Here is a 144,179-nt window from a genome sequence, read left to right on the forward strand (position 1 = left end):
ATTTTTTTTTTAAAGTTCCCATTCCTATTTGAAATGCATAGTTTATTTAATAAAGTACCTTTCAAACAATCTGCTTCCTGTTTTCGTGCTTAGATGGGAGGATACACCTTTTTTACTGCAGGAACAAGGTGGTTTTTATTTTAAGCGTACCTAGATTCCTGAAAGAAGTAACTGAGCAACAGACAAAAATTTATCACATTTTTCTTAAAACCATGAGGGCTAATGTTTGAAGGACACACTGATTCCATACTGCAGAAAGCCAGCCCTTTTCAGAAAAAAAATGTTCCATGAAGAATTTCACAGCTGAACTGGGAAGAAGAATCATATTTCTGCTCAGACTGTAGAGCAACATTTCTGAAAGGAACTATAGATGATTGCAAGCAGATGTACCAGTGTTCTCATCTTAAAGGAATTTCTCTGCTTATGTATATGCAGAATATCAGCAACAGATTGCACAGTATATTTTAACCCTTTAAATTATTTGCAAGTGAAGTGGGGGGCAGGAATCCTATCCTGCCTACCTCAAGTTCGATAGGACATATGCTGGATTTGGGTGTGTTTGGCTGGGTGAGAAATAAGGATTTTCATCTATAGCGAGGAAGCTAGTGGAATGGAATAAAAATTGTACTGAGTCAAACCAGTGAGTCCAACTAGGTCAATGGGTTCTTCTGCTTTTGACCTCTCTCTGGACTTCCCAAAGTGGAACATTTCCCAGCCTCATCTGGAAGTGCTGGAACTCGAATTGCTTGCTTGCAAAATGCCTCCGTCGCCACTGAGCCATGATCCTTCCACCACCATATGGATCTCTTTAGCTTTTCTTAAAATGGCCTTCCACAATTAGCTTTATGGGAAGGTTGTAGAATATGTCGGTTTCTAGAGTGTTTGTGGCGCTTATGGTTGGAGCCAGAGGCAGAAATGCTTCTCCTGTCAGCAACAAATAATGATCCAGCCCCAAAACTAAGAAGCACAAGGCAAAGTATCTGTTCAATCACGGGAGAAGTAAGAAAGGAAATTATCCTAATTAACTGCTGCAGTTACAGCATGAGAAGGGTCTCCACTTCATTTTGACAGAAGGCAAACAACTCTTTCAAGTTACTTCACCCTAGTAATGCAATAGAGATTCTTATCTCCAGGCATGTTTCATCAAGCATCTGAGAAGCTGCTTCTTAGTTCTATTTCAGGAAGTCTGATAGTAGCTCCTGAATATGCATTATAATCATCATTGCCAACAGTAACAGCAGAACATATGACTTTGCACTGAGAACTTTTCTATTTATTAACTGACAGAATTTGGATTTGCTGCTTGATTCAGGTCCATTAGTTATTGTCTAGGCTGATTCACAGCCCATCCATCTCTATCCCAGGCCATGCAGGAGAGGCTGTCAATATCTGGCTAAAATTAAACCCAAGCAAGATGCAGTTTTCTGATGTCTCCATGTTGTCTCATCATGGGATGACTCTGCCTCTGAAGAAGCAGGTCCTCCTGGCTCGGTAGATGGAGGTCATGGCCAGAAAGCCTTTTCCTAATTTTGGCTGGTGAATCAATCATAGCCTACCTAGAGTATAAGGCTCTTACGACCGTAACTCAAGTTCCTATCAGCACCTGTTTGGCTTACTACAGTGTGCTCTATTTGGACTGCCTTTAAAGATCACGTGGAAGTTTCAATCATCCAGAACGGAGCAGCCCAGGTGCTGCCTGGTACGTGCTAGTGAGAATACATAATACCTGTACTCTGGGCCCTGCACTAACTCCTTATACGCTTTCAAGTGCAATTCAAAGCATTGATTTTAAACTTTAAAGCTCTACATGGCAAAATACTGACATACTTGCAGGATCCCTTCCTCCACCTGGTCTCAACCTGCCTAACACATATATCTCAGGAGAACCTGCTAGTGGTCCTCCATGGAGGCTCTCAAACACTGCTGTTTGGTTGGTGTGCCTCCACTCTGGAACAACCCCCCCACTGGAATTTAATCTGTCCTATATTATCAGCTTTCTCTCAGATATTAGAAACAGAGGTTTTGGGGGGAAAGCCTTTGACATACAAGTTGACAACATTAGGAATAGGGCTGTGTGTACTTTTGTTGCTTTGCACTGATGGATGTTTTAAGCAGAAAGTCTTTGGGTGCAGCAGGAATAAATCCAAATCAATCAATCAGTCTCTGGAAAGTCCAGCTTAGCTCCTGTGGAACTCATGGACATATCCCCATAGTTTTCTTGGCAACAATAGATAAGTGGTTTATCATTGCCTTCTTCTGCTGAAGGTTCAGGAGCAAATCTTCTTGCTGAATTCAAATCTCCAATAACAGAAAACAGATGACAATTTCAATGTGGGCATCACAGAATTCTGGTCTCTTGCCTTGGTTAGCAACTAGGCAGCATATTTTACACAAGTTGCAACTCTAGGATATTTTTCAAGAGCAGCCCTATCAAGAGAGGAATATAGATGTGCTGCCAAATCTGAATAGCTCACAAATAGGCACAGGTGGTACACGCAGGTGTGTCTGCACTGGTGCATACAATATCATTTTTAAAAATGTGATTGAAATTGGCGAGGCTTTTCCTTTCCTCTGATGAAACCCAAGAATCATAATACAACTGACCAAACTTGGTTTTACAAGGTTTCCTATTATTTTCTTCTCTTTATTACTGTTGGTAATATTGTCACTATAAATGTTGTCAGTTTCACTCTGTCTTTATTTTTAAAAATAGTAACAACTGTCCTTCCATTTATGAAGGTACTTCATATCAAACGTAATCACCACAGAAGCAATAGTTATATTATTTAGCACCAGTATTTGTTTAAGAAAAACAAATACTTCATTATCAGCTGAATCTTCCCATTCTCTTTCATACAGACTTAACTCAAAACAAATCCTATTAAACTCTGCTCAGAATAAACAAGCTGCATCTTTTCTCTTACAAGGAAGCAAGCTGGAAAAGGCTTTTTCATGTGCTCTGTGTTCCTAGCTATGGCCTTTTCCACACTTACAGTTAACCATTATATAAACATGCAAAGGCACCCACTGGGGTCAGGGTCAAGGATAGGCAAGTGATGAAACATGCATTTTTACTTAGTTATAAATGAACCCAACTCGTATGGCCATGCATCTATCCAAGGAAAGTCTGGGTGGCAAACAAAGCAAAAGTAAAACATTCAGTTAAAACTAAATGAAAACAAAGCAAGTTGAGGCCCAGTAAACCTCCCTAATCACCAATCACATATGCCCTTGTCAGCCCTTCCCATCCTGGCCCCAGTGCCTCGGGGAAGAGGCAGGTCTTCACGGCCTTCCAAAAAGCCAATAGAGTTGGGAGGGGGTAGTTGCATAGGGCAGGCTCCATGACAGAGAAGACATATTTCCTAGGGCCCAGCAGATGATCCTACTTCACCAATAGGACCCGGAGCATGCCCACTCCACCAGATCTGGTAGGATGGGCAGAAACCACTGAGGAAAGGCAGCCTCTCAAGTAAGCTGGTTGCACTCTGTAGTCACCACTTGACTGCATCAGCTAGGAAACTGCCTGACTGTAATTTCTTCACCTATAGTACGGTAAGTAGTGGCCAGTTCCCCCAACAATGCCTGCAAATGAAACTGGTGGTAAAGCAGTTATGAAATACACTGTACTAGGCATCATTCCAAAGAACTCTAATCAAATCAGGGTGGGGAAAAAGCAGTTTTAAGAGAAAATAGAACCAAGATGATGGAGTGGAGCGTGTGCGGCATGTTCCAAGACACAGACAATCCAGAGTGATGGGATATAATACAATATAGATGCAAGAGGGTTCAAACACAATTGCTTGCATGCCTATGATGTGGTGAGTTGACTCCGGTGGTCCCCCTGAGTAGGGATCCCTAAGCCTGTCCTCCACAATTCCTGTTGTGGCCTCCCAAAACTCTGGCTGTGTTTGGTAAATCCTGCCATCAGCCACCATTCCCTAGAGAAATTGTCTCTGTGCTGAATTAATCCAGAAGAGGTAAACAGGAACATCTTTACCTGCTTTTCTTCCTTTTGTGGTTTAACTGAGTGGGAAGAAAAGTGTGCTAAGATTAAATTCTTTTCAGAATGAGAGTCTCTGATTCAGTAAGAATTCAAGTCTTTATTATATATATCAAGATTAAAGAACTAAAGCGGAGTTGAAAGAACAAAAGGAGAAAGGGCAAAAAAGAAAATAACAATGACTCCTAAAGGGCTTCTTGGCTGCTGCTGTTTCAGGAATTTGTATATGCACATGTGCATGTGTGAACACATGCACACCCACACAGAACTACATGGAACAAAATCATCACAGCACAAATCATTTTCCCTAGGAAAAAAACAACACTCTAATCCACAAATAGGCTCCATTGATCTACAGGTGGCTATATTTTTCTTGGACCGTCAAGCCAGTCTCTTGTTAGAGCTCTGCTTTGACCCAGACTTTGTTTGCCTCTGTCCCCTACCTAGACTGAAAGATGTAGGCTTCCTTTAACAGTTTCCTGTCTGAACTTCTTGCGGTGAGATTTCTCCACCACTCACTACAGTTAAACCAGCTTTAGTTCTGGGGAAAATGTACACTCACCTTTGAAGTGAGACATTAGATTGTGACTCCACCACCAAAAATCACCTCTTTCTGTCCTTTTAGAAGGCTGAAGGTTGAGTTCTTTGACAATACCTTTTCTTTGAATAAATTATATTTTGTATACATACGTTGTTGTTTTTTAAAGAGAGGCAGAAAACGAATTATGCCATCAATGGAAATGTGAGAATATGACTAATAGTACAAAACCTCACAACCCACACATTGAGCTATTTCATTTGACATTACATGCAGCTATTTACCCCAATATTTTCTTACAGCCCAAAGTAAATATTATTTTTCATGCTGTAATTTCTTTATTTACATCATGTCTTGTCCACTATGCACAAAAGGTATATTTATTGCATTTTAAAAAAATAATTAGCTAACCTGGAAAGGAATCATCATCCTGTTTTCTTGGATTCTCTGTCCATATTGGCTCTGCTCCTTGCCTTTTCTTCATTCCAAGGTTCTTCACAGCTCCTGAGTCAGTGATTTAAAATCATTCCTGCATTTATTTGGCTCTTCACTTACATAAGCTCCCTGAAATGAAGAATGCCTACTTTGTGTGGGTGGAGGGAAAGCTGTGAGTTACAGCAGTCAGGCTGGAACCTGATGCTAGTTTTTCAGAGAATTTCATAGGTGATGTAGCAGGTGGAACCTATTTACACCATACCTGTGCTAAATGGGTACGTGGCATTCACGTTCACGTAGCTAGAACTTCTGGTAAATCCGTTCCGAAGATTGTACAAGAAACTGCCTATTCAGATACTGAGAGTGGAGTAGCTTATGAACAGTCTTCATCCAATGCTAGTCGTAAAAGCAACCTGAGCAAATCAGAACTATTTGGTTTAACAACTGAAGCTGGAGTTCATCTACCATTTTACCCTGATCTGAAAGTGAAGCTTCACTCTAACTTATAGAAAATGGTGGTTCCAGACCTAAGCTGTGAATACTTCCTAACAGAAAATATGGAGCACTTTCCATCCAAAGGCACTCCGAAGCATGAAAACGTAAGAATAGCTCTGCTGGACCAGGCCTAGACCTGTCTAGTCAGCATTCCATCTCACACGGCAGCCCATTCGATTTTTAATTCCATATAAACAAAAATGCAAAATGTTTCATGGCTGATTCTGAATGACAAAATGCATGAACAAAGTGGTGAGAAAAAATCTAGCAGTGTTGCTTTGCCTGATTTTCTAAAGAAATGTAAATATCTCAATGAGTGATAGACATACGGTATAAGCCATATTTATTATTTTCATTGAAACTGTTAATGTTTGGACCTAAAACTTTATGTACAGAAATGTCCAAATATTCTCTCAAAGCACATACGTTACATGGTTTTAACTGAGAACTACAGCATGAAAAAATTATTTATAGCACACACCACTGCTGAGAATCAATGTTATATGAAAACTTAGAACTATTCCCTAAATGTTGTTAAATGATAGCTATCAAAGATGACAGTTCCTGATCAAATGGCTCACTCACCTAGGGAATGTGGCATGGCTTCAAAAAAATTCATTAGACCAGCACCATCTCAGTCAGGGGTGTCCACAAGATACACTCAAAAGCAAGATGCAACACACATAAAAAATGGGCAGAGCTTCAGATTGTACCATCTTCCCTCTTCTGACCTTACCCTGTGAAGACCCCTCTTCTCATCAATCACAAGTATCCTAGGTCCTTCATTTTCTTGCAGCTGTGTTGTATTAGGGTTAGAATTAGCCCCTAGCTTTCTGCTGCTTTTTCTTGTCTGCTTTTCATTCCAACAAGCAAAAGCCTTCTAAAATGGAAGATGGTCTACCGTGACCTTAAAAAAATGACTGCTACATTTGGGGAGAGAGACTTGCATTGGCCATGGAAAATGTCCATCAGCCTTGTGAGGTAGTCCAGACAAGAAGCATATCCAGGAATACTAGCTCCATCTCTATTGTAAGGTTACATTAACAGAATCTTGCCAAGTCTGAAAGCACATGTCTCCCCCCTCGCCTTTACAGCCCAAGAAACCAGGGAGGGTTCCTTCTGAGATGTTTGCCATGCCCCCATTCCTTCTGTGGGCTCAGCTGCCTCTTATCCTAGTCTGCGGCTCTCCCTCCTGTCTCCCAAGGTCATTCCCACATACCATTACAATGTCAGATGTAATATATCTCTACAGTATATGTGCCCCCACCCATCCTATAGACAGCATCACACACTAGTTTCCTCGTGAGGATAAATGTGTGCATCCACACATGTGTACATGCAGAGTCAATCTGAGAAATAGAGCAGGGGGTTAGGTAATACAACATTAGGTTCAGAGCACTGCTCACACAATCACACACACACACACAGAGCCATAACTAACCTGGCAGATGGACTCCTGCAAAATGAGGTGGAAAAGGAGGAGATAATGTGCTTTAAAGGAAGCAACCTTTTGCATTGACCAAATGATCTGGAAACAGACAAGCACTGTTCCCCATGTGGGAATACGAGAATGACCCCATTAGCCTGATTGCCCCATTGGCTAACGTGCACCTGTGGGTGGATCTGCACTCCATCCCTGCAACCACCCTCCAGCCCAATCTCCCTGTTAGCTAACCGAGAACCACCTCAGCCAGTGGGTAGAATTGCCAGTTCCAAACCTCCATTATCACAAACCTTTAAAGAGGTGGGATGAGAAAAGGAGGAAGAGTCAAGCAATTAGCAGCTAAACCAGGCCAGTTGGCTCATGTAGCTCTGGCTCAGAAACCCAGCCACGCATGATGTGACACCATGTGATAAGGAGTCCTTCCCACCCCAAGCTCCAACCCTGTACATCCTTGAAGATGTTGTGACTGGGCAGATAATGGTGGTTTGGCCACAAGGGTCATTAAGAGTTGAGGATAGACTTCCTCTGTTCCTTTCCGCTGCAGTTTTTTGTTAAGACTACAAAATGGGATGGGGGTTTTGCCTGTTGTGGCTACTTGTTGCCCCCTCTTGCAGCAGGCTGGCCTGGAACTCTGGATAAAGAGCAGGGGAGAAAGGCAGCAGGCTGGGTCAAGAAAGTCAACATGGTGGCTGAGACTGCATAATAGAACTCTGTCTCTTTTTTACATGAACTACATATATATAGTTGATCGGTTTTTGTGCCTTGATCACCTGAGAAGTCATATATATTTATACCCTCAAACTCCCAGGCCTCTGGTAGAGGACCCGAGGTTGAGGAAGGCACATACCACCCATAGGGGTGAGAAGGGAATTTTTTTTAAAATTACAAACCTGCATATATTACTTGCAATGTGGCTTAGATGATTGCTGAAATATTACCTGTTCTGGAGATGAATTAACTGTGACACATCTGAATATGCTATTGCCACCATACTATTAATTTCTGGACATATCAGCCTGAGTATATGTTACTCCTCAGATCTCACATTTATCTTCATCTGTTCCATAATTTAAGCTCTTGTCATAATGCCAACAACCATTTTCAAGTACTGCAAACATTTGTTATTCATCTAGCCTTGCCGGTTCCACATTCTTTATATCATAACTGTTTTTTTCAGATAATGGTTGCAGTACTGTGGCTGGGTTTTTTATTTCTGGTTGTAGAGTTACTAAATCGTGTATCCTGAAACTTGCATTAAATATTCCTTTTTGTCCTCCTTCAAGATTAAGACTGCACAGTGAGAAAACCACTTAAATGTTAAATCTTTCACTAAATACTCACAGGATTTCTGAATTTGTTCCCTGCTCATACTATTAAAGACATTACATTAATCCTATAGAAGTTTACCTAGACTTACTGTATGTCCTCTGTCAGGGGTTTTTACCATAAAATAAGTGTGCAGACATTGACTTTTTTGTCATGTTATATGCATCATAGAGATGTGTTTGTTCCCAATCTAATTAAAACGTTAAAAAATTCCCAAACTAATTAAAATGTAAAATAACATCATGTAAAGCAGTGTTTTTCAAATTTGGCAGAATTCTGGGAGCTGAAGTCCACACATCTTAAAGTTCCCAAGTTTAAAGAACACTGGTGTAAAGTAACAGCTTTTGTGTTAAAAGACAGCTCAATAATAACTTGCTATACCTTTTCACATTGGCAAGTATCATTTGAACTTCACTATCTTCCTTATTGTTTGTTTGTTTGTTTTAAAATTATGAATTCTTCTATATGCAGATTCAGTTTTCAGCACATGAATTACCTTTTCTCCACATTTGTAGATCCAAATACTCCCATCTTAGACTACTACTCACCCAGCCGAGATGGTCAACATGTCTGGCAGGTGCTAAGTATTCTACCTTATGATAATATGGAAGTAGCATTTTAGCTAGGCCTTTCTTTGTTTGTTTTTAAACTCTAGTTCCCTGTGCAATTGTACGATTGGCCTTTGGTGTGGCAAAGGTTATTCTCTCTTGTGGTAATTGGTAGGTACATTCAAAAATAGTTCAGTTTGTTCGAAAAGGTAATTTTGCTATGACAAGCCAGTTTCTGAGTTCTATCGTTTTTAAGAACCTTCCAACAATCTCTAAATATTTGACTTTCAGCCCACACAATGTAATTTATCTCAGTTGTGTATTTATATAAGCCTATAAGAGATTATCTCTCTTTTTATAGATTCCTTGTGCTCATAACTGCTTCTCATTGGGTTTGAATGAATGAATAGTTACTGTCCTGGAGACAATTTCTGAAGTATTTGTTTTAAAATCTGAGGAGGAAAATAAGCAGCAGGAGCAGGAAAAAGTAAATTCAATAGGGAAAAGTATCTTGGGTTTATGCAAATATTTCAGTAACCAAAGGCTAAAGGGAGAAATAAACAAATGTTTGCGCTTACCGGAACAGATAATTTAAGCTAAAAGAAATAAATGAGAAAATGCTCTCAAAGTGTAACATGGCTTTCTTTATTCTTACAAGTTGCTTTTGACTTACTGCTACTCAAAAGGATGGTATACACATTTGTTTAATATTAGAGTGTGGTGAACAAGAGCCCAAGAACTGGTAATTGGTGTTTAGTTCAACAGGGGCACCTGTGGTATGTGTGTATGTCAAAAAAGTCATGATGGGGGCTGCACAATTAAAACCTGCCCCTTTTTTACATGTGTGCTATTGCTTTTTGTTGTTATTTTATGGGATTGGCTCATTGTATGCTGTTCTATAATTGCAGTTGTCCCTTGAAAATTTTACTGTTATAACTGAAACTCTTGAATGTGACAGGCAAAAAAAAAAAAGCGAATCAATCAATCATGTGATGTCCTCTACACAGAATTGGTATAATCGATATGAAGGTAGAAAATTTGACAGTGTCTTGAGCAGAACAAAGGACTGGGCTAAATGGCATGTGCCATGGCTAAAGGCCACTCTTCAGAAGCAGTGGGTATAAGATTTTATGGCGCTGAATATTTGAACAAGGTATGTATCCTCCATTCCTCATTCATTTACTGTAGATATGGGGTCTTGTTAGGGGAATGGAATGTTTGTGGTTCCCAACTGAAGCATGCTACTAAATCCAATCCTGAGTTATTTCATAGAAGATATTCCTCCTTGTTTGTAATTTTTACCTGATGAATGGCAATTTAGATTAGATGCAGCGCTAAGTAGCGGACTGTTCAGTATTGTGTATCTCTCAGGTCCATTCATCTACTAAAATATTTCTATTCAGCTTTCTATTCTGTCCTAAGTGTTTCATAAAACATGCATAACAAAACCACAATATAACTAAATATAAAGTTTAAAATGCATTTACTAACAATCAAAGCATTAAAAAAAGGAACCTCAGCAGCACAGGAGTTATTAAGTCATCCAACAACTAATTAAAGCAGAACTGGAGTATATAAAATTGAAGAAACAGTAAAATGCATGCTGAAAAAAAAAAGAACAGTTTTATAAATGCCAGCAATGGAGGTATCAAACAGACCTCCAACAAAAAATGTTTATAGAGACAAAAAACTACCACCACCTTTGCTTCTGGACTATTTGTTAACTCACTGATTCTCAGATATTTCACTGCTGTCTGTAGACATCTGTCCAGCATGTAAATTATTCTAACTAGTTCTAAAAAAGAAGAGAAACAATATTGAGTACTGTAGATTCCAGATCTCTAGTTAAACTCTAGTTATATATATCCTCTCTTTATTTGTTCAACTCAAAGTGGTGTACATAATGCTCCTGCCTACTAGAACTGCCTACTAGAACAATGAGATTAAACAGTTTGGGGTGCAGAGCATAACCTTAGCATGAAAACCTGTGGCCCTTGGGAAAAAGCTCAAAAAAGATGTGAAATCTAAACATCTTAAAGTTGTCAAGTTTAAGAAACCCTGGTCCAATCATGTTGGTCAAGACACAGCCAATCTCTGCAATTGGATTGCAAGTGTCTGCAGTGGGGAGCCCTTACATGTGCTGTACTCCTGGGCCTGTACTCTGACTTCTGAGAGCATAGAGAAAAGAGGACTGCTTGTTGTTCACACCTCTGCTTCCTATGTGCTGAGATTTACATGCCAAGGTATTGCCTGAACAAGGTTAAAATCCATTATCCTGCATATGAAGCAAGAAATGTAAAGTTTGAGCACTAATGATAATTGTGCTTGCAATGGTATTGGGAGAGAACAACATCTTGAATCTAAAGTTGTCTTGCCCAACCAGGCACCATCCAGATGTGTTGGACTATAACTTAGTATTTAGGGGGGGGTTGGGGGTGGGGGTATGGACTTATATCTAAGTGCAGTATGATCTATTTCCCCCTATAACAACAGCCCCAATGGAGGGTTGGGCTAAGAGAGAGTTAGTAGCCATTTAATCATTTAATGAGCTTCCATGACTGATGCTGGACTACATTCTGGGTCTCCCTATTCCTAGTCCACCTCAACCACTACACTACACTGGCTCTCAAGATGGCCTTGAAGTGGCAACTGGTATAGAAAAGAGGTGTTGAATCATTAAATAAAGTGGCTAAATGGAACAGCATTAACACCAGTTTTGAAAGCATTGTGCTGAGTGTCTGGGAGATACTAGACCAATTCAAACTGGTATTGATATTAGTCTATAAAACTTAAATGATTTGGATTTGGGGACTGAAAAGATCATCAAAGATGCCATAAACTAAGATCAGCAGAAGTTTGGCTCACAGAAGTAGGCAGTCTCCCAATGGTAGAACTCTCCTGAGGGACATTCAGCTAATTTTCATGCCATTTTCTTGATTCATCAATTGTACAGTATGTCTGTCAGAACTCAACAGAACAAGCCCACATTTGGTATGGTGGGAGAAGCTGGCAAAGGAAAGGGCAAATTCAAAAATGGATTGGATCTGGCTTGGGGCTGTGGAGAAAAACATTCCAGAGAAAGTTCTTCAGTATCTCCCTTTGCATATAATTCCCATCATCCACTAAAAGAGCACTTGGGAGAACATCAGGATGGGGAAATTTGATCTAAAAAACATCACAACTTCCCCTTGTCTTACAGATACAATGTCTGAAGTAGAGTATTAAAAAAAAGTCAAGATAGCACACACAATCACACCCCTTTTTTAAACATGTACTGTGAAGAGTTTCAGATGTATGTCTCTCAGCAGCAAGTATTTTCCACAACTCTCTTGAAAAAAAGAATGTGAAGAAAACAGCTGCTGCGTGTGGATGTTCCATGTGAAAAAAAAAAGCTGAAATTTCTCAAATTCTGGGTACACTGAAGAGCACTTTTGGGATCCCCCCAATCCTGTTGTAATTACAAGCTCTCCTATCATAAAAGGATGGCATTATATGGAATGACCCTGCAGGGAAGCCTTTTGTTTTAGCTAAAAGGTTTGGCCAGACAAAAGTACAAAATATAAGTGCATTGGTTTCTATAGGACCATTTTCCTTCTCTCATTGGCCTCCGAAAAAAATTCTTACAAAACAGCTGCTTTTCTGAAAATCTGACATTTGAGCTTTTTCCTCCCTTGTCTGCACACACATTATTTTCAGCATTCCATTTTCAAGTAAATTTGCAATCCCTCAAGAATCATTGAACAAACCTCTCACTGGTTATAAAGTGGAGGGCGGGGCAGGGAGTCTGCATAAATATGTGTACTTTGTTGAGCATGATTTTATTTAAGGCCTGGTGGTTTTCTGACAGCCTCTCTCACTGACAGCTGTACATGAAAGACATGTCTGCATCTTCCTAAAGATGTTAGTGCCTGAAACACTTACATGGAATCCCCAGGTATTGTTCTCCATTCCTGAGACTTCTCCATCAGCAAAAAATATTGCTATTTTGTGCTTTTGCTTCTTCTTTGCTCAGTGTTTTCCACCCGCCAAAAGATCAGGCCTCTTTTTTGCTCAATAAAATAAAATCACAGTTTACCATTTCCTTTTAGCCATGAGTTGTGGTTCTCCCCAAGAAAAGGTTCTGCCCAGCTAAAAGCTTGCTTTGATTTCATGGACGGTTCAGTAATAACTAATGAGGAAGAATGTCGGAAGAAAATTTTAAAATGGTATAGGCAAATGCTGTGACTATAGGGTAATCCATTTTCGTCACTATTGTTAAATCAATAATTTGCTAGTAGCCGGAGGCAGTTAGCTGAAATTACTTCAATGGGAGATCGTGGTTAGGATTTTTTCCCCTAACTTCTTAGAGGCAATTTAACAGCATTAGTGAAAAGAGAAGCAGTTTGAATTTGAAAGCTGAAGTGTCTTCAAATCACGGTGCAGTACTATCTGGACTGGATACAATCATGGGAAGTTGTGAGGTCCACTTTTTTAGTATTTGAAAAAACGTTGTTAGACTAACAGTTTTGCTATTTGCTAGTTTGCCTCCAGTATGCTCCACTTGTATATCTCTGAACAAGCTTTTCCTTCTTTCTTATCCCAGATAAACTAAATTCTGTAGCAACATCAAAGAACTTCCACAACTAGGGAAGTAGACCCTAGTGTGTGGCTATACTTCAGGGACACTCCACAGAATTATTTATGATCAGCAATAGCAATAAGAAAACTCTGCAGTATAAGCAAGGATTGACCAAACATGGATGCATGCATGAATGTAGTCCCAAGCCACTTCTTTGTGGTCTCTCAAGGATTTATGGTTTGGAAGAGGGTAAGATGAAGGATACAGAAGGCAAGAAGCTGTTGTATAATGAATGTTCTGGATCCTAGCTGTTGAGGGTTGCAGATGAACTGAAATCCATGTAGATGAGAAAGCACTGGAATGATATGGTAAGAAGTAAAGGTCAGAGGCCATGTATCAGACTGACACAAGGAAACAGTGAGGATAACAGAGTGGATTCAAAGTCTTACACTTCTGGATTGCACCTTCACATTTCGTACCTATTTACCACGTATCACCTGAGTCTCCTTGTTGAAACGGCTGTGCCAGAACAGTAGCTAATAGTACAGTACTTAAACTACATGCTTGAAATAAACAGTACCTATAATGATCCCATAAAGGTAGCCTGAATATTCAAGTTCTTTTAAAAATTCAGGTTATAAAAGCTACACCTCCATTTCAGTTTTCTCAACCTCAGCAGCTTTAAGAGGTGTGAACTTCAACTCCCGGAATTCCCCAGCCAGCATGGTTTCACATTCTATATAGCTAATACTTTATTAAACTTTATTGGCTGTATGGAATGCTATACTATTCAAAAGCAAACTCCTTGTAGTCAGATTGGTTTCAATAGTTCATATCAAAGCTGGCTGAAATTCAGGAAAATGTATGTTGACCTTTGTAAACACATCTGAGCCTCCTTCCCCAGTCCCTCTTGCTCTTCCCACTGGCAATGTACTTCAGTACATCTAAATAAAGATACTAAACAATATCCCTTTGTATAATGATTTCTAAGCCTTAATGTTATTTAGACAGATTTTCCTTGCTGTGATCAGTGCAGTGGAAATAAATGTTCAGAAGCTTTTTTTAAAATAGTTGTTTCATCAACTCTGTGAAGGAATAGAGATAATTTGTCCAAGGAAAGGGCATTTTATGGAGCAGCCAGAAGGGCATCTATACTTGCAGAGCATAAATTATTTTAGCAGGAATGTAATTGGCAAGGCTGAGCTGCAGTTTGTCTGAATTTGAAGATACCAATATTTGAAGGACATAATATTCACTCAGTGAAAGGTTTGACCTCTAAGCCTTGTAATGATTCACACCAACTGATCAAAAGGCTTGAACTTAATCCAAGATTGATGCACAATATTAGGACTGCTGTTCAGAAATCCAAGATACAAACCAGTTCAACCTCTGACTCTAGAAGCAAGGAGTGGCACGGTGCTAAGAGCCAGAGAACCATGTGGTCTGATCTCCTGGATTTATGATGGCCCCCAGATGTCTTGTTAGAAACGAAGACGGGCATTTTCTAATGCTCTACATCTGTAATTAACTTGTAAGGAAATATTGTATAATGTTTCTCCAAAGTGTTGAATAAGTTGTATGACAGTAATAACGCTACTGGTTGGTGATTGTGGCAAATACTGTATAATTCCTATGGAAAAAAATGAGGAAGCATTAATATGTTGAATTCCCATAGGGTTTTAAGTCTACCAAGCATGGATTTACTGCAGGGGTTTGCAAGAACAGGACCCTCACAGTTGACAAGGGGTTTTTTGCATAGCTTTTTATTCTGATTTATCCCAACATTTTCTGCTTGTGATCTGAGCCCAAGTCCTTCCAGCCAGTTTAAGCCAAGGCTCTCTAATGATTATGTCACACTGCATTTAGCATATAAAGTACTCATTGAAACCATGAGTGGAATAATTAGTTGAAACTAACTAATTTATAGTTTCAACAATCGCTAGTCAAAAAGAATCTTGGGAATGTAAAAAATATTTGAGTGCCTACAAGTGTAGATATATAAAAATACTAATTTCATTTAACAGTAGCAATACAGCTAAATGAAACAAATACATAATTTTAAGGAATATATTTTGGATTACAGAAATGTGAGTTACTAGGCCCCCACTATACATCCTCTTAGCATTATAAAGATCACCAAGCTCACTGTAAAAAGAAACTACAAGTAAGTCAAACAATTATAAAAGAGTGTCATGATATGATCAGTTTGGTTACAAAGTTTTGCTTACAAAAAATGTTAAATGTAAAATCCTAATAATTCAGTGGGAAAATAATGCTTATAGTGTTTTTTTTATCCCCTATTTCCTATTTTCTTTTTTTTCCCTCTTTGACTTTTGCCCTTTTCTCTGTATAGTTGTTGTTGTTGTTTATTCATTTAGTCGCTTCCGACTCTTCGTGACTTCATGGACCAGCCCACGCCAGAGCTTCCTGTCGGTCGTCAACACCCCCAGCTCCCCCAGGGACAAGTCCGTCACCTCTAGAATATCATCCATCCACCTTGCCCTTGGTCGGCCCCTCTTCCTTTTGCCCTCCACTCTCCCTAGCATCAGCATCCTCTCCAGGCTGTCCTGCCTTCTCATTATGTGGCCAAAGTATTTCAGTTTTGCCTTTAATATCATTCCCTCAAGTGAGCAGTCTGGCTTTATTTCCTGGAGGATGGACTGGTTTGATCTTCTTGCAGTCCAAGGCACTCCCAGAATTTTCCTCCAACACCACAGTCCAAAAGCATCTATCTTCCTTCTCTCAGCCTTCCTTATGGTCCAGCTCTCGCAGCCATATGTTACTACGGGGAACACCATTGCTTTAACTATGCGGACCTTTGTTGTCAGTGTGATGTCTCTGCTCTTAACTATTTTATCGAGATTTGTCATTGCTCTTCTCCCAAGGATTAAGTGTCTTCTGATTTCCTGACTGCAGTCAGCATCTGCAGTAATCTTTGCACCTAGAAATACAAAGTCTTTCACTGCTTCTACATTTCCTCCCTCTATTTGCCAGTTATCAATCAAGCTGGTTGCCATAATCTTGGTTTTTTTGAGGTTTAGCTGCAAGCCAGCTTTTGCACTTTCTTCTTTCACCTTCATCATAAGGCTCCTTGGTTCCTCTTCGCTTTCAGCCATCAAAGTGGTATCATCTGCATATCTGAGATTGTTAATGTTTCTTCCAGCAATTTTAACTCCAGCCTTGGATTCCTCAAGCCCAGCGTGTCGCATAATGTGTTCTGCGTACAAGTTGAATAGGTAGGGTGAGAGTATACAGCCCTGCCATACTCCTTTCCCAATCTTAAACCAGTCCGTTGTTCCGTGGTCTGTTCTTACTGTTGCTACTTGATTGTTATACAGATTCTTCAGGAGGCAGACAAGATGACTTGGTATCCCCATACCACTAAGAACTTGCCACAATTTTTTATGGTCCACACAGTCAAAGGCTTTAGAATAGTCAAGAAAACAGAAATAGATGTTTTTCTGAAACTCCCTGGCTTTTTCCATTATTCAGCGGATATTGGCAATTTGGTCCCTAGTTCCTCTGCCTTTTCTAAACCCAGCTTGTACATCTGGCAATTCTCGCTCCATGAATTGCTGAAGTCTACCTTGCAGGATCTTGAGCATTACCTTACTGGCATGTGAAATGAGTGCCACTGTTCGATAGTTTAAACATTCTTTAGTGTTTCCCTTTTTTGGTATGGGGATATAAGTTGATTTTTTCCAGTCTGATGGCCATTCTTGTGTTTTCCAAATTTGCTGGCATATAGCCTGCATTAGCTTGACAGCATCATCTCGCAAGATTTTGAACAGTTCAGCTGGGATGCCGTCGTCTCCTGCTGCCTTGTTATTAGCAATGCTTCTTAAGGCCCACTCAACCTCACTCTTCAGGATGTCTGGCTCTAGCTCCCTGACCACACCGTCAAAGCTATCCCCGATATTGTTATCCTTCCTATACAGGTCTTCTGTATATTCTTGCCACCTTTTCTTGATCTCTTCTTCTTCTGATAGGTCCTTGCCATCTTTGTTTTTGATCATACCCATTTTTGCCTGGAATTTACCTCCGATGTTTCTAATTTTCTGGAAGAGGTCTCTTGTCCTTCCTATTCTATTGTCTTCTTCCACTTCCACGCATTGCTTGTTTAAAAATAATTCCTTATCTCTTCTGGCTAACCTCTGGAATTTTGCATTTAATTGGGCATATCACCCCCTATCACTGTTGCCTTTTGCTTTCCTTCTTTCTTGGGCTACTTCTAGTGTCTCAGCAGACAGCCACTTTGCCTCCTTGGTTTTCTCTTGTTCAGGATGCTGCCTCCTGAACAATGTTACGAAGTTCTGTCCAGAGTTCTTCCGGGACCCTATCTACTAAGCCCAGTCCCTTAAATTGGTTCTTCACCTCCACTGCATATTCCTTAGGAATATTAGTGAGCTCATATCTAGCTGATCTGTGGGTCTTCCCTAATCTTTTTAGTCTGATCCTAAATTGTGCAAGAAGAAGTTTGTGATCTGAACTACAGCCAGCTCCAGGTCTTGTTTTTACCGACTGTATAGATGTCCGCCACCTTTGGCTGCAAAGGATGTAGTCAATCTGATTTTGGTGTTGTCCATCTGGTGAAGTCCATGTATAAAGCCGTCTCTGAGGTTGTTGGAAGAGAGTGTTTGTTATGCAGAGTGAGTTGTCTTGGCAAAATTCTATCAGCCTATGTCCTGCTTTGTTTTGTTCTCCCAGGCCATGCTTACCTGTAATTCCAGGTGTCATTTGACTGCCCACCTTAGCATTCCAGTCTCCCATGATGAAAATAACATCTCTTTTAGGCGTGTTGTCCAGTAGGTGCTGCAGACCCTCATAGAACTGCTCTACTTCAGCTTCTTCAGCATCTGTGGTTGGGGCGTATATTTGGATCACTGTGATGTTAGATGGCTTGCCCTGAATTCAAATTGAGATCATTCTATCGTTTTTTGGATTGTATCCAAGCTCTGCTTTAGACACTTTACTATTAATTATGAAGGCTACTCCATTTCTTCTGTGGTCCTCTTGTCCACAGTAGTAGATCTGGTGGTCATTTGATGTGAAGTGGCCCATTCCAGTCCATTTCAGTTCACTGATGCCCAAAATGTCTATCTTTAATCTTGACATCTCACCAATAACCACATCCAATTTGCCCTGGCTCATAGATCTTACATTCTAGGTTCCAATGGTGTGTTGATCCTTAGAACATCGGATTTGCCGTTCACCACCAGCACTGTTGGCCGCTAGCCGTCCTTTCGGCTTTGAGCTAGCTGCGTCATCACGTCTGGGGCTAGTTGAACTCATCCTCTGTTCCTCCCCAGTAGCATTTTGACCATCTTCCGACCTGGGGGGTCTCATCTTCCGATGGTATACCAACATATCTCTGGTTGTACTGATCCATTTAGTTTTCACGGCAAGAATACTGGGGTGGGTTGCCATTACCTTCCCCAGGGATCGCATTTAGTCTGACCTCTCTGTCATGACCTTCCCATCTTGGGTGGCCCTTCACGGTTTAGCTCATGTCATCATTGAGGTGCTCAAGCTCCAGCACCACGGCAAGGTAACGATCCTTTGCTGAAGCTCTGTATAGTATTTCTCTTTTTTTCTGTTCACCATATAGTTTATTTTTATACAACACTTCAGGTTTCTTTTTTAAACAATATAGGTTTTTAAAAATTATTGGTTTTCCCTGTTTTTAGTCATCTGTTACTTATTGTTTTTTTGAAAAATATTTTAATAAACTTTGAACACTTCGTGTGTGCCTTTGAGCTGGTTTTGACTGTTGGAGACTGCCTAGTCCCTGCAGTTTTCTTGGCAAGATTTTTAGAAGCGATTTGCCCTTGCCTCCTTCCCAGGGCTGAGAGAGAGTGATTGGCTCAAGGTCACCCAGCTGGCTTTGTGCCTCAGGTGGGACTAGAACTCGTGGTCTCCTGGTTTCTTGCCTGGTACTGCTAACCAAACTGGCTCTCTAAAAAACGTTACAATTAACATTTATTTTAAAAATACCCTTAGTAGTCTTTGGAAAACCAATCATAATTCAAAATATAAGGTGCTGCATGTGCACTTAGTTAGAGCTGTTTATGCTCAGTGAAGAATCCAATGTTTTGACCTGGGTCATCCTTCATATTTATTTCTGCTAAAATGGTTCACAACCCAGCTGAGACCAGTATCATTTTTACGTAACTTTATTTTCAACAAAGTCTTGTAACACCTTAGGCAATCTTACATAAAAGTAAAGGCCTTTGCAGATTAAAATCAATTTCCTTCCCAAAACCTATGCCAACTTAAATGGGTTTGCTTTGTTGCAGATCAGCACAGCTACTTTTCTGAGAATTCAATTGTACTAAAAGTGGTGGGCTTGTCTGAATTTAGTCCTGAGAACCATGTTCTGTTCTGTTTTGTTTTTTACTGAGGCTGGGCAAAGCTTCCATGGAGTGCTAATTTTTTACAATACCTCAAGGAAAGCAACATAGCCTCCCAATTTCTAAAGACTGACGCAGCCATATTACTTTGCTTCCCATTCACATCTCAATGAGCAAAAAGTGCTTCATCAAGATGAAGGTCGCTTCACATATCTCTGCTTTTTAGCTTATAAGACTGAAATAGCCAGAATGCTAGTTATAAAGATATAGAACTATGTCTATGATGTTTAGGTGCTTTATTGGAAGTTACTGATGACTGTAGTCACACAATGCTAATATTGACCGTAGCAACTATATCTGTCATGGTTGCCCTTATTCCAATAAAGCACAGACTCACTAGCCAGGGCTAAGGATGTCCGGTTTATTGAGAATAGAATGCATACACAGAAAAAGACAGGAATGAGCACATGGCGTGCGAGGTAGCCTGTAAATACCCCCGGTGTAGACCTGGTCCTTCTCCACCCCCCATTGTCCCAAAGTCCTGATCCGGAGTCTTGATGGGCGATCAGGGGGATTAGCGCTGATCACCTCTGTCCTCTTCCTGTGTCCGGCGCAGGTGTGTCCCCCGGGGTAATGCGGAGATGTCGGGGAGATAGGATGATGGCTTCTCGGGTCAGGGCAAAGGTATGGCTCCTTTGTCCTTAATTGGTATTTGGTTTTAGTGCTTAAAGGATTATCACTAATTCCTTCCTCTTTCCTTCCCTTCTCCAGAAAGGCATGTTCCCCGTTGTGATGTATGTATGCATTGCAATGGGGGACATGACAATATCGTGTTTCTTTTCTTATGCGCTCAGTTCTCACCCTAACAGCCAACAAGCTTAGTTGCAGTGATGGAATGTCTAATAGACCCTGGAAACATGGAGGAGGGAGCAGGACTGTTACAGAAAAGATTCCTTAGTCCAGGAGAGGGGGAAAACATGAGAAAGATATTCTGCCTTAATTACACTAGGTTTAAGTTGATCTGCAAAATTGCTTTGTCAGGCTGTCAAGATTCTGTAACATTATCCTACTAGAAATAAAGATCGTTCCAAAATTGTAGTAGTTCTTGTTCTTGAGTTTGCCAGCCTCAAAGGCCTTGTGTGATGACTGGAACACTTGTGCATTCATTCGATTACAACTCATAAGCTTCTGCTTATAAATCTATTTTAATGAAGCTTAGCGTTCAGTACAAAGAAAAAGTTGCAAACGGAATTTCCCATGTATTTCTACATTTTAAAATCACAGTAACTTCAATTTCCCCCCCACTGACCCCTTAGGTATGTGCCCCCTCCTTCTCATGCCAGCAGATGGCTGTAACGGATCTTTGCAGATGACCTTGGTGTGAAGAGCAGCTAGCCCAAACAAGATGATTCACACTCCAACCATGCTCCCCCTCCCTGCTGGTCAACTCACAGGCTGACACAGGTTGCTGCAAGATGGATGCGAGTCTGATAAGATGTTCTTGATCAGTGAGCCTGACACCTTGACTCTTGCTTTGACTAAAGTATCTCCTTTTTTCTCTATTACATAACATGGAAATCGCTCTATTCAATATCATAATGCAGGAGATCAATTTTGCATTTCATCTTGATTGTAATTCTTTAGCATATTATGTCAGCTGCCTGACCTTATAATCAGTGCCTAGTTATTAGGCAGTCTTATTAGATACTTGTTTAAAAGTATATTTGCATTGGATTACAGAATGAAAGTCATAACTATCATGCATATCTTGATGCATCACAATGGAAACTAAGAACTATAATCAGTTACTGGCGGTACAGGTTAGAAAAAAAGTTGAGGTGGCATCTGCTATGGAATTTCTGATATTGTCAAGAAATTGAAGAATTTTCTTGTTCAATTGTTTTCTTGTTCTTGCATGGAGGTCAGGGAGATAAAAAAAAGTCAAGATGGCAGTTGCAACTACTACTGAAGCTCTGCCCTTTTGTGGTGACATATAGAAAAAAGGGACAGATTTGACTGCACAGTTGCCATTGCCATTTTGACCCTCCTGTCCCATAGATTCCTCTGGTCTTGAGTGTATTTTTATAATATGCATACTCTTTAACTGAACTTTTCACAATCCAAGGAACTGTGTTAGGCATACTAATGCATTTTGTCAGCCCTACTAGGTAGACCAGACCAGAAAATCAGGTAGACCAAAACAATGCTTTATTGAGATTTGTTATAATATACATACATACATACATACATATATATATATATATATTATATATACTATATAATGTTATATATATAGTCTTGCCAGTCTGATTGAGCTGGACCTCCCCTCCTTCTTCTACCTCAGTAAATCAGGGAGAAGCCTGCCTGAGTAACTTCCAAATACTATCTTGCTTTCCAGGCTTAAAGAATGTTTCAGCCCTCTTTGCCTGGGCATTGTTCTTGCATATTTCTATCAGAGTCATCTCCCACTGGCATGACTAGTGGGATTTGAAGCTCTCCTAATGCTTTTGGATCCTAGCACAAACCTGTTCCAATTAAGTCATAATTGCTTTTCAAATGTCACCAGGGTTACTATATGAGATACTACAGCTCACATAGATGAGTGATATTACTATCTTTCCTTACCAATGTGTGTGTGTGTGTGTGATTTATTTATTTAATTTTATTCTGCCTTTATTATTTTTATAAATAACTGAAGGCAGCAAACATACCTAATACTCCTTCCTCCTCCTCTTTTCCCCACAACAACAACCCTGTGAGGTGAGTTGGGCTGAGAGAGAGGGACTGGCCCAAGGTCACCCAGCCGGCTTTCATGTAAACAAAGCAAATTCATGAATAAATTTTACCCAACTTCAAAATATGCTGATGTTGGGTAAAATTTATTCATGAATTTGCTTTGTTTACAACAGCTTTGCAAGATTTAGGAGTGTGTTCAAACAAAGGCTATGATCAAACTACTGATTTTTAGAATGCTAATTTTATATCTCATTACTTCTTACCATTATTATTATTATTATTATACAAATGCTATGTAAGTGCAATGTGTATGTCACTGCTACCTCTGTATCAAATAAAACATTCCTATGTAATACATTGACTAAACTCAGAAATCTGGAATATTTTCTAAAACCATTTTTATCACTATTTAAGAATATTCAGGCCATGTAAATTTAGTGCACATGACCATTTACCAAAATGGTGATCATTTGTCTCCCCACAAATCTTGGCAATTACATTGAATTATGAGCATTGTAGGAGTGGGTAGTCCATGTTGACTAAGGAGGCATGAGCTGTTTTCTTCATATAGACCTGGCTGCTAATTCTCCTGGGATCAGAGATGGAGTGACATCCAAGAAAAGTACAATTATTATCAAAGTTAATTACTGTGAATCTGCAATTTAAAATTAGCTGCCTTGTCCTCAGAATATTACTAAAAAGAGCCTGTAGTTTAGAAGAATTCATTTGAGCTTTAGCAATGCACTGAGTCTAATCCAATTAATAAAAGAAGACAAAGCTGTATAGTTAACAATAAGCTCATTAAAAAAGGGAAGCTTATTTGTATGTAAGACAATTGTAAATATAAGCTGCAGGATAGCCTGACTTTCACTGCTGTTTGCTCAGCACATTTAACTTTTGATACAAGGCTAGAATTCCTGAAGTCCAGTTTAATAAAGCAAATGAAGTCATGCATTCTGAACACTGTGTGTAAAAAAGGGAGAGAAGATTCAGTATTCTAATAAAAATACACACTTTTCTATCATTGACAACTCAGTACACTTAACAGGAAACTGGCTATACCATTGGATCCAACGCTATGTGAAGGGCCACAGGCAGGGTGACCCCAAATATTTTGATAGCTGTGATTAAACAGTCAAGAGCGGCCTCTCCCAGCCAGTACACAGAGTGTGCAGGATGCAAAGCTGGGTAAGATAAACCCACTGTCTCACCTCACCTTAAATCACTGCCATGGAGCTATTTAGGAGCCTTTCTAAGCAAAGAATTCTTTGTAAGGCTGATGCCCTAAAGCAACATCAGAAGGGCTTTGTTCAAACAGGGCACATCTTGTTACTTGTGTAGGGGATCTAGCATATTCACTAATTTTCCACAGTAATGGTACAATCTGGACTCCCTGTTCAAATCTGCTTTGGAATAAAGGCCAAGAACTCATTTTAAAATGGTAGCTTGGTCAAGAAATGGAGGCTGTTCTAAAGCCTTATTTCCATGTAGGGGACATCTTTGGGGAGGATACTGCTAAAGAAAGAAGTGCTAACTCTCAAAAAAGTCAAAATCAAACCAGCAAGATGGGCTGGCCTTTGATTACATGGACACAGCCACTCCCTTGACATTTTTGACCTTGTTCTTGCAGATGGCTTGCACCCATTGCTGTAAAATCCAATTTTCCATTTAACAGCTTGAGTTCATGCATGACAGAGAGTTTGTGTGTGAGACAAGAAGTGTGGAGAAAGCAAACTGGGGGCTGCAAACCTCAAATTAATTCTCCACCTCTGGTATATAGTCAGTGATGGTAACTAGCATTTACACGCTATTTGTGTTGAGTTGCCAAAGCTGTCGTGTTTAAGTTTTGTAACAAGAACAATGGATTTGGAGATTTCTCCAAATCCTCGCTCTTCAGTCTTCTACATTCTGATGCTTTCCAGATGTGTTGGGTTGGAACTTCCATCATCCCCAGTCATCAGCCTATGCATCTGGAATATATTAAGCTGGGGAAAGCTGTATTACAAGTAATGCAATTGGGAAGCAGTTGGAAACACACACACATGCACACAGATATAGATATATATAGATATGGATATATATATGGAAATACATATTTCCAGGCATATTTGTGGAGAAGTGGAAAAGTAAAAATTATTCACCTCCCCTTCCAAATGTCCCTTGGTTGTTGGGATGATACTTTTTTTTTCTGCGTATTTATTACATGGTTCCAGTGTATCGTCTGTATTCTGAGATTCTGAAACATTTATAACCCAACTGCAGAGAAGAAGTATCCAGCTCACTTGCAGCTGCCAGCCCTTCTTTCCAAATTATCTCATGTTCTTTCCCAATATCCAGTAGCAGCAATGGCTTTCCTTGCCTCCACTAGCTGCTAACGTTGCATCTCAAACCTTTTACGGGGCTCATTCTTCCCTCCCCTCATACTCAGAAAATTGTGCTTCTCAAGCACAAAGTGCTCTGAATGATAACACCTTGGTGCGGGTCTTGCAGGGGGCAGTGATATCATTGAAGCTATGAAGCTGTCATACCAAGAGGATAGGCAAGTCCAAACAAGGGGCAGAAAGTGCCCCCAAACCACAAAGAAAGCTGCGAGAAAGCTGGAAAGGCCAAGTTAGTTGACAAGGCATGCACTTAATGAGGGCGACCTTAATTTAATTTCAAGAATACTTTGGAAGCACACCAGTCTTGTTCACTTGGTCTGGTGAAACTTATTTGCTTCAAACCACTTGTACATGTACTTTCTTTCCTTGGCCTGGATCAGTCTGTGCGGTAACCATGCTCACTCTAAACAGATCTAAATTTTCTTCAGTTAGTATTTATTTTTAGTCCAGTCTTAACTGCTGCAGCAAAGCTGTTACAAAATTATTTTCTCAGGACCACATTCTTAATATGGCTTTACACATCATGCTAAAACATATAAAGATACGGTTTACTGAACATTTACAATTAGAGGGTTCCCACAACATGCTAAGGATGATCAACATGCTTAAATATCATTAGTTGTGCCTCTCATTTAGCAGAGATGTTAACTTTTTCTTGCACAGATGCTTAACTCACCTGATTTCATGGCTTGGTGAGGCTCTGATGTTTTGTCTATACTGTATATATTGCGATCTGCTTTTATTTACATTTATTTATTTTGTTATTATTAATCAAATTTGTATGGCTGCCCATCTCACTAAAAGTGACTCTGGGCAGTGTACAACAATCCAAAAAACCAGCTTGAAGGAAGCAAACACCTTCATGTTTCAGCACAACTTGATTTCCTTCTTTAACTATGCAACAACTCTGTACCAGTTATGGTTATCTTTTCCATCCGTTTCTAGAGACTCATTATTGGTTGGGCTTAATAAGTTTAATAAATAAAACTTACTAAGTTTTACTTCTATTCCACTAGACTCATCTCCTATTCAAGATTGGTCTTTCCGGTTCAGTCTCTAAAATTCTAGTGATATGCAAGCAGAATGTTAAATATCCAAAATTCTACTACCTGTAAGAATTCTCTTTCTACATCCTTAAAAGATGTATTTGCAATCCATGGGATAATTTGGGTTTTTATTTTGCAGTTGCTAAACGAGGTATCTCAGAATGTCAGTTTTTTTAATCCATTCAATCGTGTCCAATTCTTGGAGACTGCCTGGCCAAGTCCCTGTGGTTTGCCATTGCCTCCTTCCTAGGGCTGAGAGAGAGTGACCGGCCCAAGGTCACCCAGCTGGCTTTTTGCCTAAGGCAGGACTAGAACTCAGTGTCTCCTGGTTTCTAGCCTGATACCTTAACCACTAGACCAAACCCAGTATGCTATAGGTACAGTACCTCCTGATCGGTGCCTGCTGGCTTGAAAGGTTGCCTCTAGATTACAGATGACACCTTGCACAATATATTATGGGTCTGCTTGACGGAAAATTGGAGGTTTGGTTGTGCCTGTGATATGGTGGCCAAAATGCGTCCAAACTGAGTGGTACTGTGTCCCTACCATTAGCAGGAAACGCTGCATACAATATGGGGACAACAAATTCTATCTTACTAAAAAAAGTTACATAAAACCCTTGGTTATCAAAGCCATTATGGGCAGTGAGCGTCAACAATCATGGGTCCATCTGTTAAAGACCATGCATAGGAAGATCATGACTCAGAATGTAGGAGGGACATATGTAAAGAGGATGAATAAATGAATGAAATGAGGGAAAGGAAGTTTTGTCAAAAGTATTTTCTTGCTTGACTGGTTTTGGAGTAATTTTTGGATTAATGTTTGCTTTTAATTTTATGCATGCCCAAAATGAGGAATGGACTTTTTTGCACATGAGCAAAGCATGGCCATCTGTACAAAAATTCAGAACACTTTTGACCAAAACTCTCAGAACAACTCAGTTAGAACTGTGCATATGGGTAGCCATAAAATACCAAATGGGAAAAAGTAGAAAACTCAATAGGGAACAAAATGAGATACTAGTGAGGACATGGCTGAAAGCTTTAAAATAATATCATTAACGACAAATACAACATAAAAGCAGTGACCTGACAAAAAAATAAATACACCATTTTAAGGCAGCTGATTTTCATTTTCACCAATTCAGCGTTTTAAATTTTCATTTACCATTTTTCCCTAATTAGGCCAAGAAAATGCCAAATATATTTATTTTAGCTAGGGCTGATTATAGTTGGATCTTTTGGCTGAAAATGTATGTACAGTACTTGCACATATCCCAGGTGTATAGGTATCTTCAATGTTATTATATATTTTTTCCTAATTTTTCCACTTCTATAAACAGAAAGTCAAAATATAAAAATATAAAATAAATAGAATTTTTGTATAATCAGCACATCTGATGCAGGCGTTGGATCAGCTGAAATGAGCTAAGTCAATAATCCTCAATGTGCCAGTTGGTTTCTGATGGATTTGTTGCATTTGCTTTTTTAATTTTTTGCATTCTCAAAGCACACGTGGTAATTACCCACTTTCTGAACTTATCAAACCACTGTATTTACAATGTCTGTGAATTACATGTGTGCCATTTACAACTTGGCTGCTTTGAAACTACTTCTAACTCAGCACAATGCCCACTTTCGTCAGGTTAACATTACATCACCTAAGTATATGCCAAAAACCTGGGCACTCTCTCAAAAATGGTGAATCACAACTAGAGCAGAATGCAAAAAGCATGTTCCTTTATTCACAATAAGCCATTTCATTTGTTATTTAACTAAAAAGAAGTAAAGAAAAAAGATCAATAAACAGCTTTTGGATAAAATTTCTGTGGGCTCTCAGGACTTTGACAAGATAGTCAATAGTCAGTGTTTGCATTAATATGAATTGTTCAGAACTCCCCTTAATGCATCCAAAGACACTGTCCATGAAAGCTTGTAATAGTTTTTAAGGGTATTCTCCCTTTAACTACAGTTCTATAGACATTACTATAAACTGTCTAAAGGTAGTCCTCGACTTACAACCACAACTGGTTGTAACAACTTCCATTGCTAAGCAAGGTGGTGGTGAAGTGAGTCACACCCAATTTTACAACCTTTTTTGCTGCGATTAAGTGAATCCCGCAGTCGTTAATCAAAACACTGTGGTTGTTAAGTGAATCTGGCTTTGCCCATTAACAGCCGGCTGGGAAGGTTGCAAATGGCGATCACATGACTCCAGAACACTGCAACTGTCGTAAGTGTGAGCCGATTGCCAAGCGACCTGAATCTTGATCTCGTGACCACAGGGATCCTGCGATGATGTTAAGTGCAAGAACTGGTTGCAAGTCACTTTTTCCAGAGCCATCATTAAGTTTGAGCGGCTGCTAAATGAATTATCGTAAGTTGAGGACTATTCATATTACAATTTCAGTAGCAGCAAAGTTTTGTTAGAATGAATAGCCACAATTTAAATGAACTAAAAAGGAAGATTATTTGGACACTAGAAAGGGTGAAATAAAATGTATTATTCCTTGTAGAAAGAATTCTTGTATATATTGCATGCTTTTTGCTAGAACATTGGTAACTAAAATTTGCAAATTACTATAATTCTGCCTATTATTAAGTTCAAAATGTGAAAATATTGTAAGCCTCCCCCTCCCATCCCAACCGTTAAATACACACTGAGCTTCATATTCTAGAGAACTCCGCTGTTCTCTACTTTTTTCAAGATTAGGCCATACTATTTTTCCTTTTCTTTTTTAGCTGCTTCCCATTGATGAAAATCCTATTGTTCCATCTAAAAAAATGTCAGATTTGGAAACATTCAAAATTTTGTACTTGATCTTGACCAGAAAGTGATTTGGTAAGTTTTTTTTAAAATTAGGCTTTCATTTAACATCTTCCCGCTAGGTTTTCTTAATTATTAAGGGTTGCCTTTGTTAGATTGTGTGGCTGTCCTAACAACCCACCGTCAAGTGGTTTCACTGACATAGGAAATCTATGTCTGGAATTAACATCTGTCATTCTGAGAAATCGCTGCATGCAGAAGAGTTCTGAAAAATTGCTTTATATTTGCCTGGAAACTGGTGTTTTTTGGAGAATTAAACTCGTGCAAGATTTCGTACAGTTAATCAATTATCTTTTGAATATAGTCATTTAGCAAGACTACATGGAGAAAGAACAGTAAGTCTTGTAAAGACTACATTTAATCTTTACAAGACAAAAATGCAGTATCATCTTCAGTTCATTTGCTGTGCACAAAATTTAAAATATTGTCTCAGAATTGGCAATAAGCCATTTTTTAGGATATGACAATACATATAAAATTCAACTTTTAAGAATGCTGGATTTCACAGAATATAATATATAGAGGTGCGTGATTTTGTACTACTTAAAATGGGGGCACATTCCTTCCAACTATAAAGTTGCTCCATTTTCAGCTTTGTTAGTTAAAAAAAAAAGAAAAGAAATTCCCTTTCCTTTTCTGCCTTTTTTTTTACTGATCAGGACATTTAACAATTAAGGAACATCTGGACTTGGACCACTTCTTCATCTCGGTGGAATGAAGGAAGTCCTATGAGCCCATCACAGCCTCAAGTTTGACTGCAAGTTCCTCTCATTCCCAGAGATAAGATTTGTGATCAAAGACATTCATGTCTTCCTTTCTGACCTTCACTTAGTTTACTATCATATCTGATGAAGGGTTCTTTGAATGTTTGAAAGATTACTGGGGATTTGATCAACGCTACTCCCGATTTTAAAATGGATTTTGGAACTATTTCTAGTAGGCTAATACTCAAGAATCTTCATTTTTAGTCAGAATAGATAGTTATCACGTGGAAAGCAGTCCTACCACTTCATGTCTTTTTGTGTGGTAGAAACCAGTCCTCATCTCAGCAACTTTGATTTATATTTTTTTATCTTTAAGACTGATATTTCTAAGAAATTTAGCACTGTAAACAGAGGCCAGTGATAAATAAAGTACAAAAGATGTCTCCCTTCCTTTTGCTGATTTTCAAAATGCACTTATTGCAAACTAGTGGATTACTAAACAACAAGATCTTGTGGGTCTTTCTGTTTACAGCACCACAAGATGGATGAACATCATACAAATCATGGGTAGTACAATCTTAGACGTATAGGTGTGCAAGTCCTTGGAGTTCAATGTGGCATACATCCAGGTAAATCCAGATTTAGGATTGTAGTCCTAGTCACTGTACAACAGTACAATTAATTCCCAAATATACAACTAGAAACTGAATCCTGAAGTGGCACATACTAATTATGCCAAGGAAACAATTGAATTAACTGTGATTTTCTTCTCAGACCTGACAAGTTAATCCTTTTTAGCTGAATGCCTCCATCATTTTGACAACTTTCACAATAATAGAAATCAATGTAAATATAATCAAAGCTTCTTATTTACACAACTGGAATAACACAATAATCAGAAAGATGCTCAAATGGAGGACAAATATAATTTAAAGATAAATAGAGGCCAACAATAACTAAATTACAAAAGATGGGCATCTAATTATCTAGCTATTTAATCTTTACAAGACAAAAATGAAGTATCATCTTCAGTTCATTTGCTGTGCACAAAATTTAAAATATTGTCGCAGAATTGGCAGTAAGGCATTTTTTTAGGATATGACAATACATATAAAATTCAACTTTTAAGAATGCTGGATTTCAGAATATAGAGGTGTATGATTCAACTATGTGAATCATATAGATGACTTTATTCATATTATAATGGGAAAGTGTGTGCATGTTTATGAACTTTATTAAATGTATAAATCCAAGTTCCTTCATTATTTTGTTTTAGCTAAATCAAGATTTCTCCACATCCTTCAATGGCCAAGAAAAAGAGATGGGGCCACTCTGCTCTCCTTCCTTTTTTCTTAGAAAAAAGCCACATAGATTACAACATGACCCAATGTGATATAGTGGTGAAGATGTTAGATCAGGACTGGGAAGACTTGGGTTCAATTCCACCCTCAACTGCAAAAGCTCACTTTTGAGCTTTTGGGGTTACTCTCTCATTCACAGGGCAGTGGGAAAAAATTGGAAGATTGCTGTACTTGCTCTTGAACTCCTGCAGGAAAGTGCAATAAGGCATAATGCGAGCCTTTTCACTGTATAATTAAAAAACAGTAATTCAAAAAACCCAATGGTAGATTATTGCCACTGGCAAAGTATTATTGTTAAATAAATGAGCAAAAGGATTTTTTTTTTAAAAAAAAGCTTAAGATATGGCAAAATAAATTTATACAGACCCTGAAATAAGACATAGGAAAGATAAGCCTGCCTTGCCAATTTATCTGAAAGCTGGAAGGAAAGGGAGTCCTGAGGACCTTCTGAGAACCACCACTAGCCGGTAAAAGATTACAGCCATCTTAATGAACCAAGCTAGTAGTAACTGCTTGGCTTGTCCATCACCGCCTAGTGATTACGTGCTGCAGAACAGGACAAAAAACAAACAACAACAACAAAAAGCTGGGAAGCCATCAAAGACCTGACTTAAACTTCAGAGGCTGAAATGGGAGAGCTCTGTAAGAGAGTCACCATTTTCATGTAGGGAGCTTATTTGCCCATGTCCCATCATGAAAAGCAGATCTAACACAAGAACTTAGTGCTGCAAGAAGAAAAAAAATAGTAATTCAGACATACAGTTCAACATCTCAGAAGCAGCTATGTCACTTCAAAGAGTGAAACTTTGATCTGGCATAGCAGCAGCTTTTAAAGCCTTTGGTTTTATGACAAAAAATATTTGAAACTCATAAAAGTATTTTCAGATTAAACTCATATGAAATAAGGAACTCCAGAAAGATTGGGCACATTTGCAATTCTACTTGTATGACAAAACCAAGATGGTAAGCATTGGAAGGGATTATTCAATCCATTTGTTTTGCATCTGAAGTAAATTAAAACAATCACCCAAGAAAAAAAATTAATTTCTTACTCTTAAGATCTTAATCAACACATTTTAGCAAAAGCAAAAAGGTAAATAATATTTGGTTGTACTGAAATAAACATGGAATTCCTTAAAGTATTGATCACAATTAATCAGGAACAACACAAGTTATACTAAAATGAAGTTCAACAGTAAAATCAAAACAAAAATGAACCTGGTGGGTCACACAATTTATTCATAAACATTCGTAGTTTCTATTCAAAAATCAATTTTAAATGCACTCTGAAAAGAATTTTAGATGCTTCTGATGATCTCCCATGGCCAAAATTCAATAAAAATACAAAAAATGTAACAGCAACAGCATTCAAAACATGAGGCTCAGTTTTAAAGGCCACAGTGGATGGTCTTCAGCTGAAGACTGGTCACCGTATGACAGCCAAGAACTAAGCAAGGTCAAAAAGTATTAGTATCTTCAGTGATGAGATAATCCAGTTGGAATAAATGAACTGAACTCATTATAAATAAAATGTTTATGCATGTCATATTTAAGGTATATAGTAACTGGTGGAGATTAAAAAGAAACTTGCCTTTGAACAAAAGTTTAACTTTTGCCAGCAGATTCTTGAGTGTCTGCCGCCAGCTTCTGTTAAGACAGGATATTAGAATAATGGAATAACTTCCTTAGCTGGCTTTAAAATATCTTAGTTCCGGACTATTGGCAATTGGACATTAATAGCTATGACACATAAACTAAAGAGAGTGTACAGACTTGGATTTAGTTATTTAACACTACTGAAGCCAAAGACTGCAAAAGTGAGCACCATTTAACTACAGAAAGTTCTATTAGTATAGTGCAAGTGATTCAAGATTATTTTGCTTTTTTGTGTTTAAAGACCACCTGAAGGAGAGTTAGTTGATTGTGGGACTCCAGACAGCTGTACGACAGGAAACCCTGTAAAAATGTAAAACTAACTTTGCTAAATCATTCAAAAGTTCATCCAATCCAGCATCTTATCTACTATATAGCCAATGAAATGTCTCCAGAAAACCCCTGGGGTGGGGAGGTTCTTGAAGATTCTAGCATCCCAAGTACATGGTATTCAAGGGTATTCCATCTCTGAACAAAGGGATTTTCTTTACCCAATATATTAATAGCCACCTCACAAAGGTTTTTAATAGACTTGAGAAAGTATCTTCCCATTTGTCCTGCTGTATCCACTGTGTACAGGTCAATACAAACATGACTTAAAAAATAAAAAACCTACTACAGTGATAATCCTTTCAATATCCTATTTAGCCATAATGGCTGTCAAAGTTTCAGCAATCGCATGAAATTAAACTTCAAATACTAGAAACCAAGCAACTAGTCAAACACTAGTTGAAAAAAACAAAACCTGTTTATGCTCCAAATGAAAATAAATCTGCAATTTTCAATGGGCTTATGGGAAAGTTAATGGAGCTGTTATGTGAATATTGGTGCCTAATGGGAGGTTGGAATGGAACTGCCTGCCCATAAGATAGAAAATCAGCAAAAGGGATTTAAATGGTGCAAGGCAAACTACCAAACATTTTTTTGAAATGATGGATAATCTTGATTGATATATGCAGACATAAAAATGGTGATTCTAAAGAATATACTTATTTTTTCATAAAGACAGAGATTTTTCTCCATAACAGACATGTTTTGGATTTCCAAGAGTTTGGCCACTTGTTAAAAAAGTTGAAATATTGCCAAAGACTTTCTCTGACCATAATCCAATGACTTTAATATACAAGAAGAACGCTAGAAATTATAGACGGAGACTAAATGAAATATTACAATATGAATTAATAGTGGAAGAATATAATAGGAATCTTAATTTTTTTAGAATACTCTCAATAAGGGTACTGATATAAAAATAGTATGGGATGCCAGTAAAGCATTCATGAGAGAACAATTTTTACAGCAGAACAATAAATTGAACCAAAAAAAAAAGAAGTAAATGGGCAAAAGATTCTAAGGGATGTAAAGATAAAAGAGGATGTAACCAATGAGATCTTCAGGTAGAAAAAATATTTCAAAGAAAATTAAACTCCTACAGTATCAACTTTCTGTGTTAATGGTGAGAAAGATGGAAATAAAACTGAACTTTATTAAATTTTGAGTCAGCAAATAAACCAGGGAAATGGCTTATTTACAGACTGTGAAAGGAGAGGAAAAAGAAAATATTAAAATATTAAAACTATGGTGTACAATAATGTAAGTATTCAAATAAACAGTACTATACAATGCTATATAGAAGTTTCATCAGCAAGGGCAGATGAATACTTAAAGAAACAAAACCTCCCACAGTTAACAGATCCCCAAAGGCAAACAATAAATGTACCAACAAGAAGAAAATTTGTGATGCTATAAAGAAGATAAATAAAGGTACAGCCCCTGGTCCAGATGGATTATCAGCTTATTATAAATATTTTGAAGATGAGCTTTTACTACTTTTGCAAAAAAATGAATTCCATTTTAGATAATGGAAAGATACTGGATAGTGGCACAGAGGCACATTTAGCACTGATTCCTAAAGGGCAGGATTTGACTTTGCCAAAAAATTATAGGCCAATATCATTACTGTGATAGAATGTGAGGATGACCTTGGAAGAGATGCCGCCTAGGGAACAATCAGATAAGACAGAAAGGAGCCCACAACAGAGCAACGGCCATAGAAAGAAACTTAGGAAGGACCCACACTAATCACTCAGGCAGTAAATAGGGAGGGCGGGATTTGTAGTTTCAGACTTGCAAGATTCTGTTAATGTAGCCTTACAATTAAGTAGAATTAGCTCATCTCATGTTTCCTGTCTGGTTTATCTGGGAGGGCTGACAATTACTGAATAATGATTATAAGATATTCATGATTTTAGCTGAAAGGCTGAAAAATGTTTTACAAGATTTTATCCATGAAGACCAGTGTGGTTTTTTAGCTAAGAGACAATTAAGAGGCAATATTAGAAATGTTCTTAACATATTAGAGTACTTGGAGCAACACAATGAAAAATAAGGTACCTTAATATTTCTTGACACAGAGAAAGCTTTTGACAGTTTAAACTGGACTTCTGTTTAAAAATTTGTAAGACAGGGATTTGGGGGAGAACTTTATTACATGGGTGAAATCAATATATACTTCACAAAAGGTACAATTAATTGTGAATGGGGAATTGACCAAGCCCTCTAAAATACAGAAAGGAATGAGGCCAAGTTTTGAATAGAGATATAAGACAAAATGAGAGAATTGCTGGAATAAAAGTTAAAAAAGAGGTTCATAAACTACAGGCATTCACCAATGATTTGGTTTTAATTTTGGAGAACCCTTTAGGAGGGATAGATGTATTAATGGAAAAACTAAGAGAATTTGGTGCATTGGCTGGATTTAAAATTAATAAGGAAAAAACAAAGATGCTGACAAAGAATATGAAGATAGAAGACCAAAAAGAATTATCTGTGAAAACTGGTTTTCAGATTGAGAAAAAAGTTAAGTATTTGGACATCATTATAACTAACATTGCACTGAGTTTGCAGAAATGGCTAATTGACTTCAAAATAACTATGTTAAAGTATGGAATGAAATTAAGAAGGATTTATTAAAATGGGGAAAATTACAGTTGTCATTGCTGGGAAGAATTTCTGTAGTAAAAATGAACATATTACATAGAATGTTTTTATTGCAGACAATACCTGTTTAGAGAACTGATGCACCATTTAAACAGTGGCAAAAGATATATCCAGATTTATATGGCAGGGGAAAAACCGAAGGGTTAAATAGAAGATTCTCCAAGATGCAAAGGAAAGAGGACTGGGATCACCTGATTTTAAATTGTATTTTCTTGCCTGCTGTTTAGTTTGAAGGAATGGCTACTGTTAAGAAATAAGAGACTTTTAGATTTAGAAGAACATGGTTTGAAGTTTGGATGGCAGTTACTTATGGTGTGGTAAGTTAAAGTAAATGTAGATTTTAAAAATTATTATATTAGGAATGCCCTACTATAAATATGGAATAGATACAAACCCAGCTATGCCCAAAATTACCTTTGTTGGCCTCAGCTCAAGGTTTTATAGGAAAAAAACAGCGGGGAAAGACAAACATATTAACATATGTTAACATATAAAGACTTGTTAGTACAGGAAAATGAGGAGCTTAAGATGAAATCAAGAGAACAATTGGCTGCAGAGGGATTTAGTTTTCAACAGTTCTCATATACACAATTAAGGGAAAGATTTAATACAGAAAAAGAGTACAAGGAGTAGAATATGATAAAACAGAATTTGAAAATGAATTATGTACAAATGATGAATATGTGATTGCTAAAATGTATAAACTTTTGTTGAGATTTAAAACAGAGGAAGAGCAAGTTAAAGGATGTATGGTAAAATGGGCCAAGAATTTTGATTATAATATTCAAATGGACCAATGGGAGAGAATGTGGTTAAAAGGTCTGAAATTTACATTGTCTTACGATTTAAAAGAAAACTTTTTTAAAATGATGTAGCGTTGGTATATGACACCAGAGAAATTGTCTAAGATGTAAAAACGTACTTCTAATTACTGCTGGAAATATGAAAAACATGAAGGGACATTTTATCATGCTTATCATGCAAAGCGAAAAGATACTGGACACAAATACATATAATGATGCAGAGTGTTTTAAAAATTAACATTTTTAATGCAGATGAAACTGGAACTTTTGTTATTAGGACTTAGGACAGTCAACTAGAACAGGCTCATGGATGACTGGTTTTATATATAGTAACTGTAGCAAGGCTATTATATACACAAAGATGGAAGACCACAGAATCACCAATAATGGAGGAATGGATTGTGAAGAAGGCTGAGTTTGCAGAAATGGCTAATTGACTTGTTTGGTTAAAGAGGGAACTACAACTATAAAACACTGGAAACCCTTTACAGACTTTTTTGCTGAGAATGGATAAAAATGAACCGATTTCAGGATTAAAAAGGTTTGTTTATGGGAAGAAGAGAACTATGATATGCAATATGAGACAGTTGAGATGGTAATTGCTATGTTCATAATTGCTGCGAAAAATATCAGAAGTAGTTTCTTTAAATATTTTTTTTTGTTATTCTTCACTTTTTCTTTTACCCCATTATAATCTTTTTCTATTTATTCTCCTATGTTACTGTAGTTTTTAAAATCTTTGTAAGATCTTCTTTTAATAAAAATTATTCATTAAAAAATGCCTATTAATGAATTCCATGCTATTTAAACGAAGGAGAACTATGAAATATTTGATTTGTCCAGACTTCGGTAAAGGGGAAATGTTATCATGCTATATCAATCTCAATGCCATCACCAAAGGATAAATCCAATACTCCATCTTCACATGATACCTTTTTTTATTACAATATCAAAAAAAAAAAAAAGTGGGGTGGGGGAGGTATGCAAGTTTCCAGGATCAACAAGGTCTTTTTTTTTTTAATATTTTCAGGAATGTGCCATCAATACTATATTTAAAACCATAAGAAGGTTAAAAGAAACACACACAAAAAATGCATTTTCTTCATATAACATTCTGTGTGTCTTACTACCAATCATACCACCTTCTGTAAACCCTGATTTTTTTCTGTAATGCAAATATATATATATATCTATATCTATATATATATATTGTATGTATTTATGTATGTATGTATGTATGTGCTGGAAGCCCCACCCACCATAATTAGCTATGTTTATTAAACTTCTGTATTAGTGTCAATTGGCTACAGATACATATTACTTTAAGAATTAAATACATAACTGTTTAATTCAAACAAGCAGAAGGGCAAGAAGAGAAAGCATTATGTGGATGGCACATTTGGCTGTAGATACCAAAACATTCAACCATTACAATTCAATGATTCTCTAAGTAATCAACTTTCAATGAAACATCTTGGTTGAAATTACATGTCAAAAATACGCTAGACAGTTTTCTTTACTACAATCTTACCGTAGTAGTTTAAGAAGAACTATTACAAAATGCTTTAATTAGTGTACTCTTCACAAAGAGTCATAGAAGCAATGTAATAGTTGAAGTAGAGTGTGGGAACAGAACTTCTAGAAACTAGGAATTTCAGAAATATACTACTTGGTAAGCAAAATAGCTACAGAACTCACAGCCACAACTGTTATGTCTACTATTATTTCACTTAGCTGCAGGTTCAGTGCATTAAACTGTGCCCAGTCTCTCAATGATGATTTCTGCCATCAGGAGCCATCCGATAACACTGTTTTAACTTGAGAACACCCCTCCTTTATCTGGATTAACTCTGTAAACTTACACAGAAGAGTTAAGAATCCAGGAAATAAAACGAGTGCTTACAATGGCCACCTAAGTGAAATTTTCAACCTGAGGGGATTCAAAACAACTTAACTTTAAAAAGACTAATAGGCAAAAATGGGGAAAGAGAAAAGCAAGAAGAAAAAGAATATAACCAACAGAGCAAGTACTCAGAAAGAGACCATTCACTGACAGCTGTGTCTGGTGCAGAGTGCTCTGCTCTATAAAAGTGATTGAGGACCTAAGGCTTTTAAGTTACAAGAGGCCCCAGCAGGCCTAGTCCATCTTCAACGTCACTGAAGTGCTTTGACGAGATATAACTTTTCCCCATGCTCGCTGGTGAAGATAGGAGCCTTTTTGTAGTGTTCCACCAACTCATCCATGGTATTAAATCGACGCTGCCCAATGCAATAGACATTGTCCACCAGCTGCACCTTGAAATGTTTGTTCTTCCCTGAAGCCTTGAGAGATACTGAAAAGTCACTGGGCTGCGGAGAGAAAGGAAAGACAAATGTTCAGAGAGTACACAACATGGGATTTAAAGTCTGTTACAGCAGAAAATATCTGTTCTCCTTCATCACATATACTAAGGGTTAAGTATTTTAAAATGGTATCCCCATCAATGGCAGAGTGGCTAATCCAGTGAAATTAACTTAATAGCATCATATACTAATATAAATCAGCAAAATGTTACTGATTTAAACCAGAGGTCTCCAACTATCTAGAGGAAAACTTCTATGCATCCTGAACAAGCATAAATATTCAAATGCAGAAATAATGTCACTATACTAACATTACATTTAATTCCATGACCACAAGAGGGCCTTTCTTATTTTGGGTTTTTAAAAAAAGGGTGCCTAAGACAAGTTTTAACGATTTAACATTTAACATGGCCCAAGGCAAACATGTGCAATACCACATTACTAGTTCAAAAATATATTTAAAAAGCTGCTAATTCTTATTTCATTATGCAGGAATTATTTTTCAAACACCTAACTTATTTTTGCTATTTGTTAAGGGGAAAAAAATCACTCAGCAAAGATCTTGAGCACACAAGACTTTCTTTCCCCTTGTTTCATTTAACCTATGACTACAATGGTTTTGCTAATGACAATGGATCTTTTTGTTTCGCGTTGAAATGGTCTGCTTCAAAAATATTTTTTTCATGTCCAATTCTATGTAGCCACGTGAATCTCCTTTTGGCTATTTACCTAGATCAATGCATGAGCTAGGGTTGCATGACTAAATAACAAAACTAGTACAAATGATTAATTTGTAAGTTAGATATAGGTTGCCGATGACTCCTTTGTTAAAGAACCAGATAATATACAAGCTCTCCCATGGCTATCTTTGAAGAGTATACAGAAGCTATAACTGGTACAAAATGGGGCAATTGGGTTGTTTTTTTTTTACAGTCTTGTGAACACTTTATGCTTATACCAAAAGGACGATACTGATACCAGGGGCTTTCAGAGCTGAAGTACATTTTTCTATTTTGAAATTTTAAAGGGCTTAGAATGATCTGAGGGATGACCAATCTTGTTATGATCTAACCCAGAGGCAGCATCTGCAGAAGAAGTTCCTATTTCCTAAACTCCTTGTTTGTTTTTATTCTGAATTAACTCTGTTTTTTTCTCTGTGCTTCTTCAGAGGTACTAAGCTATAAATGGTGCTCAGCTAAAAAAACAAAACAAAACAAAACAATGACATAAAATTTGTTAGAAATTATTTTGAATAAAGATCATTTCATGGGTTGAGTTTTCCATTATGCTATCCAGACAACCTGGTTATTCCAATACTTTGGGTTATCTGATTGTAGGAGACACATTTACTTCTAAAACTAATTTATTTGTCTAAGTTTCCTATCAACAGCACACTTATTGCTCATTCTCCACATTATGCAGAAACTATTGCTGAGCAAAATTATGGGAACAAGAATTGTAATACCAAACACTATTTGCATAAAATACAAGGCCAATTCAGAACAGAATGAATAAAACAAATTGTCAAGAATGTTCAAGGATTATTTCATTGAATAAAAACTAAATGTCTTAACCCTTAGGTTTTACCACTATGTCACAGTTGGAAAAGTACAAAGAACTGGGAAAAGGAGAGTGAATCTAAGTATGAAAACCTGCCTCATTGGGTATTAGAACATTATTCTGATATATCTATATTAACTATTGTTGAAATAAAGGTTTCATTGGCAAGGAGAGGATGTGGGAGGTAAACTAAACTTTCTGGTGTTGATGGAAGATTAAATACATTATTTTTTTTAATGCAATGCTCTAACCTTGCCAATTCAAACTATGATTGCAATGACTTCAAATTTTAAACTAGAATTCATTCTCAATGCACAAGGTGAGTGAAGCTTGAAGACAGAGATATCTACAGAGGATATGCATTATATTATACATGTTTTCAGCATTATGACAGCCATGGGCAACAAAATATAGTGGTATGATTGATTTCTATGCCAGTGACAGCTTATCAGGAGCAGGAAAAATCAAAGCAATGTGCTGAAAACGGCCTGTGCAACACTCTCAGACTCACTAGTTGCAAAGCAGATGTAGAAAATGTTCTGTCAAAGACATTTCTACTAAAAAATGAATATTAAGAATTGCTTTCCAAATCAAACTCTCAGATATACATATCAAATACAACTGCCTATCACTTTTCCTTCCATCAAATAACAAAGGCCTTGTTATTGTGGTATTATACTTAAAAAGGACGGAAGGGGATGAGGGGAAAATCTTTAGTTCTTTTGAGAAAAGCACTACGAAACAGCAGGCTCTGACAATCTTACTTCTGCAGAAAGGAAAGGAAAGGTAAGGTCTAGGCTCCCACCTTCCTCCCCACAATGGGCATGTATTTTAAGTAACAACAGGAAATTGAAAAAATGCATCTGTCACTGAACGTATTCTTCTTGGCTTCTTCCTGTTTCAGATATTTAATTAATAAAATATTAAGTCTTTTTGAAAAACCCTCACCTTGGCATGTTATACATACTATGTGGAGGTTAAATTCAGTTTCAAACTATTCCCTGCTGTCTTCTCTTGAACTTGTTTCAAGTGTGTTTATTTTTATATTTTGTGTCTGTTTGTCTTTTTGGTTTTTAGCTCTTGGCAGCTATTTCTGCTCCTTTTCCCACTGGACATGGTTGCTACAGCTGGATGGTTTGCAAGCAATCTTTCCCATGCTTAGACTCCTGGAATTGCATGTCATCCTGACAGCACTTAAAGGGAAGATCTGAACTAGTTACTTGCTACGGGTCAAGCTCTGCAACCGGCACCTTGAAGGCTTTCTCCACAGTATAATGCATAGCTGATCAGTGTCAGTCACCATAACAAATACAAAACCAGCCTGTGTAAAGGTTCAACGTTAAGAAAAAGGAAGAAATCTGGAAAATATTGTAAAAATAAACGTTTCTCATGCTTCAGTCCTTGGTTCTGTACTAAATAGTTAGGTCTCAAAATGCATTTTCCAAGTTTAAGTATTTTTGGATCTTTGCTGGAGACATCACTATTTAAATCAGGCAGGCATAGAAACAATTGTACCTATTCGCCCTTAGCAGTCAGGCAGTGAAGATAAAAATTAGGACCATGAACATGTTAATTTACAACTTAGTGCAGCATTTTACACCACCAAGAAGTATATAATTTGGAGAACTAGCTTGCTTTTTATCAATATTATTGCAGTTGTGCTGCCGTTGAGGTGGCACTAAATCAGGAAATGTACACTCCACTCTTCCTTTCACTCTGCGTTCTATATGGCCTTCCAGTCCAAAACAAATCCTCTGCCTTCTTTGCCCAGTTGTTTCATCACATACAGATAGTTAATCAAAATTAACACCCACAGGAGGTAACCTAAAACAGTCATTAACTGGATTGCCTCAGGCCTGCTGGCCTAGAACATCCTGTTTAATATCCATTATTACAACATCCTGTGATTCACAGAAACCCACTTTCGTCAAAGGCCTAACAAACCCAACCTTCTATTTTCTAATCAACATAGAGAACTGTAATAATAATTTTGTGACACTGTTTTCCATTTTCCCTCCTCCATTACCAATATCTAATATCTTTCTATTTGTAATTTTCTCAGAAGAAACACAGGTCTAGCTATGGGTTAATTTTGGATATTTATGACATATATTTTGGAGTACTGTAGCCAATGAGGTTTATACGAGGCACAATCATTGCTAACTGGAAACTATAACTCATCTTTTGGATATATTCAAAAGAATAACTAACATTCACTTCCAACTATCAAACCCATTTGTGTCTGTAACATTCAGATATGTAGGAAAAGGTATGCCAGCATCAAACTTTACAGAGGATTCTGCAGAAGATATAACCCATTCTGTCCTCCATGTTCTACATCTGTTTGCTACAGCAATGTAGAAACAAAATTTCAGTCAATGTTTCTGCTGCCTGCTTTGCACAGAGTTATCATCTTCATAGCTTTTCTCAAAATAACAGCCTCAATAATTTCCTGTTGGTACATAATGCAAACCACCAAATTAGAATGCTCGCTGAGAATTCTGGGAACTTTAAGCTCAATGAATGTGAAGGACACCAGGTTCAGGAAGGCTTTCAGACCTAATCCACTCAGTAAAGATGCAATTAAATTCACCAATCAATGCTTTATTCCTCTCAAGACATTATAATTTGAATATTTATATAAAACAGAGAAACAATAGTCTCAGATTAACACACCTTGGTTTTTCCATTTTCTTTGATGAAGATAATAGCTGTACTTTCTATTTGTTCTGCCCCATGGAGCATACTAAGTTTTGAATTCTATCATTTATAAATTGAACTTATAAATATTGGATTTGATTTTATATTTAGGGTAATTCACAAAATGCTCTTCCAACACAGCAGGGCATCTTTTAAAAAGTGCATAATGCTACTTGCCCAAAGACATTAGAGTCCTGAATTGTCCTAAACTTACTCAAAAAGATTGCAAGAGAAAATTTGCGTTGCTCTTCAGCTACAAAGTACAAAGAACATTTTGAGTCAGCAAAGGCAGCTGAAAAGGCATGGTGAGTAAATAGTTTGCATGCTATTTCTGAAACTCAAAAATTCTTGTAAAGCAGGTCCTAGAATCACAGTAGGCCTTCTGTGCTCAAAATTTAGGAGAAAGATGAAATGGCCTCATAACTAATCAGTTCTAAGGTGCTGACAAGGAGAAGCTGAGGGGGCTTTAGTTCTCTACCCATTTCAATGAGCAGTTCTCATTCCACATTCAAAGAACATGGGAGCCAAAGAGAACTCTCTTATTTTTATGTTAGTCATAAAAATTCAAGGAACTGATCTAGGGCCTAAGATACAAACCAAATATAATAATGCAAACATATTCACCAACATTTGTTTGATGTACAAATTGTCCCTCTCTGCTTACTGGGGCTTATCAGATGGCTTTAAGCCAGAGTTCACTTGCCATCCTTACAATACAAAAAAAGGGAATGATGCTACTGTTCATCTCACAGGAGTGAACTTTTTTTTCATCCCAATCTAGTACAGCACCATCATTTCCAAACATTTTTCCTCACCACCAGCTGGTGCGGCACTAACTATCCACTGGAATTGTCTTTTGAAATATCAGGTAGTCTTGTTTAGCGACTGACTCACTTAGCAACTGTTTTCAATTACGATGGTGATGAAAAAGTAGCTTTACAACCAATCCTTGCATTTATGACCTTCACAGGTCTGTAAAGCAAAGGAAAGCTGAAGTAAGATCATAAGCACAGTTGCAGTTTCACTTTGCAACCGCTTTGCTTAGTGACTGAGTTGCCAGTCCCAACTGTGGTTGCTAAAGGAGGACTAACTGTAATCCACAATCCTCAGAAGGAAAGGCAGTAAAACTTAATCTGGTGCAGCTCTAGATATCTACTATATCTTAAAAACAAACAAACAAACAAGCCCTCACTGAGAGCAGGCATTCAAACTAGGCTGTTGGTCATTTTACTGACTATGTGGTACAACCAGTAAATAAAGGTGTTAGTTGCTTAATTGAAAAACCATTACTTCTAATGTACAGATTGATTAAAATCACAACTATCTAAATTTATCACCCACTGACAACACCTTACATATTTATGTTTATTCAGAACTGTTCCACCATGTTTAATGAAGCTTATTTCTAGTTAAGTGTGTACAGGATTCACAGAACTGCAAACTGTGATTGATGAAGAGTTGCTCCTACCAAACCACCATGATTTATAAATCAAAGCCAACAAAAGATAAGCACTTTGCATACACTTCGTAAACCAACTCTGCTTAACAAACAGAATACATCTCTCTGTAATATATAATCTATAGATCAGTTTATAACAAGAAAACTAGTACAATGTAAGAAACATTTTAAAATAGTGAAAATGAAAAGATGTACAGATTTAACATGATCCATAGTCCTAATTTTTCAGTATTACTTGTCCATCTAGAGGTGGAAGCGGTAGAAAGCCGTAGTGTGAAACCCACAGGAAGCAGCAAGAGAGAAAGCCCATCTAAGAAGGTCTGAAAGTTATTCAGCTGTATCCAATGACATCTGCTGCTGCAATAAATTAAATCAATCTTTTAAGCAGTATAGGATTCTTTGGCTGCAATGCAATGCAGTTAGATTTCAGGAATATTGTTCTCAAATATATGCAGATTTCAAATCTTTTGTTACAAGGGACCAACATGACTGTTCTTTGGAACTTGTTGACAACCCTATATGCAAAAAAGTCAGAAACAGGAAAAGCAACTATGGAAGTGAATGCAAAAGAAAAACAGGTTAGCTATATTTTGCTGAGAATTAAGCCTGCACAGAATCTGAATGTACACTTTTTGGAAGTTCATCTGTGCAGGATTAATAAAGTAGAGAATTCAAGTAAAAGATTACACACCTTGAAAATTCAATTCATTAAACTAGTTTAACCTTTCCTACGAACACTTGCTTAGGCACTGATATAGTATTTTAAATTTGCTAAGAGAAAATCCCAGTTGTTTTCAAGTGATATACCTGAAAAGTAGATTTAAAATTGTAGCACAAAAATGGCACACCATACGTATATTCTGTTTTTCCCTATATAGATGATTTATTATTCAATTAATGAAAGGAGATCCATATTACACAACACATGAATATTCAGTTTAAAGAACTCCACTTGATTCATGCAGCAGGGAAAATCTCTGTTCTCTCTATTACCTCATGTATTTTGCATGATGGATCACAAAATCAAAAAATTCAACACTTTGACTTCTGAAATGATAGCTACTTACCGAAGATTCACTGTCTCTGACAAGGAAGTCACCTTCCGCTCCCCTTTCATTTAGAGCGCATTCTGCCTGATGCCGAGTAACGTTCCCATAATACCATTCTTTTCCTGCAAACCGTCCTGTGGAAGCGGGCCCTGTGTAGCTTATCTGAGGAGGGTGGGAAGTATTAATCGTAGGACCATCACTTAAGATTACTACATAGTTTTTGGGAACAAGACCAATTTGCCCTCGAGAATTTTTACACTTCCACCACTCTGGGTCATTTTCAGGTTTCTCTATCACTTCCATAGTTTCACCTTTCTCAAAATTGAGCTCTTCTTCAGTGACAGAACTGAACGGATACAATGTCTGAACAATGTGAAGTATTTTCATGGCCTGGCCGTTACTCATGGATGCCCCTTTTCTCAAACTTAGAAAACTTGGTGAATCAGCAGTTGCTTCCTCAACTTCTTCAACTACATAGTTTGAAGGAAACCAGCCAATATGTCCATTGTAGCTCCCTCTCCACCAGCCATCGCTGCATTTTTCCATAACAATCACTCGAGACCCTTTAACGAGAGAGAGTTCATCCTCCCTCTCTGCCACGTAGGCAAATTTAACGTACGCAGGGATGTTCAGGTCATAAATCCTATCAGCACTGCTGCCGTTGGATGGGTATTCTGCATCAGTACTAGGAGTTGGCGAGGCATCTCTAGCACTTGTCTTTCGCTTTGTTTTACCCAATCCTGTCAAAAATAAAATAAAAACATTTCAAACAAACAGTAAGAATAAGTTAATCTGATTCAGAATGGGAAAATATCTTAACATTTTTCCTTAATCTGAGCATAAAGGAAAAGAACTAAGACACTAAAGAATGAAGCTATACCACCAGAAAAGCTATCAGAAAAACAGCTCAACATCTTTACTTTTTAAGAAAGGTCTTTTTATCTCAGAAGAGTAGCTGCTAAGTAAAGCTTTGATGTGCCCTTTCAGAGCATTTCTTTCTAAAGCCACTAGAGATTTAATAGACACAAAGCAGTGCAGGCAAATAAAAAAGGAAATACTATTTTTATAACCAGCCATGCTTTAGGCTGCATATTGGGAATAAAATATGTAATCAGCCAGTATTCTTTTACTTTTAGATGTAGCTAATGTAAAAACAGGGGCAACTAATAACCAAATGTAAGCCTAATGGTATGCAAATTCCATCAAGCCTCTTTTTGCCATTCAATCCACGATAAGGGAGCCAAAAAAAAAAAATCTTAGAAACGGTGTGCACACATAGTACAATTACTCTTTGCATATTTTATTGTGGAGTTTTGATTGTAAAACGATACCTGCACAGGCACAGATCCATAGATCCTTTTCACATAAGATCCATTTTGACAAAAATAATTAACCTGTTCAATCTGACAGTGTGTAAACAGGCAGTGAGAACTACAACCACCAGGCAGGAATGGGCACTTTTTAAATGATTATCACTATCACCATGTGATCTGGTGCCTGAGGAGGAATACAATTTCCATCAATGTCAATAATGTTCCATTTCAATGTTACTGTGATAAAGGTTTAATACAATTATTTAGCACACCATCTGCAAAAAAATCCTTATTTCTCAGTCCTATAGCACTGCTCATTTCAAGGTCAAAACCATTTAAATGGTTTCAGAAGTGGTTCAACCTATGACAGCTTGGAATAAGGAAGTCCAACTCTCTGTAACTTAGTATTAGCAGGAGTATTAGGTACATTTGCTGCCTTGAGTTGAGATATATAGTGTATATATATTTGCCATTGGCTAAAGTGGCAGATATTTAGTGTGACCTCCCCTTAGACTAGAGCAACAGCAGGCACCTGGCTCCCATAAACCTAAATGGAATGGAACCCTAAATACTGTCATTGCTAACACCTGTATATGTCCTACTATTTCATGCCAAAATGACTGCTGTGGACAAGGGCTTGTACACTAGGTTTGTGCAAGATATGCTTGAGCACTACATACAGTACATACACATGTTGCATGAGTGTAATTCACTGGAAGCTTGCTAAGAAGACCAACTTTCAATCACATCATTCCAGTCAAAATGCCAAAGATCACAGAATTGGACAGACATAAAATCATACTTTTGCATCAGCAAGGCCACTCTCAAAAGGAAATCAACAAACTGAATACTCAAGATGTGGTATTCAAGCTGTTATAAAGAAATTTGAAGAATCAGGAGAGTTCAAGGACAAAAAAAGGACTGGAAGGCCAAGAAAACTTTCCAATTCTGAAGAGAAGTTCCTCATAGTTTCTCCTTCAAGAGCAGAGGAAGTCCAGCAGGGACCTGGCTCAGCATCAGGCAGCTGCATTGGGATGCCACGTCGACTCTTCTAAAGTCCGAAGGAGCTTGATCAGGAATCATCTTCATGGAAGGGTAGCAGCCAAGATACCACTTTTGCGGAAGAGGAACAGGATGAAAAGGCTAAGATATGCTCAAGCTCACAAAGATTGGAATGAGGATCAGTGGAAAAGAGCATTATGCAGTGATGAATCCAAGTTTGAAATTTTTGGGTCCAATCGTCGACAATATGTGAGAAGAAGAGTTGGAAAGAGATGGACAAATGAGTGCTTACGGCCTTCAGTGAAACATGGTGGAGGGTCTGTCCTGGTTTGGGGCTGCATTTCTGCCAGTGGTGTTGGCGATATTGTCTGTATTGATGGGATCATGAATGCTGAAAAGTACAGACAGGTTTTAATTTATCATGCCATTCCTTCTGGAAAGTGCCTGATTGGGAATGGTTTCATTTTTCAGCATGGTAACGATCCCAAGCACACTGCTAATGCACTGAAATCATATTTAGCGAGAAAAACAGCTGATAAAACACCAACAGTCACGGACTGGCCTCCATAGAGTCCAGACCTGAATATTATAGAGGCAGTATGGGATTACCTGGACAAGGAAGGAAATAAAAGACAACCTACATCTAAAGAAGAAATCTGGGAAGTGCTGAAAGAAGCCTGGTAAAATATACCAGAAAGATTACTTCAGAAAACTTCAGGATAGTCTCCCCAAAAGAGTTCAAGATACGCTTAGAGCCACACTAGAAGTCACACTAAATACTGACTTTTGCTTGAAGAAGCCATTTTGTTCTGAAAATTGTGTTTGTTTAAATTTCATGTACATATTTCCTGTATTTTCTGTTTGTATCTTAATACAGAGACTGAAAAATAATTATGGGTGGTCATTAAAACTCTGCTAAAACAATAAAGCTGGTGGTGGCCTAAGTCTTTTGCACATTACTGTATATATATGGATGAGATAGATAGGTAGGTAGGTAGATAGAGATTTAATATAACAAAAACAACAACAATGCGCCACCTCCCTGAAATCCACACATGCTCTTTTAACTATAATGACCAGTTGTATGAATCTCAACTTCTTCTATTTTTATGTATGACTATAAGACAACACAAAGGACAATTGGTCTAGCACAAAAGAAGTAATTTGTCTATGCAAGGCAACTCACAAAATGTTCATGAAAAACACATACAAATATACAATTATGACACTATAATACTGATGTATTTTAAGACAATAAATCCTTCTCTAAACAGTGTTCCCTCACATATCAATTTGGTTCTGTTACTTAATTACATATCAAAATGTCACTTAAAATGCTCATTTACAGTGCATAACCAGTACAAGTGGTCCTTGCTTAATGACCACTTGTTCAGTGACTGTTCAAACTTAAGATAGCGCTAAACGAGTGGTACTTAGGACTGGTCCTTATACTTACGTCAGTCAAAACATTCCCACAGTCACGTGATTGCCATTTGCAATCTTCTTTGCTGGCTTCCTACAAGCAAAGTCAACAGGGAAGCCAGCAGGAGGTCACAACTGGCGACCATGTGATATCCTCGCTTAATGACCTGCAGTGATTCACTTAACCACAGCAACTGAAAATGCTGGAATTTCCATCGCTAAGCAGCACAGTCACATGATGTTGCGCTCTATGGCCGCATCACTTAGTGATGGAAATTCCAGTCCCAATTAGTTAATTGAGGACTACTTGTACTGACATATTGTTTTCCTAAATTTCACAAGGATGAGTCTGTGGGACAAAATGGAAGTTACAGCAACAAAAGGAAAAATGTAATTGTACTGGTCAAAATTCAGGAACGACCCCCATTAATGAGGAAAAATTCAATCATTCCTTTTTAATGATTTCCACTCAGACATATTCCAAATTCTCCTGTTTTCTGTACTTAACTAAATAATTACAATTGAATATTTTCCTAGCTTAGTTGTTATATTCTGTGATACAATTACAGGAAAACCGTACTTCTATTCTTTCCAAAATAGAAGGCTTCAGTACAAGTTGACTGTGGCTGAGCCATCATGAAAAGTTCCTGTCTCTGTCACTAAACACTGGCTGTGCATCAATGTATTGAACACAATACAGAAACTAGAGATATTAACTCTAAATATTTTACTAATGAAATATTGTAAAAACACAAGTCTGAGGTTCAGCTCATGTTAGTTCCTCATTCTACTGCAATGATTAAGTCATTTTCCATCTGAGTGGAAGTTAAGATTTCCAAATACTTAGAAAACACTTCTCTGGCATCAACAGTCTAGTGTAATTAAAGCTAGAAGTAAATCTTAAAAAGCAGCCAAGCCACAGATAAGTAAGATCTATGCAGAACATGGACTACATTTCTTGATACATTTCATTATCACTTATAATGCTAACATTCAAAAGAACAAAAGTATTTAACCAGATCAGAAACAGATAAATCTAGCAAGTCCATGTTATCTGAAACACGCCAGAATCAAGAGTTAGCTTCCCTGCTTAATCCCTGCAACTACCTCTACCACAAATCTCTTCGCTGAGGGGATGACTGAGAAATTCAATCCATGCAGAGCACTAGAATGAATCTGTACTTTTTATTCATTGTATTTTGGCAGTAGATAAAGGTATCTGTTGCTGTGACTTACGTGCTCTTTTCTAATGACTAAGTATGTAGCAAAAGCATATTAATATGTAAGAAGCCTGACTTCATTAAGCTTTTGCATGTGTTTGCTCATATGTAGATACTGCTGCTAAGTCATCTCATTACAGCAGTTGAAACATTCTAAGCTCTTCAGGTGAAAAAGCAGAAACACTGACAGTAGCAGCCTACCTTTTAATCTAAGCTCTCTGCTATTTTACTAATTGTGTGTGTATGTGTCACAGAGGCTGACTGGTGTGTTTATTATTCAGTCAAAACAAGATCATATCTCCCCATACAAATGGTTGGGACATGTTTTAAAAAACAATTTAACAAATGTGGTTATTAGAAAGGACAAGCTTTCCTAAATGCAGTTATTAAAAAAAACAAATCAATTAAAACAAATCTTGCTTCACTCCTACTTGGGCATGAACTGACGTAGTTGGATCACAGAGTAGCCAAAATTAGAAACTTGATCTTCAAAGTAACATAGTTTTTTTTTCTCTTTTAAAGCCTTTAAAAATTTGGAAGTAGGATACTGAAATGTTGCCTTCCCTCACATACATCAGCTCAAAGTTTGATATCCTTTGAAAAAACTCTAACCTAGAACCCAAAAAAGTAAAATGAAGCAAGAGATACCAGGAGAGGCATTTTCAGTGATAAGACTGACTGTAGACATTCTAACCAAAATGGCTTGCCTGACACCTTATTATGTTAATTTATTTATTTATGTACTAACTTAAGCTTGTGTGATGCTCAGTTCCAAATGGTTCTGAGTAACTTGCATCAAACAAGAGAAACATTAAAACAAAATCATGCCATCAAGCTCTTTGGATGCTCAATAAGGAGGAAGCAGTCTAGATATCATGGGCGAACTGTTCCAAAGCAGGGTGGTGGGAATAACTGAGAAGGCTCGACAACTAGGTCCCTGTAAATGGTATTCCTTGGTAGAAGGGACCCTTAAAAAGGGACCCTCCTAGCCCTTAGTAAATGGGTAAAAACAGGCCAAAGCAGGCGGTCTCAAAGATATTCATGTATAGAGAGTAATGGAGGTGACCTTGGCAAAAATACATAAGAACTGTTACCTAGGTAAAGAGGACTGAATATTCTTTAAGCCCTGTGAAGCAAGATAGTATTTGGAAATGGCTCAGCCAAATGCCTGATTCACTGTGGTGTAAGGAGGAGGAGAGTAAAGAACAATCAGACTTGCAAGATTCTGTTATTATAACCAATCTCAATAAAGTGTAGTTCTAGTTTTCCTGTGGACTTGATTTTCTAGTCTGGTCCACCTAGTGTGGCTGGCATCATGTGACAATTTACACCTTTAATTGTACCTGCAAACAGACCGCCAGCCAATTAAGCTCTCATAGTGGCGTTTACATGGGCAAATCTAGGTATGCCCATAATATGCTGCACCAACTGGGTGATCTTCAAGAGCAGTCCCAGGTAAAGCGAATTACAGCAATCCAGCCATGAGGTGACAAAAGCATGGGTGTATACTGCCAGAGCTGGCACATCTGATATAACTGTGCAAAGGTCTTCCTAGCCACAGAGTCCACTTGTTGTTCAAGGAGGAGCCATGAATCTAGGAGGGCCCAAATTAAGAGTCAGCTATGTTTCAGGGAACACTATCTTGTCCATATTTAAAAATAAATTATTCTTGGATTCAGGTGGCCTTTGAATCCAAAGCCACTTTGTCTCACTAGCATTCAGTATGAGCTTATTTTTCCTTCAGGCACTGGGGCACCACAGCTCCTATTCAGCCAGGAGCAGAATTGCGTTGCTGGGTGTCATCTGCATGCTGATGCCCTCATGCAGATGGTATCACCCAGTGGCTTTGTGTAGATGTTAAACAGCAGGAGGAAAAAACACAGATCTCTGTAGCAGAGCGTGCTAAGGCTTAACCACTCCCTCCTACACAACCCTGGAAGCAGGCAAAGAGAAGAAGCAGGAAAGAGAAGAACCACTGCAACACTGTGCCCTGCTCCCAACTGGTCCAGATGGATACCATGGAATTGAAGGCTGGCAAGAGATGCAACAGGACCAGGAGTATCACACCCTCCATTCCAGTCTTGCCAAAGATTGTCCGACATAGCAGTCAATGTGGTTTCTACCCATACCCATACCTGAATCTTGACTGATGGGGATCTAGATAGTCCGCTTCACTAAGATTTCCTGTATCTGCATGCTGATCACATTCTCAGCAATCTTCCCTTAAAAATAATAGAGTTTTCTAAAACAGCCAGGTTCTGTGACAACTACTTGAGGAGGGGTGCACACCACTGCGTCTTTCAAAGTGGCTGGTACAATGACAGATGTAATTACTCCTCTAGGCTTTTAAAAATATATTGTGTATTTTTTGTCATTCTGTTAAACTGGTTCTCTATTGTGCTGATAGTTTTAATGCTACAATTTGTTTTATATTAGGTTTTAATTTTTCATTTTACTAATGTGTACATGAGAGACAGCTAAAAAATGAAATTGTAAAATTCTATATGAAATGTTACAAATTTATAAATACAAATAACATGGGAGTTTAATTTAAAATTATAGTCTGAAAGCTCTGATTAAGACCATGCTTCTATACACACGTACTGAATGAGGCTTATTCTGTAAAAGCATGCAAAGGATTACAAGGGCATGTAGTTGCTAAGCAGAACAGGATTTTTGCACCTTGAGGAAAAAGTCAATGTTCCTGTTATTTGGCTAAAATCTGTCAGTGGAGAAGAATGCTTGAAAACCACAAGTCTTCCAACCAGAATTGCCCTACAGCTGAAATACACAATCTAAAACCCAGAATGGCATGTGGTTCACCAAAGCTTTAAATGAAGCCCCCAGACCTCTCCACAAGTTGATGCCAAATAGTAATTTTCAATGTGATAGAAGGTAAGAACTTTTAAATAACATGCCTGGAAAGTAAATATATTAACTATGTGTAATTTAAAATTTAATCTAAATACATGGCATCAGTTTTTGTCCTGACACGTTTGACTCCTTTTTAGAAGGTGGCCTCCAACCAAAAAATCTGTACACCTTGCTTAGCCTAACCCAATGCAAACAGGTTTAACAAAGGTGCCAATGTGCTTGTAATACGCTGCTTGAAATCCATTATCCAAAGGCATGATGAATGTCTATGAATAGTACCAGTCAACTTTAGCTGCTGCTTCTTGTATTTTAGGGAAGAAGAGGCTGTGAATGTTTGCCATTTGGAATGAGGGTGTGCTTGAGGACAGCAGCATATTTGTAATGATGAGCTGATTTGTTGACATCTAAGGACAAAATAAAAACACCCCCTACCCCACATATACATATACACACATCCAGAGTTTGTATATTACTTTCAGCAAGTAAAATTAAACAGGAAATGAAATTATGCTGTTTAGGAGAAAACAGTTGTCATACCACCATTCTCAGCTGGCATGGGGAAAGAGGGAATAAATAAAGTAATTTCATGGGGAAAGTCAACAGCTGATCAGAAAGTCTTCAAAGCTATGCTGGTGTATAGTGTATGTAATGGTTTATTATCTTGCTCCCATAAATAGAATTGTTTTAAATCAGGCATATGTCTTCCAAAAATGTCAGTGTTTTAAAAGATGGAGAGACTACCTTAATTTTTGCTATATTTTCTGCAAGAGTTTTATTACAGAAAGTCCAGGGGAAGAGAATAAAAGAACCTACCAAGCTGAAGAAAAGTAAAAGCAGAAACCTGAGTAATGCTGCCATTTCTATGAAAGATGAAAAGGTGAAAGGTCCCCTGAGCAAGCACCAAGTCATGTCTGACCCTTTGTGGGGACGCCGCTTTCGCTACAGTGGGGTGGTTTGCCGTTGCCTTCCCCAGTCATCCGGTTCCCCAGCAAGCAAGCTGGGTACTCATTTTACCAACCTCGGAAGGAGGGAAGGCTGAATCGACCTGAGCCAGCTACCCGAGAATCCAGCTTCCGCTGAGATTGAACTCAGGTCATGGGAATAGTTTTGGCTGCAATACTGCCACCTACCACTCTCTATAGGTAAAGGTAAAGGTTTCCCTTGACATTAAGTCCAGTCGTGTCCGACTCTAGGGGGCGGTGCTCATCTCCGTTTCAAGCCAAAGAGCCGGTGTTTGTCCGTAGACCCTTCCGTGGTTGTGTGGCCAGCATGACTAAACAGAACGCCGTTACCTGCCCGCCGAAGCAGTACCTATTAATCTACTCACATTTGCATGTTTTCGAACTGCTAGGTTGACAGGAGCTGGGACTAGCAACGGGAGCTCACCCCGTCACGCGGATTCGAACCGCCGACCTTCCGATCGGCAAGCTCAGCAGCTCAGCGGTTTAACCTGCAGCGCCACCACGTCCCTACCACACTTTCAAAAATGTTGCCAAGAAAATTGCATGGACTTGTCTAGGCAGTCACCACTACTCACGAATGACTTGAAGGCATCCTCCACTCCAAACACACACACACACACACACACACACACCATAGTCAGACCTCTGAGAGAGCCAGAAGCATGAACAAGGTTGCATTTTCCTCTTCTCTCTCTGATTTGATTTTACTCTTACCATTTGTAGAATGCTGTTCACTATGCTGTTTTGGGGAGGAAGTGTGGTATTGCTTCATAAAAATAAAACCTATTTGAGTATTTAAAGTTTTCAAAAACTATGAAATACACTATGTGATAGTGGCCAGGTTTGCAGGGATGTCATTAATCATTTTGATTGAACATTAAAAATCTTATCATACACACACACACACACACACACACACAGTGTGTGTGTGTGTGTGTATGAAACTACATGTGTTGGGAATAATTTTTAAAATGCATGCTTGCTCAACCAATCTTAAATCTGAATAAAAATGTACATTTATTTTAAAATTTTATGTGTTGCTTTTCCCCAAATACAGTATCCAAACAAAAATGCCCCATTAAAAATAGCACAATCTGATTCCCTCTAGATAGTTTAGATCACTGTTGACTGCAACTGATGGAGATTACAGTTCAAAACCTGTTGAAAGCAGCATGTCGCTTTAGAAAACATTTGACCCTTGTACAATACTACTGCACAATACTACTTAAATATTTGGAGGACTAAAATTTCAAGTGAAGCAGTTTTGCTACAGTGGCATGCAAATGTTTTTTTCTAATGTCATTTCACTTTCAAAATAGTTTGATACGCAGCCATTGCTAGGCTTTTCAGTTTTGTTTTGTTTTTTGGGGGTGGGGGGTAGAAAACAACATAAAAACTTATTCATACAGGTACATATCTCTATGATTTCCAGCTTAATGTATGAATGACCTCCACTAAAAGATACTGTACGTGAGTTTTCTCAAAGGACAAGCACTTTTAGCTTCCTTCAGACACCTATACAGTACAGTCAGTTATACATTTTAGAAATAAAATTGTATCTGCAAATCATTGGATACAACAGTTATTGGTACAGTTTGCATGTAATGCTAATAAACTATATTTTGGGTTTTTTTTATGGCTCTGCATGATGTACGCACCCATCCTAAGAAAGAAACCATGATTAATTTTGGCAACAAATGACACTGTAATTGAAACTGCAATTTGGTGTTGGTTTACAAATCTTGCTTGGTTTTAAACTATATTATAATCATGTCTGAATCTAGAATCTTAGCCTTACTGCTGATTTTGTTTGTGCCCTGTCAATTTTTCCAAATGCCAAAAAAAGAAATAGAAAAGCTAGGAATCTGCTGAATAAGTCTGATTGCTTGGTTGACTGCAAGACTGACCCTGGATAGATAAAATTATAGCTCAAAGCTATAATGTTATGTAAATCAGCCATTGAGTTCAATATCAATATCCAGTGATGACTTACATCGACAATTGAGTGAAAAAAGAATTCTAAATAATTTCCACTTCCAGTACCAGATATTTGAATAGGAATCAAAGAGTGAAACTGAAACTGATGTGAATTTAGGGCCTCAGCAAAATCTCTCAAGTGAGACTATAACCCACTTCTTCAACTTGGAGAAGGTCCAGATGTACGGAGGGTGCAAGTTCCAGAGTCATACACGGCATGGCTAAAGGATGAGAACTCTGGAAACTGCAGTCCCTACACACACACATTCTTTTAATTGCCTGATATGAAAGGCTGTTGTAACTGCTTAATTTGCAACAGTCATATTAATTTCAGATACAAATATATGTAAATCAAAGCCTTCAGGAAAAGAGGAAGGTGCTATATAATCAAGAACGTTAATGTAAGAGTTTCAGATAAATAACAAAATTAAGGCGCACAGACAAAGCCAGTGTCTAAAGAAATGTTTCATTTCCTTTTGGTGGTAAAATAGGGAGGGGTAAAATGTAAAGCACTGATACAGCTAACAAGCTGTATTGCCTCAGAAAAGGAAATAGCTGACAGTTTCTAGCAAGCTTTTAAAATAAACAGGAAGTTAAATGGAAAAGGAAAAAGCAAGCTACACTGAACAGTCATATACTGTAATGTCTTTCGCTTCAAACAAATGGAAGACTGCAAGACAAGAACAAGACCATTTGCGCTACTGACATCAGCAATATCAGGCATTAAAATAATTATCAAACTACATTAGTTCAAATATTCATAAAGGGCTTTTATTTAAGCAAAGGTTTTATAGCACCATTTAGTAAAAATCTGATAATAAAAAAATCTGTTCCCAAGCTTTAATTCTTTTGTGGATTTATGTCTCTCCTTTGGCAAAACCTACTGTTAGAATAATTCCTGATTGTCAGAGAAGACTTGAGCACTTTTTATCAACTTTCTGGAGAAAAGGGAATCTTTTCTTTCCAATTTACGGAAGCAACTGTCTTTTTTGCCCCCATGATCTTAAGATTAGCACCGCACTTAACGGAAAGCTGAAGCTAGAGAGAATTAGTGGTCTCCTAACTGAGGCGCAGCAAATAAAATACTGGCCACTCCAAGAATACATAGACTCTGTCTAGTCTTTTACAGTTCAGAGGCTCCAAAATCTAGTTGTTTTTAAAGCAGATTCTAATCTGGTATCTCAAGTATCAAGGAGTAATTTGGCCCCCAAATTATACAGAAATAAAATTTTTGTTTAAGGTTATCAGCACCAGTCAGTGGCAACCCTATTCCCATAATGAAACTATGGTTTATAGTTCACTTGTACTTATGAATTTAAATTACAGCATTTAAATGATAAACCACAATCTTGAGTTCAGCGTGATCTAAATATCCTTTGTATGGTTCACAATTCTCAGGATACAGAAAGGCAAGGAAATTGCATTCCTATAACATGATAATCCATATGTTCTATTTAGCAAAGGCTTAATATTACTGATAATTAGTTAATAAAATAATCAGGAAAAAGAGGGGCTTAATATTCATCTTTACCTTTTGAAGCATATTTAAATTAACAGAACATAAAATCAGTCATATTGACCATAATGATTGACTTACCAATGCACTCTAAAACCTTGAACCTGTTGAATCTTTTAAACATATTATTTAAAAATCTTTGTTCTGATGCAAATTCACACTTGTCTGTACATCTACACTTAAATTTTCACCAGATCCTAATAACTGGCTGATAAGCATTTTGAAACAGTCAAGAATCCAATCCCATGGCTAGGTCATTAGTACAGACAAAACTAAACTGATTCCCTGATGTAAATGATAGAGTTAAAAGAGGGAATTACATCGGTTACTATGAAACTTTTACTTTGTGTTACAAAAATGGATATCCACCTTTCTCTTCACAGAGAGAAGGTTCATTACAAACGGTTACCACAGAACAGTATTAACAATATTAACACTGAAGCTCTGAATCTACAGAGCTTATTGGAAGAGAGAGAGACAAATCACCACAGAGACAGTTGAGCATCGGGCTTTAAATGGCCACAATCCTTATTGAGTATAAGTCTATATAAGACTAATAATAACTATAAGACTAAAAACGTCCCAATTATTTCAGCTCACCCCATCAGAACAGACTGGGTGGGCAGGCTCCAGGTCCTGTCTATTAAACAATGTCATCTTACAGGACTCAGAAGTTGTGCCTTCTTTGCCACTGTGCTGACCCTGTGGAACAACATCCCCCTTCCTCCGCCCAAGATCTGGATGGCCCTGAACATGATGGTCTTTCGCAGGGTATTAAAGGTTGTTCCACAGGGCATTTGGGCCAGGGTATTAAGCAAGCCCCATTGATCGTTTCATCTGGTTGTTGTTTTTACTGATTGTGAATACAGAATGTTTTTAGACCTTAGGCATGTGTTCTATTGATAATCTTGGTTGTTTATTTTAAACAACTGGATTGCTTTTTGGTTTTAATTTTCTGTTTGCCATCTAGAGTCACTGCAGTGGGATGACCTGCCATATAGATTGTTTAAAGAAACAAACAAACAAACAAACAAACATAGGTTAGTGTAATACAGGGCTTTAGGGTTGATACCTATTACCCCAAATTAGTTGGTGGATCTATGGGATCCCTATTTAGACCAAACTGACATTTTCTTCCCAACTAGATATGGCCCTATGGTGCCCAACCAGCTGTTATGTAGGCCCAGGACCAATTTGAGCATTAAGGCTGGCTGAGAGTGAATCAATTATACCCTGTATAATAGACTATGTAGGACTTCAGTAAAATGTGGCCCTGGAAAGTCAGAAACCAGTCCTTGTCGAGTTTCTACTCTGTGGTATGACTTAATTATCCTTAAAACAATTACTCTTGTCATTCCTCTATCTGTTATTTCATTCTATCAATAAGAGCCAATTGTGTGAAGTGGGAGACATGAAAACAAAGAGAAATGATGTCTCTTTTAATAGCATAATTTATGCTAGATGGAAGGAATAATGTTTTATTAACAGTACAGTGTTATTTACAGAATTTAAGTTACGTTGTAAGAGTATCCCAGGTCTTTTCAACTATTATAACAATATATAAGCATTGTAAAGTATGTTGCTATAAAGCACGATTTGGTCTCAATCCCCATCCTATTTGTTTCCTACAGAACATATGGCTGGGGCCCAACTGGAGCCTTTTCTAGGCCAAGAGAGTCTAGCAACTTACTCATGTATCTGGTTCAAAATGAACTGCCTGTCTACTGACAGGCAATGCCATATTGCAAGAGCAGCACTGGTTTCCAGTTGGCTTCCAGATCCAATTCATGATAGTGCTAAAGCCCTTTATGGCTTAATCCTTTATTACTTTCAGGATCATCTGATCTAGGTAGAATCTAACTGCTCACTTTATCCTGGCTGAGAATCCTTCCACTCAAGATGTTAAGTGGGAGGAGCTTGGGAATAAGCCTTCTCCATAGCAGCCCCTTTGTTCAAGAATAGCCTGTTTTCCCAAGGTTAGGATACCCCCCTTCCCAGAAAACATTTTGAGACTGCATTTCAAGCCATTGAGGCAGAAGGTGCCACTGAACTGGAGGCACCTGCTCAGAGATAAGGGTTAGGTAACTACCTTGTGTTTCAAATGTAAGCCACCTAGAATCCATGAAGTAGGCAGCTTACAAATGTCAGGGTAAGTAGATAAATAAAATAAAAGTTCCTAAAACACTGATTATCTTCATAACAGAGGACTTCAGAATACATTCAAAAGGAAAAGCTCAATTTCTGTTTTTCTTTCAATGATAATCACTCCCATTAGGAAAGACTAACAAAGGGCTTCATGTCCTCTTCATAAAAAAAAAAAGCTATTTGCAAATTGAAATCATCTTCTATCTGTATTCTGAATTAACATAAAATATACCTATACTCCTTTAAAAAACCTTATGATACTGTGATACCCTAATATGACATTCCAGCATAGACATTTCTGTAAAACATTTATAAAATTAAAGCAGGTTTTAGCTAAGGACTTACCCAATGTGTCTTTTAGATTTTTAACCAAGGAGCCTTTCTTCAAGCTGTTCTTTCTCTCCACATAATTTGATGGCACATATCCTGTTTTGTTGGCCGCATTTCTTACCCTCCACCATGTCTTGGAATCATCCAGCAGCCAGAGGCGTTCATTCTTTTTTATGTCAAGTTCTTGGTCCTGTTGGGCAGTATAATCCCACTTTGCTATAACAATTACTTCTTCTGTCATCTTTCATGGAGTCTCTCTGTCATAAAACAAATAGATGCATTGAAACACTGCACACGTTCCTCCACCATTCATTCAAACTTTAAGTCCTAAAAAATGCAAGAACATATTTTTATATAATATATACCATTCAGTGATCACAGAGTCATTTACAATACTAAAAATACAAATTCACGGAAATGTAATTTCTACGTCGATCATTAGTGAAAACATCAGAAGAAGCAGACAGCCTTAAAAGCACAAGTTATTTGATTTTTTTATTCAGCTTCATGACACGCTGGCTCATAGAATATACTCATCTTAGCACAATATGCTACTAATAATTTTAAGGGAACAGAGTACAGTCCTCACAGTCCATGATCTTTGTAATTCCAGTGAATTACTTGTGTGTTTTTCTACATGAACATTTGTCCATAGAAAAGAAACACAGTTTCCCCCAATAGTATACAGGTTAAAGTCTTTGTCTATAGATTTTCCTAAGCATTTTCCTCTGCATTTTTTATTTGACATACTTCCCCACTCCCACTGCACTGACTTGACCACAGAACACAAGCACTACCAATTTCACATAAAATTTACCCAGTTCACGCTTTCTGAAAAACGTAACCTAGATGCAGATATGACAGCAATTGCTGGATCAAATCAATGGATAAGTTATTAGCTTTTTGACTTAAAACAAATTAAGCAGAACAATACTGTGAAATCTTTTTGGAATACAAATGAGAATGTGTATAAATTCCAAATTTATTAATCAACATTTTAATGTTTATAGTAGTAATTCTTTTCAATAATTCAAGAGATCCGTCCCCTTTTAAAATGGGTATACCATATTTAACACAGGACCAATTTATTAATTTTGCTCTACTTGTTTTACCCAAAAAAATGTTTCTACAATTAAATCTATGAAATTGAGAAGACTCCTTCTCCAATGGTTTGCCAGGCTTAAAGAATATATTGGCGGTCTTCTAATCCTATTTTACTAAAACTATAGGGTGAACTTTTTTTTTTCCAAATAAATCCTTGCCTTTCAGTTTTAATGAAGTTAATATAACAGATACTCTTATGATGGGCAAAGATTCCACTATATGATCTAATTATGGATCAGTTTTCTTGATAAAGTGGGCATTACGATTTTTAACTACTTTGATTACAGAGTGCTTTTCCCACTGTAGTGGAAAATGCAGAGTTGCAGAACTGATTTTGCTTCATGTACCTATAAACACACTGTCGGATAATCCCAGCATAAAAATAGCATCTAAATCTGCTGGTGGGGTTTTTTGTTTTGGCAAATGGATATTTCATGATTACTTCACTCCAAGGAAGCCATTTTTAAATCTTTCAGAATTAAGAAAAGAGTAATTTATCTCAATGTATTTTTTCAGTAGTTACTCGAACATTTGTTGTTTGTTTTATTTGATGTAGAGGCTAGTGATACTTCTGAAGCTTCACAGCCTTTAAAGGTTTTCAACAAATTAACTGCTTCCTGAGCTATTGCCCCTTTTTTGTAAGAAGCTGAAAAAAAGATGATATTAGTTATTTATGCAGCCTCTGGAATAATGAACTGGAATGTCTTATCATGATAAACTGAGAGAAGGTCACATTTTAAGCAGTGTGAAATTAATTTCCTTGATACTGGAGCAGCATCTTAGGAGTTAGAAAGAACAGTTTGATCTAGTCTTATCAATGTTACATTTTGGCTGGCATCAATAGTATTATTAATCACTGTATGTTAAATGTGCCTATGTTCTTCTTGACTATATCCCATATATCTGGAATCTAGTAAAGTATCAAAAACTCTGGATTTTCTGCACGTGGTAGTCGGATAAAATATTTGTAACAGTGAAGTGAGAAAACTACACCTGATTTGCAGCAATGATCTGTTGATAAATATGTTGTTTGTCAACATTTTAATTACACTTTTTCCCAACAAAGGGGCTACGAAGGAATTTTTGAAACTGTAACGTAATCTGCTAAGCCAGCCATTTTCCTTTCTGCAAAAAAATATTTATGAATATTTATGAAGCTTAAAATTAAATTATTTCTTACAATTTTTGTTAATCAGTTCAACACAACAGAACTGATTAAAAATAGTTTAACATCAAAGAGAGGGGGGACGAACAGAGAAGAAAAAAGTAATGTGTAGATTAGACCCAATACAGTATGATACAAAATGAAAGGAAATTCAGTAAGAACGCCAAAAACAGCCACTATAATGGCATGTGAGTTTTACTGCATTTCTGTAATACTAGCCATGACTGTAAGTGAAATATATATAATGAAATTCCTTTGTATTCTTTCTCAGAATTCTGTCCTATGTGCCACTTTCACTGTTGTTCAAATCAACTTCTTTGTCAGATTCTGTTGTTACGTGATGCGTATTTTTCTTTTAAAACAATACACAAAATTTAAAAAATAGCACAATCAATGAATTTAGGGTAAGAATTTTGCCAACATCTTCTGAAAGGGAACATATAATTGCCACTGAATGTGTAGAACTCCCCATTCTTTCTTACAATGAATTAACTTATTCAGACTTAAAGTATATCCACCATAAAACGAGTAGTTTGTTATGGATTTTTTTTTACTAACAATCTAGTCAGCTTTCACCTACAAGTGGCTATTTCAAAACGTATATTATTTTGCTATTGTAAGAACTGTCATGTTTTTCCTATACTTTTACTTCCCACTTTGTAACGAGTCATTATTTTACATGTACAATAAAAATTAAATAACTTACAGATGCTGTAATTTCAAAACAGAGTAGCCATGTCTCTCTACACAAAAAAGTTAATATAATCCCATTATTATTTTCCCCCAGAATCAACCTATTTCTCTATAATTACCTAACTTTACTACACCATAATGTATTATGAATTACAGAGTTGAATGTCCCTTTCTGGTTCACAACATCTGCACCAATCCTATACACACTGACTGGTTTTGCCTGAGGCGTACTTTTAAATATGCAACCAATAAAACAGCTCATTCAAAGAAAGGAATCGTTTGTGGAATAGCACATAAGCAGTGACACTCTATCTAAACCAATTGTTCCAATTTTTAGATTTTTTTTTCTTTTTTATGATATGCAAGGGCAACTTTCAGAATGAAGTTGATACACTACTTTTACAAAACAAATATTACATTTCAGCCATAGGGGGATTATACCTGTGGATTATCTTATCATTACATTTAGATTAATTTCAATTATGGTGAAGAGGAAGAGTTAGCCTTTTGCATGATTTGAAAGTATAGCTGCAGCATGAAGAACTGCCATGTCCTCATCATTTGGATAGTCATCATTTGGATACAGTAAGTGTATTCAAAACTATAGCCCAGGCAACACTTATCAAACAAAGCACTGTTGGTTCAAAAAGTAAATAACTTGCAGTATGCATATTAAAAATTGACTCTTTAAAATAAGTTGCAACACAGCAAAAACTGTCAGTTGAAAGGCACTGACTATAGTAGGTAGTCAAAACAGGTTACTAGCTGGGGAAAAAGCAAAGTTGGTTATGAAATCAGCGTGCAAGATATTTATGTATTACCCTAGGGCAGTGTTTCTCAACCTTAGCCATTTTAAGATGTGTGGACTTCAACTCCCAGAATACCCCAGCCAGCATTGGCTAAGGTTAAGAAACACTGCCCTAGACAAATGCCATGCCATTTTGGATCAAACTTGTCTTGCCACACCTACTGATGTACCAATGAGTATAATGCAGAAGCACAAAGGCTGTTCCACAGTGAGATGATCTGAGTATATTGTTGCTTACAGATACTCAAATGTTTACAGTGTCATTATTTATTTTCAGAAAAGCATGCATCTGATAGTTTAATCTCTGTAAACAAAGACTAACTCCAACTATGACACTATGAGGCAAAACCAACCTGAAGTTCCTAGAAGCTGACCTCAAGTCAGAGTCTTCTTCATTTTGATTAGCCAGGTTATCAGGCTTGTTATCATCTGTGTTTACAGGTATTTAGTTATTACCAAAGTGTCTCTAAAACTGAAATCTGATTGGAAGAAAATAAATCACAGAAACACATCAAGAACCTGAGTATTTTCTGGGGCTCACACAAAAATAACCATACAATCCCAGGAACAGACACGTATGATTTAAGGGGATGCCAACAGTATGGCATGCATTCTCATATCATCTCCAAATCCCCTTTTTCCCCCTCAAACCCAAAATGCTACTGAAATGCCTAAGTAAAGAATGGCTTTCCAATTACAACAAATAAAACAACAATGTTGTATCGTCTCTTATTTACTTTTATTTTACAAATGCTTAAGGCTACCCAACTCTTCAAAGACTCTGGGTGACGTACAGTAGAAACAGTCATACAATACAATAAAAGGAAAAAAAAGGGAAAAAAAACCTGTGCAAAAACCAGAAGAAAGGCAATCCTTAAAAGACAATCAAACTTGCAGGACCTGCCACCTACTCTAACCCAACTCTTGGGGGAAAGCCTTTATTATCTTTATTAATCTTAATTTAATTTTAACATTCTAAACAAATAAATAAGCTATTTTACAATAATAGAATCCTATTTTACAATAATGAGTCCTACCTTGCTTGCATTGTTTTTCTGAAAATGCAGATGCTAGGCACTATTCTCAAAGTTTTTTTAATGACAACACCTGCTCTTCTGCCTAACTGTACAATATATCTGATGAAAAGAACAACCCACAGCCACTCCAAAGAGCATACAAGCCCTTGGTACACAAGCCTGCTTACAGGAAACCTCAAGTTAGCTTACTTTTGAGTCAACAACAACAATATAGTTCACTTGCCAAAAGAAAGCCTGTTGCATGCCTGATTAGTTACACAGTACTTGTGCACCTATTATTTTATGCACATAATCCTAAAATCATGTGTTCTTAATTATATAATGAAATTATTACTTGCAGTTTCCACCTCAAACTGTGATCATAAGAAAAAGACATCTATAACAAAGGTAAGTTGACAATCTTTTACATGATTTCAACTGAAAGGGCAATCAATGCTTAAAATGTTTAGCAAAAACTTACAATTGGCATAAGCCAGCAGTCCTTTCCTTGACTCCAGTGGTTTCAGTCCATGAGATGCAGGCCAGCAGTGAGTAATGCAAGTTAATAAGCACTCTTGAAGACAGGTATGCTGGAGGCTGGAGAGAGGGTAAAATATATTCCATCAGGAAGTCAAAAATACTTTAAAACAAACACAGTCCCCCCTTTAAAAAACAAACAAAATTCTCCTATGCAACCTAAACCCACTGCTTCTTCCTACTCCCTTGATAATATAGCATTCTTGTGCTCCATTCACCACACTGACGTACTCCTGACACCAGTCAAATTTAACTGCAGTCTATGCTTCAGTTAACATTTCTAACATGCTATAGTATTGCACCAAGCTGGCTGCCTCCCTTTGGTCAATATTCATTTCCAGAAGAGCAGTGATAGAAAATTTCTGAAAAGATCTGTCTGCTTTTCACTGACTTTCAAGGGGAAAATAACCTGTCTCATTAAAGTAACCTTGCCTTTTCCCAGGATTGCAAGGCTCCTGTAGTGGCTTCCATTTCAGCCTCGGGATACCAGAAACAAATGCAGCTGCTTTGATGAGATGCAATTTTTGCTGCATCTGTGCTCCTACACATCCTGAAGCACCTCTTTCTAATAAAATTGGAAGTATTGCATAGATCTATCAAATATTTTCCAAAGAGTGATGAAATTCCATTAGAAAAAAGACAAATGAAAATAGAATTAGAAAAAACAAGCTTACTCAGACCAAGCTGCTCTTGAATTCAAAATGCTATGAAAATACCGAAAAGATCACAATTATTTTAACTCACGACAAGAATTCAGTCCCCTTTGGCTGACAATTTGCCATTCCATGATATTTTTAAAATCTTTTAAAGGTTCTTTTGCCAAAAGCTGCATCCTGGGATATGGCAAGTGATAAGCTGGCTTTATTTTGGAAATGTACTTGAGATCAGTTCCCTGAGACTTAATGCCTACATAGCCCATAGATATGGCACAGTAAACTTGGTTTCCGTATCAAACTCAAACTATACTACTCTACTAAAACTTTTGTGTTCACAGCAACGTATTAGACTGCCACACCGGTTTTCATTACAAAACACCAGGCTTTGGTCTAATGGTGCTGTTATCTCTGAAGAACACAAAGTGGTTTTCCTCTTTGTCCACCAAGGCCATGATTATTTTTAGTATTAAAAGCAACCTGATTTATGCTCAAGAGTCAATATTTGTTGGACATTATTTAAATAATGCTATATCCAGACATGCCTTTGTAGGCATCCCAAAAAAGAGTATGTGGAAGAAAAACTGGGACATGTGCTCCTACCAGAGGACAAACTGCAGTTGAAATCCTGTTTGGGATCAGGAAGGCTGCCATTAGGTACTCAGTTACAGTGATGCTTGTAACTGCATTCAGCCAAATACATACCTTCCCCACCAACAAATGACTGAAGTGCTGTGGGGGGTGGGGAGTACAGCCAGAGCAAATGTCCTGTCATTCCACTAACTCCACTGTTTTGGAATGCCTGAGAAATGTTGAAAATGGAACAAATTAATTGAAAACACTGCCAAACAGAAGAAATTACTTATTCAAAAGTATCATGATTTTCAGCTCAAGCCAGCTGAGCTGAAAATTCATCCATTAGAGAAATGAGGTCACATCTTTAGTTTAGTATTTGTAGCTAATGATAATCACACACCACTATGTTTTCATTCAATTTATTTCATGTTTAGCCCTTCTCAGGCATTTCAAAAATAGAGTGCATGGGAGGAGAGATGGAGGCAGTTCCAAATGACTAAGATGATTGTTTTTTTTGGAAAACTTGCCTAATGTTTATGTTTTCCAGAGTTAAATTTGAACATATGTACACAGACCTACTGACTTGGTTATGATTGTGAGGTTAGTCCTTTTTTTTCTGCCTACAAGTCATTCTTGACTCCTGGCGACTGCCTAGACAAGTCTCTGCACTTTTCTTGGCATCAACTAGTTGTTGTTCATGTCCCACCTTAGGCACAAAGCCAACTGGGTGACTTTGGGCCAGTCCCTTTCTCTCAGCCTTAGGAAGAAGGCAATGGCAAACCACTTCCAAAAATGTTGCCAAGAAAACTGCAAGGACTTGCTCAGGCAGTTGCCAGGAGTCAAGAATGACTCAAAGGCACTATATATAGTACAAACAGATGAAATGATTGATGTGTCTAAATTTCAAGTCTGCTAATTTAAATATATTGGTACACCTTGTGGTAAACACATACATTTAATTATCTATATACTTTGGTAGTACTAAAACCTAAGGCTCAGACCCTGTTTTATTCTACGTGAGTGTTGTACAACAAATTTCTTCTGACCTTTACCTACAGTAAATCAGCCTTTATAGTCAAAACATTTCTGATCATCTACTACCTGGAAAATTTTATGATAACTGGAAAAACAGTCAAACTATAAATCATGAGTGTCTACAGGAGGGCAAGAAATACTGAAATGTGCATCATGAGACAAAAGAAATGAAGTTTGTATGGGCACCCCAATGTCACACAGAAGTACATTAAGTGGGAGAGTTTTCATTGCAACATTGTGATGAAATCTGAGCTTGCTAGGGACATTGGTCCTTGATTTAATTTGTGACATGAACTAAAATTTGGGGGGGAATATAGAAGAAACATCTAATTAATTCTAAAATCTACACCTATATTTAAATATTGAGAGGCATTACTCTTTAAAAGGGGAAATGAACTGCTGGATTATGCTGCAGCAAGGAAAGCCTTCTGCAAGCAGCACAGAAATCTGCTAAGACTGTTTCTGTTTAAAAATAACCTAACCTGACCTGATCTTTAAGAGTTTTTTTTTTTAAAAAACCCTCTAAACCTGCTGCTGAATATAAAAATGGATGGCATGGTACTCAACCAGTCTGGAATGTCAGCTAAAAAAAGGCCATATTTGAAAGTTGAACTACTAGTATTAGAAGCTATCAGTGATAGCTACTAGTATTAGGAGCTACCACAGGCAACATGAGACAAGCCGAACATTGGACACGATTGCCCTAAGCAGCCAGTCCTGTTTGGTGCTATGGTCACAGAGGTGTTTAGGGAAAAGCACCAGAAACAATGTCTGGAGTCCTGGTGGAATCAGATTGAGCATGGATATATGTTCATACGTGGGCCAGTACCATGTTGATAAGGGACGTGAAGCATTCTTACTTGTCCTTCCTTATTGTGACAGTGGCTTGTTGTCTGGTTGTTTTGTTTATAGTTACAAACTCTCTTTAGGGAGAAATCAGTATTGTGATCTCCCACCTGGCTGCTGTAAGCGAACTGCACCTGGGTTCCGGGTAAAATATCATCAATACGGAGGCCTTGTCTCAGTGTCTGGAGGCTGTGGGGATCTGGAGGGGGAACAACTAGCTTCAAGGCTAAGTGGCTCTGGGCACTTTCTAACTTTAGTTCTGGATGGGGTTGTACTACCCCAGGGAGAACCTGTGCACAGTTTCAAAGAGCAGATGGCAGCCGTGGCTAGCAGGGCCTTTGTATCGCTATCAATTGCGCCTGTACCTGAATGACCGTGAGCAGAAAGTCTCCTGGTCACTCATGCCTTGGTCACCTCCCAAACGGATTACTGCAATGCGTTCTACATGGTGCTTCCCTTAAGGAACAGTCAGAAGCGTCAGCTGGTACAAAATGCAGCGGTATAGGTGGTTACGGGTGCTTTTCCTTTGGTGCATGTAACTCTTCTGCGCCATAAGCTGCCTTGGTTGCCAATATGCTTCCGAGTTCAATTCAAAATGCTGGTAGTTACCTAAAAAGTCCTTCACGGCTTGGTGTAGGTTACTTCTGGAACCCTCCTCAGTTTTATCCACCCATCCTGTTAGATCCAGCAGGAAAGGCTCCAAGTCTCACACAGTACAGAGTTAGATTCAGCAGGACCCAGGAAGAGAGCCTGTTCCATCATGGCCCCTGCCCTCTGGAATATCATGGTAGACTTGCCCCAACCCTGCCAGCCTTTCATAAGGCCTTGCAGACCTGGTTTTGTCACTGAGCCTCAGACCCCAGATGTGTGGCTAAGCCTGTATTACAGTTGCATTAATTGTTGGCAGCTGAGTTTTTAAAAGTATCAGCTACTGTGTATATTATTTATTACTTTGTTATAATTGTTTTTATCTTTTTTAAAATCATTGTTAGCCACCCAGAATCACATATTTGACTTTGGCAGCTGTATAAATTAAATAAACAAACTTCTATATGAAGCCACTGGGAGAGGGGAGAGATAGGGGGAGATATTATCCGTACACTGATAATACCCAGCTTTACATTCCAGGCTATCAAGGGGATGCTGTCAACACCCCGTCCCAATGCGCCAATGTCCTGTCCCAGTGTTTATAGGCTGTAAGGGACTGTATGGAAGACTGAAGCTGAACCAAGAAAGGCAGAATCGCTGTTCATTTATCACAATTCTCTATCAATGCCACTGTTATCTCTCAGTGGGTTTGCACCACTATGCAGGAGTAGACTGACAACTTGAGGGTTCTTCTGGACTCACAGCTCCTGCTCAAGCAGCAGCTAGAAGCTGCAGCTAGACTTGCCCAGCTTCAGCTGGCACACCACTTACGGCCTTACCTGGTGCAATGGGACCTGGCTACAGGAACTTGTTTGTTTATTTATGTATTTATTTTTCAATTTTTATAGCTGCCCATCTCAACAAGTGACTCTGGGCGGCTATCATGCCCTCATTACCACTTGGTTAGACTGCTGCAATGAGCTCTGTATGCAGCTGCCTTTAAAAACTACTCAGAAACTATAGCTGCTCCAGAATGCAGTGGCCCAGGTGTTAACCAGTACCTGACATTGGGAACATGTATCACCAATAATGCAGGTCCTGCATTGGTTGCTGGTTGGTTTCTGGGTATAATTTAAAATGCTGACTTTGACCTATAAAGCCCTTTTATGTTTGGCACCTGAGTACCTGCATGGTTACCTTCTCCAACCCAAATCTATCCAACCTACTAGATCATCTAGGGAGAAGTTCCTGGAATTTTACACTTCCAGGAGATGAAGGGAGCTAAAGCCAAGAGGCACTGCTTTTTGGTGCTAGCACTAGTGGTTTGGAATAGTCTCTCAAGGGAAATCAGACTAGCTCACTCCCTCATGACTTTCAGATGGTTATTAAAAACTGAGATCTTTCAGAAAGTGTTCCAGGCAAGTGCATGAATAAGCCATCTTTCAATTCATGTTTTATCTACATTTTTGTTTTACTAAGTTACGATTTTATGATTTAGGTTGTTTTCCCCCTTGCTCTGAAAAGCAGAAACAAATTTTGTTCAATAGTTCTGTTTTAATAAACCAAAACTAATTCTGGAATACCATAACCCAATCTAAGGAAAGGCAAAGCCCAAAAAAGAAAAACAAAACCCACAATTCCTCTTTAACAAATCCACCACATCTGAGGAAGATCTATCTATGGCCCTATCACTGTGAAAAATAGTCAGTAATTCTCAACTTTCCAACATTGCAGGAAAATGTGCTCTTGGATGTATAAAAACAGTCCACTGAAGAGGAAACATCTGTTGGAAGCTAATTAGGAAGAAGGTATTATCCACTGTAGGATTTGCTACTGAAAGTGACTTTGGCAGACAAGAAAGCAGGCAACCTCTAATACTGACCAAGTAGATCCAATAACAAATGGCTGCTTTACAAATTTAACTCTAGTGGGTAAGAGCTGTAGAAAAAGCTGCTGAGGTGGCCGTACTCCCAAAGGAATGAGTCATGATCCCTTCAAAGAAGCCAAGTAAGATTCGTAAGTCAAAGCAATCAAATCCCTTATCAGTTTGGAGGCTCTACCAAAAAAATTTGTGCAGTGATGGCAAGGAGGTTACAAATGGATGATATAATGGATATAATTCTTCTATTCCAGCAAATTAATTTTTTAGTACATGTTAAGCAACCAGTTTATTTTACAGTGGTCTCTAAGGAAGTTGTATTTTGGAGCAGGGGGCAACCAATTTTAACACTTAGTTTTGTGGAAATAAAAAGCTGATCTTAGGGTAAAAAGGATGAGATCAGTCCATATTACAGCTGAATACAGAAGAAAAATACATTGTTATTTACGAGAACAGAGAGTGCTGCCATCCTTGTTGCTGATGTGATGGAAACCAGGACAGTCAACTTCCAGGTTGAAAGCTTTAAAGGAATCTCCCGTACAAGTTCAAATGGAGTTTTTGCTAGGGCCTTAAGACCATGAGGGAAAACTGAGCTGTCTGTGGTTGAGGAAGTCCTCCTAAATAATCTTTACATATGTGGATGTGATAACAACAAAGTATATTGTTTGGATAAAATTACTGAGGTTGGAGTGTAAACCTATCTATTAAGTGAATTCAGGTGTAGTTGTTCCCTTAGATATGATTGAAGAAAGCTGAGACCTGTGTAACAAAACAAGGGAAAGGCTGGAAAACTTTGCACTGGCAGCAAAAAATCCTCTATGCCACCTAAAGCAAAATTATAGTTCTTTACAGAAGAACTACAATAAGCTAAAGTGGTAAAAGTTATTTCCATGTCATAATCTAGAGTCTGAACTTGCTGCTGCTCAGTTTTGAGGCACAAAGCTGTATCGGTTGTGATCTGATCTGATAAAGAAATAGTCCCTGGGGCAGAAAGTCTAGAGTGACCAGAAGCAGCCAAGGCTGCCTGACTGACATTTGTTTCAAGTCTAAGAACCAGTCTCCTGTGCACTAAAGAAGCCACAAATATTAGTTCTAATTTTTTGTATTGCTCTGGTGATCAAGGGAGAAGGATGCAAAGAATTTGAAAGATTTCAAGGCAAGCTAAATATCACTGCTTTCTTTCCCTGCAAAATGAAACACCTGATCTTCCAGTAGATTGGAGACGAAGAAAACCATCCATGGCATGTCAAACTATTCAATGATGAGGTAGAAATAATCAAACAAAGACTCCATTATGCTGGATTCAAATACACATAACTCAACCAATTCAACTGTGGTTGAATTGTATAAGCTTCAAACGTGCTCTACAGACATGGGGAAAAGATGGCATTCTACTCATGAAAAAGGTTTGATTACCTCCCTCATGAGTGTAAAACCCTGAACTTCCCTGCCTCATCAGAGTGCTCTCTTAGTTTGAGAAAATGATGTTTCTGGTAGACTCTCATATTCTAATCTGTTATTAATAGCATACAGGGGATATTCCACATTTACTGAGGGCTAACCAACTTGTGAGAAGGGGTGACCTTCTCACAAGTTCAGGGATGTCATTATAATTAATATTTTTGTGTGGAACTTAGGGCAGTGAACCAATTAATTCTCTTCAGTTCTTTTTCAACACCATAAGAAGTAGTGGATTAACCTGAAATATTGTAGATAGTACTGAGTCTACAGTTCCTATACTGAAAAAAAAAATCTTTTAGCACTATGGAATATTTCTGGATTGGGGAAAAAAATGAAATTGTTATGACTTTGAAAAAAGTCTATCATAATCCCCTTGGAATGGTATCTACAATCCATATGTCTGCTATTAACTTACATCAAACACTAGTAAAGAACTGCAATAATTTTATCATAGTTGCTATTGCTTTTTGTAGTGAAGCAACTGGCATAATGATCCCTGAGATGAACTAAATCTGGTGTGTTTACAATGAGATCTAAGCCCACCTCAAAAGTATATGTCACCTAGACCATGAGACCTAATATAGAACAAGTACAGATGAAAACAATGTAAGTCCCCAGGTTCTTTATATTCCTCCCTTTTGGAAGATATATGAGGCCTTATTCTTGTACTCAATTAAAATTTAATTTTAATTAAGTCCCTTTGAATGGCTTGGATTTGAAATCTATAATCTATCCATCTATCTATCTATCAAATCTGTATAGCTGCCCATCCCACAAGAAGTGACTCTGTGTGGTGTACAACCATCAAATAAAAACAATTAAAATACAATCATTATAAAAAATATAAAACAATAATTATTAAAATTGAAATATATTAAAAAGCAAGATATATAAACCATGGGCATGGAGAGAGTAAATATATCAATAGTGGAGCCATCTCAAGATGTTATCACTTCCCTGGGACCCCCAAGCCTGGTGACATAACTAGGTCTTGAGGGACTTCTGGAAAATTAGCAGTGATAGAGCTAACCTAACTTTGAGTGGGAAGAATGCTCCATAAGGCAGGTGCCATGGCAGAGAAGGCCTGCCTCCTGGGACCCACCAAATGTAACTCCCTGGCAGATGACACTCGTGGCATGCCCTCTCTGCCAGATCTAATGGGACGAGCTGATGTAATTGAGGAGAAGTGGTCCCTTAGATAACCCAGTCCCATGCCATGAAGGGCTTTAAAGGTTAAAACCAGTACCGTAAATTGGACCTGGAAACAAACTGGCAGCCAAAGCAGCCCATGGAGCAGAGGTGTGACATGTGCTGTTCTGGAAGCACATATAACTACCCACGGTGCTGCATTGTGTATCAGTTGAAGCTTCCAGATACTTTTCAAGAGCAGCTCCATGTAGAGCACATTACATGGACGTAATCCAATCTGGAGATGGATTACGGCATGAGTGACTGTGTACAGTCACTTGTAGGAATTTTTTAGGAACTGCTTCTGTACATAATGACTTTAAAGGCCATGGCTCAAATTAATACTATTGAGACTAATATTCACAGAATATGCTGCAGATGTGCTACATTTTGCTAACTTACTGATTTCCTGTCTTGTCAACCAAATGCTCTGGGATTAATTGTAGACACTGCTTTGCCTAAAAAAATGAAGCCCCTCATAAACACAGATGTGAATGAACCTGCCCTGACAGTAAAAGGAGATGCTTTATAGGCTCTGTATAGCAAGATCTTGCTGTATCTGTTCTCCAGTATCCCCAACCATGTTAATACCCTTGAAACTAAGACAAGCTACAGAAGCACCACAAAGGAGCCACTTGGTAAGAGGGTATCCCCTTTGGCCATCCTTGAAGAAATCCAATCATACTCCATCATCTTGAAGAATATCTGGTATCCAAAGAGTCAGACAGACACCCATGTCTCTATGGTTTATTTGTGGATTGACTGGTATTGGGTTTCAGGGTCTTTCAGTTCCACAGAGGTTACTATTTTTGAGAGCCTGACATAAAAATTTAAGGCTGCTGAAAGTCTGATTGTGTCTGTCTGGTGTGGATGAAGGCAGCACTGTTTAATCAGTCAAGAGTTCACTCCTACCCACCCCTGTTTCTAAAGGCAGCAGAGGAGCAGAGGGTTCTGATAAGGCAAGACCGGAGGCTGCTTGAGATGGGAGTTTGCAGCCCCAGCCATGACTTAATATCTTCTTTGGTTTCTCAAGCATCAAAGACTGGGAAAGGAAGACAAAGGGCATCTCTTGTGTGGCAGATGCTGCAAGAGGCCTGGTCTATCAGTTATCCTTTCTGCAACGAGACAGAAATCACAGAGATAATTACAAGTGCTCTTATTTATGTCATGCCTCCCATACTAGAGAGCAACAAAACTGAATGGAGGTTCTTACATCTATATTTGAAAAATTAGACCCTATCAGAACAAGTGGGAGAAGCAGGCCAGCTAAGAATATTCTCTTCCAGTGTGGAAAAATTGATGTTAACATGTGACTTTCTGAAAATGGTAGCAGAAAAGACATCTGCTTTTGATATGTATCTTATGGATGATGACAGCATTTAGCATGACCATTTCAAAATTAACCATTAAACACATTAATTATTTAGATCCATCCATTCTTAGAATTGCAAATATATTTAGCCTAACAGATGCACATCAGAAGTGTGAGCTTAGGAGACCAGCTTTGCTGGACAAAAGAAGAAAACAGAGGGGGAGTTTCCATTTTTAAAATATACCAGTGGAATGAAGGCAGAGAAAATCTATGCAAGCAGTTACAGCCTCTTTACAGAGTTGTCACTGTGACGACCATGGGCCCTGATATACTCATGAACAACTCCGTAGTGGCTGTCAAGTTTAATTCCTTGAATTTAATTTCAAGCTATGAAATTATTGTTAACAATAATTCCCATTAAAAAAGCTAATATATTAGAAAGCAAAACCTTGGGTTCTAGCATTTTGTATGTGTGTGCGCACACTTATCTCTGGGTTTCACACAGGCCTCATGAATATTCTTACAAAAATAATTGGGTGTGGGAGCGGGGAGGGAAGGAGATGGCTCTAGCTTAGTCCTCTGTTTGTAAGTGCATCCATTTGCCAAAAAAAAAAAAAAGCTAGGATGACAGAAGTATAGAAGCATTTTCTGTTAATGTTTGCAACTAGCAATTTTAGGAATGTTACAAGCTCTCCCTGCTTGGAAACCGTTTTGTAAGAATGTCCACACCATGCTTATAAAACTCAAAATATGCCCACTGGCCTAAAAGTGTAAGAAACAGGAAAATAAAACTGTAAAGTGAAGAGGACATATCATGGCTGAATATTCAGGGAAGACAAACATGATGACTATTTAATTATTAGATTGGAAATTTTATTTTCCAGTTCCCAAACTCTAATGTGAGCTCATATTTACAGTATGTATTTTAACAGTAGAAATCGCCTTTTTTACACTAGATTAAAACAATCAATCCTAGGCTGATTCCTACTCCATACCTCTTTTTTTCAGTATTTCTGTATTATAGCAACTCATTTCTTCTTTTTCTGAACATTGCAAGATGTCATGCTTCAAAGCCACAAACAAAAACGCCTGTCCCTAAAGTCTTGAAACAGTTCAGAGCACATACTCCAGAACACACAACTGGAGAAAAACATAATCCACCTCTGCTATACTTCTCCAAAATTGAGAAACAAACCTACATTAGCTCTGATTTCTGAAATGATCTCATCCCACTCTCACTTTTACTGAGATCCAAAAATGTTCACAACTTACTTTATACAGACAGGAATCTTGTGTCCAGTCTTCCTTCTTTGTAATGGTATAAGCATTCTATAAATCAAGCTCACTGCAATCAAGTATTTTCAATGTAAGGCAGTGATGCACTTAAGAGACAGTTTCATCAGGTTGAAAATGCCAAAGCCTTTTTTTTCCATGATAGTTGACTCCACCATCTCTGCTCCAACAAAGAAAGGCATCCCTGAAAGTGATGCCATTAAATCCCTTACTAACTAAAAAATAAAGGATTGGGAACAACCTAAGAGGCAAACCAACATTTACTGCAAGATACAGATATGGGCTTACTTTAATCTTACTAATAAGGAAATAAAAAACTCTAATGAAACTTGTGACATAATTTGGTTCAAGTCAAATTGCCTCTTAGCCTATATTACGATTCAAGGATATGTTTCACACATGCTGCAGAATGTGGACCTTTTTTAATCAGTTGCATGCTTTTCCAAAAAGATTATAAATTTCTTCCTGAGCTTGAGAAAACATGGCAATTTTCTCCAAGCCCTTTTTAATCTGCATCTTTTAAAAACACTGGCTTCTAAATACATGAATCTATCTAAAATAAAATCAAAACAAGAACTCTTCTACTTTGTCTATTTTTATTATATTTTACATGAATAAATCCCTTTATATGGTGTTTAAAACACTCTAAGAAAACTAAACTACAGTGAATTTACAGTAATGTGCTGAAATATGATATTTACAAAATAAATTACTCCTGGCTCATTTTAAGTCAAAGAAGCTGATATGTTCAAGAATCAATTGATGGGGTAAAAAATGCGTAATTCAAAGCATATTATCCTCACGGAAAAAAAAGAATTATCCAAAGAACAGTTTGCTATATATAGTAGTTGCTCAAGATTAGTATGACTGTAATGACTAATTTAAAAGAAACAAAGCATAGTAATCCTATTAAATAATCTTATGTTCAACTTAAAAATATCACTTTTCGAACTCCAACTTATACCAAGAATCCTATATAACACCATTAATTTTGTCATGCTCTTTCAATCATGGTAACACAATCACTACCACATTACCTACCTATTTATCTATCTTCGCTTTCCAACTCATCATAAACTAGCAGATTGTTTTCCTACATGCAAACATACCAGTTCTAATTATTTGGGACATCAAGAGATTATCTGATCAAAAGAAGCAATATTCTCAAGGTAGGCAGAAATCTGCAGACAAATAACTTCAGCATTTCATTGTCCACGAGGAGAAACAAATACATATAATGAATTCTATCTCTCAAAGGTTGCATCTTTTTCTACATTTTACAGTCAACTGCATCCAGAAATATTTTGTTATTTATTGGTTCAGTTGCTTCCGACTCGTGACTTCATGGACCAGTCCATGTCAGAGCTTCCTGTCGGTCATCAACCCCCCCAGCTCCCCCAGGGACGAGTCCCTCACCTCTAGAATATCATCCATCCACCTTGCCCTTGGTCGGCCCCTCTTCCTTTTGCCTTCCACTCTCCCTAGCATCAACATCTTCTCCAGGTTGTCCTGTCTTCTCATTATGTGGCCAACGTATTTCAGTTTTGCCTTTAATATCATTCCCTCAAGTGAGCAGTCTGGCTTTATTTCCTGGACTATGGACTGGTTTGATCTTCTTGCAGTCCAAGGCACTCTCAGAATTTTCCTCCAACACCACGGTTCAAAAGCATCTATCTTCCTTCTCTGAGCCTTCCTTATGGCCCAGCTCTCGCAGCCATATGTTACTACTAGGAATACCATTGCTTTAACTATATTACTTATCAATTATATCTCACTTTGAATTTCTTGTTCAAGTTCTCGAACCTGGTCTTAAAATCCATTAAAGGGGTGCTGAATAAATATGCCAAAAATGTGGAAAAAAGCCCTTACCATAATACACAAATATAGACTGGCCTTACAGGGTGAGCTAACCTGTTTTTGTAGAGTTACTTTCAATCCTAGGATCACGAAGCACTTCAATGGAAAACCCTCGTTCCTTTGATCATGTTAGAATAACTTCAATATATAATATTGTTTATATGAAAACTGCATATATTTTCTAACCCAACATTACTTGCATGCCCAGAAGGACTATGCTGATTAACAGAACTGCAATTTTTGAAGTGGTCGTCTCCACATTTACACATATGGATTTTGCTTTGGCCACTTGGTAACAACTTTCTGATATAGACTAGGCAGCCTCTGGCATCTACCTTTCATCCCTTTTTATCAAATATAAGTAGGTTCTCTATTCTCTTGGTACTACGCAGTGGAGATGCTGATGTTTGCCAGGAACCCTCAGCAGCTTTCAGTAATGGCACTAATGTGGGTTCAGCCACTGGTGTATATGCTTCCAAATGTACCACCAGTACTTAGAAGATGCCATTAATCAGATCAGATCCATCAACAGACCTGAAGCACTGATAGAAACAGTAATTATCCTGATCATCTCGTTTTTAGGTGGTGGTGCACTGTTGTTAGAAGGATCCTTTTTCTTGTTTTTGTTTTTTGTTTTGTCTATGGCAGGAAACATGGCCTCCAGCAGTCTAGAGTTGGTGAACAAGTAATTTCTAATCATTGTTATGTCAGAGGAACGGAAGAGTATGTAATGGGGTATCACCTGATAAAGGAATGAGACATACTGTTTGGGCAATGGTTGGAACCATTTTTGAGCAAAGAGATACAGGCACTCAGTATCTTTTCCAAAGTTTCCATGCTGAGCCTGAACGATCAGTTCCTGTGTGCCTTCCTGAACCACCAGCACTATTCAAGTATTTCAGTGGCAGGCCCTCGTCCAGAAAGGGCAAAATGGTTGCCGGTCTATGAAGAATAAACTACTGCTATGCTTAGAAAATTTGTAAAAAGGGGCCTTAGATACCATAGGCTACATTCTTTCCATAGAAAACTAGTACCACAACCCTTGCAGATTATACAACAATTTATTCTTTTTGGAAGAATTAGGAAAACTTTCGAACAGCATTACCTAGAAGTCATTCCATCAATAAATAATGGCCAGGAAAACCTACATTCTATAACTAATTACATTTTTAAATATTTATGATGGAGAAAAAAGGAAAAAAAAGGGCAAATGAAAGATGCAGCTACTGTTGACATAATAGTCAAAACAGAACTGAGAAGAAAGCAAGAGCTTCTACTTAAATCTCAACTATAAAAATTTTCAATGGAGCTTCTGTGCAAAACCATCTGTGCAAAACCCGTATGTGTAATGCACAAAAATTACAATGAAAAATAACTTCCCCACCACACACATACATGCAAAACACAAAAATTTATAACATAACAACAAGGCCAATGGTATTTTAACTGAACTATAGCTTTCTTTGTTATGTTTTATGTAATTAACCATTCAATATTATGCCTCAAGGAGCCCTAAGACATTAAATGCAAGGAAAAGTAATATCTATTTACATACTATATACAAACATTTAATCGCAGGAATCCACATTCAATTCCGCATGCCAATTTTTAAAAAAATGCACTTTAAACAAAATATTGCACATTTTCTCTCTAAAATTAGTCTCACTGAGTTCAATAAAACTACTTTCCAATTAAGTTTGTTTGGGACTATACCCAATGTTTTCCTTCTCTTAAAATAATGCTAAAATACAAAGTTTAATAAAATGCACTAAAATATATAAATGTAAAATGTCCCTAAAGAACAAACACTACTGAATTTTAATACTATTGAATATGCTGATTCTTCGCACAGTTTACGAAAAATAAACTGTCATAGTAATTCCTGAAGCTGGGTAGAAGGCAAACAAAAACAACAGGTTTTCCCATCTATTCCACCACTGAAAAAAATCCACTGCAATATGATAGAACATTTGATGGTTTTCAGAAATCTTACCTTTAAAGCAATATATTTTCATTAAGTGCTCTATCAGGTATTATTATCAAATGTTGTAAAAAGTTTATCAAAATCAATAATGGATCTAATAATAATTTACAATCAGTATTTTCATCTAAAGATAGGTTAATCAAGACAGTTAATCAATTAGCATTACTAATACAAATACTTAAAATCAGTGTTGGTAAGAGTAATATCCCTAAAACATATGATAATCTTCACTTGGAATAGTTTCATCTTTCATCTTACATAAAGAGTTAAAATTATATTCTACCATTTTTATACCAAGATAATGAGTGCATTCTGGCACTCAAAATGGGCATCAAACTCAGATTAGGCCTTTCCTTTGTTTTAATAATTAGATCAGATTAGCTTTTTAACAAGTCAATGGTTGGGGGCGGTGTTGAGATTTCATGGCTGCTATCTGCACCTCTTTTCTAAAAGCAAAAAGCTGGCTCTTTCAGTCTGAATGTCTTGGCCTCAAATCTTCTGCTTAAATTCAGCCAGTTGTATCAAGGCTGAGGATGAATTTTGCCAGAAGAAAAAAAAGCCACAGTATGCCCTATCATGACTGGCTGGTCCAGCAGGTAGAAGACAAAAACTAAAGCCCCCAGTACCTAAAGGTTTTAGACCTGCTCAAAAGTCTTCCACTGATCTTTCAAATAATTGGAGATCTAAGCACTTTCTTGAGAATACTAAAACCTTCTCTGTAGAGTGAAATTTCCCCTCTTGCTGGACTATCATTAGGTATTTTTTCAATATATTAGACTCCTCACACAGGGGGCAATTCTTCATGACTCAAACTCATGTGCTACCCATTAGGGTTTCAATGGATAGCTATACTAACCTCCCTTATAAAAACTGCACTTGCATATGTTCTGATACGGAGGTGGAATCTTTATCACATGTGTTGTTAAAGTGCCCATTGTACACTCACAGGCAAAAAGTTCTTATAATACCAATTGTCAATAAATTGTACTGTTCTTAGGTTCAAGAGATAATGATTTTTATCAATACCTATGGCTTATAGAAGTTGTTCAATGCCCTTATTGCATTATTAACTGTTGCCAGGTTTATTTCATATCCTTTAATTTTTTTATTTGTGGTACTGGATATTTTTTATACAATGGTCTTAGACTGTAAATAAACTCTACCACTTTATAAAAGGAACAATAAGTCACAAGGTGTATATTTATCCCAATATGCACATCAATAAGGAAAATCTGTTAGCAATTATAAGGAGCATCAATGTGTCTAGTCTTTTCCTCCTAGCTGTATCATTTTACTACCGACCAGGTAACTGGTGTAATCATTATAGTTATGCTGTAATAGCTTCTTGGCATCAATCAATGCACTAGACTACTTTATGATTATATACATAATTGTAGAAGGAATACAGAAACTGGAGTGCATGTTAATATTCTGTTGGTTTTTGAGAAATGCTCTACAATATGTACATATGCTAAAGTACTACCAAATTCCACAAGATAGTTAAATTTGAAAGGAAACCTTTCGTGTGATAAAAATTAATTTAAAATTATAGGTCCCATTCAGCAATTACTTTTATTTTACTATCATTCCAGACACTTCTCCATGCAAGAAAATGTTCCTAAAGGTCTACAAATCTTTCAAAGCATATTCAAGGGGAGAAGGGCACACGGAACATGCAAGGAACCTGCTGATTGTCATCTTTCATCCCATTACATTGATACAAACCTCCACTGCATGAAAGAACATTTCACAGCAGAATAACACCAAGTGGGTATTCAAGTGACACGTCTTTTAGCATGATCCCAGTAAAAGGGAGTACAAGAATTATACACACAAAATGGTGATCATTCTAATAAGGGGCAGGAGATTCTCTGAGTGAATCACTGAGACTCATCTTGGTCAGAGGCAAATATCATACTAATCCCAAAAGAAAAACAAGACCTGTCATTATGTCAAAATTATAGACCTATTTCGCTATTAAACAATGACTATAAAATATTTACTTTAATTTTAACTGAAAGACTAAAAAAAATTCTTCAAGAAATAATTATGACCAAAATGTTTTTTTACCCCAAAGATACATAAAAAACAATATAAGGATGGTCTTAAATATAATAGAGTATGCTCAATTTCATAATGAAAAACAGATTATGTTGTTATTTTTAGATGCTGAAAAAGCTTTTGACAATCTAAATTGGAATTTTATGTTTAAGACTTTAGAATTGATGGATTTTGGCGATATATTTATAAAAGCAATAAAATCAATTTATACATTTCAAAAAGCCAGAATTGTGATCAATGAAGAGATAACACAAGATTGTCAAATAAAAAAAGGAAGAAGGCAAGGCTGTCCGCTATCTCCTTTATTATTTATATTGGTATTGGAGGTTCTAACAGAAGCTATTAGAAAGGACCATCGAATTGAAGGGATAAAGATTAAACAAGAAACATATAAATTAAGAGCCTTTGCGGACGATTTAGTTATTATGTTACAAAACCCGTTAATGTCAATTGATTACTTATTAAAGACACTACAAGAATATGGAGAATTAGCCGGTTTTGAAATAAATAATCAAAAAATGAAGATGATAAATTTAAATATGCCACAAAATAATCAGAATGTATTAGAAATTAAATCAGGATTTAATAGTGTCAAAAAAGTTAGATATCTAGGGATAGAGATTTCAACCAATACTAGTGATTTATTCCAAAATAATTATGTTAAAGTATGGAAGGAAATCAAACAAGATTTATCAAGGTGGGAAAAATTAAATTTATCACTTATGGGACGAATCTCTGCAATTAAGATGAATATTCTGTTGAAGATGTTATTTTTATTTCAAACTATTCCAATATTTATAACTGATAAAACTTTTAAATTATGGCAAAAAGATCTTTTAAAATTTATTTGGCAAGGGAAAAGACCAAGAATTAATTCAAATTACTACAAGAAGACAAGGAAAGAGGAGGTTTGGGTCTTCCCGATTTTAGGCTATATTATGAGGCATGTGGTTTATTATGGTTAAAAGAATGGATCACCCTACAAGATTATAAATTGCTAAATTTAGAAGGGCATGATTTAAAATTTGGATGGCACGGTTTCTTATGGTATAACAAATTGAAAGTAAATAAAACATTTAACAATCATTGTATTAGATCGTCTATTGTTAAAATTTGGGAAAAATATAAATCTACTCTAACATTGACAATACCATTATGGATTTCCCCACAAGAAGCTTTTGTAAGGCAAGAAACAATAGGAAACTATAAGTGGCTAAAATATTCAGATTTAATAAAATTTGAAGGGATTAAATTTACAATGAAAACAAGAGAAGAATTGGAGAATGAAGGATATTTGTGTCATTGATTTACATATATTCAATTAAAAGAACAATTTAAAATAGATGCTAAAAGTTACAAATTTACAAAAAAACTATCTTGGTGGGATGAACAAATTTATGCTAATAATGACCACATGATCTCTAAAATATATAAAATGTTATTACAAATGAGAATACTAAATGTACAAATTAAGCAATGTATGAATAAATGGGAGAAAAATTTTGGATACAATATTGAGTATGATGTTTGGGAAAGAATGTGGACTAAGGGATTAAAATTTACATCAAATTATAATTTAAAAGAAAATTTTTATAAAATGATGTACATGTGGTATACCACCCCTGAAAAATTATCGAAAATGTTTCAAAATACGTCAAATATCTGTTGGAAATGTAAAAAAGAAATTGGAACTTTATACCATATGTGGTGGACCTGTAAAAAAGCGAAAAAAAATTTGGTCATCTATACATAATATAATTTGTAAAATGCTGGCAGTTAATATTGGTAAAGTACCGGAACTCTATTTATTGAGCTTTATGAACAAAGATTTGGAAAAAAACTATGGAAAACTTCTACTGTATTTGATTACTTCGGTCCGAATTCTCTACGCTGCAAAGTGGAAAGAAGAATTAATCCCATCTGTGGAGGAATGGATACTTAAATCCCTAAATTTGGTGCAAATGGCAAAACTAACAGACCAACTAAATGATAAAAATATGGAAGATTTTCAAAAGGACTGGACACCTTTTTTCAAATATGTGGAATAGACTCAAAAAGTTAATATGAATATATAGTATATAGATAGCAAATTGTTTAATTGTTTAATTTCTTATTAGAATGAAGGTAATTTAGAGAATTAAGGAAAAAAAATGATACACTAGGATACTAAGTTGTACCGTCTAGAAAGTTGGAAACCCTAATCTCTCTATCTATTTATTTATTTATTTATTTATTTTTCATCTTATCCCCCCCTTTTTATTTTTATTTACTTATTTTTATATACATATATATATTTTCTTTTCCTTTTTTTCCCCTCTCTCTTCTCTTTCTTCTCTCTTCTTTTCTTTTTTGTATTGTAAGATATTGTTGTTTGTATGTAATTCTATGATTAAATAAATTAATAAAGATTTCACAACAATCAAAAGACAGAAATCTGCAATTCTAGCACAGTGCATGCGTATTAAAGAATTTTTTTTTACACAGGAAGATGGTATTATTAAATTGCAAAATATGCAAAATAGTTATCTTCCACAAACCTATCTAGCTTTAATATGTACTCCAGAGATCTTTCTCCATTTATCTCTGCCTTCAGGAGGGTGGCTAGATTTTTTTTCAGTGATGACATAATACTCATGGAATATATTTTCAAGGCAAATTCAGCAGTTACCATTGTAATCTAATCCATCAACATATTACAACTCTTTTATTCTCCAAGATTTTTTAGAAATGATTTCACCTGCTTCAATTTCAAATGATTCACTATTGCTGCTGATCAGTATGAGAAACTGTATGTTGTTGTTTATTCGTTCAGTCGCTTCTGACCCTTCATGACTTCATGGATCAGTCCACGATATTTTAAACACAAATATTATGTGTATTATTATCGGACCAATACAACCCCCAGGGTACCTTTTTCTATTGCCAATAGATTTTAATTATAATCTAGAAAGGTTGCAACATTTTTTAGATTTTCCACTATTGTTTAAAAACGTCATGACTTTAATAAAACCTGACTTTGTAGACAGTACGTGTGCTGTGTATTTCATCTTCTAGCATTTTGTTTCTCTTTAAATAATTCTGGTATTTATGATACCAAACTATATGGTATCAAAATCCTGGCAAATAAAATCACAGATTTTAGAAGAACTGGCTTTATTATTCTTTTTGCTTCAAAAGAAACAATTCTATATCTTTAACCCCTTATTTGTTAAGTGCATACTAAATAAAAGGTAGTCCTCACTTACCAACTGCCTCATTCTGTGACCATTTGCAGTTATGAAGGTGCTGAAAAAATAACTTTATGACCAATGACTGCAAATATGACCTTTGCAGTGTCCCTCAGTGCCTGGCCTGTTGTTTTTCTCTCCCCCCTACCGCAGAGCAGAGAGATTGGAGAGGAAGGGATTACAAGAGAGTACGGCACACAATGAGGAATACACATCAAAAGGAATGTGATGGCACCAGGTGCTGCAAGTGTGCTACGCAAACAGTCCAGTGTATTCTCCATTGTGTGGAAAACAAGTGATTTCTATAGGCAGTCTCTCCTGTGCCAGACCCATCTGCCACCACCAGGGTCCTGAAGGGCCGCTGGCCCTGGACACCTTGCAAGAGGAGCCTGGCTGTTTAGGTATCCCAGTGCTGGCAGCACATGCAGCAGCGCCTGAGTGTCTTTGTGAAAGGGAATCCCCACAGGCCTGTTTTCCAGGAGCACTTCCAACACAAGCTGCAGAATGCACACAGCCCACATCCCTCCAGTCCCTCCAGGTCTGCCACCACCCCAAACAGCACCTCCCACACAGCCTCCACCTTCACCCAGGGAACTGCCAAAGGTTCTCCTGTCTCACCCAGCAACAGAGAGCGCCATGCCTCACTGTCCAACTGCCTCATCCCTGACCAGGCCTAGCAAGCTCCCTTTGGCAGACAAGGCTCTGCCTCCCTGCTGTGCTCACCGCACACATCCCAGGCTGCACCGTCACCCAGCACCTGGATCCCAGGCCAGCAGCAGCAGGAAGACGACGTGAAGGCAGCTGTGGGCAGAAGGGGCCAGCAGGGACAGGTGGTAGAGTGCAGGACAGCCAAAAGGGCAGAGATGGGAGGAAGATTGGTGGGTGGAGGGATGAAATGCATCATAAAGAGTGTGCTGCCAAGTGAACGAATTTTGATCATGTGACTGCAGGGGCACTGCAATGGCCATCACTTCAGGGACAAGTCGTAAGTCCATTTTTCCAGCACCACCATAACTTTGAACGGTCACTGAACGAATGGTTGTAAGTCAAGGACTACCTGTAAACGTTTTTCCACATGAAATAACACAGAACTGTTAAATGCCATAAACTTAATGCAAGCAATATAATCACGAAACACTTTTCACTACCAAGAACACTACATTAAAAAATAGTTACAGCTTAGAGAGCCAGGGATGAAGTTTAAATATGAAAAAGAACACTGTAAAGAGTTAAAAGCAAACCTGATCCATTAATAGTTAATGATACAATGCCAAACCATTTTCTGAAAACGGATTACAGTGTTCCTATATCATAGTAAGAGAGGAGGAGAGGAGAGAAAAGGGGAATAAAAAGCAATGAAAAATAGTTACTATCACATATTATTGAAAATAAACCAGGTTATTCTCAACTGCTACTGAATGAGGGTACAATATCCTTAATTTTCTTACATTCGGGAGCAACATGTGCAATATTTTAGGGAGGCCATAAAGCATTCTATCTTTAGAAGCCTTTTTGAAAACAGAAAAATTAGCTCCAGTAGGTTGTATAACTGTTACACATTTTTATAAGACTAGTAACGTGGCATTTAAATTCCTGTGCATGAATATATTAAGTAAGTATAAAATGATAGCAAGTGTTTATTTCAGACTTATGAGTCAGCATAGGATAGTGGTTTAAGGTGTTGGACTAGGACTAGGAGGCCAGGTTCTCATCCATGGAAGCTCCCTAGGTGACTTTCCACCCATCACTCTATCTCAGCCCAACCTATCTCACAGGGATGTTGGGTTGGTGAAAAATAGGAAGAGAGAGCAATTTTTATGCCTCTTTGAGCTCCTGGATGAAAGGCAAATTTATAGTAAATCTTATAAATAAATAGTATATTCACTTTTCACATGCAAATAGTAGTATATAGGTGATCCAAAACCAACCTCAATTGAGAATCTGTACATAAATAATATAAACACAGTTAACTGTCATGTTCACCGTTCCAATGTTCCTGGTACATCGTAACGTTTTGCATGCCATTTACCTGATACGTGTTTGATCTGGGAAGGGAGGAGGATTCCATCTCGGGGAGTCGTTATCTGTTGGCTGCTGGTTTGGAATGTGTTTGGGTTATCTCATTGTGTTCAAGGTTACTTTCCCAGGATCAGTAGAAAATGGTTACCAGCACCTGGGGGGGGGGAGTTTGCTATGGCCGGGCGAGGGGAGGGATTACGTTTTGAGCCGAGGGTTTTTAGTTTGTATTTGGCGCGCTTTTACTCATTCTCAGCTTTCTCTGTATTTGCATACTATTCTTACAATAAATCAGATATCATCAAGTACCTGCTCGTGAGTCTGGCTCTGTTAGGATAGGCAATCATTACAGTTAACATAGGTTAAAAATATGCCAAGAAGCTAACATACTAACACATACAGTTCATCTGTTGTATCTGTTGTATTATCTGTTATTATCTCATTACACAGTCTGGATACTTTATGTAATTACATATTATTTAAATGATACCTATTCAAAGTGATTTAATAAATAAAATACATAAAAATAAATGCTTATCAAGTAGATAAGTCTGTGCCTGAGATACAACAGGCCAAGAAATCTTTTTACTCTCAGTTATTTGAACTTCAAATTTGCAAGGCAGATAAGGATTCCTTGATGAAGTTCTCTACATGACAAAATTCAGTAAGTGGCAATCAAATTACATATGATTAGGCTATAAGCCTTCCACATGGAAATTCTTTCTACTGAAAATTACTTTCAAAGAAAATAGTCACCATTAATGCATACATTTGATAGTATCCAAATAAAAGGAAATGGGGATTATAAAGAGATCTACTACAGGCAGTCCTCGTTTAATGGCGGTAATTGAGACCTCCAACTCTGTTGCTGAGCAATGTAGTCATAAAGAGTGATGTCACATGACCGCACCGACTTAATGGCAGTTGCAACAGTTCCAGTTGTCATTGTTAGGCGAATCCAGCATGGCTACAGCATCCCACAATCATGTGATTGTCATTTGTGACCTTTTGCCAGCTTCCCCACTGATTTTGCTTGTTGGAAGCTGGCAGTGAAGGTTGCAAATAGCGATCATGTGACCTCAGGGACACTGCAATGGCCACAACTATGAGGAATGGTTGTAAGCCCCTTCATTCAGTGCTGTCATAACTTCAAATGGTCACTGAACAAGCAGTTGTTCAATGAGGACTACCTGTATGGAATCTTTACAGGCCTGACATTCAAATGTGTTACATTGATCAGCAAATATCTCTATATAACAAGGACAGAAATTATGTTTAAAAAACTTCATTTCAATTACTAAGTTGACTCTCAGTCTTATTCAGGCCAGGTGATCCATAATTTTCAGTATTTTACAGCCTTAGGGCTGAAGCAATTGCTTCAGAATGTATAACTGCATAAAAATACATTAGGTATACTACTACTATTGTGAGACATGCTGTTAAAAACAGAAGTGATATATTCCCTTTTACAGAGTAGAAACAGTGAATTATTTCAAACACCCTTCCAGTAAATGGTGTAAAGATAACTAAAGTAAAATGATTTTTTAATTGCTGCTGTTACACAGAACATCTATTTCAATCCATATAGTATGATGGAAAGATGTACCCTAACAAAGGTGGTTTTGATGATCATCATTGGGTTTTGTGTACAGTATTACCGTAAATATTAATTCCTAAGAAAATGTAATTGCCTAGGACAATTTCAAGCACTATTTTTATATGCAGAATCTATTTTCTAGATTTAACTAAGAACTATTTATTTGTAACCTAGTTCCACAAGAGAACGAAGTTAAAAGTTCATTTTGGTTAGTGCTGATGAAAAAGAAGTACAGGTAGTCCTCGACTTATGACCACAATTGGGACCAGAATTTCCATCATAAGCCATTATGATTGTAAATCGAGTCACCATGTGGCCAGAACTGATTTTACAACCATTTTTACAGCAGTCATTAAGCAAATCAGCGGTCATTAAGCAAATCCAGCTTTCCCAGTGGGTGTTTTTTTTGCCAGAAAATGGCAAAAACAGTTGAAAAACATGATCACATGACTGTGGGATGCTGCAACTGGTCATAAATGTGAGCCGGTTGCCAAGTACCCAAAATGTGATAATATTTTATACTTTAAAACATTGTTTTTATAGAACAAACTGATTTGATCTTCTTTCCAAGTATGTAAATTGTTTGTCTTTTAATGTATATTATACTATACTTGCAAATAAGAGCTGGTTCTTTGATTAGTCTTAAATAAAAAAATCAAATTATTCATTATACTTTAAGTGTCCTCCTTGTGCTATAAAACAGTGGTTATTGTCATCTGTTGATTTTGGCTGACTTGTTTCCCAGATATTCTTTTGCTTTGTTTTCACACTCATCGAGAAAAACATAGATCACATTTCAACCAAAGCACAAAGAAATGTGACTTTGAGTATAATGAATTCACTGCCATTGTACATGAAAATGTACTATTTCACAAAATGAGCACTGTATAATTTGATCATTTCACACACGAATAAACAATGTCAATAGAATACATTTTAGAGATCTATATGATAAAAATTCGAACAAACCAAAATAATTAACCCTATTTCCTTTGCACAATACGCCAAACACAAGTATAAACACAAGGCAAACACAGGTAAGAATCTCAGTTCAGTGTGAAGGGCTTGTAGTGAATGAGTGGGGTATGTAAATCAGAATGGAGATAAGAAAAGGAAATGGGGGAGGGGGAGGGAGAGGGAGAGGGAGAACCTGATTAAGTCTTACGAAAGGCCTTAAAGCAGCCTTCCCAAGCAACTGCTAATCTTTAAGGCCTTTTCAGCAGTCCTTTCCATCTCCTGCTCAGTCTTTTGTTTTCAAATGCTTCTTGTATTATGCTCAGTGAAGACATACTCCCCTGAGTTCACAAGTAATTAAACAAGATTCCCCCAAAAGGTAAAATTGGGGGGTGAGACAGATCTTCCTAGGAGAAACTTACAATACATTGATTGGAAGGTGATAGTCAACTTGTAATTATCTTCACAGAACAAAGGCAGTTTCTAAAGTATGAATGCTTTTTGGAAAAAAGACAAAGTTGCAGAATTGAAACAAATTAGAAAAAGAAATATCCCTTGCTATTTTCAAGAAAAAAATATTTTCAACATTATTTCAGATGAAAATTAAGGATAATAATATAGCAAACCTTTTCATTGCTGTGATGTTAAAACTTATTCCTATACAACATCAGCCAACCTAATAATTAGGTCTGGACCACTGCAGTAAGACGCAGTAGAATCTCGGTCAACCAGAACTCAAGCAACCGGCACTCTCAAGCAACCGGCCAAAAATGAAGAAATAATGCATTAAATGAAAATTTAAATAAAATCAATTTTTAGCAGAAAGGTAAGTTTAAACTTGGCGCGCCACACTGCCGCGCCACCCCCGCCCAGCAGAAAGGCAAGTCCAAACCCACCTTTTTAAAGGTAAGCCCAAACCCACCCCTTCGCTAGAAAGGGACTGGATCAGCGCAGCGCGCCAAGCCCAAACACACCCCTCTCCCAGAAAGAGATCAGCCAATCCCTCTCTAGCAGAAAGGCAATGTGAGGTTTCAGCCCGCTTCTGACTCCAAAAATGAAACCTATCCAGAGTCCGAAGGGGAAAACGAAACTTATCAGGAGGGGTTTGGAGAATCTAAACCAGGAAGTGACTCAGCAGAGCAGGAGAATTTGCAGACGCAGATCGGACAAACTCTGGAGGGGGATTTGAATCCTCCAATCAGCACTCGAGAAAGGAGAACAGAGAAGCGCGCAAATCAGAGGACAGCCAGATTGGCTGCAGGAGAGAAAAGGCACGGAAGAGATCATTTTAAAGGGCAAGTGTGCGAGGAGCAAGCTTACAGAGACAACCGATCCTTCGAGCTCACAGCACTTGCGGAAGCGTCCTTACCAGCGTCAGAAGCTTTGCCTGTTGCCAGCGTGGAACCAGCGCCAGCACCTTGTGCCATCGTGGACCCACCTCCTGCACAAGCCACTCCAGTCAAGCCTCCCTGTGCCGTCCCTGCTGAGCTCAGTCTCGCGTCCAGCTCTAAGCTTCGTCACATCGTTCCAGAGCGATCCAGGTGTGCTCCCAGATTCAAGCCTTGCCTAGACTCTTCAGTCCAATCCAGTCTTGCTTCTAGATCTCAGCTTTGCTTAGACTCTCCAGTCCAGCTCAGCTTAGCCTCCACAGCCAAGCCTTGCCTAGAGGTTCCAGTCCAGCCTTGCCTAGCCTCCACATGTCAGCCCGGTCCTATCTGCGTGCCAGTTCACAGAACCTTGCCTCCAGCTTCTGCCTTGCCACACACCCTAGCTTCACTAAGCCTGACAGCTTCGATCAGAGAGTTAGCGGAATTCTGCCTTGCTGTTCTGCCACAATCTGATCCTGCAGCCGTGCCTGTTCATCCGACATTGCCTGGGTGGTCTTGATTGGAATTGTTTTGCTTTATTTATTCACCAGGACTTTACTGTTGTAAATAGTTGTTTTAAATAAAGAGTTTGATAATAATTCTGTCTGGCCGCCTCATAGTCTGAACAGGAAAGTTAAGTCCAAACTTGGAGCACCTTTTTTTAACAGCAAACCTCAAGCAACCCGAAACTACATTTATCCAGCATTTACCAATCCCCATGGGTGCAAGTTAACCAAGATTCTACTGTAATCGTTTACTAACTAAACAGCAGGAAGTATAGAGACATCACACCCACTGTTCTCTCCATACTTCACATAATATGGCAGCTCTTCCTTTGTAAAAATGATCTCAAATAGCACATGACATTTATCAGTAAATTCCAATATGACACAAACTTCTGCATGTTCAATAGGATTACCCATCCTGTATCTCCACTGGCAGCCCTCAGCTTCTCTTTTCTCTAGAGCAGTGTTTCTCAACCTTGGCAACTTTAAGATGTATGGATTTTAATTCTCAGAATTCCCCAGCCAGCCTTACTGGCTGGGAAATTCTGGGAGTTGAAGTCTACACACCTTAAAGTTGCCAAGGTTAAGAAACACTGCTCTAGAAGACACACCAATTTTGAGAGCCCACAGGAGGTGACAAGATAAATCACCTCCTTCCCTCCTGTCTCTGGAAAGTTCAGAAAATTCCCATCCTCACATAACATTTGTTACCTTCTGAACTATTACTTCTGAAAAGCTTCAGTCTGCAATAATGGAAATTCCCACAATAAAGCAGTCACATGCTATCACTGCAGGAGTTTAAGTAAACTCAGTGCCTGTACTCAATAAACTATATTATGGCCATTGATCAATCCAAAAAGAAAAAAGACAAATTCACCAAATAAAACTGTAATAAAACTAAATCATCATAAAATGTGTATGGTCAAAATACAATGCATTTTGCAAATACGTAAGTAGAACTTAGCCACATTCAGGGAAATCAAATCATGCTGGTTGGTTCTATTTACAGTAGATAGAATGAAGCTGTGTAGCCTGGAAACCTGACTAGATGGGGAGTCTTTTTTTTACTGAATGATGTGATTTTATTTTATTTGATAAGGCCGTCCAATTCCAAGAAGATTCTGGGCAGCTTACAGTATGTTCAATATGTAAGTTAAACACATGACTGCCTGGACTAAAACAACACTCCCCAACATACAAGAAAGACTGGACAGGAGCTCCATGGACACCCTAATCCCAGGACTGGGAACAGGTCAGATCTTAAGAGTCTTCTGGAACCCTAGGAGAGGGGGAACTATATGTAACTCCAGGGGGATGTTATTGCAGAAAGTAATGCCTGCAACAGAGAAGACGGCATGCTTCCTCAATCCCATAAGATGACAACACTTAACCGATGGGACCTGGAGCATACCCACTCTGTCTGAATGCACTGGATAGGCAGGAACAAGGGGAGACATGCAGTCCCTTAGAGTTACTTACTCTAACCGGGCATCTTTATAATAAGGACAATATAACAATACATGAGTTAATGTTTCGATAACTACTTCACCACAAATACAAAGTTTTTGTTTGAATGAAATTCAAACACTTCCCTTCAAGAACAGTTGTTGGAAGGGTATGAAATTTTGCCAGAGTTAGGGCTCTTTTGAATTTGGGAACTGTAATTTGGTTTAAACATCTTGCTGGCTTGAAAAAAGGGGGAGTAACTATGAAGTTGGGGCATCCAGATCTAATTGGCTTTCCAGAACCACGGCACACTGATTAAGGGCTGCCATGCACCTCATCTCTCATCATCAGAAGTGCATCAGGTGAAAAATATTTTATCAAACATAAATTTAAAATTTAAAATATAGTATTTATATTGTTATCGAGTTATACAATTGCACAAAACTTTTAATTAGATACGTTCTTTTACTGTTTGTTTGTTTTTCCTGATAATGAATTGTGGGACTAAACTATTTTAATTCTTCTGTGGTAAAGTCTGGTCAAAGACCATAATAAAGATATTTGATTTGATTTCATCAGGTGAAAAATTCTACACCAGGATTAAACAAAACCATCAGTTAAAATCAGAGGAGCCAAGTCCATGGGGGAAAATAGTAACTTTAGCCAACACGAGAGGATACACGTCCAAATGAGAATCTCAATTTTAGTCACACTGGCCTTGCAGCCTCAAAACACACAAGGAACACATCATAGAACTTTCCAAAAGGATGAAGGAGCTATATGGTCCCACTGGGGTTAAAACAAAAAGTAGTGCCTGGATTCACACCAAAAGTATTTTTTGTGTAGAGGCATGAATGATGCACTCTAGAATAATACAGACATTGTGGGGCTGTTAAAACAAAATACCTGAGTAAGTATTTATAATCTTAAGGATGATTTAGTCCTATTCATTAACAGCTATCTCATTATACGTTTCAGCATTCTTTTTTTCAGTTCACCATCAAAGCTAATTATATAGGTTAGATATCAAGATGTTTTGATTACTTCCTTTATGGATAAAGTTCAGTGGTATTAAAACTGGAAAAACAAAGCAACTTCCTTTTAAGAGACACTATTTCCAACACTAAGAAGCTAGTATTCCTAACTGACCTTGTATCTAGACATCTCCTACAGCAGTGTTAGACCAAAGCAGTGAGAAATTTTTCATGGTTAGCTTATGGGAGAAAAATTATTTTAGTCAGTTATTTATGCAACTCAGTCTTGCGGCTAAAATTAGTTTTAACACTTCAACCACACTGAAAAATATAAGTGAAACTGTTTGGAACTATACAGAAGACAGATTTGTAGAGTGACCATCACAGCTACAATCTGAGAAGCAAGAAATATTTTAGAAAGATATTGTGTACTTAGAAAGATGCATACATGTTGGAACAGTTACCATGACCTGGTCCTACAAGTCTTTTTACAGAGGAGAATCCTTGCATCGTGTTTCCAAAATCCACATACAAATGTAACACTTACACAGTCCAAGCCTATGTTTATTTTTCCCATATTATTAAAACTATTTTGGAAAAGAGCTAAACTATAGCTGCATAATGTTAAGCCTTGCTTATAATATGGTTCATTGATCAAGGTAACAACAGGTTTGCTTTATGAGTTTGTCCATTACAATAAGCCAAAGAAGGTACCTTGTGTTGACGTGTGGAGCAAGCTAAGATGTCATAATGTGAACAAAATAAATAATGCAGGCAGGCTTTACACTAGTGAAAAGAGATGGGCACCTATTTTTTTGCCACTCATCCATAAAATCTTGAGAAGACCCCTGCTATATCAAGCCAACAGACCATCTAGTCCAGCACTTTATGTCACCCAGCAGCCATGCAGGAGCATTCAGAAAACTCCCCAACATCTGGTATTTAAAGTTCACAGCTTACTAGAGGAGTACTACTAAGACCCTTACCTGCCAATGAATTTGTCCAGTCCCCTTTTAAAGTAAAACACCCTTGAGCTGAGCTCGGCATCTGGTGCTTACATGGACATGTCCATGTAGTTTCTTGGCAGAAGTAGACAGAAGTACCATTGCTTTGAGTTTTTTGTTTGCTTCCCAGTTTAGACTATATCCTTGGAATAAACCAGTAGTCTCACATCCATATATTAACCATAAAAAAAAACTGTTAAGCTACTCAGCACAGACAAGGTTGGCTAGATGCTACCTCTTACTGAGACCATCCACTTTTAAAGTTACATAAACTGAAACTCAATACCATATTGGATGACAGTAATGGAATAACAACAACAACATTTTATGCAGTCTGACTCCCAAAGACTCTGGGCAGCTCACAACAATCAAACAAAGAAATTACATTAAGATCAATAAAAGATAAAAGATGGGAAGTGTGACACACCAGATGGAATGAGACCAGATGCAATGAAGCAAGGAGTCTCACTCTCCCTCACCAAAGGCCTGGGTGAAGAGCCAGGTCTTCACTGCTCTTCTGAATAACAGCAGAGTGAGGCCATCCAGATCTCAAAGGAACCTCATTCCAGAGCACAAGTGCTGCTACAGAGATGGTAGACTTCCAGAATCCTGATAGATGGCATTGTTTAATCAAAGGAACCCAGAGAGTGTCAATCCTGCAAGGCCAAGCAGATACTATGGAGACAGGCAGTCCTTCAATTAACCAAGCCCTGTACCATGTAGGGCTTTATAGGTAACAATCAGAACCCAGAATTGCACCCAGAAGCAAACTGGCAACCAGTGCACCTCACAAAGTAGAGGTATTATATGGCATACTGAGGCATGCCCATCACTCCACCCCCAACCAACACTGGCAGGAACTGGCTGTGGAGAAAGAAAGAAAACCACCATAAAAGACTGCCCCCAATCTCCATACCATGTAGGGCTTTATAGGTAACAATCAGCACCCAGAATTGCACCCAGAAGCAAACTGGCAACCAGTGCACCTCACAAAGCAGAGGTATTATATGGCATACTGAGGCATGCCCATCACTCCACCCCCAACCAACACTGGCAGGAACTGGCTATGGAGAAAGAAAGAAAACCACCGTAAAAGACTGCCCCCAGTCTCCAACTCAGAGCCGGCTCAGAAAGATACCATGGTTGATGGTATCGAAAGCCACTGAGAAATCAAGGAGCACAAGGACGGATGCACTCCCTCTATGCCAGCTCTACCACAGGCCATCAATAAGAGCAACCAAGGCTGTCTCAGCACTAAACCCTGGCTCGAAACCCGAATGAAACAGGTCTGGATAATCTGTTTTCTCCAGGGTTTCCTCAACTGCAGCCTGACAGCTGATCTGACTCACAGTCTGGGGGATCCAAGCCCCAGCGGGAGAAAGAAAAATAACCACCACCCCAAACCCACTCCCTTCAGCCCTGAATAATGATTGCACAGGCCAAAAGGCCCAAGACAGTCAGATCCACAAGGCCAACATCCTTGGGGGGCCACGCAAAAGGCAGAGGGCCATCAAGTCCACAAAGGCTGCACAGGTGGCAAAGGCCACAAAATCCACCACAACAGCCACTTTCCACTGTGATCAATCAATCCCCGGACTGCACCTATAGGCCTCACTGCAACAGACAGGTCCAAGGCACGGCCCTGATCCCACCACAATCTCCAGCAGCCCAGACACACCACCTCTGGACTCCAGCACTGCCACCATCCAGGCCCTGAGACCTACCACAACGGCTCCTAGCCAGTCTCTCACTGCCCCAACAGTCCTCTGTCTCTTCCACAGCCACCAGATCTCACTTCAGCTGCTCAGCTCGTCTGTTCTTTATTTCTCTCTTTATAGCCTCCAGCAGCCTCTAAGGCCTCCAGGGCTTCGCAACGGACTAGAGAGCCAGTAAGTACCATACTGGCCCACAATGGTTCCCCCTTCAATGCTAGAGTTACCCCACCAGCTCAGTGGTTGCGGGGGCCAGCCACACCCACCAAAACAAACAGAAATGAAAAGACAGCATTCACACCAACCCCTCCTCAGCACACAATACATCCAATCTCCATCTTGGGGAAGTATATATACATGTAGTCCTCACTTACCAACTGCTCCTTCATCAACCAATGTTACAACAGTGCTGAAAAAGTAGTTTTATGACTGATACTCAAACTTGGGGCTGTTGCAGCATCCCACGGTCACATGATCACCATTTGCTACAAGCAAAGTCAATGGGAAAGCCAGTAGGTTGTGTTCACGTGACATTGAGCTTAACAATCTTGGGTGAATCACTTACCGACTGCAGCCAGAACTGACATCGTAAGTCAGGTGCAGTCATGTGATGTTTCACTTAACAACCATATTGCTTAGTGATGGAGTTGCCAGTCCCAATTGCGGCCAGTAAGTGAGGACTACCTATATATGTATGTATTATACATTATATATAAGGGACGCGGTGGCACTGCGGGTTAAACCGCTGAGCTGTCGATCGGAAGGTCGGCGGTTCGAAACCGCGCGGCGGGGTGAGCTCCCGTTGCTAATCCCAGCTCCTGCTCACCTAGCAGTTCAAAAACATGCAAATGTGAGTAGATCAATAGGTACCGCTTCGGCGGGAAGGTAACGGCGTTCCGTGTCGTCATGCAGGCCACATGACCCGGAAGTGTCCTATGGACAACGCCGGCTCTAAGGCTTAGAAACGGAGATGAGCACCGCCCCCTAGAGTCGGACACGACTGGACTTTACGTCAAGGGAAACCTTTACTTTTACTATACATTATATATAGAACTGCTTCCTGTTAGTGGTTTGTAAATTCTGGGAAACTTATCACCTGAGTTCTGAGACTGTAATGGAAGGAGAAAACTCTCTGGGTACATTATCTTCCTTTAACTATCTTTGCTCTAAGCTAAAAAGCCAAAATCACTATAATCTGTTAGATGAACTACTCTGTCCCTTAATTATTTTGTTTTCCTTTTTTTTTTTTTTTTGCACCTTTTCCAATTCAGCTGTATTATTTTTAAGTCGTGGTCACCAGAATTCTACAGAATATTCCAAGTGCAGTCTTATTGTACATTTATAAAAGGGCATTATAATATTCAGATTTATTTTCAATTCTCTTCCAAATTATTCCAAGCATGGAATTCGTTTTTAACAGCAGCTACATACGATAACTCCAAACCCCCTTTCCTGATCAATCCAATCCAATCCTTTGTTACAGGTCAGTGATTCAGACTAAATAAAACTAAAACTTACAGAATGCAGCTAGAAAATAGAATACAAAATAAATATACATACAAAATAAAATAAGGTGTACAAGATAAAAAAATCTTTTTATTTTGCTTTCAGCACTATGCAAGTTTTACAAGCTATGAAAACGAACTCTGAACCTAAGAATTAGCTTAGGTTCCTTATCTGCTAGCAAAAATTGAACATAAGAGGTATTAGTAGCTCTTCACATATGTCTCGATAGACCTTAACATACAACAGACTATGAGTTTATGTTTCAGTATTATTACTTTTATAAGGGCCTTTCCACTTATGGAACTGCAGAAACTCTTTCCTGATCAGTGAAGAATCATTTCAGTCCCCGTTAATTTGTAAGTGACATTTGGATTTTAGAGTTAATGCTTCATTTGCTTATACTGAACTGCATTTGCTGTTCACACGCCCATTTACTCACTCCAGAGCACTCTGCAATCCATGCCTTACTGTGCTAAACAGCTGCTAAAAACAAACCTCATGGCTTTCCAGAAGCAGGTAAAAGCACTGTTCTTCCCCAGGGCCTTTGGGGATTAATTGTACATAGCAATGTCATTTTTTACAATTCTGTAATTTTAGCTTATTCCCTTTAATTACTATTTTAAACAGTATTATTTTATCCCGCCTCTTTTACAAGGAACTTAAGGTGGCAAACATACATAATATACCTGCCTCCTATTTTCAAACGTACCTAATACTCTTGCCTATTTTCTCAGCAACAACCCTGTGAGGTGGTTGAGCTGATAGAGAGTGACTGGTCCAAAGTCACTCACATGGTTTTCTTGCCTAAGGCAGGCCTAGAACTCACACCCTCCTGGTTTCTAGGCCAGCACCTTAACCACTACGCCAAACTGGTGCTATACTAAATTTTTATCTTTTTTTATTATATAGGTTTTGTAAGCTACCTAGAGTCCAGTTGCTTTTATGTGGTCGGGTAAATTTCATAAATATTCTAGAGGTGACGGACTCGTCCCTGGGAGAGCTGGGGGTGTTGACGACCGACAGGAAACTCTGGCGTGGGCTGGTCCATGAAGTCACGAAGAGTCGGAAGCGACTAAACGAATAAACAAAAATTTCATAAACTTGTGAAGGACCAGGTGGCCGCCATGGCCAGGAGGGCCTTCACATAAATACATCCTCTGTGCCAGTTGTGACCATTCCTCGATCAGGAAATAATGCTCATGATCACTCATGTCTTCAAGTCACTTCCCAACTGGACAACTGCAATGTGTTTTAGATGGGGCTACCCTTGAAGAGCATTCAGAAGCTGTCCAAAATGCAGCAGCGAGTGCAGTAATTGGTGCACCAGGATACCCCCACATAACACCACTGCCATGTGAACTGTACTGGGTCCCACTGGGCTTCTGCGTACAAATCAAGGTGTTGGTTGTCACCTTTGAAGTCCTACATGGCACGCAGCCAGGTTACATGCATGTAGAGAGTAAGGAGGATGACCTTGACAGAGACAGGCCAGATCTATTACCAAAGTTACCAAAGGAACAAGAAGAAAAATATGGCTTAAGCCCAAACGAGCAAAAAATATCCAGGCTCTGACACTTCACTAATTCACATGGGTATAAGAATGAGAGGAAGCACAGCACAATCAGACTTGCAAGATTCTGTTATTATAGCCAATCTCAATAACTAGTCTTAGCTTTCCTGCAGAGTTGATTCTTGGTCTGGTTTACCTGGTGGGGCTGATACAGGTGGGACTGCCTATCCCTGATGGCTTCTGCCCATCCCACTAGATGTGCCAGAGTGCAATGCTCTGGGCCCATCAGTGAAGCAGTGTCACCTCGTGGGCCACACAAAGTGTGCCTTCTCTGACACCACACCTATCTTGTGGAACAGCCCCTCCAGCCCCCACCAATATATAGATAGCCTTATCCCTGTTGGCCTTCCAGTAGGCTGTAAACATATGGTTGTTCCCAACACTGGAGCCTGGATGTTGGAGTTTTGGGGTGGGTCTGGTTTGTTCTACAAGCTGATGTGATTTTTAAGCTCTTTGATCCATGTTTTTAATGGAACTGTATAGTTGGTTTGTTTTTATTTCTGTTTGCCACTGAGAGTTCCTTGGGTGGATGGGTGGCTATATAAATTAAATAGATAAATCTCATTGATTATCCCTAATTACAGTTCATGTACAAAAAGTTTTAAAAGCCCTGCTCCCATATACAACATCTTTCCAAATTTCAAGTTGTCCATTTATTGTTATTTTTTTCTTTCTTAAGCAGTTTCCAATCCATGAAAACACTTACCCTGTTATGACTGCTGACTTGGTCTTCTGTGGTATTTGAAATCATTCCAGAGAATTATCCAACCCTTAGAAGTAGGTTTTCAATACAAGGCTGCAGTAAGTTCAGGGAAATTAGTGAACCAGTAAAAGCAAAAGCACTGCTGGACACAACCCATTGTATTTTACCTGTTAATTAAATAAGAATTTGAACAGGAACAAGCCCTGCATACCTTTTAATCCATTTCAACTCTGTCATTAAGACTTCCTTAATTATTTAGAATGGAGGCATATGGATTGATTATACTGTATCTGATGTCTGTTGGCTGTATAATTTATTTCTGTCACCCTTCAAAATGAATTAAGTGTAGGTGGCAAAGAGAACAAAATGTATTACTGTGCTCAGCTGCCTGCTGGAACATCGACAGTCCTAATTCTGGGTCATTTCCTGCCTAACTTCCCATTAATCAGAAATGAAAATTATTTTTCATTAAAATATAGCAAGTTATCAACACTGTAAGTTAAACTTTTAAGGTTACATGGAATATTTTTGTGCATTATGATACTGGCACTGAAAGCATCCATTTTATTTATAGTTAATAAATTTTACTTTTTTATATATAAAAGCAGTATTACAATTAGATACAAATGCTGCGTAAAATATTTGAAAGGCTCATTGCAACATTTGGGAGTGCGTCCATAACATCTCTTTTCAAGTTAAAGCAGCCACGTCTCTGACAAAGTTTAGGCAGCTGCTTTAGAAGGTATGCCCAGCTGTCTCTGCAATTATGTAGCAGGCACAGCCACTTTTTTTTCCCCCTGGGAAGAAACTAACAGCAGGCAGACTAGGGCATTTATTAAACAGTGAACCTGGATTTCACTTTAGAATGGACCAAATTTCCACAGCAATTGATGTCATTTGCATAAAATATGTCATTTTCCATAGATTTATATCATTTGAGTAATAACTGCTTTATGCAAATAGTCTAAATGGACTGAAATGAGTAATCTGCTCAATTGCATAATGATATCACACCAGTGACGCAAAATGATACAGGTGACATAATTTGTCTAATCTATATAATAATGATAAATTTTTGTGTTTAACAAACATTTGCAAGTAACTGATGACTTCTTCCTCTCTATTGGCAGTGCACTATGAAACAAAGAAACCTTTCGGGAACTGATTCACTGAACACGCAAGCTTAACTAGTACATTAAGATATCTACAATTCCCCTGGAAAAACCTAAAGCTGGCAATACGTTTTTCAAAATTACTGTGAAACAAAAATGTAAGAAACATGACTATAGCATTGAAATAAAAATGATACTCTTCATTTTAATAACTAATTGATTTTTTAAAGAACTTTATTAAGTTTAGAGCAAAGATAAAAACTATAAAAAAGAAAAAACTTACAAAAAGAAAAAGAAAAGAAAAAAACATAAAAAGTGAGAAAACACAAGATGAAAAAAAGATTGTTTTAAAGATTACATGAAGAGGTGACTTCCGACTTTTAACAGCAAGAATATACAGCAATTTCCCATAATCAATTCCTTACTCTATATTAAACCAAAATCACATTAAATCTATAAATCATTCTTTTAGCACATTATAAAAATCACTAAATACAATTGCTCCCTCCCCTTACATTAAAGAAAATATATGAACCACCTTAGCAACCTCGCCCCAAAACAACACTTAATTACTTCCTTCTTACCACTATTCTATACATTTCTGTCTACTATAGTAAAGATCAAACTAAAAAAAAAGCAGATAGATTTTCTGCCCTTATAATTAATACTACGGTTATTACAATCTTAATCATATTAAACCTAAAACCAAACATGTATTATTTACCTTATTAATCTCAATATTAAATTTAATTTAAATAATTAAAAAAGAATAGCATCAAACAAATCTTAAAAGCAATACAAATAAAACATTCTGAAACCCTTACTCCACTTTGAAATAAACCAAAGCAATTACATATTTCCACAATACACAGAGGGCATTTTTCACAAAAAGTTCAAATAGCCCAGCTACCCCCCTTAAATACTCCAACTTCTCAGCAAAAAGCCTCCCACAGATAACAACCCCTTCCTTTCCATAACATTCCATCAGAACAGCAATTTCTCTTATGGTCTGTCCCCTTCAAGTCAACCATCCAGCCATCATCTGAAAATTCAACAAAAGCCTCGATCTTGCTGTTAGTAGAAACATTTGTATCACTGTTAAGGTCTTCAAGTCCTTCCACAATGTCCCCAGACAGATGTCACATTTCAAAGCTGGTATTTTGTACAATGTCCCAAACATCTTGCATAGTAAGTTGACACAAATCTGAAAGAATCTGTTTGAGATCTCGATGAAACTCTAAGGAAGTCTGTTTGAAAGTAAATTATGGCGCCCCCTAGGTACTTAAGCAGCGAAAGTAGAATGTAATACAAAGTTTCCGGAACTGTTTACATAAGCAAAAGGCTGATAACAGGTAGCTCCCCAGCGAAAAATAGCAGCAGAAAACTGAAGATTTAAAACAGCAGATTCAACGTGTAGGAAAATGTTAAAATCTTCAAATTCAGTACAAAAATAATAACAGGGAGACAAATGTCTACTTTCAATCCTCAATATTTGGAAGGAAACAAGCCAAAGCTTAAAAAGATTTTTTTTAAAAATTAATCCCAGAAATAACGATAAGCACCAAGAGAGTCTGCTTTTCCCTGCTGTAGAAAGCCTCTCTTAGGATACATAAACTTAAAAAGAAATATAAATTGGGTGATTTAGAAATGGGGTGGCCGGTCTTAGCGTCCCCTTTAAGTCTACAGCGCAGCTTGGAAATGGTGACATCCCAGCCTCCCGGAGTCTCTTACCAGATTAGCGCTAACACTGTTCGCGATTCTCTGGCTGCAAGGTGCCATTCAGGAGTACAGATGGGATGATTCCAAGCAATTTCTGCCCATGGAAACACTCCATGGCTTCAGGAAAAGCCTGCCTGAGCCCCAAAAAACCCGCCGGAGTGTCAGATCTGCCCACGGAGACCGCAAGCACAGCTGTTCAGGCCATGTTCCCACTGGAAGCCAGAAATCTATTTTAATAAATAATTGTTGAGTTTACTGTGTGATGTCAGCTACAACCCTATGAGTATATGTTTAAGTAAGGCCTAAAATCTCAAATGTTTTCTTTCACAGAACTTATGTGTTTATGTCCATTACTATCTTCTAAAACACAATGAAGACTTCTACAATCTGAAATATTTCCAGTCCTGACATTAATGTTGTGTTCTTTTAATTTTCTAATGGAAAATAAATATTATTTTGACAGTTCTTGGTAATTTCTGTAAGATTACAAGATTTCAACTATACAATAAACAATGGACTTCAGTCAAAGAAGAAAAAAATGACGTTTCAAGTATATAATGAAACACTACAGAATACTATATGAAAAGATGACTAAACATAACTAATTACAAGAAAATCTGAAACAGTAACTTATATATAAAATGAATACTCACTGAAGCTGAAGGTAATCTAAATTCCTTTGTCTTTAAATGTTCTTGTAAAAGCTTTTGATTTTACACCGAAAAACTAGGATGATTCATAAGTTATAACAATACTTTTAATCATTACAATCACTTTAAACTATTTGTGACATATGTACAGGCAGTCCTCGCTTAACAACCATTCGTTCAGTGACCTCTCAAAGTTACAGTGGCACTGAAAGAATGGTACTTACACCTGGTCCCCAAAGTTATGACTGTTGCAGTGCCCCTGCAGTCATGCAATCAGAATTTAGGCGCTTGGCTGTCCACCCACACTTATGACCACAGGGGCACTTCAACTCCCGCATCCGCCTATTTCCCCCCATCTTTGCCCTTTTGGCCACCCTGCACAACAGCACTCCTCAGCTGCGCTGGAGCTGAAGTAGAGGCCTTGGAGCAGTGGCAGTTGGCTGAGACTGCTGAAGGCCCTGGGCCTCTACTTCAGCCCCACAGCCACCAAGGAGTGCCACTGTGCAGGATGGCCAAAAGGGCAGAGATGGGGGGGGGGAGATAGGTGGGTGGGCAGAGTTGAAGAAGAGGCAGTCCCTTACCTTAGTGAGGCTCAGGGCTGGGAGGGACCAAGCCAGGAATGGCTTGGATTGGAGTGGATCCTTGCCTAACAACCACTGGGGACTGCCAGGATTGCTGTTGTTAAGCAATGCCGTCACGTGACGTTGTGTTTTACGTTTCCATCACTTAGTGATGGAAATTCCAGTCCCAATTACTGTCGTAACTTGAGGACTAGCTGTACTTTATTTAACTTAAGGATATTTGAAAATAAAATCTAAAATATTTTGTAGCACTTTTATCTAGATATAGATCTAGATAAAATTGTGCGAAATCATAGAGCTTTTTGACTCCTACTCAGATACTTCACTTCCTACAGAATACCTTCATTAACTGTATGGATTATCATTAAGATAAGTAGAAACTGAATGCCATAGTTCTGTTATACTTATATACTTATATGAAAGGGGTTACATTGCATTTATCTCTGGCTTGCACCAACATGCACAATTAAATTCTGTTCAGAGCTTCTCAAAAGTCCTATATTGTCCATCAAACCTATTGCTGGAAATATTTAAATTAATGTGATTTAGGACTTGATCTGTCTATATCCACTATTGTACATATGACTTATGTACAATATTGTACAACTATCCACTATTGTACATAGATTATAAATAACTATCCATATTGTACATATACAAATAATGTACAACTATCTAGTATTGTACATATGACTTATGTACAATACTGCAAGGATATAATTAGGACACAGCCTATGTACTTGCAACTAATAAAACATGGGTTCATGTACTTCACACTTGACTTCTGTAGTAGGAAGTCCGAATGCTAAAGCTTTATCATTATTTTTAGTTAACTATAGTTTGTCTTACCATGTGATGTTTCAAACTAACATTAACTGCAGTGTAAAACAAATTAACTTTAAGCCACAATTTCTAAACCTGATTCATTTTTTGATTATATTAATCATTAGTCAATATTGCTAGAGCAATATTGGAGAAAAGCAAAGAGTGAACCTATCCAACGTGACAAAAAGTAACAATTTTTCACTGTCATTGCAACCACACATAGCCAGTTGGCAGCCTCGTTCAGGGCCCTTTTCAGGCTGGTTTTAGACCTGGATACAGTACTGAACTGGCAATAATTAATCACACTTATTGATCATTTCTACTAGAACAAGTGTGAAGGTAGTGCATGCCACTTGACTCTCCTCGATCTCTTGGCATCCTTTGGTGCCATTGGTATCCTGGTCTGGTCCAGGAGGTTGGGAATGGGAGGCAGAGTTTTGCAGTGCTTCTCCTTACTCTGGGACCACTTCCATTTGGTGAAGGCGGGAGTGGTCTAGCTCTAAGCCCCTGCTCTGTGCCTCAGAGCGCTAGTATCCCCCCCTCCCTTATTTAACATGTACATGAAGTCACTGAGTGAAGTCCTCTATCATCATGGGGTTAGTTATCTCTGCATGCTGACATCTCTATCCCTGCAACCAAGCGATGATCTCAAGGTTCTTTCCCAGTGTCTGGAGGCTGTGGGGATCTGGATGGTGAAGAGCAGACTTCAGTTTAATCTTAGCAAGATTAAGCAGCTCTAGGTCTTAGAGCCCCCAGATCTGAGAACCTTCCATCATTAATTCTAGATGGAGTTACACTTCGCCAGACAAAATTGGTATACAACCTGGGGGTCCTCTTGGACTGTCAGCTCCTGTTTGAAGATGAAGTGGTAGCCACAGTCAAGAAGTCTTTGGACAAATCCAACATCTGTGTGCCAGCTGTACCTATTCTATTGCAACATGTTCTACATGGAGCTATTCTCAAAGACAACTCAGAAGCTACAACTGATCCAGAAGTAGTTATGGGTGCATCACAGTATGTCCATGTAACACCATTACTTTTGAGAACTGCACTGGCTCCCAATAGGTTTCCAGGTGCAGTTCACCATTTATACAGCATGTAACGGCCCAGGATCAGGTTAACTGCAGGCCACCTATTTCCAATTATCTCTGCCCATTCTGCAAGATACGATAAGGTGTGCATGCTTTTATAAAACAATGCCACCTGATGGGACCTAGAAGTGACCTAGAATGCCACCTGATGGGACTTAGAAGTGACTCACAACAGTATTCCTACCAAGATTCGAATGGGCCCAATCTTACTGATCTTTTCAATTTCAAGATATTAACTTAGCTATATAAATTTATACACACACACACACACACACACACACAAACTTAGAACAGCATTGCCTAGTACAGCACTACAAAAGATTATCTATATTTAAACAACTACAGAAACTACAGTACATGTAGGTGATATTGCTTCTACTGACCATAAGCAATCATTCTGTTTCAGGAAGATAGTTTAGATCAAGTTCTTATACTAGGCCTTTGGAAGTAAGGGTCATATAAATGGCTGCTGTCTGTTTTATATTAGGTTTAGTTATTTCATTGAATTGAATATTTATGACCTTACTATATTTGCATGTTGGTTTTTATGTATGTGGAAATCACCCTGAGTCTTTGATTGAGACAGAATATAAATATTTAAAATAAATAAACAAACACTAAACATCACAAGTAAATCACAGGATCCAGTCAGAAAAAACTATGAAATTACTTATTTGACATCCATATAAAGTAACAATGCAACGTCTGTTCAGAAGTCAATGTAGTTATTACAAAATACATGATACGGGCATTTTCTGGTTATTGGTGAAGCCCAAACCCTAACATATGCTCCAATACAATAGACCTAAACAATACAACTTAACAAATCTGGCCTGCTGCATTTACAGTTATGCCGCATCCTAAGTAAATATTCTGAATTCCAAATGTATCCTTAAACATTCAGATAAAATATTTGAATCTAACTAAATTGTTATTTAAAGATGATGCAGCTAGTGAAATTAAATATAACTATTTAGCAGGATATATAACTCGTGTTCCTGTCATACTAAACAGTTTTATTTAATTTCAATCTAAGGATCCATCAAGTCAGATGGTTAGAAGAAACTGCAGAAAAATTCCTAAACCTACAATGTTGGATCCTCACTCACCATACTTGCTTCTGAAGCAGAGAACCTGTGCTGAATTCACTTTCTACAACAAAAATATTGATAAACATTCATCACTAAACAAGCAGGTAATGTATGAAGAAGTTGATTGGTAAGTCATGTAAAAGATGCCAAAGAACAATGCTGAATTCATGTGGGACTTTAGGGAATACCAACTAGGAACACTAAAAGGACAAGCTAAAGCTTATTCTCTGACTCTGGGTATTTCAGTTATTAAGCATCAAGTCAGGACAGACCTATCTGCTGCACGATTTTTCTTATAAATATGATATACAGACCAACACATACTGATGCAATTCACAGAATTAAAACAAATATCCACAACTTCTTTCACCAAGAATAAAAGTCAACCCAAACTTTACTGTTAGGTTCCCTAAAGAGCATCAAAACTGTTTTCACATAAAGAGAAGTAAACAGACATCCTCTGCAAGATATTTAAATGTGTGTAAGGCGTACTTGGCCATGCACACCCTATGTGCACTTGTCTGCCCCCTCAATCCCTGATCTTGCCATGTTCAGCTGGATGGTTCGAAGGTTTCTTAACTTATGATCTCTCACTGCAGTTTTATTTGAAATGAAAAGGCATCTGTGAAAACTTGTCCATCAGCATGGCAAGATCAGGAAGTAAGGAAGAGGCCAGCATCTGCAACCAGTTGCCCTTCACATACATTTAAGTATCCTGTTTAGCTGGAATGCCTGACTACAACTAGAAACATATTTAATGCTATACTACTTACACATTAATTACCATACAAAAGGATATTGGTTTATGAAGTCATAAGAATATATGCTTCAACTTCCCTGTTTCCTAGAAAATAAGGAAGCGTATTTTACATTATCCCAGAAGAACTGTTATTATAGGGCTGACTTTTACAAAAGCTGACATGCACTAAAGACTGTTTCTGAAACTATTATTGGTATATCCAGTGACCGAAAGGCAAATGTCACATGTCTAAAGCAGTAGCACTACTCTTTCAAAAATATATTCACACGTGAAATTAACAATATAATTTTCGATCTATACCTCTCAAACAATGCCTCAAAAGGTGCCATGACTGAAGACCTTTGATATGAAAAGTATATACTGTAGTTGCAAATGTATCAAATTTCCACATCCAACAGGTATACTTGATAGGGTGCATTATTATATTATACAAGAGCTGATTAAGACAACTGCAGATTGGTGGACACCAAGATAGCATTCTCAGTGATTGGGGGAATGGCCATTATACATTTTAAAAAAGAGCCAGAGATGATCCTGGTAATTACAGACCAATAGGTTTGCTGTTTGTACACAAGCTTTTTGCCAGACATTTACATTGGAAAATCCTGTATTGGATGGAAAATGAATGCACCCCACATGAAAAACAACCTGAGTTTAGAGCACAGTGATCCACAATGGATCAAGGAATGATTGTTCAACATCCAGTAAAAATTACTCTGCAGGATTAAAATCTCTATATACATACAGTAACTGTTGTAGATTTCAGGAATGGTTCTGATTCAGCAATGATTTTGAATATTTTTCTTATACTCAAGGAGGTGAGCTGATGCCTATTCATTTATTTCAGGTAAAATTATTAACATAGCTTTTACTTGGTGTATAATTAGGTTCCTATCCCAACTACACAGTGCTTGAAATGATATAAACTAAAATCCTAACAGCAATATTACGGCTTCCTAGATGTGCCCAACACCCAACCTTACAGCTGGAGGGTAGGCTGGAAAAGGTGTAACCAAGCGCATGGTTAACAATACCAATTACTGGTTGAAGAATATTATTTTCCTAGCAAGCTTACCTCCATATATATTTCATGATCATTTTCAATGCAGGTGGAAACAGCCTTGTGTTTCCTTGTTTCTTTTCCTAAATTTTTACTCTCCTTGGGTTATGAGCAAGCTAAAATGGCAGTAAGGCAGCAAATTAAGGATACAGATGATCAGCAACAATTGAACTTTCAAAGAGAAGAAATAATAGATTTATCCAATTCAGAAAATCTGCCAGATACCTTCTCTTACTTCCTCACCCCAAATACAGGTGAGCATTCACAAAACCAAAATATGATGTGCATCTATCCACAGTATTACAGAGCAGATTTAGTAGTATACCATATAACGAAGATATCTATTCTCCTGGATTAAGACTGTTATATGTGATTTATTATATTGTATCTTTTATAGAGAGATCCACACTGTTCCACACTATTACCATCTCTTTTATTATAATTCCCAGACCAATTGGAGCACTTACACCTCGTCACTTCTGTCAGAACAAAATTATATCACACATAATTGGCATAATTTTGCATTATTGCATGAGTTGGATAACAGACAGTATTTCTAGATTAGCTTTTTATGTTGGCTGGTGATTGACAATTGACTAAAATTTCTTACCTGTTTCTACAGTGTACCCTGTAATGGGTGATGTAATAATTTACTAATTGTACACTATTGTTTAAAGTTTATTTGGCTGGGTTTGGGCCGTATTATTAAAGTATTGCATTTTATAGTATAATACTTCTATTAATCAGTCTGCAGATCCTGTCTTATTACCATTTACTATTATAGGGTGCCTTATGTCATAGACATATTTCATAGTTTTGTGATTAACCTTGTACTGTTGATGCTGATCAAAGTCTGGAAAAAAGTTGAGTGATAGTATGTGGGCTTGCCTCTGCATACAAATCTCAATTGGCTACAACTAAAAACAAAAACAAAAATCCCAACTTTTTTTTAAAAGATGCATGGTCATACAGTTAAGCTAAGGTAAAAAGCAGTCAAAATTATCCAAATCCCCTGATAAACTCTTACACAACAAACCTGATTTACCACAAGAAATATGCACAGGATTAAAACAGCAGCAAGCAACTATCCACATTAATGAAAACAGTAGTCTACAGAAGTTTAGAGGGTTCTCAGTACAACTGTCCTCAAAGGTAGGTCATTTTTTTACCGGGCATATGAAGAGGAAGTTCCTTAGTCACAATCCAGCTAAAAAACTCAAGGCAAGGATGTCTCCATCCCCCACCCCGATCCAAAAGAGCAGCTGACAAAAACTCGGAGAGCAGGAGCCACAGCTACTCCATCTTAACTTCCAAAGGGCAGGGCTGGAGAAACACTCCCGGCCCTCACTCCTTCCACCTCATCCCTACCTCCTTAGGGGATTACTGCGGGGCACATCGTCTCGTCTTCCTATTTCAACCCCGCTCCTCACCCTTCTCACGCTGCAGGGGAGCCAAGGAGGGCTTTTCCCGGGCTGCAAATCCTCTAGGAGGGAAGTGGGGTGGGCCGCTACCTACTTGCCACCCCGCGGGCCTCTCCCCCTAATCCACCTGGTTCCCCCTCGCAGGACGTCGCAATTCCCACCCACTCAAGGCGCCTGGACCCCCGCCTCCTTCTGTTCCACTCAGGGTTTTTTTGCAGAAAAAACCCACCCCTTTCCTTTCAGATCCCCATCCGAAACTCCTCCCTTTGGGGGAAAAGCAACACTCTCTACACGCCCTCTCCCTTTCCCAGCCCCCCGGCCAAAAATAGGAGTTCTCCTCACCCCCCCCCCCCCGCCCCATGGGTTGGGTTGGGTTTTTTTTTTTCGCCTCACCAATCCTTTCGTTTTAGGCGCTCCGACCCTCCAGCCAATATCCTCTCGGTGTGCCCATCCGACCCCCCCGCTCCTTCCCCCCGCCGAGCCGAAGGCAAAGGGCGGGGAAGCCGGATCCCCAGGGTCTCCTCCCAACCGGGCACGCTATGTAGGCCCGGCGGCGACGGGACGGGAGGCGGCCGGCGGAGGGCTTCGCCGGGCCGGAGTCGGAAGGAGCTTTCCGCAACTCCTCGGACGCCCCCCGAGGCGGCAGCTGCTTTAAGTTTATGGCGGCTCCTTCCCCCCTCCCTCCCTCGGCGCCTGCCCGCCTTCCTTCCTACCTGCCCGCCTGCCGGTCTGTCTCTGGGGGCTCCGGCCCAGCAGGATACGCGGGAGCACAGGAGGAAGAGGCGGCTGCGGGGGAAAGGAGAGGGGCGAGGAGCGGGCTGTCTTCGCCAGCGGGCTTCGCTCTTTGTCTCGGCGGCGGCCGAGAGCTGGTCTCGTTGCTCTCCCCTCGCCTTCCTGCCTTTCTCGCCCAGCGGCGGGCCGCGCTACTGGAGAGCCGCCGGCCTCGCCCGCCGCCTTGACGGGTTTCCCTTCCCCGCCCGTTCCCGGTCCGACGTGTCCAAGGCCCCGCTCTGCCGCTCAGCTCAGCTCAAGCTCAGCTCAGCTCAGCCTCAGCAACCCGGCGGCAGCAGCAAGAGCTCCCGCCCCTCCCCTTCGCATAGGAGGCAGGCAGGCAGGCAGCTCCCTCCTCCTCCTCCTCCTCCTCCTCCTCCTCCGCCTGCCCCTTCCCTTCCTGCCGCCGGGATCGCGCAGGGGAGAGGCGGGGATGGGAAGCCGAGGAAGCCGCCCACCCATCCCCCGCTCCTTCTTCCTTCTCCCGGGGAGGAGAAGGAGGATCTCTTGCCCCACCACCTTTTTTTGTTGTTGTTCAAGTCCTGCTTTCCTTCATCCGGTCGGGCAGGAAACGCCGAGGGGAGGACAGGGGGGGAAAAAAACAACCACAAACACATACAATTATTGGGGGCGCGGAAATAGTCGAGTCAGGTTTTTTGCTTTTTTTTGTTTTTACCCCTTCTCGTTTGCAGAACCGGAGAAGTTTGCGAGTCCTCAGCCTGCGGTTCTGCTTCCCGCCCCCGGCACGCGCAGGGTGGGATGGCGAGGGCCAAAGGCTGCGCGGGATGCTGACCCCCAGGCATGGCTCGCGCCTATGCCGCGTCAGACGCCACCCCAGCTGTGTTGTGGGTCGTTGGGCAGGAGGCGCCTCTCCACGCGCCCGGGACTCCGCGGTCGGGGTTTTGCGGTCTCCTCTTAACGGCGTCCCCGCGGGTCTGTCGGCCTTGCGCTATTTTCAAAGTGTGAAGGAATTGTTGGAGGTCTAGGTGCTCAGGTCAGAGCTGAACTGATTCCAGCCAAATAGCTCTTCTGTTTCGACGATATGGCCGTGCATTACAAAATGCTCCCAAATCCATGCAATATTTTAATCTGAAGAACCCCAAAGCTGCACCTCCGGCGAGGCATAATTACGAATCCTGCTCCCCGGCTCCTGCTTCGGCTTCTAAAACGATGCTCGGGTTATTTGGAAAAGAGGCGGGGAGCAACGCGTTGTCTTGCTTGCCTTGTTGGACACGGGAGACCGGTTCTCCTATTTCCCCGGAGAAACTGGATGGATTTAGACGATTCCAAGTTTTCTGCGGATACAACAGTTAGGCTGCCGCTTAAAAGGAGAAAGCAGCTCACCTTGTTCCATGAATTGCTACCTTAGAGAAAAGGAATTTCAGGAATAACCTCACGGTCTCCGAACAGGCTAATCAGACGGGTTGTGATGCCACCCTAGAATTACTTCCTTCCCAAGGATGTTCAGAATAGAAAGAAATCATTTATCTCCATCTGTGGGCGTGCTTTCAAAAGAAAAAATGGGTTGGATGTGCTGGATGGGTGTATAAACAAGTAGTTAGTGGGCAGAATTACTTTAAAAAAATGTTCAGATCCATAAATATTACATATTTAGTCCATTCCATTTCAAGTTAGGTTAAAAAAAATGCATAAACAAAACATACAGACAGTGGTCCTAATACCAGTGAAATGCTGTACAAGGATATAAAATCAAACAGAATCAGCAATGCAGTGTAGTAATAGAATTATATAAAGTAGCAATATAAAAGAAATACTGAAACTGTAAAATACTGAATAGCACAAAGTACTTCATCAAGAAATAGGTTCTACTTTGTTCCATGGGGCTTTCTTCCAAGTTAGCAAGGATAAGCATGGATAGATTTTTTTTAACGTTGCAAACTTGTCTAACTAGATTCCCTGAGTTCCCCTGGGAACATTTTTAATTTACAAGAAATGGTATATATTTCAAGTCTGTTAGAGTTAACATAAAACTATTTTGTGTTAAGTAATATTGAAAGCACCCTCCATTCTTCTCATCCTTAATACTGTACAGAGTTTGTAAGGATATATAGTTGGAAAGTTAGAAATATGCTGTTCTCAAAATACAAATGCCTTTTCCTGTTATGTATGTTATGTTTTCAATGAGATCTATGGAAGTTATGCAAGAGAACAACGACTGTCCATTGTTCTCTTAGTGGAAAAGATAAATGAAACAACTGTGATAAGAGCTAATATAACAAATGTTATGCTATCAATCAGCTGATAACTTGCTTGGAAAGAAAATTAAATATAAATACCAATGGACCATATTCTATGTGCACTTGTTTCCTAATTAGCAGTTCTTAGTAAACATTTTTTGTCCAACTCTGCAGAGGATCTCTGATGTATTTCTTGAAATCATTTAGAATTAAACATGCTTGTAGTCATAAGGTGATAATCCTAAAACAGAGGTTCCCTAAAAGCAGACTTTGATTTATAGCCTGTGAGAAAGGGGCACCCTTTGAGCCACAGGCAGCCCTAAACTGATTTCTATAGCTTGAAAGCCAGATAGTAGGATTGCACTACTGGAATTTGGTAACCATATATCCAAAATCAGCCATGTAATTTCCTGCAGCTGGTATCTAGCAGGGGCACTCGGGGCTGTGACCCCCAAGCTGGGAGAGTGGCTCCAACAGATCCCAGGAACAGCATCAGAGCTCTCCGTCCAGAAGAGTGCAGTGGTAGGAACAGCCAAGATACTGCGCAGAACCCTCAAACTCCCAGGCCTCTGGTAGAGGACCCGAGGTTGGGGAAGACACATACCACCCATAGGGGTGAGAAGGAGATTTACACACACATATACACACATACACACGCACGCATGCATGCATGTAATAAATAGAACTTCAAAGGCTCTAAACCTTTCGTACTCTTGTCTCTGGAAAGCACACATATAATTTACATTATTGCTACAGAGTAAAATAGTAAAATAAAAAGAATTTTGGACATGATTTCCACTCTGAGGGGAGATCATATCTAAAATATTCAATCAATTACCACTGAATCGGTATGATTCCAATTGAAGCTGACAATAACATAGCTGCTTTTCTCACTTTACTGCATGATTGCTGCATTGTCAGTGAAATTTACTAAAAACAGGGTGAGAAAGGAATAATTTCAGAATGGAAAACATTTTCCCACATCCATGCATATGTTCTTAAAAGACTCATCTTTATATTTCCAAGGTACACTGGGGAAACATTTGGATGCTGTTGCAATACATATTTTTTGTATTATAAACAATACATCATGTTTATATAGCAGTGATCCCAGGGGAAAGAGTGTGACTGCAAATGTGGGTCTATCTGAGCGCTAGCTTGCATGAAAAAAAAATCCAAAACCTCTTTGGGAACAGCAAACCCTTTATAATAGCATCAACTTAGAATGTTCCAAAATGAATTGGGACTGCAGTGCTCAATGCTTTTGGGTTGGCATTTGTCTTTGTACCAACCTGCTCGGAGAACAGGAGTATAATTCTCCACGGTTATGTTTGCTGTTGTAAGACATTTACTCTCACTCTTTTTTTTTTTCTTTTTCAATTGTAGGAGCATGATGAACATTGCTAAATCAATCTGGTAAGCCCTGCCCATGAATAGTTGCCACATGTTAAGAGTTACCACCCAAGTAGACTTGAAAGCTTCCTCTCTGGAAAGCTGAGGTTGCCATGTGACCCATGAACCTGGTGGCCCTTCTCCTAAGAAAAATCACTGGGCTCATACAATGTTCTAAATCACAATTTGTTTAAGTGTGGTTTACTGAATAAACAATACAGTAGGCTAGGTAACCACCGTGTACTGGACACTAAACGAAGCTAAATCAAAATGGCTATGTTGACATAACATTCTAAGCCAAAAGCAAACAAACTGTTCTGCTAGTTGGCTGCTCTGCTGGAGCAAGCGGGAAGGATGTTGGGTGCAACTTTTCCTGGGCTACGGGCAAGACCTGTTTTTTGAATGGCATGGCAGGAACGACGCTCCAGAAAGGAATGGGTGGGCCAGACAAAAACCTAAATGTAATTTAATTTTAATTAACACCAAATCTAATTAACTTAATTATGTCTGTCACTCAAATAATGCCTTTACCCTTATATCACAATTTAATAACATTTTGAGATCTCTGGGGTCTAACCCAAGTTTTTCAGGGTCCATATGATCAAATCTCCTTCCTTTTTCATGTATGTTACATGTAAGAGGCTATGATTGCATGAGTACAACTGACATCTTGACTTTTTTGACCCTACTCCCTCAGACAACCCTGTATGTAGCTCTGTGGTTTAGTGCAATATCTAAACTCAGTGTACTCAGGACCATGAAGATCAGCCCTGAAATGTTAACAGTGAGTTTTAAGGAAGTAATTTGGGTTTTTTTCCCCCCAAATAGATTCTTTATATGAATATAAGGAAACCTCTTTTCCTCACAATATTTTAAAATCTTTTATCATATTCTAGAAAATTCCATGCTGTATCACACCATTTTGTTGGACTTTGGGATATACTTTGTTGCAGAAATAGAAGTGGGATAGTAATACATACATACATGTAGAGAAAGAGATTATATAAAAGAGAACTAAGATTAATGCACCCGATGCTGTGCAATCCCCAAATTCTTCAATTCTTTGAGCACATTTTAAGACTGATTTGTCTTCACAGAGACCCATACAAATGTCAGTTGTTCATCACAAATAGATAAGCAAAGAATTTACGTTCATGTGTCATGGTAATCTGAAATTGGTGCAATGTCTGTCTTGTTAATGAGCAGCATAGTTGTGCATGCTTGACTGACCATTTCTATTTTGCTTTTCCAGCATGCAAAAGTGTCAGCCAGTGGGTGTGCCAACAAGTCAAATGTCATCCCTGTTTTTTAAAGTCTCCTAAGAAGCTAAAAATTGTCTGGTTTGTTATAAGGTGACAAGCTAGAAGTTCCAGTAATGCTGAAAAAATCAGCACTGGAGGTTGCCTAATTTGTTTAGCTATACAGCAGTTCTGCTTTATTGTATATCAACTAGCCAGTGAAATATGCAATGTCATTTTTAACTAAAATAACAGTGCCACAATTCATCAATCTAGATTCCTGTCTCACAGTCCATCTAACTGACGGAATTAAAAATCACTTCATATATATTACGTATACACAGACACAGATACACATACTATTAGGGGGAAATTATGATAAAATCATGGCTTCTTCCCAACATCTTTTCCTCAATTAATTCAGGTTCCATGGGAATCTAGGAACAGCATTATTGAAACCTTTGAAGTGTAGCTCTCTTGAAATTAATTAATCATGACTAAGTATGGATCGAATCAACTATTTCTTTCAAGGATGGGATTGAGCACACTCATGGTAATGGGACCAAGTTATTGTGTCATCTTATAATTAACCAGTACTGTACAAAGAAGCTGCGGCTTCTATACTATAGGTAGCAATAACTACAAATATTTAAAATTAAATGTATGATAACTACATGATTCCAAAGTGTGTTTTGTTTTTAACTAGTTGTATTTATTTATTTAAATGTTGCTTCTTCATTACAAAAAAGGCAAAAAAATAAAATTAAAAATAGTGACAACTACATTCATGGAAACATCCTATCATGTCACAGGTATGATAAACATGATTTCTTAAGACCACAGTAACACTTATGAACCTAACACATTTTATGAATTAATCCAGAGCTTTGAATTGATATCTAATTCAATAGATTTGATTTTTTTAAAAATACCATATAAATGTTTAAATCTGGTGGATTTCCAGAACTGAAAATTAGACTATGCTTATAGCGTATCTACTACTTTGCATCTTTCATTTAGCACATAATGCTTTCAATTAGCATGTAATGCTGGATTTGTGTGCCATGTGCCTTGTGAAAACATGGTCAAAATTTTTAAAAAATCCCTGCATAGGTTTATGCTAAAGATACAAATTGGCTTTTATTTTCCAGAATTCACTTGGAAGCTTTTATATTTTCTATTCTTGAAGCACTCAATTTATACTTCAGATCAGCAAAAGTGGTTTGAAATGAGCAGAGGTTCACTGCGTCCCCCCCCCCCTCAAAAAACGTTCTCAAATATGATCAAAATAAATAAGAGGCAAAGTCCTGGAAGGCATGTTCCCCTCTGGTCATCTGGCACTGTAACACTACAGAAAATCATCAAAACAAAATCTGCAGTAAGCTCATCAGAAGAAATGTTGAATCCAAAAGCTTCCCCTGTTGCTGCTCTTCATTTCCTTAAGCTGAACAAATTTCCTGCTAGTGTCTTACAAAGATAAATGTAGTGGACTTTATGGTACTTGGGGATTTTTACAATAATAATAAAAATTATTATTGTTATTCAATAAAATAAATAAATGGTTCTTATTTACAGATGTACATCTTGAGCATGTTGATGTCCAATATTTTTAAAGGGCATCTGTTTCTATCAGCAAAAGGGTTGCCAGATGTCAAAGAACTGGAAACTTTTTATTACTGAAGTTTAGGTCCTCTTCATTCTATGCCTTACAAGCTGTCAACCATCAAATGCCACTAAGACTCACTAAAGTGTTTTCTAGATATCGGTGTTCTTTGAAAAAAATGTTTTCCATTATAAAGGCACAAAGTCCAGCTAAAAAGTCAGTAAGAGTTCTACTAATTCTTTGGATAACATCTTTGTAATCATAACAGAGTTAATTATGCCTAAGCCTTACTGATGTAAATTATGTGTTGTTATCTAATAAAATAATCATTTCTGAAAATATATAATTAAAGTGCAAAGTTTTAGATCAGTGGGGTCTTGTCAGTCTGTTGGGGAAACTTGATCAATTATGGAAGAAACAAACATCCATGTCTATAAATACACTAAATTCCTCAATACCCAACAGACAAATGTACTTCTGATTCTTGACAATTGTCTAATACACAAATACAACAACTAGAAAAGGGAGAGACAAGACTTCAGACCCCCCATAGAAAGTTCTGCTTCTTCCCTAAGCTGTAATGAGCTGCCATCTGTTGAAAGGGAGTGTGGTATCATCGTTAAGGTATAAAATGGGGATCAAAGAGAGTAAGTTCAAATTCATAGCAACCAGTCTCTCACACTGGTCTGTGCATTTATGTTGCTATTATGAGGCTGAAGTGTAATTTGAGGGCAAATAGTCTTCCATGGCACCAAATAAGAGAGATACTCCTATGGTCTGAGTCAGATCCTGGCATTTCGTGAATTTGTGTATTACTGATTGATGATGTGCTATCAACTCAATGTTGACTCTTAGTGACCATATAGATTAATTTTCTCAATAATATGTCCCCAACCTAGTACTTCAGGTCTTCCAAGAATGCAGCTATTGCTGTTGTAACTGAGTCCACCCAAATTCCTGCAGGTCATCCCCTTTTTCTCTTTCCACTATTCCAAATACTATAGACTTCTCAAGAGAGAAAGTTCTTCACATAATTGATGGACTGTTCTATTATCCATTTGTTTGTTTCCCTGCCTAACCATGGTATTCTTGGGAGTCTTCTACAACATCAATACTCTTTCTATCCTGCTTCTTCAAAGTCCAACTTTCGCTTCCACAGAGTGTCACAGAGAAAACTTTTGCCTGCACAATTCTGATGTTTGTAGATATAGACACATCACAGTTTTTGCATATCTTTTCCAAGGCTTTCATTGCTACTCTATCAAGTCCTAGTCTGCACCATATTTCTTGACTACTAGTTTAGAGTATTCATACCCATTCCAAAGAAGGGAGACCAACAGAATGTGGAAATTATTGAACAATTTCATTAATTTCACACGCTAGCAAAATTTTGCTGAAAATAATTCAACAACGTTTGCAGCCTTACATTGATAGAGAACTACCAGAAGTCCAGGCTGGATTTAGAAGAGGACGTGGTACGAGAGATATATTGCTGATGTCAGATGGATCTTGGCTGAATGTAAAGAATACCAGAAAGATGTTTACCTCTGTTTCATTGATTACAATACAATACAATACAATACAATACAATACAATACAATACAATACAATACTTTATTGGCCAAGTATGATCAAACATATAAGGAATTTGACTTCAATGGAAGAGCTCTCAACATATCTACACAGCATCAAAAATAAACAATAATGAAGCAACAATGTTATTTACTAAAACCATACAATCAAGAAAGAAAAATAATGGAAGGAAATAACACTACAGCTATCAACCAACACACACTCATATTTAAAGTGTTTGACTGTGTGGATCATAACAAGTTATGGCTAATATTACAAAGAATGGGAATTCCAGAGCACTAAATTGCACTCATGTGGAACCTGTACACGGATCAAGAGGCATTTGTTAGAACAGAAAATGGTGATACTGAGTGGTTCAAAATTGGAAAAAATGTGGGGCAAGATTGTATACTTTCACCCTACTTATTCAATATGTACACTGAACAAATAATTTGAGAAGCAGGAATGTACAAAGAAGAACGGGGTATCGGAATTGGTGGAAGACTCGTTAACAACCTGTGATATGCAGATGATACAACTTTGCTTGCTGGAAATGAAGAAGACTTGAAGTACTTGCTGATGAAGATCAAAGATTGTAGTCAGCAATACGGACTACACCTGAATGTGAAGAAGACGAAGATTCTCACAAATGGACCAATAAACTACATCACAATAAATGGAGAAGAAATTGAAGTCATCAATGATTTCATTCTGCTCGACTCAATGATCAGTGCCAAGGGAAGGAGAATCAAGAAATCAAATGACATATCACGCTGGGAAAATCTGCCATCAAAGACCTATCTAAAGTTTTCAGAAGTAAAGATGTCAGTTTAAAAACAAAGGTGCGTCTGACTCATGCCATGGTCTTCTCAATTGCCACATATGCCTGTAAAAGCTGGACATTAAAAAAGGAAGATAGAAGAAGAATTGATGCATTCGAATTGTGGTGTTGGCGAAGATTATTGAAAATACCATGGACTGCCAGAAGAACAAACAAATCAGTTTTAGAAGAAATACAACCAGAATGTTCCCTAGAGGCAAAGATAACTAGGCTTAGACTCTCATACTTTGGGCACATAGTCAGGAAAGACCGATCGCTTGAAAAGGACATCACGTTTGGTAAAGTCGAGGCCCAGCAGAAAAGAGGAAGACCTTCAAGCGCGATGGATTGATACAATCACAGCAACAATGGATGCAAACATTGGAACAGTCAGGCATATGGCACAAGACCAAACAGCATTTCATTCTGTTATACATAGGGTCGCCATGAGTCGTAAACGACTCGACGGCAACTAACAACAAGTTTACTATTAATACTTGATCCTAAAATGCAGAAGCTATCCACCATTTCAATATTTTCATTTTCAATTTTAAGACTGCTTGCTGTACCTGTTGCTGTTAGCTTGGTGGTATATATATTTAATCTTAGTCCTATTTTTTTCATAGTGTTCCTTGACTTTCATTACTAGAACTTGCACATCATTTGCATTTTCAGGTATCGGAATAGCATCATCAGTAAAGCACAGGTTATTGATGTTTCTTCTCCTAGTTTTAAAACCATACTCATCATTTTCCAGTCCAGCTTCCCTCGATATACTGTATATTCAGCAACTTAGTTGAATAAATAAGTGGAAAGCATACAGCTGTCATGTTCACTGTTTCAATGTAGTTTATACATCGTAACATTTCACATGCCATGGCGCTGACGCGCGTTTCTGTTTGGGAGGGAGCTGCTGTGAAACCTTGTACCAAGCTCTGTATCTGAATTCATTACAATGGAATGTGTTTGGGTTATGTTCTCTGTTCAAGGCCTTTTCCCGCAGACCATCAGAAGCCGTTAGGAGCACCTGGGATTGTGAACTTGAGAAGATTCTTCGGGGGGAGGGATTTCATTTGCACCGAGGGTTTTTAGTTTGAATTTGGCGCGCTTTCATCATTCTCAGCTTTCTTTGTGATCCTGCACACTATTCTTTAATAAATCAGATATCTTTGAATTCCTGCTCATGAGTCTGATAGTGTTTTAGAATAGGCAACCATTACAACAGCCTTGTGTCATTCCTTTGCTGACCTTGAGCCAGTCTGTTTCACTGTGTTCCATCTGGATCATGACTTCCTGAGTTGTGTGCAGGCTTCACATATTCTGGGATTCCCATTTTCCTAAGTACATTCCATAACGTGACATGGTCAACATAAAATGTCTTTCTATAATCAATGAAGCACATATTGACCTTTTTTGGTATTCTTTTGGCTTTCTCGGTTTTCTAGCATGTGTCAGCAATAATGTATGTTCACCTTTTCTAAAACCAGCTTCAGCATCTGCTATCTCATTTTCCAGGTAGGGTTCTAATCTGTATTGGATGCTTTTAATCGTTGTGTTGCTAGTGTATGAAATTAAGGATACTGTATGATAGTTTGCACACTCTGTTAAGTCTCATTTCTTTGGTAATGGTAGGAAGACTGACCTTTTCCAGTCTGTGGGTCCCTCTGTCATTCTCCAAATTTGCTGGCTTAGTTTGGTTAGAACCCTTATAGATTCTTTTTTCTGTTGCTTGCCATATTTTGTAGCTATTCTATCAATTCCTGTAGCCTTCTGACTTGATGAAGACTAGAGAGCAAATATAACTTAATCTTTTAGTACTAGAGGTTATTGTAAGTAAGGAAAATCTTCTAAGATATCTTGGATGTTGACATCTCAACTATACAGAATTTCATCCCTCCATCTTTGTTTGATCTATGAATCAGTTATGTACTATCTGTCCATTGACATCCTTTAGCATACAATTCAAGGTTGGAACCTCCTTCTGAATTCGGGGATCTTTTGGAAGACCTTCCTCGTTTTTTCCATGTTTGTTCCATCTTTGATATCTTTACACATGTTGTAATACTGTTCCTTGTGTCTTCATAACAGCTGCCTGAAATTTTTGTTAAGTTCCTTCTTGAGATCTTTGAATTTGTTGGCTTTAGCTTCTCTTTTCTTCTTGGCAATTTCCACCATTAGTTCCAACATCCAGTTTGCTTTCTTTTGTTTCTTTGGCTTTGGCATATTCATCCAGAACAACTTCTTTGATTACATAACACAATTCCTCTGGTTTCTAATCGACAAGGTTCAGGATTTCGAAGAAATTCTGATGTTCTCCTTGAAAATAGTGGGTATGTATTCAAGCTAATATTGTGGGAATTGATTGGCTTTGTTCTTCTGCTTTAGCTTGACTTGGAACTTGCACATGAACAGTTTGTGATCTGTTCCACAGTTAGCCACTGGCCATGTCTTTGCTGTTAGAACTCAGTTTCTTCATCTCCTTGTACCGATAATATAGTCAATCTGATTTCTGTGTGCTGCCTCTGATGTCTGTGTGGATAGACATTGTTTTGATTGTTGGACGAAGGAGTTAGCAAACAAGAAATCATGGGACTGGCAGAACTTGATGTGTCATTCTCCTGCTTCGTTTTAGTTTCCTAGGCCATTATGTACAATGCACACCTCAAAAGTTTATCAAGCTCTTTCAAAGTTGAAAGTGAAAGCAAAATATAGGCCAAGCCAACTGATATTAGTATTATTTGTCTTTTAAAGCTCTGAATGGAATGGGACCAGGTTAACAGAAAGTGTACCTTCCTCCCCACATACTGTCAGCCTTTCAAGGGAGTCTAGGCAAGAAGCCCAAACCATGATTACCAACACTACCTTTATGGTAAGTTACACTAACAGAATCTTGCAAGTCTGGAAGCACTTCTCCCCTCCTTTACTTTTACTTTCCAGAAAACTAGAGAGGGTCCATTCTGAGATGATTCCCAGGACCCTTTTCCTTCTGTGGGCTGAGATACCTTTTGCATGATGGTTGTTTAGGCTGTGGCCCTTCCCACATACCATTCACATACCTACTTGGATTGGTCATTCCCACATACCATTACACATACCTACTTGGATTGGTTATATTGCATCTTTTGAAACAGGTGACTTCTTAGAATAAGCCAACCTTAGAAATTTAGAAATGGATCCCTAGCTGTATTAAAGATTCAACTATCCTTTTTACTTCCTTTGGGCCTTAATATTTTGTTAGTCATACAGTCTTTTAATCAGTAAAATTAATCATTTAAGTATTTTCTGACAACAGAAACAAACAACTTGATTCTCAGAGCTTGAGTTATGCTTATTTTATAAACTGACTGAACTGTTAATTGCTTTTATTTTTCTTCTGCTTGGAAAAACGATTTTTAACACTGTGTTTTTTGTTATAGTTGTTACTTTTGCTTTTTACTTTTTCTTGGGATTTTAATATTGTATTTTATTTTTGATTCCATGAGCCATCAAGAGAGCATATGCTGATGGGTGGCTGTACAGACTCAGAAAATAAAGATATAATTACTAAAATAAATACTCTTGTGCTATTTTTCTCTACTAGCATACTTAATGGAAAACCTTGGTATGTGGCTGCAATTGAGCAGTTTCTCAGTACAATCAATTGTTACTGTAATTAATTAGTAGTGGAATTAACTAGAAAACATAGTCTAAAGAAATAATAGCAAAGAACTAAAATTGATATTGCCTTCTAATGCCATTGATTTCAATTTAAATGGCTAATCTAATCCATTAAAAGGTAGGAATGTATCACACTAACAAGAGAATTATGGAAAGTATTGGGCCAACTGTAAAGGTTTTCAGAAGTGTAACTGAAATCAAGTGCTCTTAGTTTACAATAGAAAACACTGGTATATGAAAACATAAATAGGCTTCTTACGGATTTACTATAGCTCATGACAAAAATTAAACTTTTACACACACACAGACACACACACACACACATCTTGTACATTAAATGATGTGATTGTTTCCTTAGATAAAAGCCAGTGCCTTTTAGAACCACAGTAAATTCCATCATGTCCATATATCACGTCCCTACTATCCCAAATTCTCCACCAGTCCTCTCACAATAAGCCTCAAAGGTTAATAGAAACAAAAAAAAAATGACCAAAGGACTTTTTTTTAAAAATGTGTATTTAAAATAAATATTGTAAGCTGAAATTGTGGATAATACTCAATGGCTAGCTTATTCTCAGGGTCTTCAAAAAAATTATATACCATTTATGGAGAATGTGTAGCCTCAGTAGGCCTGAAAGAAATACTCAAACACCAGCTAAAGCTGGGCCACAAATGACCAGATGTGATTGTTCATTCAGGAGTTGGATCATCCAAGAATGTGGGTCCTCACTGGCTTTAAGATTGCCAAGCAGCTCCATGACTCCTAGGGGGGGAAGTTGCTAAGCTTACATCTAGAAATAGTCTCGCCTTCCATCCTAGCCTCCTTACTGCATTGTCTATAATTCTCTTTATTCACTGTTGGAGATGAGATTAAATCCAACATCTGGAGGGTCAAATTTTCCTATCCCCGATTTAAAGTTATTTCTCATTACTTTGGGCCATGCTGATAAGGTAACTGCAATGTACTCAAGATGCTTTGAGTGTATTGGAAAAGTTAACAGCTTTAGCACTCATTTCTATGAAGCCCTTGCTGTTTATACTGGCTGTGAATAACATTACTCTAGGTGTGAACCTTTATAACAATTACAGCATTATCATAATGTTATCTGCATACATTCAAACTCAACTCAAAATTAGTCCTCTTGGAGATGATGGTTTAGCACAACTTCCCATAATGTAGTGCTTTCCTGGTTTAATAGATTAAGGATAATTAAAGATGTGGTCCAACACATCTGGACAACACCTGGTTGGGAAGTCTGGTTTAACAGATCAAACCTGGAGTGTTATTAAAGTGTAACTCCCATGGGAACTCTCTCCATGGTATTACAGCTGCTGGATTGCTTTCTACTTTTCGTTGCATGGCATGCTTTGAATAAGCTATCTAGAAATAAACACAATAGATCATTGGCTGACCAAAGTCAAATGTCTTGAAGATCGATAATTAAAAAGCACTACAGTGAGTTTTTGGAGAATATGATTAACCATCACATCTTTGGCAATACAATGAGCAAAGTTAAGAATGTGACAAAAAGGTTGGCTAATCTCACCATGGGCTGTTTTTTGGCTCGGAAAGCCCTGCAAATACTAGAAAACTTTGGCTGCCAGGTCCATAAACAAGGACCTGGCTTCAGTAGGGATACTTCAGCACATGGCATTCGGTCTATACAGCAGCTCTAATCAGACAATGGATTATGGAACTTGGCATTAACATATCTCCACTTGAACAGAGTGGTTTATGAAAAAGAATTGGTTTCATGTTCTTTTTCCTATTAATATGAAGGTGGCAAGTTGGAATTAACTTGGCATTGTTGCCTCACCCAGTCCAATCCCATTTTCACAACTGAATGAATAGATATATAAACACATAACACTGGTGGTGATTGTACTTTTTTCCCCCTTCTTTTATAATTGTTACCTTTCCTTGCTGTAAACAAGACAGCCGTGCCAATTTTCCATGGAATGGAAACTTTCTGTATGCCTCTACGAGAATACAGTAAATAGTGCACATAATGGAAATGCTCTTCTGTGCCAGCAAAATGAGAAAGTGAGTGTTAACTCTTAGTGGAGAGTTTGAACATGATATTCTTGTTATTAAGGAAAAGATTTGGGGGGGGGGGGCTACAAGGCCACTCAGAGACTGCAAACTGAATCTGGTTATTGTTTGGCCCAGCATGAGGCCAACTTTTGAAATGTTTCCTGTAGTTTCCTATTCATAGCAAATGGCTCATACAGACTTTAGTTTGCCTTGCATATTACTTAATGTATACATTGGCTTCTCAGGGTTTCCAACCAAATTCCTTCTGAATTATTCTTGGGCTTGTAAGAAATTGAGTCTAGGAAGAATGGAGTGAGTTTTACCAATGAGTTTTCAAAGTGGTCAAAATATGTTGGTTCAGAGTATGGAATATTTCCAGTTTGGTAGGCAAGAGCCTACTTGTATTTACCTTTATTTATCTGTTTGCAATGTTTGCCTATCTTCCCAATCACAATACTCTAAACAGTGCACAAGAAGCAAAATACAAAGCAAAAACAAAAACGTAGTACTCCAAACCCCGTAAGAACATAATCAGAGATAACCCGCCAGTCACTTACAATCAAACTATGGGCCAAAGGCCAGGTGAAAGAAAAGAGTTTTCAGGCCTTTTTGGCATGAAAAGAGAGTTGGGGCCAAACATTCCTGGGGGTGGGGAACATATTCCAAGGTATGGGGGATATTTATAGAAGCCTAGCCTCCTGCCCATCCCATCTGTATTTCATGTGAGGGTAGGCATTCAAAAGGTCGCCTCTAGATGTTCAGACTGGAGAGTCATATTTGGCAAGGTGATTCTTTATGCATCTTGGATGCTATTTTTATTTATTTATATTTCAAATTTCTGTCACCACCCATCTCCCCCAAAGGGGGACTCTGGGCGGTTTACAACAAAATAACAAATTTAAAACCACAAAACATAAATTACAATACAGACCATCATTATAAATAGATAAATGTAAGATCCTTGTGGCGAAAAGCTCTCATTCAATGGGGAGGGCACTACGGCGCCAGCCACCCCCAGGGAGAGCTATTGCCCTTCCCATTCCAAGCAAGGCGGCAGAACCAGGTTTTCAAGTTCTTCCCGAAGGCCGGGAGCAAAGGGGCCTGCCTCACCTCCGGGGGCAGAATGTTCCAAAGGGTGGGCGCCACTGCAGAAAAGGCTCGCCTCCTGGACCCCGCTAGATGGAATTCCCTCGCCAACGGGGTCCATAGCATGCCCTCTCTGCATGACTGGGTGGGACAGGATGATGTATACCATGTTGTTGTTGTTTATTCGTTTAGTCGCTTCCGACTCTTCGTGACTTCATGGACCAGCCCACGCCAGAGCTTCCTGTCGGTCGTCAACATCCCCAGCTCCCCCAGGGACGAGTCCGTCACCTCTAGAATATCATCCATCCATCTTGCCCTTGGTCGGCCCCTCTTCCTTTTGCCTTCCACTCTCCCTAGCATCAGCATCTTCTCCAGGGTGTCCTGTCTTCTCATTATGTGGCCAAAGTATTTCAGTTTTGCCTTTAATATCATTCCCTCAAGTGAGCAGTCTGGCTTTATTTCCTGGAGGATGGACTGGTTTGATCTTCTTGCAGTCCAAGGCACTCTCAGAATTTTCCTCCAACACCACAGTTCAAAAGCATCGATCTTCCTTCGCTCAGCCTTCCTTATGGTCCAGCTCTCGCAGCCATATGTTACTACAGGGAACACCATTGCTTTAACTATGCGGGCCTTTGTTGTCAGTGTGATGTCTCTGCTCTTAACTATTTTATCGAGATTTGTCATTGCTCTTCTCCCAAGGATTAAGCGTCTTCTGATTTCCTGACTGCAGTCAGCATCTGCAGTAATCTTTGCACCTAGGAATACAAAGTCTTTCACTGCTTCTACATTTTCTCCCTCTATTTGCCAGTTATCAATCAAGCTGGTTGCCATAATCTTGGTTTTTTTGAGGTTTAGCTGCAAGCCAGCTTTTGCACTTTCTTCTTTCACCTTCATCATAAGGCTCCTCAGTTCCTCTTCACTTTCAGCCATCAAAGTGGTATCATCTGCATACCTGAGATTGTTAATGTTTCTTCCAGAGATTTTAACTCCAGCCTTGGATTCCTCAAGACCAGCTTGTCGCATGATGTGTTCTGCATACAAGTTGAATAGGTAGGGTGAGAGTATACAGCCCTGCCGTACTCCTTTCCCAATCTTAAACCAGTCCGTTGTTCCGTGGTCTGTTCTTACTGTTGCTACTTGGTCGTTATACAGATTCTTCAGGAGGCATACAAGATGACTTGGTATCCCCATACCACTAAGAACTTGCCACAATTTGTTATGGTCCACACAGTCAAAGGCTTTAGAATAGTCAATAAAACAGAAATAGATGTTTTTCTGAAACTCCCTGGCTTTTTCCATTATCCAGCGGATATTGGCAATTTGGTCTCTAGTTCCTCTGCCTTTTCTAAACCCAGCCTGTACATCTGGCAATTCTCGCTCCATGAACTGCTGAAGTCTACCTTGCAGGATCTTGAGCATTACCTTACTGGCATGTGAAATGAGTGCCACTGTTCGATAGTTTGAACATTCTTTAGTGTTTCCCTTTTTTGGTATGGGGATATAAGTTGATTTTTTCCAATCTGATGGCCATTCTTGTGTTTTCCAAATTTGCTGGCATATAGCATGCATTACCTTGACAGCATCATCTTGCAAGATTTTGAACAGTTCAGCTGGGATGCCGTCTTCTCCTGCTGCCTTGTTATTAGCAATGCTTCTTAAGGCCCACTCAACCTCACTCTTCAGGATGTCTGGCTCTAGCTCACTGACCACACCGTCAAAGCTATCCCCGATATTGTTATCCTTCCTATACAGGTCTTCTGTATATTCTTGCCACCTTTTCTTGATCTCTTCTTCTTCTGTTAGGTCCTTGCCATCTTTGTTTTTGATCATACCCATTTTTGCCTGGAATTTACCTCCAATGTTTCTAATTTTCTGGAAGAGGTCTCTTGTCCTTCCTATTCTATTGTCTTCTTCCACTTCCGCGCATTGCTTGTTTAAAAATAATTCCTTATCTCTTCTGGCTAACCTCTGGAATTTTGCATTTAATTGGGCATATCTCCCCCTATCGCTGTTGCCTTTTGCTTTCCTTCTTTCTTGGGCTACTTCTAGTGTCTCAGCAGACAGCCATTTTGCCTTCTTGGTTTTCTCTTTCTTTGGGATGTATTTTGTTGCCGCCTCCTGAACAATGCTGCCAACTTCTGTCCAGAGTTCTTCCTGGACCCTATCTACTAAGTCCAGTCCCTTAAATCTATTCTTCACCTCCACTGCATATTCCTGAGGAATATTCGTGAGCTCATATCTAGCTGATCTGTGGGTCTTCCCTAAGCTCTTTAGTCTGATCCTAAATTGTGCAAGAAGAAGTTCATGGTCTGAACTACAGTCAGCTCCAGGCCTAGTTTTTACCGACTGTACAGATGTCCGCCACCTTTGGCTGCAAAGGATGTAATCAATCTGATTTCGGTGTTGTCCATCTGGTGAAGTCCATGTGTAAAGCCGTCTCTTAGGTTGTTGGAAGAGAGTGTTTGTTATGCAGAGTGAATTGTCTTGGCAAAATTCTATCAGCCTATGTCCTGCTTCGTTTTGTTCTCCCAGGCCATACTTACCTGTAATTCGAGGTGTCATTTGACTGCCCACCTTAGCATTCCAGTCTCCTGTGATGAAAATAACATCTCTTTTAGGCGTGTTGTCCAGTAGGTGCTGCAGATCCTCATAGAACTGCTCTACTTCAGCTTCTTCAGCATTTGTGGTTGGGGCATATATTTGGATCACTGTGATGTTAGATGGCTTGCCCTGAATTCGAATTGAGATCATTCTGTCGTTTTTGGGGTTGTATCCAAGCACTGCTTTAGCCACTTTACTATTAATTATGAAGGCTACTCCATTTCTTCTGTGGTCCTCTTGTCCACAGTAGTAGATCTGGTGGTCATTTGATGTGAAGTGGCCCATTCCAGTCCATTTCAGTTCACTGACGCCCAGAATGTCTATCTTTAATCTTGACATCTCACCAATAACTACATCCAATTTGCCCTGGCTCATAGATCTTACATTCCAGGTTCCAATGGTGTGTTGATCCTTAGAACATCGGATTCGCCGTTCACCACCAGCACCGTCGGCCGCTAACCGTCCTTTCGGCTTTGAGCTAGCTGCGTCATCACGACTGGGGCTAGTTGAGCTCATCCTCTGTTCCTCCCCAGTAGCATTTTGACCATCTTCCGACCTGGGGGTCTCATCTTCCGATGGTATACCGACATATCTCTGGTTGTACTGATCCATTTAGTTTTCACGGCAAGAATACTGGGGTGGGTTGCCATTACCTTCCCCAGGGATCGCATTTAGTCTGACCTCTCTGTCATGACCTTCCCGTCTTGGGTGGCCCTTCACGGTTTAGCTCATGGCATCATTGAGGTGCTCAAGCCCCAGCACCACGACAAGGTAACGATCCTTTGCGGAGGATGTATACCATAGAGGGCTTTATAAGTTAAAAAACAGCACTTTGAATTCGGCCCAGAAGTATACTATCAACCAGGGGAGTAAGTTTGCAGTAGAAGCTTGCCCTGCTAGAAGCTTGACATTCTGTACCAGTTTCAGCTTCCAAGTCATCTTCAAAAGCAGACCAACATACAGCATGTTGCAATAGCCCAGTCATGTGGTGATTAGGGTGTGAGTTATTCCTGTGAGGGCTTCGTAGTCCAGGTCAGGCCATAATTGGCATAACAGCTATATCTGGGCAAAGGCCTTCCTGGCCATGGCTTCTACCTGCTGCTCCAGCAAGAACTACAAGTCCAGGACAACCTAGAAGCTTCTTCAGGCAGTGTATGACTCCCATACAAGTATATACTTTTGAGACCAATGATCTTGAATATGTCAACTGTTTATCCATAAATAGCAACTCTATCTTAGAAGGGTTTAATCTGAACTTGGACCCAAGTTCAGATTAAACTGTTATTGGTTGCCACTGTTACTGGTTGCCATGGAGGCCATGATCTCTCAGGCCCTTCTGGACTCCACACATAGAGCATGGCGATTGAAGTCACCCAAGACTATAGCCCTTGAGGACTCTACCCCAGCCCTAAATGATGTCCACAAATTCTTGAAGAACTGCTGGTTGGAAGCTAGCTAGTCCTCAACAGCAGGAATAATTTGTCTCTATGGCTCAAATCCACACACAGGGACCTGTCACAGGTCATCTCCAAAGCAGTGCTACTGGTCACTGAGATGGCCTCATGAATTATTGCAGCTACCCCTTTCCCTGACTTTGGTGTTACAGCTACTACAGAAGCTGAAATCCAGGAGGGCAAATTTTTGAAAAGGCTCTGCCCCATTGCTTTCCAGCCAGGCCTTAGTACAACCTGGGAAATCTGTAAGTTCATCCACCAACATACTGTGGATGGTTGTGGTCTTATTACACACAGACCTGGCATTTACCTGCAGCGGCCTGAGACCAAGACACCCACCATTTAGACCACCTGGGCCAGGGTGTGGCTTAGAAGAAGGGGCATGAAACATTATGTGGGTCCTCCTCTTCCTCTAATGGCATACCTCGATAATCCTTTTCACATGTTTCTGTATTGCTATGCAGTTTGCCCTGACCCACCAGGAAAAGCTTATCTAATTGCCTGAATCTGTATGTGTTTATGAACTTATAGGTAGTAAATAGAAAAAGAAAAATTAAATGAATGGGATATATTTTGTGGGCAAAAGCTATGTTACATTTATAAATGGATAAACATTTCATTAGGGAATTATTTCCCAAGTGAGCAATAAAGGCAAGTGTTAAATGCAGTTTTTCCCTCTTTGTGCCTTCAACTGTTGAAAAATAGAATAGATTAGATGTCAAAGCAGCAAATGATATGTAAAAACTACCAAAATTGAATTTCTCTATAACTTCATAAGTCACCCACCAGCTATATAAATGTCCATTCATTAAACAAAGATCTGAAGGCAGAATTTTTTCCTATCCAATTTTCCATTTTCCTTTTAAGCTATGCAGTACTAAGAACCTCTATAAATATCCCAAATATATTGACATGTTGTACAATATCTTAAACTGAACTAGGATTTGCAATCACAAAAATGTCACCCAATGGTATGTTAAAAACGATATCGGTGTGTTACAAGCAAATAAAAATGCAGCGAAAACATTAGCATCTTCTGTAATAATTCTTCAGAAATTACCATTCCTGTATGTGTTTATGTTTCTGCATAGATTTAAAAATATTAATCCATATCTCTAGGAATGTTGAATGTTAATATGAGTGTGACAAATATATGAGTGTGAAAAACATATAAAGCATTAGAATACAGCTGAATGGTGTTTAAATCTATTCTCAGAAATACTCCACTGATTGCAGTAAGCAGTAAAAGCACTTCCAGCATATCCATCACCCAATTCTTTTAGTTTCAATATAAAATTCACTCGAGATTCACTAGTTTGGCATCTGTTCCCTTCCACCCATTCTTTGTAGCACTTCCCTGAAATGAGATTGACTAGAGTTAATTTGCAATAGATGGGATGGACTCTCTGTTTTCTTCTGAGAGGCCTAGAAAGGATAGGCTTGTAAACTTTAGAACAGTGTTTCTCAACCTCAGGAACTTTAAGCTGTGTGGACTGCATGTGCTGGCTGGAGAATTCTGGGAATTGAAGTCCACACAGCTTAAAGTTGCTGAGGCTGAGAAACACTGCTTTAGAGAGAAGAACTGTATTGCACCAAATATTTCAGTCCACACAAAAAATGAAGATATACTGAAATACTGCATGGTTGCAGTCCTCTGATCAGGGGCTAATCTTGTGCCAAAATTGAGATAGTACCCCATTTTGTTTTCACTAAAAAGCAAACAAAATAAGTCATCAATAATTTAACATCTGAAGCTTCAGCAGTATACTTGACAAGGCATGAATACTCCATAGAGAACTCGGAAAGGCTAGAAAAATGTAAAGTATATTTTCCAAATTCAGGGTATCTCAGAGAATTCAGCTAAGTTTTTGAGATCTGGGAAAAAGTACATTTGGAATATCTTGATATAGAATAATGTTAATAAAATCTTCATGATAACTCACACATCAACTTTATTTAAGCATTAAAATCTCCTATGTAAGGTATTTTCTTATACACATACACTATAAACATATACACTATTACATGTCAGCTACTACCTTCAGAAAATAAAGCCTTGAAAAGCCATTGAATGGATGGTTGGAGAGAAAAACAGAGATTATGCAGAAATGTGGAGTAAAAAATAAAAGCTATTTACAGTTATTATTGTACTCTTCTAAAATGCATAAGTTTTTCAGAGTATTTAGAATATGATATAGGTTTTAAAATAGCTCAGATCCCTGGAGAACTTTTGTGTGCTTATTGAAAGCAGAAATTAAGTTTTGTTGTTTATTCGTTTAGTCGCTTCCGACTCCTCGTGACTTCATGGACCAGCCCACACCAGAGCTTCCTGTCGGTCGTCAACACCCCCAGCTCCCCCAGGGACGAGTCCGTCACCTCTAGAATATCATCCATCCACCTTGCCCTTGGTCGGCCCCTCTTCCTTTTGCCCTCCACTCTCCCTAGCATCAGCATCTTCTCCAGGGTGTCCTGTCTTCTCATTATGTGGCCAAAGTATTTCAGTTTTGCCTTTAATATCATTCCCTCAAGTGAGCAGTCTGGCTTTATTTCCTGGAGGATGGACTGGTTTGATCTTCTTGCAGTCCAAGGCACTCTTAGAATTTTCCTCCAACACCACAGTCCAAAAGCATCAATCTTCCTTCTCTCAGCCTTCCTTATGGTCCAGCTCTCACAGCCATATGTTACTACGGGGAACACCATTGCTTTAACTATGCGGGCCTTTGTTGTCAGTGTGATGTCTCTGCTCTTCACTATTTTATCGAGATTTGTCATTGCTCTTCTCCCAAGGATTAAGTGTCTTCTGATTTCCTGACTGCAGTCAGCATCTGCAGTAATCTTCGCACCTAGAAATACAAAGTCTTCCACTGCTTCTACATTTTCTCCCTCTATTTGCCAGTTATCAATCAAGCTGGTTGCCATAATCTTGGTTTTTTTGAGGTTTAGCTGCAAGCCAGCTTTTGCACTTTCTTCTTTCACCTTCATCATAAGGCTCCTCAGTTCCTCTTCGCTTTCAGCCATCAAAGTGGTATCATCTGCATATCTGAGATTGTTAATGTTTCTTCCAGCAATTTTAACTCCAGCCTTGGATTCCTCAAGCCCAGCATGTCACATGATGTGTTCTGCGTACAAGTTGAATAGGTAGGGTGAGAGTATACAGCCCTGCCATACTCCTTTCCCAATCTTAAACCAGTCCGTTGTTCTTACTGTTGCTACTTGGTCGTTATACAGTTTCTTCAGGATGCAGACAAGATGACTTGGTATCCCCATACCACTAAGAACTTGCCACAATTTGTTATGGTCCACACAGTCAAAGGCTTTAGAATAGTCAATAAAACAGAAATAGACGTTTTTCTGAAACTCCCTGGCTTTTTCCATTATCCAGCGGATATTGGCAATTTGGTCCCTAGTTCCTCTGCCTTTTCTAAACCCAGCTTGTACATCTGGCAATTCTCGCTCCATGAATTGCTGAAGTCTACCTTGCAGGATCTTGAGCATTATCTTACTGGCATGTGAAATGAGTGCCACTGTTTGATAGTTTGAACATTCTTTAGTGTTTCCCTTTTTTGGTATGGGGATATAAGTTGATTTTTTCCAGTCTGATGGCCATTCCTGTGTTTTCCAAATTTGCTGGCATATAGCATGAATTAGCTTGACAGCATCATCTCGCAAGATTTTGAACAGTTCAGCTGGGATGCCGTCGTCTCCTGCTGCCTTGTTATTAGCAATGCTTCTTAAGGCCCATTCAACCTCACTCTTCAGGATGTCTGTCTCCAAATTGCTCACTGACCACACCGTCAAAGCTATCCCCGATATTGTTATCCTTCCTATACAGGTCTTCTGTATATTCTTGCCACCTTTTCTTGATCTCTTCTTCTTCTGTTAGGTCCTTGCCATCTTTGTTTTTGATCATACCCATTTTTGCCTGGAATTTAACTCCAATGTTTCTAATTTTCTGGAAGAGGTCTCTTGTCCCTCCTATTCTATTGTGTTGCTCCACTTCCACGCATTGCTTGTTTAAAAATAATTCCTTATCTCTTCTGGCTAACCTCTGGAATTTTGCATTTAATTGGGCATATCTCCCCCTATCACTGTTGCCTTTTGCTTTCCTTCTTTCTTGGGCTACTTCCAGTGTCTCAGCAGACAGCCATTTTGCCTTCTTGGTTTTGTCTTTCTTTGGGATGTATTTTGTTGCCGCCTCCTGAACAATGTTGCGAACTTCTGTCCAGAGTTCTTCCGGGACCCTATCTACTAAGTCCAGTCCCTTAAATCTATTCTTCACCTCCACTGCATATTCCTTAGGAATATTAGTGAGCTCATATCTAGCTGATCTGTGGGTCTTCCCTAATCTCTTTAGTCTGATCCTAAATTGTGCAAGAAGAAGTTCGTGATCGGAACTACAGTCAGCTCCAGGTCTTGTTTTTACCGACTGTATAGATGTCCGCCACCTTTGGCTGCAAAGGATGTAGTCAATCTGATTTCAGTGTTGTCCATCTGGTGAAGTCCACATATTAAGCCGCCTCTGAGGTTGTTGGAAGAGAGTGTTTGTTATGCAGAGTGAGTTGCTTTGCAAAATTCTATCAGCCTATGTCCTGCTTCATTTTGTTCTCCCAGGCCATGCTTACCTGTAATTCCAGGTGTCATTTGACTGCCCACCTTAGCATTCCAGTCTCCTGTGATGAAAAAAGCATCTCTTTTAGGCGTGTTGCCCAGTAGGTGCTGCAGATCCTCATAGAACTGCTCTACTTCAGCTTCTTCAGCATCTATGGTTGGGGCGTATATTTGGATCACTGTGATGTTAGATGGCTTGCCCTGAATTCGAATTGAGATCATTCTATCTTTTTTTGGATTGTATCCAAGCACAGAAATTAAGTTTACTCACTTTTAAATGTAATTCTGCCTCTGCAATTACCAAAAATTCCAAATTCTTGATTTTGCTTTTGCATTTAAAGCTTCAGTTTTAAAAAGTATGTTTAATGCTGTAGAAGCTGTCTTAGAAAAGTTTTCAAAAAACCAAACCTTTCACACTTCCACTTTGACGAGACAGAAATGAATTCTTTTACAGAAATTACTTTCGGAATGCTTGCGGAAAAGTCATAAGAAATCAGCAATAATTTAAAAAGAACATAATGTCAGTGTTTTTAGTCTTGCAAAATATTTAGGTACAAATTCCCACATGATGAGTTCACTTCATGAGATACCATAGATGGAATTTCATGCCTACTTTTTGTGCAAATGAAGGTTCTAGTCCTGCTAATTGCACTGCTTACGAACTCTTTTGCAATGTTAAATAACTAAAAAGCTAACTTTCTGCAGGAGCTAACAATAATTACAGATGTCAGTGCAAACAGTTGCCAACCCTGTAATGATTTTTGGTTGATTAACTGTCTTGCTTTAGTCAATTTATTTGATGAATTAACCAGCTTAGGTAAATGTCAAATTAGCTTAAAACAGGTAACATTGGAAGGACATTGGAAATAAAAAAAATATGTTCACTAAATATGAGAACTATTTGATTTATTTTGGGGAATATAGAAGGTATATGATCAGTTTTAAGTTGAAGAGACCATAGGTAGCAATTAATATATATTACAACCCAATCCAGTAAGATATAGTGTCAATAGCATTTAGTGGGTTAAATTCCATATAATGAAATAATTATTCCAGTAACACAGATTAAGTGGTGGTGTATAATAGAGTGATACCACAAAATCAAAAGTGGTATATCAATTATTAACTCTTGATTTTATTCCTACAGAAATATAGCTACATATTCTTTTTCTAAAGGAATTCAGTCATCCATTGGGAGTGTGGCTGCATTAAAATAACAAAAAATGGCAGGCGTTTTAACTTTTCAGCTCTATGCCTCTGGTGTTCCAAACCCCAATCTGCTGTATCTTCTAATTATATATCATTGATACATTATTTTAACCTCCTGGCAAAGGTGTTGTAAAAATGTGTGCAAGTGAAATATTTATAAAGAAATGAAAGTTATCAGAAAATTTGTCAGTACTGTATTAAAGCTGCTTTAAATTCTTTGTTATTGGCCAATTTGGAGACAGAATACTAAATCAAATACAGTTCTCTTCTGATAATGGAATTACGAAACTGCGCACCTAAAGTTTCCACTCCCACCTTGAAAGATTATTCTCTCTCTTTCTAATTGTATGCAGTCAATTAGTTTTGACAGGCAACTTAATCCAACATGTAAAGTTGAATTGTCAGTACAGGCTACTCAATTCAAATTGGAAATATTTGAAAATAATTATTGTAATAATGAATTAGTAGATTTCCAAGGAGAAAAACAGTGACTTTTTAGCATGTTTCCAAATTCTGTTCTCTAAACTTAAGCTCCATGCAATAAAACACATTTGAAACACAATAAATCTTTCCAGGCCAGGGTGGAAATAGCAGACACATATCATTAGATGTAAGGAGGATACAGTTCTATGAAATAATATTCTTTCCCTTTGGGTTTTCTGAATTGTTGTGTATCTTTGTCACTGAATGTTACTATATTAGACTTTCATGTGGGTCCTACTGATTTATAAAGGGAATCAAAGTAAACAAATCACACAAAAGTTTGTCATTTGCTTCATTTATTAAATAAATAAAGTCATCTAACATGAACAAGTAGTTGTCCCCTTAGATTTAGACTGGTTGCACCAGCTTTAGTTACTACTGCAACAAATACACCAACCAAATAGGTGGAAAATATTGGGGGGAGGGAGTGAATGGAATAAGAAAAATGTATTCTTTATTATGCCAAAAGCCCCATGTTTCAAAGAAATGTTCAAACTCAGTCTGAGTGCACCTAACTCTTACAAAGTGTTTGATTTATGCTGTTCTCCAGACGAAGAAGCAATCCTTCAAAACATATTGGGGCTTTTGATATAATAAAGAATACATTTTTTTCATACCAGCCCCCCCCCCCAAGTCTTATTTAACCACCTTTATTTGCATTGCATTCTAGTATTAGCTGATGGACACATGACCTTATATTTTCCTGTAGAATTGTCTAATAGAACAGAATTGGTGTTTCCTTTAATGATGACAAATTGCCCAGGTCCTGAGCATGAAACTACCCCCTTCACACTTGACAGTTTCGCACAAGGTTCCTATTGTAGAATGAGGTATTTATTTTCTGCTAAACATAGTGATATCTATGTAGCCCAAAATACTCTGTCTTTGACTATCTTGTATAGAACGTTCCTTCAAAAATCTGAAGGGTCATCTAGATGTTACTGGGAAACTCAAGTTGAACATCAATGTTCCTCTTAATGAGCAATAACTTCTGTCTTGCTTTGCTCCCATGAATCTCAATTTTTTATCCTGTGCTTTTGTGATGGTAGGGGTCACGAATACTGACAGCCAAGGCAAGAAAGGCCTGCAGATCCTTGGGTCTGGAGGGGGGGATACTTTGTGACTTTGACAGCCACTTTTGGGAAGCTTCTTCGGAAATTATCTCCCTTTCAAGAATATGTCTCTGTTGTGAAATAGTTGAACCTTAGAGCTTTAGAAAGAGGGTTGTAATTCAAACTGATAGGTAACAAGGACTTTTTTTACAGAAGTCTTCAGAAATCTCTTTTTAGCAGGACATAAAAGACTGTATGAGTGAAACCATTAGGTTTCATAGAGTCTGTGAGTGAAACCCTAATGGTGATGAGTTTGTGAAATTTACATAGGGCATGCTTGGCCCCAGCTATCCTGATTCAGTAGCTGCACAATTGGCCCTAGTTATAACCTTAATTGAACTTACTGAACTAGGGGGACAATTACATTTTCATACTGTCACATCTCACATTGTATGACTTTGTTTATAAAATAAATGAAATGATCACTGAAATTTGTTCATTCAAAAGATAGATAGATAGATAGATAGATAGATAGAGTGTGTGTATATACGTGTGTGCGTGTGTGTGTGTGTATGAATGATCCACATGGAGTTTTGATAACATTCAGTGGTGAAGAAATGCAAATATTCATAAAATATAAGAGATAAATACTTCTTCATAGACTGTAGGTACAGCCTAATTCTCCAGTTATGATATATGTTTATCTGAGGACAGGATATGTAGCCCACCACCATGGATGGTTGGTTATTTAAATTTGAATCTCTAGAGTGTTTTGCACATTTCAAAAGTACCTATATTATTTCTGATTAGGATAAATTTGGCACACATGGCTGACCAGCATTAGGCAGAATTACAGTGGATGCTGGGTAGAGTCTTGAAATACAATTTTGCTCCTTATGGATATTGTAACAATATAATAAGAACTGGGGAGAACCAAATTTAAAACCTCACTCAGCAGTGAAGCTCAGTTTGGGAACTGGGGCTGAGAAGACATGCAGCCAATTATTTTTATTTAGCATAAATATTTGACAGTGCTGCTGAGAAGATAAAAAGTGATTGGTAAATGGTGAATCTGATATATCTTTTGGAATCCTTAGGGAATGAGCAAGGGTGCAAATAAATAAATAAACATGCAATCTGGGTTTGTTGTTTATTCGTTTAGTCGCTTCCGACTCTTCGTGACTTCATGGACCAGCCCACGCCAGAGCTTCCTGTCGGTCGTCAACACCCCCAGCTCCCCCAGGGACGAATCCGTCACCTCTAGAATATCATCCATCCATCTTGCCCTTGGTCGGCCCCTCTTCCTTTTGCCTTCCACTCTCCCTAGCATCAGCATCTTCTCCTGTCTTCTCATTATGTGGCCAAAGTATTTCAGTTTTGCCTTTAATATCATTCCCTCAAGTGAGCAGTCTGCCTTGATTTCCTGGAGGATGGACTGGTTTGATCTTCTTGCAATCCAAGGCACTCCCAGAATTTTCCTCCAACACCACAGTTCAAAAGCATCAATCTTCCTTCTCTCAGCCTTCCTTATGGTCCAGCTCTCGCAGCCATATGTTACTACAGGGAACACCATTGCTTTAACTATGCGGGCCTTTGTTGTCAGTGTGATGTCTCTGCTCTTAACTATTTTATCGAGATTTGTCATTGCTCTTCTTCCAAGGATTAAGCATCTTCTGATTTCCTGACTGCAGTCAGCATCTGCAGTAATCTTTGCACCTAGGAATACAAAGTCTTTCACTGCTTCTACATTTTCTCCCTCTGCCAGTTATCAATCAAGCTGGTTGCCATAATCTTGGTTTTTTTGAGGTTTAGCTGCAAACCAGCTTTTGCACTTTCTTCTTTCACCTTCATCATAAGGCTCCTCAGTTCCTCTTCGCTTTCAGCCATCAAAGTGGTATCATCTGCATATCTGAGATTGTTAATGTTTCTTCCCGAGATTTTAACTCCAGCCTTGGATTCCTCAAGGCCAGCTTGTCGCATGATGTGTTCTGCATACAAGTTGAATAGGTAGGGTGAGAGTATACAGCCCTGCCATACTCCTTTCCCAATCTTAAACCAGTCCGTTGTTCCGTGGTCTGTTCTTACTGTTGCTACTTGGTCGTTATACAGATTCTTCAGGAGGCAGACAAGATGACTTGGTATCCCCATACCACTAAGAACTTGCCACAATTTGTTATGGTCCACACAGTCAAAGGCTTTAGAATAGTCAATAAAAAGAAATAGATGTTTTTCTGAAACTCCCTGGCTTTTTCCACTATCCAGCGGATATTGGCAATTTGGTCTCTAGTTCCTCTGCCTTTTCTAAACGCAGCTTGTACATCTGGCAATTCTCGCTCCATGAACTGCTGAAGTCTACCTTGCAGGATCTTGAGCATTACCTTACTGGCATATGAAATGAGTGCCACTGTTTGATAGTTTGAACATTCTTTAGTGTTTCCCTTTTTTGGTATGGGGATATAAGTTGATTTTTTCCAATCTGATGGCCATTCTTGTGTTTTCCAAATTTGCTGGCATATAGCATGCATTACCTTGACAGCATCATCTTGCAAGATTTTGAACAGTTCAGCTGGGATGCCGTCATCTCCTGTTGCCTTGTTATTAGCAATGCTTCTTAAGGCCCACTCACCCTCACTCTTCAGAATGTCTGGCTCTAGCTCACTGACCACACCGTCAAAGCTATCCCCGATATTGTTATCCTTCCTATACAGGTCTTCTGTATATTCTTGTCACCTTTTCTTGATCTCTTCTTCTTCTGTTAGGTCCTTGCCATTTTGCTTTTGATCATACGCATTTTTGCCTGGAATTTACCTCCAATGTTTCTAATTTTCTGGAAGAGGTCTCTTGTCCTTCCTGTTCTATTGTCTTCTTCCACTTCCGCGCATTGCTTGTTTAAAAATAATTCCTTATCTCTTCTGGCTAACCTCTGGAATTTTGCATTTAATTGGGCATATCTCCCCCTATCACTGTTGCCTTTTGCTTTCCTTCTTTCTTGGGCTACTTCCCGTGTCTCAGCAGACAGCCATTTAGCCTTCTTGGTTTTCTCTTTCTTTGGGATGTATTTTGTTGCCGCCTCCTGAACAATGTTGCGAACTTCTGTCCAGAGTTCTTCCGGGACCCTATCTACTAAGTCCAGTCCCTTAAATCGATTCTTCACCTCCACTGCATATTCCTTAGGAATATGAGTGAGCTCATATCTAGCTGATCTGTGGGTCTTCCCTAATCTCTTTAGTCTGATCCTAAATTGTGCAAGAAGAAGTTCGTGATCTGAACTACAGTCAGCTCCAGGCCTTGTTTTTACCGACTGTACAGATGTCCGCCACCTTTGGCTGCAAAGGATGTAATCAATCTGATTTCGGTGTTGTCCATCTGGGGAAGTCCATGTATAAAGCCGTCTCTTAGGTTGTTGGAAGAGAGTGTTTGTTATGCAGAGTGAATTGTCTTGGCAAAATCCTATCAGCCTATGTCCTGCTTCATTTTGTTCTCCCAGGCCATACTTACCTGTAATTCGAGGTGTCATTTGACTGCCCACCTTAGCATTCCAGTCTCCCATGATGAAAATAACATCTCTTTTAGGCGTGTTGTCCAGTAGGTGCTGCAGATCCTCATAGAACTGCTCTACTTCAGCTTCTTCAGCATTTGTGGTTGGGGCGTATATTTGGATCACTGTGATGTTAGATGGCTTGCCCTGAATTCGAATTGAGATCATTCTGTCGTTTTTTGGGTTGTATCCAAGCACTGCTTTAGCCACTTGACTATTAATTATGAAGGCTACTCCATTTCTTCTGTGGTCCTCTTGTCCACAGTAGTAGATCTGGTGGTCATTTGATGTGAAGTGGCCCATTCCAGTCCATTTCAGTTCACTGACGCCCAGAATGTCTATCTTTAATCTTGACATCTCACCAATAACCACATCCAATTTGCCCTGGCTCATAGATCTTACATTCCAGGTTCCAATGGTGTGTTGATCCTTAGAACATCGGATTCGCCGTTCACCACCAGCACCGTCGGCCGCTAGCCGTACTTTCGGCTTTGAGCTAGCTGCGTCATCACGTCTGGGGCTAGTTGAGCTCATCCTCTGTTCCTCCCCAGTAGCATTTTGACCATCTTCCAACCTGGGGATCTCATCTTCCGATGGTATACCGACATATGTCTGGTTGTACTGATCCATTTAGTTTTCACGGCAAGAATACTGGGGTGGGTTGCCATTACCTTCCCCAGGGATCGCATTTAGTCTGACCTCTCTGTCATGACCTTCCCGTCTTGGGTGGCCCTTCACGGTTTAGCTCATGGCATCATTGAGGTGCTCAAGCTCCAGCACCACGACAAGGTAACAATCCTTTGCTGAAGGCAATCTGGGTGAGATGAAGAAAAAGGACCAGGCAGCCACACCAGGTCTGGTTGAGAGAATCATTTGTTACTATAGTAGTGATGTGGACTGGATTCTAAAAGATACAGGAGAAATGCAGCCTATATTGCCTTTCTTGCTATAACACAGATTTAAACAGGGTGGATATCCTTCTACAGGCAATAAAATCTGCTCGTTTTGTTACTGCTGATTTACTTGTTTTGCTTTCTACTCATAGAAATGTTCAGAAATTTAACTTGGCCTTACTTCACACAGTAAGTCCTACTTTCCTTTTCATCTGATTAGGGAAAGATTTAGCTTCATCCTCTGACAGTGTATATCACCTTTTTTGTTAAAGCTTCAAACAATAAAGATTGTTAATTGCTAGTTAATTCTGCTGACACTGTTGGATGGATAAGAAAAGTGGTCAGGCCTGCTGATACATTCAGTTTTTCTGAGCTACTCTTTACCCACCACAGCCTGAATTTTACTGTATTTTGTTTTTCATACTAATATTCATTTCAGAACTACCTACCCCAATTAAGATAATTCATCACAATTATCTTAACTGTATGTGTGCTTTGGCCACCACAGTGTTTCACCTTTTCTCTGCTACTTTGCTCAGCACTTTCAAAGCTGACTGTCATGAAGTCTTTCTGACCTTATCATTTGTTACCTCATTTACTGCCAAGGCTTGTTGGCACTCTCTAAACAAGCTGAACAAGCAGCATTGATCCTTTGCACTGGTTTTTTCCCTAAAAAATAAGGATCCAGATATTTACAACCATCTTTTATGAACTCTCATGGACAAGTGATAAACTTTGGTGAGAGTAAGTGAGAAAATGATGAAAATTTGTTGTTTGATTTTTAGGAATGGCAATGCTGTTCAGGGATCAGAAGATCATTTTTTCCCCAACGGATGTGTCTTTCCTAGTTCAGGTTTAGCTATAGGCAGATTAAAACCAGGACAATGTATCATCCTTATACTAGGAAAGGAATGCATAATTGATGATTGCTAATAGCACTGAGTGTAA

The 144,179-nt window shown here is 38.4% G+C and overlaps 1 protein-coding gene across 3 annotated transcripts; it reads right to left on the reverse strand.

Annotated features, from left to right (window-relative positions):
• Positions 1-37,121: 37,121 nt before the first annotated feature.
• Positions 37,122-112,052, reverse strand: NCK2 (NCK adaptor protein 2). Of its 3 annotated transcripts, none has more exons than XM_063304925.1 (5): positions 111,735-112,052; positions 65,341-65,456; positions 60,089-60,330; positions 45,331-46,052; positions 37,122-38,550 (listed from the first exon to the last, which is right to left on the reverse strand). In XM_063304925.1, the coding sequence occupies exons 3-5, from the start codon at positions 60,312-60,314 to the stop codon at positions 38,356-38,358; spliced, it is 1,143 nt and encodes a 380-aa protein (XP_063160995.1). In that variant the 5' UTR covers positions 60,315-60,330; positions 65,341-65,456; positions 111,735-112,052; the 3' UTR covers positions 37,122-38,355. The 3 variants fall into 3 exon arrangements, with proteins under 3 accessions (XP_063160995.1, XP_063160994.1, XP_063160996.1); XM_063304924.1 differs by lacking the exon at positions 111,735-112,052 and adding an exon at positions 66,755-66,862; XM_063304926.1 differs by lacking the exons at positions 65,341-65,456; positions 111,735-112,052 and adding an exon at positions 64,881-64,952.
• Between the last annotated feature and the right edge of the window lie 32,127 nt (positions 112,053-144,179).

This window comes from Candoia aspera, chromosome 5, assembly GCF_035149785.1.
Source record: "Candoia aspera isolate rCanAsp1 chromosome 5, rCanAsp1.hap2, whole genome shotgun sequence".
Lineage (NCBI taxonomy): Eukaryota > Metazoa > Chordata > Lepidosauria > Squamata > Boidae > Candoia > Candoia aspera.

Bases quoted from the DNA above. Each gene is read 5' to 3' on its own strand.
- NCK2 (XM_063304925.1), bottom strand. From the start codon at position 60,314: ATGACAGAAGAAGTAATTGTTATAGCAAAGTGGGATTATACTGCCCAA. The intron at 46,053-60,088 runs GTAAGTCCTTAG...TATTTTTGACAG, and splicing joins AAATCTAAAAGACACATTGG to GATTGGGTAAAACAAAGCGA. The intron at 38,551-45,330 runs GTAAGTAGCTAT...TTCTCTCCGCAG, and splicing joins TCAGAGACAGTGAATCTTCG to CCCAGTGACTTTTCAGTATC.